The 144,179-nt window shown below is 42.7% G+C and overlaps 5 protein-coding genes across 8 annotated transcripts in view; 4 read left to right on the top strand and 1 right to left on the bottom strand.

Annotated features, from left to right (window-relative positions):
* Nucleotides 1–5,528, top strand: part of CNBP (CCHC-type zinc finger nucleic acid binding protein) — a 10,999-nt gene extending 5,471 nt beyond the window's left edge. Inside the window, exons 2-5 of one of the 4 annotated variants that reach the window (XM_074958132.1) lie at nucleotides 3,340–3,480; nucleotides 3,891–3,983; nucleotides 4,166–4,364; nucleotides 4,876–5,528. In XM_074958132.1, coding sequence (XP_074814233.1) covers nucleotides 3,357–3,480; nucleotides 3,891–3,983; nucleotides 4,166–4,364; nucleotides 4,876–4,993 — 534 coding nt within the window. In that variant the 5' untranslated portion in view covers nucleotides 3,340–3,356 and the 3' untranslated portion in view covers nucleotides 4,994–5,528. Of the gene's footprint in view, nucleotides 1–3,339; nucleotides 3,481–3,890; nucleotides 3,984–4,162; nucleotides 4,365–4,875 lie in introns of all 4 variants that reach the window. The other 3 variants (XM_074958131.1, XM_074958134.1, XM_074958133.1) reach the window with 3 other exon arrangements.
* A 22,802-nt stretch (nucleotides 5,529–28,330) lies between these two features.
* Nucleotides 28,331–49,195, top strand: ISY1 (ISY1 spliceosome associated protein). The gene is made up of 11 exons (XM_074959824.1): nucleotides 28,331–28,487; nucleotides 29,297–29,319; nucleotides 31,000–31,051; nucleotides 33,386–33,451; nucleotides 34,001–34,043; nucleotides 35,156–35,268; nucleotides 37,833–37,950; nucleotides 40,181–40,303; nucleotides 44,483–44,592; nucleotides 46,575–46,661; nucleotides 49,042–49,195. Exons 1-11 carry the CDS (start codon nucleotides 28,485–28,487, stop codon nucleotides 49,147–49,149), a joined length of 846 nt encoding a protein of 281 aa, XP_074815925.1. The 5' UTR covers nucleotides 28,331–28,484; the 3' UTR covers nucleotides 49,150–49,195.
* Nucleotides 49,196–56,666: 7,471 nt separating this feature from the next.
* On the top strand, nucleotides 56,667–64,023 carry LOC141991504 (uncharacterized). The gene is made up of 3 exons (XM_074959822.1): nucleotides 56,667–56,707; nucleotides 62,204–62,776; nucleotides 63,757–64,023. The coding sequence occupies exons 2-3, from the start codon at nucleotides 62,260–62,262 to the stop codon at nucleotides 63,930–63,932; spliced, it is 693 nt and encodes a 230-aa protein (XP_074815923.1). The 5' UTR covers nucleotides 56,667–56,707; nucleotides 62,204–62,259; the 3' UTR covers nucleotides 63,933–64,023.
* Nucleotides 64,024–72,071: 8,048 nt separating this feature from the next.
* On the top strand, nucleotides 72,072–108,058 carry LOC141990664 (haloacid dehalogenase-like hydrolase domain-containing 5). Its single transcript, XM_074958129.1, has 8 exons — nucleotides 72,072–72,212; nucleotides 89,254–89,460; nucleotides 90,551–90,663; nucleotides 94,852–94,945; nucleotides 98,883–98,916; nucleotides 101,165–101,339; nucleotides 101,932–102,120; nucleotides 104,996–108,058. The coding sequence occupies exons 1-8, from the start codon at nucleotides 72,072–72,074 to the stop codon at nucleotides 105,411–105,413; spliced, it is 1,371 nt and encodes a 456-aa protein (XP_074814230.1). The 3' UTR covers nucleotides 105,414–108,058.
* A 24,778-nt stretch (nucleotides 108,059–132,836) lies between these two features.
* RAB43 (RAB43, member RAS oncogene family) overlaps nucleotides 132,837–144,179 on the bottom strand; it is a 20,785-nt gene continuing 9,442 nt past the window's right edge. The window contains exons 2-3 of the mRNA XM_074958130.1: nucleotides 138,837–139,020; nucleotides 132,837–137,633 (exon numbers count right to left, since the gene is read on the bottom strand). Coding sequence (XP_074814231.1) covers nucleotides 137,380–137,633; nucleotides 138,837–139,020 — 438 coding nt within the window. The 3' untranslated portion in view covers nucleotides 132,837–137,379. The remainder of the gene's footprint in view (nucleotides 137,634–138,836; nucleotides 139,021–144,179) is intronic.

Below are 144,179 nucleotides of genomic sequence, written 5' to 3'. Positions count from 1 at the left end.
TTCTCAGTTTTACATTATTTTTCTTTTTGTTCTTTGGCAAAGTGGCTTGTGTTGAGAAGGTCATGTCAAGTGTGCATAACAAACTGCCTTCTCTGAAGGAGAAGAGGATGTCTATTATATTTGAAACCTCTTAATGTCAGTTTTGTTGGGGTAAATGTCAGAGGTTTAAAGAGTAACAAAATCCTTTCTCCCCACTTCTTGCTTAGCTTGCAATTGCTTGAAGCTCTGACTTCTGGTGTTTGAGTCCCTTAAGATTCAGGTCTTCCCTGGAATATTAAGGTTTATTTATTATTAAACAATATTCAGGCCATGATGCATCATACAAAAAACCCCACATGTTTTTTCATTGCAGGTCATCTTTAACTGAGACTCTTGGGTGGCTCTAAATAAAAGTAATGCTAATGACTAACAGGAAAAATTGACCAATTTACATGATTCTGAAAGTCTGCTTCTGTTCATCTATAGCAATCAGTTCTTTGTAAAAACACTCATGCTGTCCAACCTGCAAACAGCTATGAAGGGAAACATGGTTATGTATTTTAAAATGAATAAAATCATTAACTCTGCAGCATTACATTTGTTCAGATATGGCACATACTTTTTCAAGGGACAGCAATAAGCCATATTTGAACTACTATCCCTAGATGGCTTGTTCGCATATATTTTTAGAACTCAGTCCTCTGTGTTTCTAGCAGTGCAGTTCTCTGAATTCTGAAGCAGTTTCTCCTAAAAGGTGGAAACATTCTTTTTATTATGTCTTATAATACACTTGTTGTCTTCATCAAGTCTCTAGTTACAGGCTATAGATTGTTTTAAGTGTCAGCATCACAATGGAGGCCCTGAAAGTGACCCAAACTTTCATGTGGACGTTAGAATTTTGGTGCAGAGAAATACAGTAGTTTAAAGTGACTGTCAAGGTAGGTTAACATAAGCTGTAGATGCTGCAATCAGAGGAACCTTTGAACATACAGAACAGCATCTAAATCAGTGGTACTCAAACTTTTGCGTTTGCACCCCTCCCCCCTTACCAGAAAGATATAGGAAAAAATAGAGGTACTCAAAACTATAGGAACAACTACACAGTAAGTTTCAATCCACTGCCACATAAAAGCAGGCAGAATAAAAAAAATTCATATCAAGTAGTTGATCAGTAGTGATGCCATGCTAATACTTAACAAAAGTGGCCCATAAGGATTTTCTCAGCTTTCCTTTTTAGTTGTCACAAAGTTGCAATACTGTAAGCAGGAGACCCTTCCTCAATCCTTTTTGCCTCCTTTTTCTGCTTGTTTTATTGCACCAATATTTGCATGTTAACTTTTATTGTACTCCCCTTTTTTTAAATTCGGGACTTAATATGTCTGCATAGTGATTAAAATTGGGGCCTCTGGATGTTTCAGTACAGAATACTTCTGGTTGGGTGGTAGTTTTTAGTGTCTGTCTTGCATACACTACTGTACCAGTTTACATTAATCTTCCCATGCAGCACGATGCTGCTCAACAAAATGTCAAAGAAACCTAGGTAACAGTGTTAACAAGTGCACAAATCCAGCTGTTGTACTACTTAGCATGATTGTAGCAATCAGTGACTTTTGTTAACAGCAGAATTTCCTTTGTATCCATGTCTCTGTCCTTGGTCAGATCAGCAGTATAACTTTAGTTATGCAAAAACTAAGTTAATGCAAAAGTCAGCTAAATAGAAGTAGAAATGACAATTTTTAGTTTGAAACTTTCTAATCTCTAGCTAGTTCTACAGCAAGTTTAATCTTCATCAGCAAGTTTAAATTTTCAATTTTTGTACTTTATTTCCTGTTAAGCGCAGTCTTAAATTCTTCAAATACTCAACCATAATGTAATACCTGAATAGTCTAGTGATGAGTCTTCAGAAATAAACAGTACATAATTTAGAAGTTAAACATTTGAAACTGCATAGCTAATGTTGGCCATTACATGCAAGCCTATTTTATAACATAAACAGGGGGATAGCAACTGAGCTTTTCTGTTGAGTTTCTGTTATGCTAATCAAGCAGACTTCATAAAAGCTGGAGTGACTTATGCTGTGTATTTAGTTGATGATTGTTTGAGCCTTTGTGTGTGTGTGTGTGACTTTGTTAAATTGTCTGTAGTTCAGGTGCTACTAAAGATGGAAATTTTCCCAGTATAAAACTTCAAAATAGCTGAAAATATGCTGTTTACTGCAAAAGTTATTCATGTGTAAGCAAAGTTATTCTACATAGCTTATCAGCCCTAGATATTGTGCCACAGTTAAAGGACACTCAAACAGGGTTCAGAATTTACTTTTGGCCTAAGCAAGCTTCTACAAATTTAAGACTAAGCATTTCCAGGAATTTTTAAATTCTGAGGAGTTACTTTAAAATTCCCCAACCGTGTTTACAATCGCATCATGGCAGCACTGTAGTGCATGAGATATGAAAGTGAAACTGTTTTATTTACTAAACTAAAAATGCCAAAAAAAGAACCCTTACAAAATCTTAAGATCTAAATTTGTCAAAACTTAATTGATGGTGTCCTTAAACACCTATTGTGTTCTGGAAGATTCTCGAATAGCTACTTAAACGTGGGTGGGTTGGTTTTAATTGGTTCACTTTTCTACAAGGTTGATTTCTCATTCTTTGGTAGCTATTAAAACATTGATTTGAAACTAAATATTACCTATAGCAAACAAGCCTCCTATTTAGTGTAATGAGGATACATTATACCTATACACACTTCAGATTCTTTTTTACATCTCTTACAATGATAGAAAATAGCAAAGAATGCTTTTTTTAGTTGTGTCCAGCTCTGTTTGGATGGAAACTTAATTAAATGCACAAGAAGCATTTTAACTAACTTTTTTAATAAAAGTCTTGATACAATCTTTTGTCATCAAATCATGCTTTGGAATTAAAATAGATTTTAGAACTAGTAGATCTCATCCTCACACCTAGTCTTGATATATAATCGCAGGAAGAAAATGAGCATTCCTGCTTGTACAACTCCCAATTGGCTTAACTTTGAATGAACTAGTCAGTGAACTAAATAAACTGAAACAAAGAATATTTTTTTCTGCAATTGCAGAAGAGGTTTCTGCAATGTCAAAAACTGATTAAGCACTTCCACAAACTGGTGCCCAGTGTTTAGCCACTGACTTCAACTGGGTCAGTGATTTGACTCTTATTTTAAAAAAAAGTCAGTTTTTTTGTATGCACAAAAAATTTGTTTAAATATATTAAGTTTAGACATTCACTGAAGTTGTCAACTTCAAATTTAATTTTCAATAGGCTCACTTTTTAAAAAGCCCATAAATATCTGCTGTAAATTTAAAATTTTTTTTATATGTAGGAAATCAAACCGCAGTGATGAGCAGCAACGAGTGCTTCAAGTGTGGACGTACTGGTCATTGGGCTCGGGAATGCCCTACTGGAATTGGCCGTGGCCGTGGGATGCGGAGCCGTGGCAGAGGTGGATTTACCTCCGCAAGAGGTTTCTAATTTACACGTATCTGAACAAACAGTAAAATCTCACTAATTGCAAATGTGATACTAATGACAGTCTTTACAAGTATTGCTTTAGTGACTGAGCAAACACAGATCAAGCATAGTACACTAAATCTATTTTGGTAACCTTATTTTGTCAAGTGTAGTTCCAATTTTAATTTGGTAATCTTTCGTACTTACAGTACACCAAAGTACATTTGCTAAGTCTTAATGAGGACTTACTGCAACCCTCTGCTACTAAATCTTCAAGAATAGTGAAGTTGCTGTGGGAAGGATTGTAAACTGCAAATTCTCACTTTGCTAATGTCCTAACCCTTATGTTTACACTGTCAAGTTGTTTGATGTATATTTTGATCCCTAAATAAAAATGCTTTTCATGTTCCCTATCTAAAATAGGCTTCCAGTTCATGTCTTCATCTCTCCCAGACATCTGTTACCGCTGTGGTGAGTCTGGCCATCTTGCCAAGGACTGTGATCTTCAGGAGGATGGTAAATATTACTAAATTTTTCTATATTTTATTTACTCAATGGTGTGGAAGGGGGGAAAGAATGAACACGTTTGTCAGTTCATTTAAAAATAAACTGATCATTGATTTCTGTTAAATGCGTGTTATGTTGTAACTTTATCAAGGTTTTATAGTCTTGTTTGGCTTGTTTTCTTATTGTGGAAGCCTGCTATAACTGCGGCAGAGGTGGCCATATTGCTAAGGACTGCAAGGAGCCAAAGAGAGAGCGAGAGCAGTGCTGCTACAACTGTGGCAAACCTGGCCATCTGGCTCGTGACTGTGACCATGCAGATGAGCAGAAATGCTATTCTTGTGGGGAATTTGGACACATTCAAAAAGACTGCACCAAAGTTAAGTGCTATAGGTAAGCACTTAAAAGTTTTTATAGCACTAAAGCTATAAAAGTATACCTTAAATAGCTGTAAGATATCTTATCCTTAATCTAATTTGAAGTTTATACAAGCTAACTTTGTATATCCGTTTTGGGTATATGCCTATATTCTTGTAATCTTTTTAAAGAAACCAACTTTGACTCACCACCTGTAATGTTTAGACTGTCTGATACAACTTGTTGCTTTTGACTTAAACAGGATTCAGCATGTATAGTAGTGCAACACATTCAGTGAGGTCAGTCAGAATATTAGAAATGGCACACATTTCTCTCTCATAGAATTGAGCTTGCCTAATATCTAAGGGTGTATTTCCAACTGATTAGAACAGTTATACAGCAGAAGCCTCAGATGCAGAGTTCATTAGTGGTTCATCAGGTTGTACTGTTGATGGCAGTGTTGAAGTAGTTCCTGTTCTGGCTATTGAGGAGGCTAACAAACTAAAAGTGGATTTATCAATAACCTATTAATATTTCTCTCCTTCAGGTGTGGTGAAACTGGGCATGTAGCCATCAACTGCAGCAAGACAAGCGAAGTCAACTGCTATCGCTGTGGCGAGTCAGGGCACCTTGCACGGGAATGCACAATTGAAGCTACAGCTTAATTATTTCCTTTATCGCCCCTCCTTTTTCTGATTGATGGTTGTATTATTTTTCTCTGAATCCTCTTCACTGGCCAAAGGTTGGCAGATAGAGGCTACTCCCAGGCCAGTGAGCTTTACTTGCCGTGTAAAAGGAGGAAAGGGGTGGAAAAATCAACTTTCTGCATTTAACTACAAAAATGTTTATGTTTAGTTTGGTAGAGGTGTTATGTATAATGCTTTGTTAAAGAACCCCCTTTCCGTGCCACTGGTGAATAGGGATTGAGTGGGAAGAGTTGAGTCAGACCAGCAAACGCTCTCCAGGTTCCATGAGAGTGATCCTTTGCAGGAGGAAGAATAAATCCTGGAAGTGTCTGAACTTCCACAAGTAACTAACTTTAATTTTATTACAATGATGGCCTTGGATTGTCTGACCTCAGTAGCTGTTAATAACATCAAGTAATGTCTTTATCAGGCCCTACCTAGAGCATATAGCTGAGTGGGAGTAAACAAAACAAACAGATGCACGTGCCTGTTAGTGGCCGAGAGAGAGAGAGAGGGAAATCAGGAATAATTAAACAAAGTAACAATAATTCAGTCAATGAATGTTAATGTTAGCAATACAGAAGGTAATGGGAAGCTTTTTGAGTAAGTATTTCAAACTAAATCTAAAACCCAGAACATCAGTTACAACATACACAATTTGGAGCTATTCAGGAGTTGCAAAGAAATGCATTTTCACAGAAATCAAGATGTTATTTTTGTATACTATATCACTTAGACCAACTGAGTTTCATTTGCTTGTAATCAGTTTTTAAAGTAAAATGGTAAAAGCAATTGAAGTCCTAGAACACAGAAATGTAATTTTAAACTATCAATAAAGCTGGAGGAGGAAGGGGAGTTTGGCTAAAGTTCCTTTTTGTTTAGCTTTTGTTCATGTACATAGTGCAAAACACCATATTAAAGAGGGGAACGTGGAGGTGTTGAAAAGCTTACAGTTTGGACTTTTCTTTTGTATGAAATTTATCTGGTATAAAGTTCAGTCCCATAACATTCAGAATTTCATAAAATAACAAAATACAGCACTATTTACAAGCCTGAATTTCTTTGCATACAGTGACACTTGCAAACCATTGGTTCCTACTTACACTATGCTCTGCACCCTTTGCACTGGCTACCCATTAAAACATCAGTTCATATGTGTCTTTTACAATCCTAATGATTGGGCAGAATAAACTGGCAGTGAAGAGACCAGCTTTATGTATCATGCTGTAATACTAACTCCTGTCAATTGCCTGATAAACCATATTGGTATCAGACAGCCTAATGCTTCAAAGGCAAGCATGTCCTTACTAGATGTTTAGGTCAAAATACTAATTCTTTCTATCAGGTGCCCACAGAATATATGGCAGTGCATTAAGATGTAGTTTTAGGTTGTCATTTAGATGACAGAAGCTTATGACAAAGAGAACTGTTAGGCCTTGTCTACGCTACAAAATTTTGTTGACAAAAGTGGTGGTGATGACATTCCATTTTTATTATGGTTTGAGCATGTTCCCACTCGCTTCCTCTGTCCGCAGAGCACATCCACAATTGGGGCACTTGCCTAGATGGTGAGCAATGCACTGTGGGTACCTATCCAGTCTAGCTTGATACCTTTTGTCACTAGGTGTTGTGGGAAGGCAGAGCAGATCACAGCACATCTTGGGACTGAGATCAGTGTCCCATGATGCATTACTTTCTGTCCCAACACTCCATAGGCTTCTGGCTTTCTTTTGTGGCATTTTTTCAGTGGCTGCCACCCTTGCTGTGCACCTCAGGATCTTTGTGAGAAGAGATGGATCCTGCACTGCTCTCTTATGTTTAACTGTCATGAAGACATGGCAGTGCAGTTAATTGTGATGTTCCTAACTGAAGACTTCCAGTTGCCTGGCATGCTGTGAGATTGCTTTTGGCATTCAAAAAACAGCTGCATAGGGTAGACAGTCACTTTTGGGTTTGTGAAACAAGCATTGAATGGTGGGCTTGTGTAGTTGGTAGGTGTGGGATGACAAGCAGTGGCTACAGAACTTTTGGATGCAGAAAGCCACCTTCCTGGTGTGCAGAGCTTGCCCCAGTACTGCAGTGCAAGGACACCAGAATAAGAGCTGCTCTCAGTAGAGAAGTGTGGCATTCTGTGTGGAAGCTGGTCACTAGACTGCTAATGGTCACTCGTGAATCAATTTGGAGTCGGGAAGTCAACTGTTGGGGCTGCATTAATGCAAATGTGCAAGGCAGTTAATTGCATCCTGCTACAAAGGATAGGAGTACTTGTGGCACCTTAGAGACTAACCAATTTATTTGAGCATGAGCTTTCGTGAGCTACAGCTCACTTCATCGGATGAAGTGAGCTGTAGCTCACGAAAGCTCATGCTCAAATTGGTTAGTCTCTAAGGTTCCACAAGTACTTTCTTTTTGCGACTACAAACTAACACAGCTGTTACTCTGAAACCTGCTACAAAGGATGTGACTCTGGGAAATGTGTATGAGATAGTTAGGAAAACCCATTTCTGCACTGTGGAGGGGTGATAAATGGCACACATGCCAGTTTTGGCACCAGACCACCTTGCAACAGAGTACATCTATAAGAAGGGTTACTTCTCCATGATGTTGCAGGCACTTATGAAACACCCATGAGTGGTTCACTGACATCCACATAGGGTGGTCCAGGAAGGTGTATGATGTACGCATCTTCAGAACACCAGCCTGTATAGAAAGCTACAAGTGGGACTTGCTTTCCAAACTAGAAGATTACAGTTGGGGATGTTGAAATGCCCATAGTGGACCTGGCATACCTCCTACAGCTGTGGCTCATGAAACCTTACATGGGGAAACCTGGACAGCAGTAAGGAGCAGTTCAACAGGCTGAGTAGGTGCTGGATGACAGTGGAATGGGCTTTTGGCAGATTAAAGCCATGCTGGTGATGCCTTTTTGGCAGGTTAGACCTTAATGAGGAGAATTCCCGTGGTCATAGCCACATGTTGAACATTGCATAATCTTTGTGAAGCTAAGGGTGAAAGACTCGCTGAGGAGTAGAGCGTTGAGAGAGATTGCTTGGCAGCTGATTTTTGAGCAGCCAGATACTAGGGCTAGCAGGAGCCCAGAGGGGGGGCAATTTGAATCTGGGAAGCTTTGAGGCAACACTTTGAAAATAAGAACCAGTAATGTAAATCTGATATTACATGTAGCTTTCCTAAGAAGTAACGGTGATGTTTTGGGGCCTTACATTCCAGCAAGCACATGAATAAACTGCCTGTGTGTATTGGTAGTGCCTGCTATCTCAATTTGTAGAAACCAAATAAAGGTGAGTTACAATTCAGAAACTTTCCTTCTATTGCACAAGGAACAGCACACACAAAGATGGCAGGAAAGGAGATACCAGGGAAGGGCAGACTTTTGGAGTTGTGTGTAGGTCCTGCTATCATTATGAAAGTAGTCTGGGGACAGGGGGAACAGAAGTCATGGAAAGGACAAGAAGCAGAGTTTGGGAGGGCATGGAAAAGAGTTCTGAACGTGCTGCAGGGGAAGGCAGGCACAGATCTGTCCCATCTGCAGCATTATTAAGGACTTCAGCATCTGTATTTGCTCCTCCATTACTTTAATCATCTGCTCAATAGAGTCCTTAAATTCCTGATATTTCCGGTCTATCCTGCCTTTCGGCTTCCCAGCACTTCTTCCATTTCCTTTTCTCTGCATTGGAGCAGTGCAGTACCTCTTGGAACATGTCATTTTTGCTCCATCTTGGGTGCTTTGTTTATCTGAGTAGATACAGCAGTTTCACAGTGGTCCAAGCCAGGTCAGTGTTTTCTGTGGTCACCTGGGAAGATGCAATGAGACCTCTCCACCCTGAGCAAACAGGAAATGGAATTTCAAAAATTCCTGGGGCTTCTAAGGAGGAGGGGCAAATGGTTGTGTACCTGGCTGCAGGGCAGGGGAGTTCAAACTGCTGACCAGAGCTGTCACCCTGGGCATTGTGGGACACTTGGAGGCCAATTAAAGCAATTTAAAATCAAGTGTGTTGTCTACACTGGCACTTAGTTGACAAAAATTTAAAGGAAAAAGACTTACCTCTCATTGGGGTGGTTGTATTTTGTCACCAAAATGGCATTTTTGCCCCCAAAAAGTCACATTGCTGTGTTTTTGCCAACAAAACTTCATAGTGTAGACAAGGCCTTGATATCTGATTGTAATCAAAGTAACTCAAGTTTACTGAAATCTAGTTTCTTAATTCTAATCTCACAGGAAATAAATACATAGTTTTCATTTTAAGTGAAGAAACTTTATATAAATATGCTCCATTTTTTCCATTAGATGTTAGCCAGAATAACTCATGAAAATCATTACCTCAACTGAGATATTACAGAATGTTTTGTTTTGTATTACAAGCCTGACAAAGTTATTTCTTTAATGACAGCTTTACTATGTCTACTTAGTGATTTTACAGGTGAGTGCTGTGAAGCTTCCCTCTCAGAGAAGCTGCCAGAGGGTGGTATTTAATGTGATATTTATTTTCATGCTAAAATGCAATTGGAACAGTAAATGTGTCATCTTACAAGCAACAGAAGAAACTAAAAGCTGCAAATTGGCAAACAAAGTGAAAATCCACCAAAGTTACTTTGCAGGGAGGGGGGCACTTTCAAAAATTCAGGGGGTGCTGATTACAATCTAATACTAAAAACTGGCACTTAAATAGCCTGTGATAGTAGCCAAATTTCTATGGTAGCTTTAATATGGTTATCACAATCAAGTCTGCAAAAAATCCTTTCTGCTCTTGTGTACTCATTTTTTTTTTTTCACTTCCTAATGTTCCATTTTGGGCATGCAATCCAATGGCTTCAGTTGAAGCAGCAGCTGAGTTCCTAATTAGTTTATAGCAATCTGAATGTCTTCTAATTCATAGATAGCGCCTATTGTCTGACCAGTTAATTGCTTTTTATGCATCTTAAAGGTGAAGTTACATTCTTGGATGTTTATATGGCAGCAGCCAGACATGCAGATCATAGTCTTGCTCCCCATTGTGTAAACTGTTTGTACAATGCCTTTGAGCATTCATCTTGATTGAATGGGGGAGGGTGTTGAATCTAAATGATTTTTAACCTGCTTATTTCTAAATAGACTAGAGCAACAGTTTATCTTAAAAATTCTTAACTCACTCAACCAAGCTCTCTCATGGGTCAGTATTGCCATTTCACTAGTTATCAAGTCTGTCTTTTTAACAGACTGGAGCTTAATTTCTAATATTGGAAAGCTTTTCTGTTTGGTTTTTCACCCTTTGTACATAAAGTAACAACTAGAAACTCAAGCTTGCACCCTTTATCTGGCTCCTCACTGGAACAGAAAAAACTAGTCTTAATGGCATTTAAGGTTTTGGGAGTTGGGCTGTTATAGCATGAGGCAAGCTCACATCTTTGTATTACCATAGCTCATAGGAGCCCTCATCACAGACTAAGACCCCATTACATGGTCTTTACTGCAAGATAGCAGTACTTCTCCCACGACTCATCAGGAAACCATGATACCTAAATCCTCTAAGATTAACTTCTTGGTTAGAATAGGTCTTTGAAATAGCAACAGCTGGTCCCTTTTCCCCCCCAGCTAGGTCACTAAGCTTCTTAAAGCAACTGATTTAGGCTCTGTTCATATTCTTGCTCCTTACCTAAATACAAGGGGGAATAGCATGGTCATACTTAACAGCACTCACTCTGATCCCATGTTGTCCTCAAGGGTATTTCCCATTTGGTCTCCCACAGACCAATTCCCCTGGGGGTGGGAAAAGGAAGTTTTCAACTCAGCTGTATAGAATTTCTTGAATAGTAGGCTGTTTCTCCTCCTCCTCAGATTCTCTGGCGTATTCTTCCCCATCTTGAACAAACTGGGACAGGAGTGTCATTGCTGTGGAACTTGAAGGTTGCACGGTCTCTCTAGCTGCTTAAAAGAGAATCCTTCAAGTTGACAGCAGCAGCTGACACCTTTAGGAAACTTATCTGACCTTTCAAAAAGTGCCTATATTGTATTTCATCCCTATTTCCCACTTTATAGATTTTTGAAAATCTGAAAAGTGTGTAGAAGAAAGCTATATCCTTCAAGTTTGGCCACAGCCCTCAAACCCTTCAAGAAAATGATGGTGGTACTGGCTGCTGCCTGTTTGGTAGGAATTACTGTGATCATGTAGCTAGACAAATAGCTAATTTAGCGTACTTACCTTGGGCAGCTGGGCTTGGGACCAGCTCAAAGCTGATGTCTTTCCCTTGGAACTGATCAAGAAGGTAAATGCCCCTGTGACCTCTAAAAGAGTGTACAGACCCATAAGCAGTGTAATCTGGAGGGCTTTTATACAGGGTTGCTGTGGCTCAATTGCCTGACACAGTAGCCTGCCCCCAATGTCTCAGCCTGGCTTCCACTGCCCTAGTTGCCCTTTGTAGGGAGATGCTACCAGCCCTTCCAGTCCCAAGCCTCCCCACACTTGTCCTTCCCAAATTCTTAAGACCTCTCAGACTGTTCGGCTGGGGTTTATCACCCCTCCTCAAAGGTTTAAAGGTGTGAAACCAGCCTTCTGAGCTGCCAACTTTTATTAACCAAACAGCTTGCATGCTGGAGAGCTGTTACTGAGAAAAAACAACTTGAAATTGATATTTGCTTTCCCTTAATATTTCACAGGTTACGCAGAGGATAAACAAAGGTGTAACCTCAGGTTTTATACTTGCATATTGGGCATTCCTCTACTAATAAGTAACTTATCTTTAGTTTCCCCCTGTTCCTGCTAGTTGTATGAGGGAATCCAGTGTTCAGCCAGCCTCCTGCCTAATGTCCGTCCCTCAATTTCTGAATAAAAGCCCTCAGGCCCAAGCCTGGTTTTAAAAAGTTTTTTTCCCTTCCCTTCTTCCTCCCCCCTCCCCCCATCTCTCTCCATAGTGACTCAGTTATTTAGAGTGGGTAAATTCCCTCTTGATAGCCCAGGTGTCTCACTGTCTTCCCATTAAATGTAATGGTCCATTATTGTCTTTTCTTGAACTGTACAGTGGGTGGTTATTTGGAACTGGTTTTCATGGCTTGGGAGGTGCCCCTATCTGTTGGGAGGTGTAGCTGAAGACATAGTATTGGTCAGGAGCACAGTTTTTATACACATAAATTCATAACCACAGCCTGTATACATCTCCTAATGATCAAGTTCAGAACATTACAAACTTTCATAAGAGCTTATTCAATGTACTTTTATAGTACAATAACAGAGCATGCAATCAGCTCAACTGCTCATTTTTGGGTTTTAAACCACCTGCCTATTAGGATGAATTGTCTCCTATCAAAGTAGTGCCATTGGCTCAGCTTCACTGAAGGAGCAGACTGCCTGGTTTCTCTTTAGGAAAGATCCATCCAGTTAACTTTTCAAATGGGAAGTGATAGTATCAAATCAGATCCAGGTGTGTTGCTTAGGTGAACACTGGAAAACAATGAAGGGGATGCCACATTATCTGTGAAAGGCTTCATGTAATGAGAGACTCCAATCTCCTCGTTTGGGGAGCTTAATGAGACTTCATCTGGTTCAAAGGAAATAGTCATTTGTCAGAGGCATTTCTCCACACAAATGTTCTAGAGGTCAGGAAAGTCCTAAATAGCTCTTGTTAAGCTACAGTTTTGCTAGAATCAGCACATTGTTTGCAGGTTAGGCAAAGCTGCTGTAATGACTTCAAGTCATCAAGGTGGAGCAAGCTGAAAACCCTAATCAAGGTGGTAAAGCTACCATCTGTCTATTTTTGAGTGCTTCATATTCCAGGGAGATAAACCTGATGTGAAACTGCTTCAGCCACAAGGAAACCCATCTGAGTATGCGCTTCCCAAACAGTGGTGGATTTTTCTAGGCAATCCAGCCATAGACTTGTATATACTACACAAGAAAATTACAAATAAAGGTTCTACAGCAGACAGGCAAAGGGAGGCCACCAGGAAGCTGTCATAACTTGGCCTTTTTCCTCTTGTGTATATGTATATGCCCTTTTGTTCTTATTTGGATGGTGAAAAATTCTTTTCCTAATGGATACTGCATCTCTGAGCTGCACATTGAGAGAGAGCCCATCTCATCTGCACTAGCACCAGTGCAGCCATCCCCCCAAAAAGGATGATCAGGTAAGAGCCCCTTTTGGGAAGCCAGATGCTTAAAACAAACCACTTGAACATGATTAATAAATTGTGGTATAGTTGAAAAGATGGTGGCAAAAAATTGCCACTTGAAGTGAATGTCTTCTCATTCATAGCATAAGAGGACTAATCATAGCACACCTTGCAGAATAAAGCTTCAAAAAAGTGGTCTGTATCAATGAATTTAGAGCCTTTGGAGGCAAATGTTCTAGGGCTGAAAACGCAATAGCTTCTGTTAAAGAAACTTAGAAAGCTGCTGCTACCAATCTCTGCAGGTCAGCAGGATTTACTAGGTCTTACGTGATCCACAGATACCATCTGTATCTTATAAAGTGTGCAGTTCTGCAACTATAAGCCTACTGCCATGGAATTTACAAGATTGGCACGTGGTAAACTTCATTTTGATCATTGACACCTCATATTTCTTACAAGATGAGGCCAGTGAAGACTGTAAGGGCCTGGCTGTCCTACAGGCCTTGTGAGTTCCCTAGGCAACACTTGTACGTTCTGATAGCTTTGCCAAACCAATAGCTATGACTTAAGGAAGTTCGAAGTTTTGCAGTCATACTTGGTGGAGCCTTAATAACACCTCCCCAAGAAATCACCGCACTGTGCTCAAAAATCTAATAAATTCCATTGTAGTAATGGGGGAATAATCTAATCTGCTCCTGTTGGACTGAACAGGAGTCTCTTGGCTTGAAGAGAGAAGTTGCTGCTGCTGATCTTTGGACCTCTCAAAGTTATGTGTAGCCCAGCTGTTCTGAAAACTAATACGACTTTCTTTCCTGAAAATTATTTTACAAGAAAATCAACACTGTAAACAGTGTAAGAAAGAAATAGACACGTAAGAAGTTTGGTTTTATTTAAGAAGGAACAAAACAAAAAACAAAACAAAAAAATCCCAGTAAGTAAACAAAATGTATTTCTAGACCAAAAACTTTAGGAAGAGTGAGTCAAGGCTGGAATTACAGAAAATCTCACTGGAATTTTGTAGTTCATAAAAAATATTTCCAAGTCAAGGATTTTGCAATTAAGGTTCCATAAACATAGAACTGTCTCAGTGTTATTTGCCACCAAAGTAGCATAATAGCTTTAGAAGCTCTTCACATCATAGATTGTAAATTTCTAATGTAATAGATTCTGTACATGCATTAGGAGAACGATGTCTCTTTTCCATATAGAAGTAATAAGGTCTTAGTTTCAGTGAATGTGGTACTTTTGCATGAGGCTTTTCCGAAGTTTTGCAAAGTTGATTGTATCATTGTTTTCATATTTAATTCAGTAAATCCTCCTGTTTTGAATTTGCTGTCTGCTGCAGAATTTCTAGTGTGCTGCAGTAGTCCCACAGAAACCAAGGAGTCTTGCAGCAAGAGACCACATGTGGTGATGATTATTATTTCTCTCCCTCTTGTGGCTTCAGTGTTTTTTTGGGGATAGGAGAGGAAGGAGAGTGGCTAGAACTACTTCCCCCAACCTCACATTCAGCTGCTCCACTGTCCCAACCTCAATATTTGCCACTGAAGGATAAGGACAGTACTGTTAACTGGACGCCTCTGATAGAATGATCAGAAGTGAAATAGTCAACGATGATAACATTTAAAATTTCATCATGTATGTTTCAGCTTTAATACACCCCATTTAGAGGAATGAGGGAATTTCATATCCCTCTCAGATATTGTGTCAAGGTGTCGGTAAACTCAGGTGACAACTGCATTGGCTTGCACTTTGTTCATGTTTGGAAGGTTTTTCTTCAGGAAAAAATAAAAGGCTTAGATTCTGAGGCACAATTCTACACCATAAAAGTATTCAGCATAAAAAAGCTTGCATTCCAAGCTACTACTAAATATTAACATGAAGAATATTTTCCATTTTATCTGAAAGAGCTTAAAAAAAAAGACTTATGTAGATCACAGTGTAATCTAACCATTGGTATATTGACCTCAAAATGATGTCCCTGGGAGTTAGAATTTGCAAGTTCTTTGGTCACAGAGTTCATGGAGCATATCTGGCTTGTATGTGTATGATGGGTGAGCTAGATACAGTGGGCTGGATTCTCCAGTCTGCTGCAGTGGCAGCTCCTCCTCTCATCTAGCTACAGAGTAGAAGGGAAAGGGGTTATGGTGGAGTGGAGTTCTGAGGTGCTCCTGTGCAAGTCTCACTTGCTCTGGGGTTGGAGGATGTGAGATCAGGGAGTCATAACCAGGTATTCAAAGGCCTCTCCTCATTGCATCTGAATCTACCCCAATGTGGTTTCTAAGCTATATACAGGGGATGGATTGGAGTCTTCAGCACGTAGTGAAATCTGTGGACCCTATGTGGAGGGTAAGATGCAGGATGTTTTGATCCGTGGACTATAGCAGGAGGTTGGGCAGTAGGAGGGTCTGCTGTGTGGGGGTTGGATGGTTCACAAACCATTACGTAGAGTTTAGATGCTGATGTGTGTGTCTGTAGATAATATGAGAAACTACAGACTGGGTAAGATTGATTGGATGGACTTAGGAATATAGGATCGCAGTTTAAATGTACAATGCAAAGATAAACAAAATAGTGCCTTTTACTGCTTCTTTATGATGTATAAAGACACCCTGGTTTACGGGGAGGAGGAGAAGGGAATTTTGCTTCCTCCTCATTTGGCCTATCAGGTCCTCACTTGCTTTCTGGGGTATTTGGAAAATTACTTGGAGGATCAAATATGAGTTGCAGCTGCATCTTCCCCTACTGTGACATCGTTATTCATTTCTTCCAAAGATGTTGCCAAAGTCTTTCAGCAAAGAGAAAAAAAGCTGAGAGAGAATACTTAGACAGCAGAAAAATATTTTTCCAGTTTTATAACAAACCATACCTAATAAAATGGCAAGGCCACACAACTGTAGAAACTGATACAATACTGTATATATAGCTTTAGGTTGTCTGGCATCCAGAGTATTCAGCATTAAAAAAGCAAAAAGGTTACTAAATATTAACATGAAGAATATTTTCCATTTTATCTGTGAGAGCTAAATAAAAAAAGATGTAGATCACAGTGTAATTCGGTCATTGGTATATTGACCTCAAAATGATGTCCCTGGAAGTTAGAATTTGCATTTTGATCTCTGATTTAGATGATAAATGTTTTAAAATGCATGAAGCCAGACAACTCCATTTCAGTTATATATCCAAGAAGACTCCAGGATGTAAATCACTCCAGTAATGGTCTGAAATGAATTATGTTCTATAAATTGGTTCCAGATCATCTTGTTACCAACAGCACCAGATGAAGAATTTATGCATTTTTGCTAAGTTCACTTTCACCCCATTTTAAAGCATCATAACTGTAAATGAGATTCAGATCTGAAGTCTCTTAGTTTTGGGAGGACAATACAATAGCTGTAAATCCAACTGTTTAGTAGGAAAGCTGCTGGCAATCTATCTAAGACAGGGGTGGGCAAACTTTTTGGCCCAAGGGCCACATCTGGGTGGGGAAATTGCATGCAGAGTCATCAATGTAGGGCTGTGGCAGGGGGTTGAGGTGCAGGAGGGAATGCAGGGTGTATGTGCAGGAAGGGGCTCAGGGTAAGGGGTTGGGGTGCAGGGAAGGGTGTGGAGTGCGGGAGGGGGCTAGGGCAGGGGGTTGGGGTGCAGGAGGGGTGTGGGCTCCAGCCCGGCGCTGCTTACCTTGAGCGGCTCTGGGGTGGCAGCAGTACACAGCGGGGCTAAGGCAGGCTCCCTGCCTGCCCTGGCCCCGCGCTGCTCCCAGAAGCTGCTGGCACCACATCCCTGGGGAAAGGTGGAGGGGCAGAGGGCTCCATGCACTGCCCTCGCCTGCGGGTACCTACCCCACAGCTCCCATTGGCTGCGATTTCCCGGTTCCAGCCAATGGGAGCTGCAGGGGGGTGGTGCCTGCAGGTGAGGGCAGCGCGCAGAGCCTTCTGCCCTCCCGTCCTCCAGGGGCTGCAGGGATGTGGTGCCGGCCACTTCCGGGAGTGGTGCGGGGCCAGGGCAGGCAGGGAGCCTGCCTTAGCCCCGCTGCACCATGGGGCTAGCAATCCCGTGGGCTAGATCCAAAGCCCTGACAGGCCAGATTCGGCCTGCAGGACATAGTTTGCCCACCCCAATCTAAGACATGTAATTGCAAACTCCAGAGATTCACGGTATAGGTTGGAAGGGAGTTCTGAGCTAAGGTATTATTTTTATGTTAGCTGAGAAGAATAATACTTTAGATATTACAGGTGGTGCATGTGCTCTTTTGGGTCTTTAAGAACAGTGTCTTCACCTTTATCAGGCCCTTCTTCACAATTCCATCTGATCCAGTCTATCTTGGCAACATCAGCACTGATGGATGAAAGCTTATCTGTTTTGGTGCCCTTCACTCCACAAGCTTTCTTGTCTGCAAGAGATCTTCTGTGCCTCCTCCTACAGGACTCTCCATTGCTACAACTGACTCCAGTCAGAGTAACTTGGGTGTCTTAGCCTGCATGAGCAATGCCTTCGGCACAACAGGCACTGCTGACACACTTGACACCGCCAGCTCCTTCAATGTTGTCTGCACAGAGAGCACCGTCTCCCCACACCATCATGCTGGCACTGCCAGCACCAATCATCTTATTGCTATCCCAACGACCTTGACCCTTCCTTTCTTTAGATCCCCAGGTTTCTCCCCTACCCAGACCACCTCGGACCCTCACATGGACTGCTCCTCCCTTTTCTGAAGAAATCTACATTTCTTCTTCAGAATCTGAAAGGAAGGAGCCCATAATTCAAAATGATCTGGACAAACTGGAGAAATGGTTTGAAGTAAATAGGATGAAATTCAGAAAGGACAAATGCAAAGTACTCCACTTAGGAAGGAACAATCAGTTGCACACATACAAAATGGGAAATGACTGCCTAGGAAGGAGTACCGTGGAAAGGGATCTGGGGGTCATAGTGGACCACAAGCTAAATATGAGTCAACAGTGTAATGCTGTTGCAAAAAAAAGCAAACATCTTTCTGGGATGTATTAGCAGGAGTGTTGTAAGCAAGACATGAGAAGTAATTCTTCCACTCTACTCCACGCTGATTAGGCCTCAGCTGGAGTATTGTGTCCAGTCCTGGGTGTCACATTTCAGGAAAGATGTGGACAAACTGGAGAAAGTCCAGAGAAGAGCAACAAAAATGATTAAAGGTCTAGAAAATATGATCAATGAGGGAAGACTGAAAAAATTGGGTTTGTTTAGTCTGGAAAGGAGAAGACAGAGGGGACATAACAGTTTTCAAGAACATAAAAGATTGTAACAAGGAGGAGGGAGAAAAATTGATCTTCTTAACCTCTGAGGATAGGACAAGAGGCAATGGGCTTAAATTGCAGCAAGGGAGGTTTAGGTTGGACATTAGGAAAAACTTCCTAACTGTCAGGGTGGTTAAGCACTGGAATAAATTGCCTAGGGAGGTTGTGGAATCTCCATCCCTGGAGATTTTTAAGAGCAGGTTTGACAAACATCTGTCACGAATGGTCTAGATAATACTTAGTCCTGCCTTGAATGCAGGGGACTGGACTAGATGACCTCTCGAGGTCCTTTCCAGTTGTATTATTCTGTGATATCACCTTCAAGATCTTTTAGATCAGTTGTTCTCAACTAGGAGTATGTGTGCCACTGGGGGTATGCAGAGGTCTTCCAGAGGGTACATCAACTCGTCTAGGTATTTGCCTAATTTTACAAGGCAACATAAAAAGGACTAGCGAAGTCAGTACAAATTAAAATTTCATACAGACAATGACGTATTTATGTTGTTCTATATACTATACACTGAAATGTAAGTACAATATTTATATTCCAATTGATTTATTTTATCATTATATGGTAAAAAAAAAGAAAGTCAGCTATTTTTCAGTAATAATGATACTTTTGTATTTTTATGTCTGATTTTGTAAGCAAATAGTTTTTAAGTGAGATGAAACTTCGGAGTATGCAAGATAAATCAGACTCCTGAAAGGGGTACAGTTGTCAGGAATGATTGAAAGCCACTGTTTTAGATCATCTTATAGACTTCATAGCAGGGTTACGGGTCCTAAAGAACTGCATGGCAGGCGTAGTGGTCCACCTGCACCGTTTACGCATTCAAATATTTCCTTACCTGGACGATTGATGAGTTCACAGAACATCAAGCAACCAAGTCCAAAACAGCATATATATGATCAGGCAGTTATTATCTGGGCTGGATGCTAAATTTGGAGAAATGAGAGTTACAACAAACACAACGCATACGCTCTATCAGGGTGGACCTTGATGCCTCACCCGCCATGGTTTTCCTTCTGATGGAAGGATTTCTGTCCAGAAGCCCCATGTCCAATCCAACAACAACAGTGCATTCCTGCCTACAGCTCCTGGGTCCCAAGGTCTCATGCACATACGTAACTCCACATGCCAGACTTCACCTTCACTGTCTGCAGGCCTGGCTCCAATTGGTATATTGTCCTACCAGGCATTCTCTGGACTTGTGGATTTGCATACCTGCATGAGTGTTTCAGTCTCTGGATTTGTGGTTGGATTTGTGGAACACATGCAAAGGAGTTCCATTCTGTCCCCAGAACCTACTAGAACTCTGGTAACTGATGCCTCTGCCAAAGGCTGGGGTGCCTACCTCGGTCAACTTCAGACTCAAGCTCTTTGGTTGCCCCAGTAAGTTTTGCTCTATAAAAGTATGTTGGAGTGTGAAGCTATTCACTAGGCCTGTGAGACATTTATGTCCATCATCAAGCACCAGGTTATACACGCTGCTATGTTTTATCTGAACATGCAGGGGAGGTGTAAGGTTGTCTCAGCAATGCCAGGAAGCTGTCGACCTGTGGAATCTATGCATAAGAAACAGTCTCCCTGAAGACGTTCCACCTTCCAGAAAGAAGAAAAACAAGTGCAGATGCCCTCAGCAGGGATTTCATACACCTGTATGAGTGGTTAATGAGCAAGGACATTCTCCTCCAGATTTTCCACTAGTGGGACTGCCCAGTAATAGATTTGTTCACAACCAATCTGAACAACAAATGTAGGAGATTTTGTTCCATCACAGTTGCCTTTCTTCTCCCTTGATCCAGTCATCTCATATATGCATTCGCTCCAGTTCCTTTCATTCCAAGGGTAGCCAGGGCAATGAAAACAGACAAAGGATGATGAATATTAGTGACAGCAGCTTGGCCAATGGAATATTGGTTCATGGACCTACATCAACTCTCTGTCTGGCCACAGATAATTTTAATTCTAGTTGAGGATCTCCTGTCTCAGAACCAGGGCAATTGCATCCCAACCTCCAAACTCTCCACCTCATGAATGAGCTTTGGTTGAATACTTATGAGACATCATGCTCCTAATATGTGCAGACCATCTTGGTAAGAAGAAAAGAATCCACTAGAACCATGTACACAGAAAAGTGGAAGCAGTTTTCAACTTGGGCACAATTTCAAAACTTATTGCCCCATCATACAGGAGTTAGACATGTATTGGACTATCTTTTGCACTTGAAATCATCTGGCCTGCCAGTCCATCTGTCTTCCATATCTGCACAATGCTGACTAGAGGGCTTTTCCATTTTCTCTCACCCTCCGCTTTCCAGATTTCTACTCAACATTTATTCTCCTTTGTCTGATCCAGTACTTTCATGGGATCTCAGCCTAGCCCTCTCCAGACTAATGGGATTCCCCCCTTTGAATCTAGGGCAACAATCTCCCTATCTCTATTGTCTAACAAGATGGTGTTTCCAGTGGCATTCACTTCCTCAAGGAGGGTTTCAGAACTTCAGTCTCCTCTGGCTGACCTTCCTTTCATGGTGTTCCATAAAGACAAGGTTTCCATTAAGCCCCACCCTAACTTTATGTCAAAGGTACTGTCACCTCTGCATTTGAACCAAACTGTTCATTTCCTGGTGTTTTCCCCAAAGCCCCATTCTTCTAAAGCTGAAGAAAAACTTCACACATCAGACATTCACAGAGCTTTGGCATTCCACCTGGACTGTACTAGGACCTTCACAGCCTCTCCCAGGCTTTCTTCTTGCCTACACTGAGAGCATTAAGGGTCTATCAGTGTCCATTCAGCATCTCTCACATTGGATTTCTGACTGCATGAAGCTCTGCTACAATCTTGCTAAAGTCTCTCCTCCCCTGAGGATACAGCTCACTCCACCAGGGCTCAGTCTGCTTCATCAGCCTTTCTGAGCAATATACCAATATCAGATATGTGCAAAACAGCATGTAGTCATCTGTACGTACTTTTTCCAGACATTACGCCACCACTCAAGCCTCTTCTAATGATGCAAACTTCTGCAAATTGGGGTAACAATTTGTTCAGATGATCCAAAGTCCCTCTACCTGTAAGGGAACTGCTGATGAGTCACTTGCAGTGGGATGTATATGTGCATAATCACTGGAAGGAGAAAAAACAGTTACTTACCTACACAGTCTGTTGTTCTTCCAGATGTGTTGTGCATGTGTACATTCCCCACCCCCCCACCTTCCCCACTACTTTGGACATTAGAAACACAGAAGTGTGAAGGAACCGAGAGGCAGGTGGTAGATATGCCCCTTTTATGTCCTCGGATGAGTGCACAAGGAGAGTAGGAGTGAATGTGCCATCTCTTGGTTCTGCTGGCAAAAGTCTCCAACTTGAGTGCATTGGGCTCACAATATACCTGCAGTGGAATATACATGTGCACAACAGATTTCGAAGAACAGCAGTTGCTATACAGGTAAGTAAGCATTTTTTTCTTTTAAAGTAGAACTGTTGGGATTTTTTGTACAGGATGATAATACTTTGCACTCTGTGACAGGGTCGGGCCAGATGGCTACAGGAGAGTAATAGAAGGCAGATATATTAGCCCCAGGCTAAGTAGGTCTCTTTTCCCTGGGTAAGGTAACGGGGAAGGTTCCAGAACAATCAGGAACCTTCTGGAGACAATTAAGACTGACAGGCTGATTAGAACACCTGCAGCCAATCAAGAAGCTGCTAGAACCAATTAAGGCAGGCTAATCAGGGCACCTGGAGTTTTAAAAAGGCACTCACTTCAGTTTGTGGTGTGTGTGTGTGTGAGGAGCTGGGAGCAAGAGGCACTAGGAGCTGAGAGTGAGAATGTGGACTGAGGAGTACAAGCATTATCAGATGCCAGCAGGAAGGTCCTATGGTGAGGATAAAGAAGGTGTTGGGAGGAGGCCATGGGAAAGTAGCCCAGGGAGTTGTAGCTGTCGCACAGCTGTTCCAGGAGGCACTCTAGACAGCTGCATTCCACAGGGCCTTGGGCTGGAACCCGGAGTAGAGGGCGGGCCTGCGTTCCCCCAAATCCTCCCAACTCCTGGTCAGACACAGGAGTCGTCGACCTGGACTGTGGGTTCAGAAAAACAGCCAAGCTGAGGGCTGCCATGAAGCTCCAAGATGAGCAAATCCGCCAATAAGCGCAAGACCCACCAAGGTAGGGGAGGAACTTTGTCACAACTCCTATAACACCTTTAATCAAAGCACTTCGCAAAGATGAGCTAGTATTATCTCTACTTTACAAATGGGATACTGAGGCACAGAGAGAGAGATTTTCAAAGCACAGATGACAGGTAGGCTGCCTAACTCCTATTGACTTTCAATGAGAATTTGGCACCTACCTGCCATTTGTACCTTTTGAGAATTTCCCCCAGAAATGTTACCTGACATGTCCAAGGTCACCCAGTGAAGGATAAAATCTACAATGTCCCTCTTTCAGCCTGTACTGAATTCATTAGACATGGAGGTAGTAGCACAATGTCATCACTTATGTTGGAATTCTGCTAGAAGCTAAACTGTTTCAAAAAGTACTAAGGAACCTGTAATGACCACAGATGGTCAGAACCTCAGATTTCCATCTCATCTGAAGACAGCACCTTCAGCAACAGATTGCCTCTGACACCATGCTGGGAAATTGGTTCAATGCCAACTCTCTGATGTATCTTTGCTGAATAAAGACGGACTTAAGCATGTGCTTAAGGATAAGCACATACTTTGCTGAACTGGAGCCTTAGATATAATGCTGAAAGAAAATATAACCAGTCGTGAGATCAGCATGTCAGGGGGTTTATTACAGCATTGTGTATTGTTGCTCTTACTGTAGTGACAGCAAATATCCATCAGGTGGCACAAGTATATAAATCATGATTCAACTGAGTGTTCTCTTCCATTCCTGCAATGCTTAGTATACTTAGGTACTGTTTTCAAAATTTGCTTCCACTGCTGCTGACTCAGGTGCTGCATTTAGCATGTTGACGTGTCTGGGCATGTGTTTTGGGTTACACTCACAACAGAATTCAGAAGCAGTACAGAACTGTGTACAAGCCACACTTAACACTTTGGAAAGCTCTTCCAAAGAAAGCTTAAGTGTAAAATAGCATTCCTAGAGCAAAAAATTTTAAGGTTGTCAGTGTATAATACCAGTGTAATAACATCAGTGTAATAATTATATATTATTATTATTTTATTTGTATTGTGGTAGTACCTAAGTCTCCAGTCAGGATTGGGCCCCCTTTGTGCTAGGTGATATACAAACACAAGAAGACACAATCCTTGCTTTGAAGATTGTGTTTGAAGAGCTTGAAATCTAATTGTAGTCTGAAAAAACACGAGCATCTGAGAGCCAGGGGAAATTCATTGTTATTATTACATTTAAATACAAAAATGCAAATGCATTGTTACAGTACCCTGCCACACATATAGCCATCTATCTAGGTGTGTATGTGGTCCTCACCACCATAGACTCTGAGTACCCCCCTATTAGTTTTGTCTTAGTTTCCTGACTCCATGGAAGGTAATTATGTGTCTAAAACAGTGGTTCTCAAATTTCATTGTACTATGATCCCATTCTGACAACAAAAATGACTACGGGACCCCACAAGGGAGGACCAAAGCCTGAGCTCGCCCGAGCCCTGCCGCCCCAGATGGAGGGGCCAAAGTCAAAGTCTGAGCCCCACTGGCCTGGATGGATGACCTGTAACCTGAGCCTCACTGCCCAGGGCTGAAGCCCTGGGGCTTCAGCTTTGGCTGTGGGGCTTGGGCTTTGGCCATGGGCCCCAGCAAGTCTACCTTCCATTCTGATGACCCCATTAAAACAGGGTCGAGACCCACAGTTTGAGAACTGCTGGTCTAAAACCAGGTATCAAAGTACAGCTAAATTATGGACCAGATCTTCAGCTGGTGTAAGCTGGCACAGGTCTCCACTGATTTTTAGCTGAAGTCAATGGAGTTTTGCTGATTTAGCAGAGGATCTGCCGTGACATCTTAAAATCTGGATACTGGGTTTGTCCCAGCATCTGGGAATATTAACTCCATGCACTGCAGACTTTCACCTGTGAACATCTTAAATCATGCTCAACATGGTTTACTTAGCAGGGTATATTTAGCCTAACTGTAGGCATTTGCCAGGCTTCAGACGTCTGCATCTGCAGGGTGCTCAACCACTGTGAAAAATAAAAGTTTAAAATGGCTGTGGCAGCTCCAGGGTTTGATATTGGAGGAGTTTATTAGTGTAAGCAGTGTCAGGGTGAGCTCCACCCTGACATCTGGTGGTGAGGTGTGGCAAGTTGTGGAAAAGAACTTCAGGGGCCGATCTCATTTGCATAGGCACACCCACCCCGCCTAGAATGAGGCCATAGCTGCCCAAGTGGTCACTTTGGCTGCTGTGGGATCCCCAGTGTCTCTGTTATTGGGGCAGGAAGAATAAATTGTTATTACCCTGATTATGGGAACTGTGCTGGGAACTGTACTTGGCCTTTTGTTATGATGGAGGGATTCACCATCAACTAAGTAGCACTCGCTAGGCAAGGGTCATGGGTTCCAAAACTCTGAATTGAGGGAGGTTGGGGATAAGTATTAATACTTGGTGGCATGGGCCCTTTGGTGAGGGCCTTACATGCTAATTGCACTTCCTCTATCCACTGTGGAATATCAGAGCTAATTTTGATTCCATTAGGAGTCTAGTTACAGGCTGCTGAGCTCACTTTGGGCTAATGGTGTACCAGCACTGAGGCTCTCCTACTACAAGCTGAATTCACCAAAGAGCTGAACTGACTAAGAGCTGAAATCACTGAGTGTTGTGTTAAGTAGTGGGGGAGCTTGAAGATATATTGTGGAGTAGTTTGCGGGACAGCTGGAGTGCCTTGTGGACAGGCTGGTGGAGCAGTTCGTGGGACGGCAGGAGCTGCTTGTGGGACGTGGAGCGGAGCAGTTCGTGGACCGGTTGGTGGAGCAGTTTGTGGGACGGCGGGAGCTGCTGGTGGGCAGCGGAGCCGAGCCGAGCGAAGCAGTTCGTGGGGCGGCTGGCGGAGCGGAGAAAAGCGAAGGCTTATGGAGCTGTGGGGTGGTCAGCTTCAGATCATGTAAGGTGCCCCTTACCTCTCTTCCCCCCCGCCCATCTCCACCCAGGTTGGGAGGTAAAGCAGATAAACTTTCGAACTCTGGGGCTCCAGACCAGGGAAAGAGACTTTTGGGTCATTGGACTTTTGGGACTTTAGGTGATTTGGGGTTGCTGGACTCAAGAACCAAAGGGAAAGAGCATGCCCCAATTTGCTTGGGGTTGGTTTTTGCTCATGGGTTGTGTTACGAATCCTGTTGGTGTTTCCCCAACATAATGCCACATTGTTTCTCTCTGTTATTAAAAGGCTTTTGCTACACTCAGACTATGTGCTTGCGAGAGGGGAAGTATTGCCTCTTGGAGGCGCCCAGCGGGGGTGGTATATATTTGTCCCAGGTCACTGGGTGGGGGCTCGAGCCGGTTTGCATTGTGTTATTAGAATGAATCCCCTAGATATTGAACCCGGCCCTTGTTGCTGCCAACTCTGACGAGCAGAAGGGTTACATTAGGAAGGAGGGATGGCTGTTTTATAGGTCATGGATATAGGTGTGGTATACTGGTGCTGTCAAAACCTTTCAGCTTGAGGGACAAACACTTTATTACAAAAAGGGAATGGGATTGCACTCAATATCTGGGGGCAGTTTCTGTGTCCTGCTCTGCTCTCTTTGCACCTTCAGACAGAAAGGGAGCAGAAACCACACACAAGTCCCCTGCTTTGGATTTCCCCCAGAATTCCTGTGGAGTCACCTGTGGCAAAAAGCCATCATAGGCAGCTGTCCCAGTGCCCTCTCTGCAGGCATGTTGAGGGTAGACAGGGGATTGGCTGGAGCAGCCCGCAGGTTACTTGTTCTAAGCTGGTCTGGGGAAGAGAATCAAGGAGCCAGAACTGACTGTTGGTTCTTCTAGCTTCTCTTGTTTATTCACTTCTCCTGGGGTGCCCTATGGCACCAATGTAGGAAAGGGAAAGGAGCCAACCTCTGCTAAGTGCTCCTCTGGGCAAACTCCTGTTTTGCTTTTGGGGGCTCGATGGCAGGTGAGATTCCTATTTCCTCCTAATAACCATGGGGCTAACTCTCAAACACGTTCATTAAAAAACTTCAGGGGCAGATCAGGAAATGTATTTTCATTCATATCAAATGCACATTTTCATAGATTCATAGAAACTAAGGTCAGAAGGGACCATTATGATCATCTAGTCTGACCTCCTGCACAATGCATTTTCTTAATACTGTCATCCTTGAGCACCACAGGTTGGACACTACTGAAGTATGCTAATAATACTCAGTATAACTAGGTTAAAAAAAGAATTAGATAAGTTCATGGGGGATAGTTCCATCAATGGCTATTAGCTAAGATGGTCAGGGATGCAACCCCCACATTGGGCATTCCTAGGCCTCTGACGGCCAGGTGCTGGGAGCGGATCACAGGGGATGGATCACTTGAGGTGTACTGTTCATTCCCTCAGAGGCATTTGGTATTGGCCACTGTCGGAAGACAGGATACCAGGATAGATGGACAATTGTTCTGATCCAATAGGGCCGTTCTTATGGCTCCATATTAATTTCTTACTGATTTACATTTGCTCGGTTTGCAAGAATTAAGATATTTTGGGGGTTTTTTTTAACTGCCGTCCCTGCAAACTCACTCTGAGCTCTGACCGTCAAACCAGATTATTTCCATCCATCATTCTCACACTGACATTACATTTAAATAGATTTGCAGCGGTGTCACTGGGCATAATCTCCAATATACAGTGGGACACCAATCCTGGTTGGGGCCTCTGGGCACTACTGTAATAGTAAATTAACGTGGTTGCATAATAATAATAGAGGTTTTATAGATGAGGGCATAATTTGTCCTACAGAAAAGTATTACTGGAGAAGATGTGCAAGATGAATAGAACCCTATTTGACCGCCAGAGTTCATGGGGCTGGCAATTAACGAAAGTCTGTTTACATGCAAATAAAGGAAATGTGCTATGGAATCCGACAGAGTCAATGAACGCAGAAACCCACAATACTAGTTTCATAGTCATTTTAAAAAACAGAACTCTTGAAGTATTTATTAGATTATGACAGGTTTCAGAGTAGCAGCCATGTTAGTCTGTATCCGCAAAAAGAAAATTGTGGCACCTTAGAGACTAACAAATTTATTTGAGCATAAGCTTTCGTGAGCTACACTGTCAAAATGTGCCTCATCTCCCCTTTTATGGCTGGTATCATTACTTAGCCCAAGTGGCAGAGAGGTCTGTGCTGTGGATCTAAAGCTTCTAGCACTGCTGATGACCCACCTGGGAACCATATGGCTCTAAGGTGCCATAAGTACTCATTGATTATGAGGAACTGTACTGGTGCGAAGGGTTTTGCACTCCTCTACTATTGAGAAAGTTGGATAACAAAGTTAATGTGCAGGGGAGAGAGAGTTTACAAATAATATTTTTAATTGCCTGTGCCTAGGGGAGGATTTAGACCCAGAGCCTCCCTAGGCATTAGATACCTAAATCCCTCTGAGGACCTGGGCCTTAGTGCTGGGGAAAGGTGGCAGGTGTCTGCGCTGCAGACTGACGCCGTCTAACCCTCTGCCTGTGTGGGAAAAGCCTCAACCCACCGTAGAGCCCACCCCACTCAGCAGATTTACTGCGCTTGCGCCTTCAAGCAGGCCGCAAGGGAGGTGAGCGCTTCACTGCGCATGCTCCACAGAGAACCACACACTACACTTGCGCGAGGACAGCTCAGGCAAGCGCCAAAGTCCGAGCACGGGGGGCAAAGCCGGAAGTGTCGCTGCGGCACGGTCCAGCGAGCGGCTGGGACTAGGCTGGAGGGGAAGTTCCGTTTCCGGTTTGGCTCACCTTACGTACCGCAGCCAACTTCCTGCTTCTGCCGCCTCCTCAATCTTCTTCCGGGGCATTGGCGGCTGGCGTCGACCGCTGACCTCCGCCCTGCTCCGCCGAGGCGGCGCTTCCTGTTGTCCGCGCGTGGGAAGCGGCCGGAGAAGAAGGTGCCACTTGCAGGGCCCGTGAGGCAGCGGGGATCATGGTGAGTGACGGGCTGCGTCCGCGCCGCGCGCCCTGCTGGGACCTCTCCCCCGCACCCTAGGGATCCCCACGCCCCCTCTCCGCACAGGCCGCCCCCGCCCGGCTCCCCGCGGCCCCCTCCACCGGCCAGCCTGGGCCTTCTCTAGAGGCGGCTCCGCCCCGCTTCCCCGGTTGTGTTGTGCCGGGACCCGCGCGCCCACGTTCCTCTCAGCTGCGTCTGGGGCCATGGCGTTCGCACGGTGACTAGCTCCGGCTCGCAAGGGGGCTGCTGCTGTGATTTGTGTTGTGGTGGAGCCTTGGACCCTGGGCCCCAGACCCTTGTGCTAGGCGCTGTACAAACGTTCTTCCCCGGCAGCATGGAGTTCATACAGGCCCTGTGCATTCTCTCAGGGTCCCACTGTGTTCATTGCGTGCCCTTTGCCAGCAGCTCCCAGGACACATGCGTGGGCCTCCCGGGAAATCCAGTTTGTTCACCCTCTCCTTGAAGCAGCGTCACATTATTTCCCTGTGCTCCTTTGCCAGTCTGGCCATCTGTTCTCTGGTCTTATACTTATATTATAACATCTTTTGGAGAGGGACTGTGTTTTCTGAGTTTGTACAGTGCACAGTGAGGTCCTGGTCCATCCTAGGTGCTACAATAATATACATAAGATTTAAGGCCTGGGATGGGGGACTGGGGAGATTTTGAGCAAAGCTGGGCACTTTGTTCTTATTTTTTTTATTTGCAAGCGTTTACTTGTGCTAGACTGAGGCTGAACTTTTAAGTATTAGTTAACCTGTTAATCTGTTTCTCTCTCTTTTTTTTTTTAGGCTCGAAATGCAGAAAAGGCTATGTAAGTACAGCTGTGAACTTGGTTATGTTTGTCATTCAAAGTGTCTGTCACAGTGCACTGCCTATTGGTATTGTATTTGTTGTTCATCACCTTGGTAACTGAACACTTAGATGCGTTATTTAGCTATTAAGTTCTGTCCGCATGTACAGCGGTTCTAGCTCCTGCTTACCGTCTAAATGAAGTACTTGTTTTTATTTCAAAGTAGTAGTAGTGGTGGGTGTGTGTGTGTGTGTGTATATATATGCAAATGCATCTTTCATATATGTATTTTGATGCGTGAACAGGACTGATGATCTGCTCCATGCTTGAAAGGCATTGGTATTCCATCCACACTGACTTAAATTCAAGGAACTCTGATTAATACACAGTAATATTCCATGTTAAACATACCTGTAAAGTATAATTTGTGGTGATACTCAAAGTATCAGGACTTTTGTAATACTTCCCCCCTACTTAATCAGCTGTTTTTTATGGCAGTTATGGACATTACAAGATGAAAAATCATAAACCAGTGTTGCTGTTTAGCCTCTGGATTCTAGAAGTGTTACTAAAGTTAGATGTCAGATGCAGGTGTGGTAGCACTTTTAGTGGTCCGTACTGGAACAGCTGTGTTGTCTTTGGCTGGGCAGAGGTGAACACACAAGATTAATATTGAGCATTCAGGAGGTGAATGGTTTGAAGAATCTGCTTGCGTTATCATGGCACTCATGCCTCTTTTTCTGTCAAATTGTCTTCAGCATTGTAAATGTGAATTGATTACAGAATTGCAACCCCCCATTGGAGATGTGTGCTAATTTATATGCTACTATATTATGAATCAATGTGGTATGTCAGTTTGATGAGCAGCACCCTTTAGTCTTTGCATGGCCTGTTAGTGTTGCACAAAGTACGTTGTCCTGTGAGAGTTACTTAGCTCATTGCAAAGCGAGGAAAGTGTTTTGTTCTTGGGTTTTTAATTTACAGGAAACTAACATAGGAGTAGCCTGAAGTTACCCTGCCATGCAACCAAGGCTTAGTTCAGTCCCTCACTGTCACAATGGGAGGACTGCAGCATTATCATGTTTATGCCCCATACCCTTAGGAGCTGTTTCTTCTGTCTCAAGCAACTGTGTCCTCTTTAGCTCACTAGAGGAGAACCAATCTCAAGTAACCTGCAGTCATCTTGGCTAGAGTCAGGGGTGCTATAACTTTGGTTATGGGGGACAATGGAGGGATGGGTTTTTGAAGAATCCCTTGGTAGCAGTGGTGGGAGAGATACTTAAAGAAATTTTTAGACATAGCTTGTTTGTTTTTAAAAATAGGTATGTATATTAATCAGCCACAGAACATACGGGGACTCTTCCTGAGTTGTTGAGAAATATTATGGAAATGTTTCTTTAAAATGAACAAGCTTGATGTCCTTGTCTCCCTCTGCCTCCCCAGCAGGCTGTTGGTACTTCTAATACTAACACAAAATTCATGGCTGGGTGACTGCACTGGTGACTGGTGGCTTCTTCAATGTTGGAATGTTCTTCATGGAAACAGTAGTTATCATTTTCTTTTTTGAAAGCCTATATATAATATAGGTGTATCCATGCAGAACTTAACCAGTTAAGTCCTTTGAAAACCTTGGTTTAGAAAATCACTGCTGTTAGAATGAAGAGGTTTTAAAAGTAAACTAATTTCCTTTTTTCCTTTCAGGACAGCCTTGGCGAGATTTCGCCAAGCTCAGCTTGAGGAAGGAAAAGTTAAGGTAGGCTGGAGAAAAATAGGTCTTCTATGTTGGTTTTTAAATGAATCACCAAGAAATTAGTCCTCACCTATCAGCACATAATGCAAAGCCACATGCAGTGCTGCATCAACAACTGTGAGCAGAAGGAATGTGACCCATGTAATTGCTGCACAAGGGCTAAGGTGGTCACCGGGAAAGGGGCTTAAATTGGGAGAAGCTCTGGAAAGCAGTATGGCAACAAAACCCACAAGTAACAGTTATTGTTGGGGAAGGGCTGAAAAACTGTTCTGGAGAGGCATACAGTGGACCATGCTTAAATCAACTTCTAATACTGTAGATAGTCCATATGGCCAAAGCCAAGTTGGCATTTCACAGTAGAAGCAATATACCTTGATATTGGAAGAATAACAAAGAGATACAAGCAAGGTCATTCAGAAGGCAATTCTAAAAATATAAATGTAGTGATAGAGATTTCCTTCTGCTAACTGAGTGTACATTCGTTGTCATTGGTTTTGATCATGGGCTTTGTTTGGCTTCTTTCCCAGTTAGCTCAGGAGAGCTAGAAAAGCCCTTTTATAATTTTTTCACTTCCCTCATATTGTACTACCAAAGTAGCGACCCCTAAGCATTCCACTTCCAGGGCTAATCCAAACTCCGGGCTTGCACATGACACAGCATGCTGTGCCATTATTCAGCCATGTGGTGTCTCCTATCACATCTATGCTTAAATTTAATGATGCATGGTAGGAGAAACTTTTAACCCTCAAATCAAGTTAGATTGGCACATGACTTGAAAAATTGTTGGTCAGTGGCTTTGCGTAAAACACGGGTCAAAAGGTTGGATTCTGAAACTAAAAAAGGACCCATTATCTTAGGCCCTGATTCTTAACTGACTCCCCAGGTGAAGCCATGCATTGACTCCACTGGAGCTCTGTGTGGGTGCAGGAGTCCACTTTCTTCGGATGAATTGCAAGATCAGGTCAATGGAAGGATTTGGATCAATGTTTATTTCTCAAAATGAGGAAAAGTTTCTTGTTTGGAGTAAGAGTTTTTTCAGAAGGAAACACACAACCTACTAAAGGGCTTTGTTCTGAGTTATAATTTTGCATCTTTTCCCCGAGTACTGACACATTTATAAATTCCGAGAAGGACAAGATAGAGCAGTGGTTCTCAAACTGTGAGTCGCGACCCCATTTTAATGGGGTCGCCAGGGCTGTCTTAGACTTGCTGGGGCCCAGGGCCAAAGCCCAAGCCTGAGGGCATCAGCCCTGGGTGTCGGGGCTAAGGTTACAGGTCCCCAGCCTGGGGCTGAAGCACTTGGGCTTTGGCTTTGGCTCCCTGGCCTAGGGCCGTAGGGCTTTGACTATGGCCCCCCAACCCTGGGTCCTGTAGTAATTTTTGTTGTCAGAAGAGGGTTGCGGTGCAATGAAGTTTGAGAACCCCTGATATAGAGTAATGCAGTAGGAAACAGTGGCTATTGCAGATAAAACTTTGAACAGGTGGCTTTTCAGGAGTTTCCTAGAGGAAGGGATGATGTGTTTTGGGGGTTGGGGGACACACACTAATTGGGAGTCTGTTCCAAACATAAGGGGAGACATAAATTATGTGAAAGTAAGGCCTGGAAGGAGTGTAAGAAGTGGGAGTAAGAGGAGCTGTAGGGGCAAATATGTAAGTAGGGAGACTTGAAGGTGAGGAATACTATGAATGTATGTAGGGAATAACAGAAGTTAATGGAAGGATGCAAACAAAGGTAGTGAAGTGGCTAGTGGCAGGAAAGGAAAATGATTTTTGTAGCAGTTTTTTGAATGAACTGGAAGGGTAAGAGGCCATGGAGTTGGAAGCTGTCGTTGTTAATGCAGAAAACTAGGGCACGGACTGGAATATTAGCAACAGCAATAGAAAGGAAGGGATAAACTTTATAGATGTCGAGAAGCAATGGAATGGACTAGGTGTGGGCAGAGGAGTCAAAAGTGATGCTACGCTTGAGTCGCACTGACTAGAGCATTGCTGGTGATGAAGAATGGAGAGAATAGGGTTTGGAGAATGGAGGGAAAAGGGTTTGAATGGAAAGATGACAGGCTCTACTTGTACATGCTGGGCTTGAATTGGTGGCTGTGATCAGTGATTAAATGGAATTTATTTCATCAGGTCTGTTATTAAATCTTTAAAGATGGGATGAGAACACAGGAAACTCAAGTAAGGAGGCACGAGTGGCTGATTTGCCTGGGACTAATCCAGGAGCAACTAGGCCATGTTACACTCAGAGCATGAAATATCAGTTGCTTTGGAAACATGTCAAGCTTCAATATTAGGTGGTTTGAAGCTTTACAATGTACATGTCTTTCTCCCAAACAGGAGCGAAGACCTTTTCTTGCATCAGAATGTAATGAGTTGCCGAAAGCTGAGAAATGGAGACGTCAGGTATGCATCGCATATCTAGGCAGTGAACGTCAGGCTTTTCTAATTCTATAGAGGATGGACTGATAAATAATCAAATTATGGGAATATGCATAATTTTAGCAAAATATTTATACAGTTAAAATTAATGAGATAATTGTACTGAACACTGAACTAAATCTAATATTTTTTTTGCTGCTAGAATTGTTCTCCTTACTCGTGTGTAAACAGTTAAATTAGGGATTGACTGAGGCCTGAGCTAAAATAGAGCGTGTCATATTTTAACCATAATGACCAGAAAGTTAAAGGATAGACTGCAGGTTATTGTTAGCACAAAGGTGCAAATGTCTGTACAAAAAGGAGTCATGGATGATGCATTTCCTAGTACGGATAGTTCTTTAGATAGTCATTATGAATAGTGTTTGTGCCCAAATTAAACTTTTATTAACATCTTATTGATATTTCAAATATAAGTTCTCTTAAGCATGTAGAATGGTTTAACAGTTGAAACTACCTTGACTTCTGACTCATCAAGAAAAACTAATTTCTGCGTAATTGTTTTTATTTAAATAGATTATTGGAGAAGTTTCCAAGAAAGTGGCACAGATTCAAAATGGTGAGCATCTTTTAATTGCAGTTGATTTGTGTGAAACTTCGGTACCAATGTCAATTAACTCTCTGCTTTAATTTACCTGGCTATAAAATCATATTGGCTGCTGTTTTTAAGTTGTGGATCGGTCTCAAAATAGCACTGCTGGACAGTGGTCGTGGTGACTATTTTAATGCTCGATATCTGACACTGGAGCTAGAAGGAACTCCACCTCTTCAGTGGGGCATAGCAATTGTTTCTAGCAATAATGGGTTTGATGTTAAAACTGCATCATTCTGTTTGCCATCTTACCTCCTTCCTTCACATCAATTCTGGCCTGCTTTTAGTGGATGCTTTTAAGGCTATCTATGGCTAGACCTCATTTTTAAAGTGTTGTTGGTTTGCTTAACTCTTACACTTTTTTCAATATTTGTTGGTAAATATTTACCTTTAAAAATTCACAAATTAAAAATCTTTATTGCCATGGAGATTATCTGCACTAAGAAACCTGAGAGGCTATGTCAAATGCTGTTATGAACAGTTCTTGTGTCTGCTTTTATGAGGAGCTACAATAGTCCAATTAAATAGGGGAGAAAAGTCCAATATTTTATCCACCTAACTGTGCTGTTGAAGTTTGTCTTAAGGTTTCATGAATTTAGTTTTGTGAAATGATTGACGTTTAAGTGTCAGTATTCAACTACAAATATTGAAGAAAATTAAGTTAAATGACACCCAGGCATTATACATTTCATGACATGCCAGGACTAAAAATGGATAGGCCAGTGCTTTTAGGAATAATGTACTCTAAGTACTGGTTATGGACCAGTGAGCAGTCACTTTTCATCCCCATTTAAGATATTGCTTCCTGGCAGAGTGGATAAAAATGAGTTTCCTATAGGAGGGTCAGTACCTAGTCCAACTCCTTCTTCCCAAGGAGGGGCAGTGTGCTCAAGTTAAGTCTTTCGAGCCCCCAGACTGCTTGTTATGAGGCAAGACCTCTGGTGAAAGCAAGAAAAGTGCTGGGCCTCCAACAAGAGTTTGGAGAGTATTCCCCATAGGGGAACAGAGAGAAATGAGTCTTTCCGAAGTGGTTAGTATACAGTGCCTGTAAGAACTTCTTCATTTGTTTTATCTTGAAGCTGGTTTAGGTGAATTCAGAATTCGAGACTTGAATGATGAAATTAACAAACTTCTAAGAGAGAAGGGGCACTGGGAGGTCCGGATAAAGGAGCTGGGAGGTCCTGATTATGCAGTAAGTATAAAACAGCTGTGTTGGTAAACAACATCTCTGCAGTTAACTCTGAATAGCTAGCAAAGTGAAAGCCCATCAACCCAAGACTAGAAACTTTAATCAATTGAATATTGGATGACCGGCATTTCATAGTGTGTACAACAGAGATGTATTAAAGACGTTTGGTTATTTTTTTCCTAGTGGCTGGTATTTCAATGATTAACACATCTTGCTCAACCTCTAAACATGCTGAATGGCATGTTAGATCAAATAGTGATGTCCTATCTTTCTCTCCCTCTCCAGGTTCTGAAAATGACTATTTGATGGCTTTCTCTCAGCCTTAGGGTCTTGTTAAGATTAGGCTATTAGTATTTTTTGTTCAGAATCCGAAGAGATACACAAACTCTACCTGCCACTTTCTGTGGCTCCACTGTCCTGTATTACATGTCAGTCAGTGTGTAAAGGTGTTCAGCAGAGAGTAAATCCTCTGACTGATCATGAAATAATTAAATACTTGACTTTTGACATACACAACATCTCATGATGAAAGATCAAGATGTAATTTGTAGGGCTGTCAATTAATCGCAGTTAACTCATGCTATTAAAAAAATTAATCGCAGTTTAGTTGTACTGTTTAACAATAGAATACCAATTGAAATTTGTTAAATATTTTGGATGTTTTTCTACATTTTTAAATATATTGATTTCAGTTACAACACAGAATACAAAGTGAACAGTGCTCACTTTATATTTTTGATTACAAATATTTACACTGTAAAAAACAAAAGAAATAATAATTTTCAATTCACCTCATACAAGTACTGTAGTGCATTCTCTTAATTGTGAAAGTGCAACTTACAAATGTAGGGTTTTTTTGTTACATAACTGAACTAAAAAACAAAACCATGTAAAACTTTACAGCCTACAAGGCCCACTCAGTCCTACTTCTTGTTCAGCCAATCGCTAAAAGATACAAATTTGTGTACATTTACAGGAGATAATGCTGCCCATTTCTTATTTACAATGTCACCAGAAAGTGAGAACAGGCATTCACATGGCACTTTTGTAGCTGGCATTGCAAGGTATTTACGTGCCAGATTTGCTAAATATTCGTATGCCCATTCATGCTTCGGCCACCATTCCAGAGGACATGCTTCTATGCTGCTGATGCTCATTTTAAAAAAATGTGTTAATTAAATTAGTGACTGAACTCCTTGGGGGAGAATTGTATGTTTCCTGCTCTGTTTTACCCGTATTCTACCACATATTTCATGTTATAGCAGTCTCTGATGATGATCCAGCACACATTGCTTGTTTTAAGAACACTTTCACAGCAGATTTGACAAAACACAAAGAAGGTACCAATGTGAGATTTCTAAAGATAGCTACAGCACTCAAACCAAGGTTTAAGTGCCTTCCAAAATCTGAGAGGGTCAAGGTGTGGAACATGCTTCCAAAAGTCTTAAAAGACCAATACTGATGCAGAAACTACAGAACCTGACCCACCAAAAAAGAAAATCAACCTTCTGCAGGTGGCATCTGACTGAAATGATGAAAACGAACATGCGTCAGTCTGCAGTGCTTTGGATCATTATCGAGCAGAACCGCCATCAGCATGGATGCATATCCTCTGGAATGGTGTTGAAGTATGAAGGGACAAACAAATCTTTAGTGCATCTGTCACTAAATATCTTGCAATGCCGGCTACAACAGTGCCATGCGAACACCTGTTCTCACTTTCAGGTGACATTGTAAACAAGAAGCGGGCAGCATTATCTCCTGCAAATGTAAAGAAACTTGTTTGTCTGAGCAAGTGGCTGGACAAGAAATAGGACTGAGTGGACTTGTAGGCTCTAAAGTTTTACCTTGATTTGTTTTTGAATGCAATTATTTTTTTGTACATAATTCTATGTTTTGTAAGTTCAACTTTCATGATAAAGAGATTGTATTACAGTACTTGCATTAGGTTAATTAAAAAATACTATTTTTTTTACAGTGCAAATATTTGTAATCAAAAATAAATATAAAGGGAGCACTGTACACTTTGTATTGTGTTGTAATTGAAATCAGTATATTTGGAAATATAGAAAACATCCAAAAATATTAACATAAATAATATTCTATTATTGTTTAACAGTGCAGTTCATTGCAGTTAATTTTTTTAATCGCTTGAGAGTCCTAGTAATTTGTGCTGATTTATCAGGCCCTTCTGTTAAAAGTTGGACTGGTAAGGATCACATAGGGAGCCGGATCGTAGACTTCTGTGTATGGCATTTTAATCCCCTCTTGTCCCTCTACTGTAAAATCCAGCATGTGAGGTGACAAGGTGGGTCTGTCGTGGGTCAGAGTACTCCATGTTTTGCGCAGTCCTTCTAACTGCTTGGCACTCAGTAAAAGACAGGACATTTTCTCTTTTGAAAAATAAAAAGATTGTCTGAGTGGGCTGCTACTTCTGAATCATCTAACATACCTAGAGAACAGTTTTTTAGCCTAGTAAGCCAGAGCATGGGTAATGCTAATTAACATGGGGAAAGAAAAATGACCATAGACAGGAGCAATGATTTTTATGTACTTTATTTTTAAAGAGAGTTGGTCCTAAAATGCTAGATCATGAAGGCAAGGAAGTTCCAGGAAACAGGGGTTACAAATATTTTGGAGCTGCTAAAGATTTACCGGGTGTCAGAGAGCTCTTTGAAAAGGAACGTAAGTAACTTTAGCTGCTTTTCAGAATTATTTGTTGTTTCTGTATTGATGGGTGACTATCACAGATGCGAAGTTTCCCCTGCTTCAGAATTGTGACTTTTTCAGCCAGGATAACATCAGTGATCTCTAACATCTCTGTCATACAAAATGTGTCATCTGGAATGTAGGGTGAATCCTAGGGAAAAGGAGGTGGGCATACATATTAGGCTAGTGATCAGTCTAGTCCAGGGGTGGGCAAACTTTTTGGTCCAAGGGCCAGATTGGGGTTGCAAAACGGTATGGAGGGCTGGGTAGGGAAGGCTGTGCCTCCGCAAACAGCCTGGCCCCTACCCTCTCCCACTTCCCACCCCCTGACTGCCCCCCTCAGAACCCCTGACCCATCCAACCCTCCCTGCTCCTTGTCCCCTGACCACCCCCTCCAGCCCCCTGACTGCCCCCCTCAGAACCCCGGACCCATCCAACCCCCCCCTCCACGCCTTGTCCCCTGACCACCCCCGCAGAACCCCACCCCCTATCCAACCCCCCCTGCTCTGTCTCCTGACCGCCCTCCCCCCACCCGAACCTCTGCCCCATCCTCCTGCCCCCCCCCCCTCCTTTCCATGCCACTCAGAGCAGCAGGACAGGCTTACTGGAAAGCCTGGGGGGTGGGCAGGCGCAAGCTGCGCTGCCTGCATGGCAGCATGGTTGAGGGGGGGAGGGGCTGGGGGCTAGCATCCTGGGCCAGGAGCTCAAGGGCCGGGCAGGACGGTCCCGTGGGCTGGATGTGGCCGGTGAGCCGTAGTTTGCACACCTCTGGTCTAGTCAGACATTTACCACAGTATAACTTAAGTCATCCATTAAAAGCTCTTTCCTTGACTGAGAAGAAACCCATTTATTTACATACCTATTCTTTCACAGCCATGATTATCTTGATTGGAATTAGATAAAAATTTTTTTCTGTACTCCCAAAGCTCAAATATTTTATATTCATTCAGTGACTGTTCCAAACGAGGGCAGGATGATAAAAGGGGAAATTGTGTGTCTTCTCTTCCCTTCCTTATTTTACATTCATGCTCCAACTCCTGTATCTAGTATGAAGTAGAGACCACATTACTTTTCTAAACAGGATGGCATGCCTGTAAGCTCAGAAAACTAATCTTCGGTTAAAACTATTTGATGCTGTCCTGTTAAAATGACTCTACCTGTGTTCAGCTCTCCACTCCAGGTTTCATATTGACTAAATCTTCATGAAAAGGTGCTTCATGTATTCACTATAATGCTTAAGAATGTGAACTAATTTTATAGTAAAAGGAAAAGGTAAATATCCTATGGAAAAAGTTTTTTCTTTATTTGTATGAGTTGGATTTAATCTAGCTTGTGAACTAGGTAAGCCATTGATCAGTAACAGCATAGCAGTCTATATATAGTTTCTGATTAATGGCCTATCTAATCTTCTATCTCAGTCATTTATTTTTTTTTAAGAGGCAGGTGATCAATGGATATCTCTGTAATGTGTGCCTAGTGGACCTATTGACCCTTTGGCTGGTCCTAGCCAATCTTCTGCATAAATATTGCATAATTTGGTCAAGAGGCACTTGGGCCTAAAAGCCCAAATGGAACCATTTTACGCTTTTTCCTCAGGAAGCTTTGCTCCAGAATCCCCCTGGGTATGTCTACACTGCAATAAAACACCCACAGCCGGCCTGTCTCAGCTGACTTGGGCTCGCAACATTCAAGCTGCAGAGCTATAGTGTAGAAGTTTGAGCTTGGGCTGGAGCACAGGCTCTGGGATCCTCCCCCATGCAGGGTCCCAGAGCCTGCTCTCCAGCCGCAGCCTGAGCCTCTACACTGCAATTGTATAGCCCCACAGCCTGAGCCTGTGCGCCTGAGTCAGCCGACATGGGCCAGCTGCAGTTTCATTGCAGTGTAGACATAGCCACAAAGGGCCATGTGGGATTTCCCTATCCACTCTTAAATATTGTCATCCACGGCTGAAGTAGGGTTTGTAGAACTCAAAGAAACTACTTTCTAGAAGCACTGGTTGGCAGCATGAAGCTGGCATCAATTAAAAGAAAATTGCCAGAAAGTGGAAGCTGATGGGAACGTGGGGTTAGGATGATGGTCAGATCTGCCTTGTTAGACAAATGGTACAGGGTTGATGTAATCCATGAGAACAGGACCAGCCCTCGTGGATTGGTAGAATCACTTTTTTTTTTCGGGTCATTGAGAGTGTGGTCTCTTGTTCCTTCAGCTCTCCCTCCTCCAAGGAAGACTCGAGCTGAGCTTATGAAGGCTATTGATGCGGAGTATTATGGCTACAGGGATGAAGATGATGGCGTCTTGGAGCCATTGGAACAGGAACATGAAAAGAAAGGTATGTGAAATCAAAAAGTCCTATATAAACTGGGTGCAGCTTCATTTAAGGCTGTTTCTGGTGTCCCCAGCTTGTTACGTGTAACCGTCTCCAAGTTGCATGTTACTTAGCGCAGAAGGGTTAGTGGGTTTCTTTTTGTTGTTTTTTGCCTTTACTTTTTAAAACGGTGCTTCACTGCCTTTTCTTCGGTGGTTTGTAGATCTTCATTGTACGTAGTTCTACCTACAGTGAATAAGCAGTACTCCTACCTTTGATAGTTTAACTTAGTGTACTGTAAAGCTCTTTGATAGGAATATTTTTGTTGTCCCATTTAACTACTATGCTTCCATTTAAAATAAAAGGGTAGGCATCTTCCTGTCACACTTTCTGGCTGTCTCTTGCTGAAATCAGGAAAACTAGCATATTTTCATTTAAAGAGGGGATGCAATCTCTCTCATTCCTCCATCTGCTTCCAAACAAAAGTATACAGCTGCAAGGACTAATTTTTTTTGGAAGCCAGCTGGTTTACACCTTTCCACTGGAGCCAGTGGGTGTTGGAGAGTCTGGATATCTAGATACTATACCAGGCACTGCCACTAACACAGGCTTTGGGCACTTTAGCCTCTCTGTACCTGTGTTCCCTGTCTGTAAAATGAAGATACCAGTTTCCCTGCTTTTGTGTAGAACTTTAAGGTCCACTGGAAAAGGGCTATACTAGCCCTGATTGCTAGTATTACTATGGTGGGGCATACATGAATTCAGTAGAACATCTTACAAAAAAAAGTCCATTGGAATGTAACCTAAACTTAGCATTTAGAAATGTGCATTGGTAAGACTGGTTAAGTTATTTATTGATCCTAAATGGCTTGCTGCATAAAGGAGTAGAAACTGTGTGTGTGGTTGACCACCTGACTCCAGTTAGCCTAAGCATATGCCAAACTGTTATGTCTGTAATCACAAGGATACAGGGGAAACTAATCATTGTAATTCTTATATTATGGAAGGAATGAGCCTAAAGCAAATTAGATGAGCCACAGAAGAAATAGCTGAGCTGCTGTAATTGATTACAGGGGGAAGCTCTATAAATAGTTATGAAATACTGCCTTTCACCTGGTTTTTCTTCCCACTATGACCTCAATATTTATGGGGAAAACATTAGGTTGACTTGAGTTAGCTCATCTGCATAGCCAGTAAAAGTCCCAGGTTATACCTTCTTGAAATGAATATCTGTGTCGTTGTAGACTTGATATTATTCCATTGACTTTGTCCCTTTCTGGTTTACTTCAGTCTCTTTTGAATACATAGAGACAAACCTGTATTATATACTTCAGCTGAGTCAAATGATGTCAGAGCCACAGGTTATGCACTCAACCTTTTTTCAAGTCCCTTATAACAGCCTTTTCTTTCATGGCTTCCCCCCCTCATTTCTAACTGCAGGCTTGTTTTTCCTGCAGAGCTGTTCTTTTCGGATAGCTACTCTGTGACCTGATCTTACCATAAATGCTAATCCAGGCTGTGTATTCATCAACTTGCATCTGTTTTGCTGCAGCTAGAAGGAGCAAACATTCAGTTGTAACATGTTTGAGCAGGCCCCATGTGTTGCACAATACACAGCACCTGAATTGAGCTGCAAAGCCAGGTCCCCTTTCACTACCTGCAATTTCAGTAGCACAGGAATGCTGAAAGCTGTGCAGTAGGGAGAGGTATATAGGAAACCATGTTAAAAGAAAAGGAGTACTTGTGGCACCTTGGAGACTAACAAATTTATTTGAGCATAAGCTTTTGTGACAAAAGCTTATGCTCAAATAAATTTGTTAGTCTCCAAGGTGCCACAAGTACTCCTTTTCTTTTTGCGAATATAGACTAATACGGCTGCTACTCTGAAACATGTTAAAAGAGAGCCTCTAAAGACTGCAGGGTGCTGCCTAGCTTCCTAGTTACTACAGGATCTAATGCTAGTGCCTCAAATCGGGGTCTTGCTGCATGCCTAGGGTTGGAGCATAATTTGGCTTCCTCCTGGATGGAATGTGCAGGGAGAGAAGTAGGTAAGAATAGATCAAGCCGATCTAAGGGAGTGGGTGATGATCTAGCAATGGTTGGAGTGGTGAGAGTAGGAGGGTGCTTGGCGCACAAGGAGGGTTGGTAAAGGCAGCAGTAATAGTGTGGGACTGGGCTGCCATTGACTGTGGGATAGAAGCATTTGGCAGGAATGGGATTGGATCCTTTGTGGAAAGAATAGTGGGAAAGCACACTGGAAGGAGTGGATATGAGAGTAGCAGGGATATGAGAGTAGCAACAGTTGGAGTGTTGTGGGATGGAGCCTAAAGTGGGTGGAAGGTAGCAAAAGGTGGGAACAGGGAAGGGCTGGGAGCTCAAATACACAGAAAGGAGTGAAGCATTAGAGTGAAAATAAGATCTGAGCATATATAGGGGCTGGTGCAAACATTAAAAACGTCTAGTGTTTTATCTTGGCATCATTTGGTTACAGACAGGAGGGGTAGTATACTGGATTCACGTGACTGCTTAAGAAACTTTCTCTCCAAATGACACTGTGCCATCTGTAATAAATGGAGATGCTCAAGCCCCTTGGTTTGAATGCGGGGAAGCAGGGAATTTAATTGGTTTGTGTAAGGTGGAATTTGTTGGCCTCTGGAGCATGCTGTAAGGAGTATGTTTTCTCTAGCTTCTTTTGATTGGGTGGGGGTTCAGGGTTCTGGGGTCTCATGAAGAAGGTTGTTATTTTGGTGGGCAATTCATTGGAGTTCGGGAAAATAATATTTTGGATTTTTAACGTGTGTGTGTGTGTGTGTTTCAAAAGCTTGTGTAAGCTCCTAGAATTGTTGGGATGGGTGCTTCAGATTTTTTTTTTTTCTCCCAGTATATGACGGACTGCCCCAAAGTAGTAGCACATGACATCTTTAAGATGTTTTTAATAGAAAAATAAAGGTCACCAGTTATGTGAGACATCATCCAGGCTCTTTTATGGTCTGCTCATGTGAGAGAGAGAATTAAATGGTTAAACACTACTTGAACTTTCCTAATTAGCAGTAGCTTTCTTTTTCATTACTTATGCTATCACGTAGCAGCACAGCTATATGACTGTGGTCAGTTTTTTCTCCTGTAGTTTTGTTTCTTTACATGAGTAAAGAGGGGCTAGTAATTCCCTAGTTGCTGTCAAAGATGAAAAATTGCTGCTTTCTGGGTATTGTAACTCTAACTGCATGATAAGAAAGCTATTAGCAAATCTCTGTGGGCTTTTTAGAGACATTGCTGTCTTCTTTGCTAGGAGACTGACTAACCTTGAATGGTTGAGATGGGCTGTCATTGCATACGTTGGTAGTCCTTGCAGGATATTTGCAGGCTCATTTGAGATAGATGTGGACCCTAACGTGAAGGCTGCGATATCAGGTAAAGGCATGAAGAAAAGAGGAGTGGAGCAGTGTTCACACTACTTATAACTTGAAGTAGCATAGCTACTGTTATAGTTAAGGGTGTATTAGCATTTGCAGAACCCCAGGTATAGTAGCCCAGCAGTGGTTATCCACAACATAAGGTCTCTACAACCAAGTCCAGTTACCTTAAATAGAGGTACATTTCATTTGGCATCGATTATAAAATGGAGAAAATAAAAATGAGTCAAGCAGAACGTGGTTTAACCATGTAGTAATTACTTGAGAAATTTTGTATTTGACAGCCTTATGGTACGTTAACTGCTATCAAGCAGCCTGTTTTCGTGTGCCTGCTTGCACTACAAATATAGCTGTGGTATTGAATCCATTTAGAACAGTGTTCCCTGGATCTGGTTCCAACACAATTATAGTGTGGAGTTTTGGGCCATGTTCTGTAACCAGTCTAACAACTTGGTCACGTTCAAGGTTCAGCCTGGTTACAGTGCAGTTCACACTAAGTGTGACTTTGTCTCCCTCTGGTAGATAACTACCTTTCCTTGTTTTGGGTCTTCCTCTGCCTTTGAACTAATGGACCTAGTCCTTTTGCTCAATCAGTAGAAGCTCATGGTTTTTAGATGGAGGTCCCAGGTTCAATCCCTGTGGATCTAACCAGGAGCATTGTTACAAGTGCATGATAAAAGTCTGTATACAAGGACTCAGAAGAATTAGCATCAGCTCTAGAACTGACTTTTTGCCTGACGTTACTTTTAAACCTAGTTATGTAGTATCACCACTTTATTTTTCTACCCAGTCATAGCAGAAGCAGTGGAAAAATGGAAAGTAGAGAGAGAGGCACGACTTGCAGGAGGTGACAAGGAGGAGGAAGAGGAGGAAATAAACATATATGCCGTCGATGATGAGGTACCACAGTGAATAAGAGACTGAAGTCTTGATAGCAATTAATGTTAGGCTGGATAGCATGAGTATCCTTTAGATGTCTTCAGCATTAATTACTTGGAAACAGAATGGCTGCTTTGTTCTGAGGAGAATTTTGCTACCCTCTGTACTCTTTGCATGAGTCGGGCCCTACCAAATTCATGGTCCATTTCAGTCAATTTCACTGTCATAAGACTTTTAAAATCATAATTTTCATGATTTCAACTATTTAAATCTGAAATTTCAGTGTGTTGTAATTGTAGAGGTTCTGACCCAAAAGGAGTTGGGGGTGGAGGGGTGGCGCAAGGTTATTGTGGGCGGGTTGTGGTACTGCTACCCTTACTTTTGCGCTGCTACTGGCGGTGGCACAGCCTTCAGGGCTGGGCAGCTGGAGAGCCACTGCCAGCAGCAGCGCAGAAGTAAGGGTGGCGTGGTATTGTATTGCCACCCTTACTTCTGCTCAGTTTCCTGCAAAGCTGGGCCCTCAGTCAGCAGCTGCCACTCTTCAGCCACCTAGTTCTGAAGGCAGCGCAGAAATAAGGGTGGCATGGTATGGTATTGCCACCCTTACTTCTGCACTGCTGCTGGCGGGCGCTGCCTTCAGAGCTGGGCACCTCGCCAACAGCTGCCACTCTCCGGATGCCCAGCTCTGAAGGCAGTGAAGTAAGGGTGGGAATACCGCAACCTGCCTAAAATAACCTTATGATCCCCCTGCAACTCCCTTTTGGGTCAAGACCCCCAATTTGAGAAATGCTGGTCTCCCCTGTGAAATCTGTATAGTACAGGGTAAAAACACACACAAGACCAGATTTCACGGTCTGTGGTGCGTTTTTCATGGCTGTGAATTTGGTAGGGCCCTATGCATGAGTGTTTGTGGTTGATACAAATTAACACTAGAATGGGGCTTTTGATTCTAATGCATGCTTAGAGTGTGACCAAAGTCAGCAGGTTGGGAAGGCTTTTTCCTGTGATTGGAATGAAAACCAAGTAAGAAGACTAATTTTGAGTTTTTATTTGTGGGGGATGGCATAGATGGCATTTGAGATTCTGAATTTCTCAAAAGGTTTTACTTATCAGTACAGATACAACAGTGTACAATATGTAGAATATTTAGTGTCTGTAGTTGAACTTAAGTTGTTTTGTGTACAGTAGAACTTCACTTATTCACACTTTGATGTACTACAAAACCATCCTCCAGCTTTGCTCTTCTTTGAAACACAGATTAGCAAGGTTTTGCAGGTGTTAATGAGCAGGGGTACTGCTGTGACATCACGCTTCCTGCAGGGCAATGGGGGGAGTGCATGTCACTCCTAACCCTATCCCACACCCACTGGGCTACTTCTGTCTCCTATTCCTGGGAGGTCAGCAGCATTGCAGAAGCATGTTCTGATCGCTTGCATGCAGCTCTGCTGGGCCTGTCATAGGAACTAGTCTAGCTGACAAAGTTTGCCTTGCTGTTCCCCCACCACCTTGCTCTGTGTATATCTATGCTAACTCCCATGGCTACATTGAGCCCAGCGGTGCGGAGTGAGGAGGGTGGTGGTGACCCCTCTTGAGCAACCACTCAATGGAAAAATGGCATGGCTGTCTCTGTAAAGGCCCCGATCCCCTGCCTGAGTTAACTAGTTTCTCTGCACTGCCCCAGCTGAGAAATGTGGGAAAAGTAAGAACATGGCTCCACATCCATACATCAGCAGCACAAGGGGTGGCACCTGGTACATAGGAAAGTAAGCAACTCTGTTTTAGGACTTTAAATAGCAGGGTCAGGGTGGTGTGATACTTCCCTATTGCTACGTGAAGTGCAGTGTCTCCTACAGTGGTCATGCCCTCAGCACTTTGTGGTTCTCAAGTTTCAGTAATTTGCCTTGGGATTGCCTCTACTACTGCAGATCCAGTGAGGTTTAGCTGTAGTAACCTGTTGATGGAAACTGCAAAATAAGCTTGTTTAAACTTCTTTCATTTTGTAGTCTGATGAGGAAAGCGGCAAAGAAAAAGAAGGCGAAGAAGGCCAGCAGAAATTTATTGCCCATGTTCCAGTGCCATCACAACAAGAGGTAAGAAATAACTGGGAGACAAAGGCACATGGGACATTCGCAGGCTGTTACAATGCAGGACCTAATTAATGGCACGCATCCTGTAGAAAGAGTTCCCTACTGGTTAAGGGGCAGAACTCCTGGGTTCTCTTCCTGAATATTGGCTCATTGTGGAAATCGCTAAAGCTCTTCACCTCCATTTACCCATCTTTGAAATGGGGATGTTTACTTTCCAGGAGTGTTATCGGACATAACGTTTGTAGTTTTGAATGTTTTCCTCTGAGAGTCTCAAACATTTTGTAAAGTAGTGTGCAAATATGAATAGACTTTATGATGGGTTACTCGAAAGATAATCCTGGTTTGCTACCAATAACTTCCTAAGTTTTTGAGTTTGGAGTTTTAGCATCTGGCTTTTTTTCTTGTTAACTTTTAATGCCTCTATTTTTGATTGCTTTGTTTGTTTAGGGAATCAAGTGACCATTCTTAAAAATGGCCCTCGTTAGATGAGCCTGAAATCAGTCACTCTTTTTCTGTTCACTTTTGAAATTGTTTTAGGGTACATACTTAGCTTAATTTATCAATTTACCTGAAACAACTCTTGAGACTTCTCACTCAGTTTGTTTACCTAGCGCTAGATGTGCCTCTGCCTCACACAGATACCCCATAATGCTTGGCACCAGAGCCTCAGAGGAAAGAGAGGACAACAGTAATATATCCATATGAAATGGTTGATAAGTACAGTGTTAATCTATGCTAAAATGAGATGGCAAAATTATAGGAGAGAGAAATGCTGCAATCTGAATAGCAGTACTGTTGATTTAGTGAGCACAGCCCTGTGAGGAACAGTCAGAACAGGGTATCTGATGCTGAACTACTGTTCAGTGATGTAGGCAAGGGGAATTATAGGGGGATTCCAGTTGTAAAGCAAAAAAGTCTCTTGGGTAAATACATGCAAGTGTTAATGGACCAGACCCTTTTATATGCAAGTGTTACTCATTGGAATATAATAATCTGTTTCTAATGACTAAATCATCCATTTCTTATTTTAATGTTTGCCTATTGAAGCCTAGAGCTAGAGCTGAAGAGGAAGTTATTTTTAATCAAAATCAGTGTGGATATAATTTATAATGGTGTTCATTCTCTGAATGAATGAACTTTTTAAACGTCATGTACTAGGTACAGTCTCATTCAGACAAATATGTAATAGTTTTTAATAGGAATAACATTGATTTTGCAGTGTACTTGTGAATAAGAATTATGTGGATTTCAAAAGGAATGAGGAGTGTATTTTAATTTATCTTGTGATGTTTGTATAGAAATGCCAGTTTTACATTAACTAAGCTTTGTACCTCTTCTGATGTAAAGGTTCCTGAAAAAGGTATGATCAATAATAAGGCCTTATCCTAAAGATATAAATCAGTGTAGGTGCAATTCCACTTCTTATTTTGTACTCCTTGTGGTCATATTTGACTTTCAGAGAGAACAATTAGAGAGATGGGGAAAAATAAATGACAACACTGATTGTACAAGTGGAATTGCATCTGCTGATTTATATCCTTAGGACAAATGTAGAACTTGTTGATCATTTTCTCCTTGGCAACCTTTTAAATGAAAAATCCATATTTTTTACATGCAATTGGAATTTCTGCACAAAACTTTTGAAATACTAGAGCTTGGTTCAGACCAAAACCCAGGATCTGAACTTTCTCATGTGTTTGGAAGTTCAGATCCAGACTTTGTGGCTAAGGGCTATCTCTTTAAAAAACTGTTGTATGTGTTTGAGCATACATATAGAGTTCAAGTGAAGATGTTTAATCCTGTAATTGTGTCAGAAACCTAGTGGTGATTTTATTAAGGCTGCAACATATGCAGGCAGTTTTTTTTATTTAAAAAACAGCAATAAACTTGTCTTGTTTTCCAGACTTTGAAATGAAAAGTAAACAGTACAAATTAATTAACCTATTGTGGTATGGATTTGGCCTACTTTTAGAGCTGTCATGCTTGTGCATCCAAATCTCATTGCAAAGCCCTGTAATGGGAAAATGACTCACTTGAATTATTTTATCCAATCAGAGTTCTGAGCAGATCGTCATATCCAATATAATGGAAAATGAGTCAGTCCACAGAAGCTTTTTAAATACTAATGTGCAGTAGCAAAGCTGTAAAGTCATCAGTTACTTCCATTCCAGTGATAGGCTTTGCTGACCGGCATTATTTTTTAGCTGAACGTTGGGAGCAATATGAATACTATTGCTGCTTCTGTCCTGTGCAGTACCGCTTTCTGATAAAAGGTCAACTTCTTCCAGCCTTCACAGGCTGCTTTCTTTTCTGCCTGATGTAGAATCTCTGGGTTTTAGTGATTGAATTGAAGGTTGAATGATTTTATGTTTTGTATTTGCAGATTGAGGAAGCTCTTGTCCGTAGAAAGAAGATGGAGCTTCTCCAGAAGTACGCCAGTGAAACTCTCATGGCACAAAGTGAAGACGCTAAAAGACTCCTAGGGTTGTAGTGTCTTACCGCTTAGTAGCATGATTTTTTTTTTTTTTTTATTTTTTACAATCCATCCTGACAGCAGTTACTTTGATCCCCTAAATATAGACTCATCAGCAACTGTTAGTCTTTGCTAATGCTAAGAATAAAAGATGATCCTCCTGCATATTTTCCTAAAAAATTCCAGTGTTTTAGGTAGTCTACGCCATATAGGTTTGTCCTCTCATCTATCTCCACCCTAAGGAATGTATTTGTTGTCCCTCAGTCTCAAAAAATGACCAACAAAAATAAGTTGACCTCCTTCACGTTTTCAGTACTATTTTTTTTTTCTAGCTTCCATTTATTTCCCCTACTTCCCTGTTTTCCCTTTTCTCTAGTGGTCACTTCCATAGCGACCACTCTTGAATAGAAAAGCAAACCAAAGAGTTTCCTTCTGAAGCCAGAGGAGATGCCCTAGGAGTGACATGGCTGGCAAATACTTTTCATTCCTCCACATTCTGACTGTTAATTCTGCCGTCCTGTGGTGACCTCTAGATGCAGGTCTGCTAATTCTAAACTATTAGGATAGCCTATAACCTGTTAGTCTGAGATGGAGTTTGAAGACCGTTTCCATGATTATTTCTTAAATTTCAGAAAAATAACTCAAACTCTGAAGAAGTAACCTCTCAATTATCTGCCCAAGTGGTGCAGTTTTCTTGTAGTCTAAACCTCTTTTCCTGCTATGATTCATAACTGTTTCTGGATGGATTACTAGAGTGCTGGATATTTCAGCAATTATTGTAATTACTTTTTCACCTTTGTAATAAGTTACTCAGATCTTTTTAGTAAAGCATTTTATACAAACTAATTTTTTTCTATATTGTTTTCCATCTGACTCAAAATAATGTGTTTTCTCCTTACTATAACTCGAGAAGGGAAGTCATAAGATCCCTTAGCCAGAGGGCTGTTAACTCTCACATCACCAGCTGCTCTTGGCTGCTGTAGCACATGATGAGGCAATCTCTGAGATACCCAAGCTATGTAGTTTTAATAACTTATGAAACCTGAATATCTTATAGTGTACAGGCATGAATGGAGACTAACTGGAAGTCACTCCTGTTCACAGAGCATAGTCTGTGAGAAATGTAGCATTCAACAAACAGGCAGATTCTGTGCTAGCTAAAGTTCCCAGGCAGTCTTAAAATGTAGCCCCTGTGTATTGCATTGCAGTAATCCAGTCTGAAGGTGGCAAAGGTATGGATTACTGTGATGAGGTCTGTATCTTGCCTAGTATAGATATTTAAAAAAAATAAAAGCACTCAAGGCCTCTACTGCTATTTCTAGACCTACAAGAAGAGTAGAGAATCTGAGTAGAAGCAGAGAATCTGACAACACCTAAATTGGAAACCTGAGTAACAAATACACATCTCCCTCAATCAAAGGAGTTGATAATACTACCACAATTTACTGAGTCTTTTCCCTAGCTAGCCAGCATAAGATCAGTTGTCTTTGGGCTGAGTTTTTGCCATTTTACCCTAATCTGAACTCTGATTTTGGTCAGCCACTGTGGTAAGGGCCACCAGCTGTTACCATACAGGTCCATTGAAACAAACGTAAAGATGGGTGTGACCTGCATATTGAAAGCCCCTCAGCCTGTACCACTTCACTAACTTCTCTGGTAGCATCTCATGTGTTGAACGGGATGATTGCCAGAAACCTACTGCTTGAGAGAGCCCTTAGAGCTGTTGAGCAATTGCTCAATGCTGTCCTCTGGATCCTCTGAAAATGGAGCTCTTCAAACAGGGGCTGCAGCTAAGTGACAGTAAAGGCAACATGAACACTGGAAGTTTTTAAAAAAACTTTATCCACTTCCACAAAAACCTACCACCAAGACCCAGTGCGATGCCCTATGCTATGCTCTGGGATAAAACTGCATTGAGTAGGGTCAGCGAAGCCTATAAGGACTTCAGATATTTTCAGAGTAGTGTTTGTTACACCATAACGTGGTTTATGTAACGGGCTTCCTTGTGTTTTAGCAACATGACTCAGCTACTTTATGAAAATTGCTGTATGCAATGATTTTTATCCCCATACACATGGAATTACAGTATGCTAAGGTAAAATGAGAGCAAATAAGAGGTAGCTGGAAAAGATGGTTTTTCAGAAGAAATTTGAAAATGGGTCATGAGAAGAATACCAGCTGCCGAAAAGGGTTGTTTCCACTTAGCAACTGAAAGCTTATTTAGTTTTAATGTGGAAAAACAGATATTGTATGTAATTATAGAACATAATTCTAGGCTGACTGACTGTTGCATTAATGTCTTGCCTAATTGGGTTAATTTGACTGACTGTAGGCTCATGACCAAGATTTGACTCAACCAGTTTGTTTAGCAAGCTTGTTTAATTTAATTCCCCCTCTTTTCTCTGCAAAGAACATTGATGGGGAAGTCATGGTAATTGTAGAAGAGGGTTAATGAATGGGAGACATGAGCACCATAAGTACTTGTGTTATAATACTATAGCCCTTTCACTTCATTTAAAGACAGTCACAGCGCTTTCAGGCCTTTGCCAGTTTTTTCTCTTAAGAGTTCAATTTCAGTAGGCTTATGCAAAAAATCTAGTATTAACATCCCACTGAGGATAGCCATGAGATGGTGTGCTAAGACACACAATTTAGGAGTCTTTGAAAAGCTGCAGACCTTCTGGAGGAATGAACCTCCTAAGTAGGTTTGTGCAACCATTGCACATTGTTTGATATGCCATATGAAGGATATAGCTACATGCAGCTCTTAAGCAGTGGTTATCAACCCCTTCCATGCTGGGATCCATCTTCCACTTAGCAATATGGGAAGGGCAGGGTGGTTGTGACCCTCCTCCAGTACCTGTTTGACTCCTGGGGAGTGGGTCATAAAAATGTCAATGGCTATTCAGTTACTTTCTGGCCTACATTAATGTTTAAATATGCTTGAGCAGATAACTAAGAAAGGTATGATGCTGTCAGCTTTTTCTCTTTACCTTTTTCTTTAGGTTTGCAGATAAGAGCTGCTGACTGCTTTGTGAGCAAGTCTCCTTTCCTACACAAGACAGATGCCAATACTGTTTCCCCAGGGCTCCTGGCCTGGAGCCTCCTTAGCTAGCAAGAATCAGTCTCAGGATACTGCTTAGAAATAGGCCCTTTAAGAGGGCATGCTGAGTAGAGAGGTCCTGTAGGACCCATATTTATGAACCAGCAACATTGGCTCAACTAAAGTACCTGAACCCGAGCCAAGGAAACGTGAGAAGGGTCCTAGAAGAACCAGCTTCTTCTCCCCAGTGGTAAGGAACCATTAATGGGGCTTGGAGTTTAGTAAATCAGCAGGCAGCTTTTACTGTAGCCTTGTCAGTCCCAGTCTCCAAATCCTAGTATCCTGGGAAGAGAGAAGAGTGACCAGAAGGATTTGCCAAAATAATTTTACTGTTACAATTATTCCAGATTGCATCTGGAAAGATCCTGCAATCCTGTAGCCTTCATACTCCTACACTTAGGATTCAAAACCTTCAGCAAATTCACCTACCTCCCCAGGTGTATTTCTGATCATTCACAGTAGTTCTGAGCCTATCCCACAACCCTTATTCGTGTGAGTAGTTCCACTGAAGCAAATGGAACTGTTGACAAAAGTGTTCCAAAACTGGGCGCTCTGATTGCTCTCCCCTGGTCTAGGGCAGTGGTTTCCAAACTTTTTTTCTGGCAACCCAGTTGAAGAAAATTGTTGATGCCCACGACCCAACGGAGCTTGGGGGTGAGGGCTGTGGGGTGGGGCTGGGAATGAGGGGTTCAGGGTGTGGGACGGGGCTCTGGGCTGGGGCAGGGGTTGGGGTGCAGGAGGGGGTCTGGGCTGGGGATGCAGGCTCTGGGGTGGGGCTGGGGATGAGGGGTTTGGGGTGGAGGAGGGGGCTCTGGGTTTGGGGGTGGTTCAGGGCTGGGGCAGGGGGCTGGGCTGCAGGAGGGGGTCAGGGCTCTGGGCTGGGGGTGCAGGCTCTGGGCTGGGGCCGGACATGAGGGGTTTTGGGTGCAGGAAGGGGCTCCGGGTTTGGGGGGGTGCTTAGGGCTGGGGCAGGGGATTGGGGCGTGGGGTTGGGGCGCAGGCTTACCTTGGGCGGCTCCCAGTCAGCAGCGCAGCGGGGGTTCAGAGGCAGGCTTCCTGCCTGCCCTGGCACTGTGGACCACGCTGCGCCCCGGAAGCGGCCAGCAGCAGGTCTGGCTCCTAGGCGGAGGCGTGCAAGTGGCTCTGCACGGCGCTCTCCTGCATGCACTGCTCCCCCCACCCCTCCAGCCAATGGGAGTGTGGAGCCGGTGCTTGGTGCAGGGGCAGCACATGGAGCCCTGTGGCGTGCCCCCTGCTCCCCCTGCCTAGGAGCCAGACCTGCTGCTGGCCACTTCTGGGGTACAGGACGGTGTCAGAATAGGTAGGAATTAGCCTGCCTTAGCCGGGTAGCACTGCTGCTGGGACTTTTAATGGGCTGGCTGGCGGTGCTGACCAGAGCTGCTGCGACCCAGTGCCTTACATTCCGTGACCCAGTACTGGGTCACGACCCGCATTTTGAAAACCACTGGTCAAGGGCACTTTCTGGTTATGTCTTTGATCACGAAAGCGTGCAAATAGTCTGGTCCTAGCCTTGTGTTCTATAATTATTGTACTGCACACATGGGGAATGACTTTCATTAAGATATCTGCTGACTTCTTAATTGACCAACACTAATGTAATTTTATCTAATCATTCTACCTCGTGGCTGTATCTCACATGACAAAGTATAAGATTAAAAGTCAGGCCTGTCCCATTTTTTGTTGAACAAAAAATTACCATAACATTTTCCTTTCTGAAATGCAGATTCAGGAGACAAATGACATTCTGAGAGACCCTACCATCTTGCACACTTACTATTTGTCCTCCTACACTGCTCAGGTTCTTTTGCCTGTTCCTGTGTGTAGAATGCCTTAAACTCTATATCCCTCCTTAACTCAGTTGGACTTTAAAGTCCATGACAACTTAAAATTGTTCTCGTATTTTTTGCTTCTCTCTTTCTAGAGACTTTGCTTTACAAATTTGTTTAGCATACTTCTGGGTCTCCACTAAGAAGCTTTATCTTTGACCTTTTCTCACCTTCATTACTATATCAAAAGATGAGAGCTAGAAGTCCATAATAGGATTACTGCACCATGGTTGGTTTGTTGCTGTTCTGCTTGCCAGCTGGGTACTGGTATGACGTCCTTCATCTGCATTAACACTTTCCTCCCATCCGTTAGCAGTATGACCATATTAATCTTATCCTGACTGCTCCATTTCTGTTTGATATCATTAGTCTTATGACCAGTTTTGCCACCCCAAGCAGTCGTCGCCGAATTGCCGCCGTGCCCGGAAGACCGCCCAAAAGCCGCCGCGGTGGGAAGAGCAGCGGAGCTGCCGCCAAATTGCTGCTGCAGGACACAGACTGCTGCCCCATGCTCAATGCCACCCCAAGCACCTGCATGGAAAGCTGGTGCCTGGAGCCGGACCTGCTTATGACCTGAGCTATTGTACATTTTTCAATCTAAACCCCACAAATAACCTTTTAGTGTCACTCCAGCTTTCTCCTTTTGGCTCTGCCATAACCTCTGCCTGGGAATGCTATGGAGTGCTTTGCAGTATGGCTGCAGGCCATAGTGTAGAGTCTTTAGTAGTACTCGCTATTAACTGGTTCTTGACCGCTGACCAACTATCCGCACTTACCTCTTACGCCATCTTCGAAATGGTCAATTTCCTTTCCTGTCTCCAGGCTCTTCAAATTCTGACTAGTTGTGCTGCTCAGTCAACTTTACTATTGCTATCACCACTTGGTGCCTTTGCTCTTCACATTTCTACCCAACCCCTTATCATTCCCTCATCTATTACTCTGTTATCAAACCTCGCCATCTTTCCTTGATTCCCCTACTCCAAACCACCACTCCTCTTTCTCATCTCACCATCCCCTTCTCTGCTTACCATTTTGTTAATCTCAATCATGCTTGAACAGTCTCATCCCAATTGCTATCCCCCACTTGTCAAGACTGCTTAATTCAACATCCAAGCCTTTCAGGAAAACTCTTGCAGAGAAGATAGAGGTATTTTTAAGAGTATGAAGGATTTGGTGAAAATGAATCCGTCCCTATTTATGCTTTTCTGTATTAAGAGAATGGGTCACTAAGTCAAGGGCAAATAAATTTAAAAAAGGAAAAAATTCTTTGCACAGCATGTAGACAACTCATGGAATTCAGGTTGTAGAGTCAAAGATGAGGACGTTATTCTAAAAATGAGACTATAATTTTATGCCCAGTATTTTGTGGATATGCCAAGCTAAGATAGGGGTAATGAAACAGTATATGTAAAGCGTCAAGAGATTCTCCTACATCTTTGTGCACTATAAGAGGTTTGCCTATTTTTGGAGAATCCAGCAAAGGGCACTACTGGAGCAGGGACCCCAGTTTTAATGGACCATTGTTATGATCTGGTATGGCAAATCTTATGGGAGTCAGGAAGAACTGGTAGAAGGGTTTTACAGTGAATTGTGATTTACAAAAGGAGACCAAGAATTGCTTACTCTAAAATGGATTTTTGTAAGTAAGCTGATTGGGAAGTGAATGCATTTTCTATGGAAACGCTTGACCGTTGCAGAGATTGAAGTGTTGAAGAGGACAGCTATGGCCAGCTGCAAGGGACTAAGTTCTACGACGTCGGTTGTTCGATCCTCCCACAATGCCTGTAGCTGTACCAACGGTTTGCGGGATATTCTGGGTAAGTACTGCTCCAGATGTTGCTGAAGCTGTGGAGAGAACTCATGAGGGTGTAGAGAGACCATGTCTATTTTGTAGCTACAAACATATTGGTGGAAGAACTCTGCAACGCCTGTCCCTTTGCTCTTGAGTCTAATTCATGGAACTGCACAAATTGAATTGTTGAAGGTAAGAGTCTTAAATTGGTTAATTTATAAATGACTTGGTTAATGCTTAACCTCCTGTGACGAAATATAAAATTCTGTCTAGATTCTGTGTTTAGCCCTTAGCCTCTTTTGTGGGTTAATGAATGCAGGTTACAATGATCAAGGTGCATGTACCCCTGCTGTGTAACTAAAGGCTGGAGGTCATTGTGCAAACACACTGGTAGATATGGTCCCCATTCCTAAGAGCTTACAGTCTAATTTAAATCAAGATGCAACAAGTTAGTATTGCAGGAGGAAGGATGGAGGAGTTAGTATTGCAGGAGGAAGAATGACAAAAGTAACAGTGATTCCATAGATTAACTGTGGCACAATGTGATGGTTCCTCATTTTACTGATGGGGAAACGAGGCATGCCCAAAGTGATACAACAAATGAATAGCGGAGTTGGGAATAGAACGTATGTTTCCCAATTCTCAGACAAGTGGCTTATCCAGTGGACCACATTACTTACTTTTTACTATTTACTTAAATTACAGGAAGGGTAGTACATTTGGAAGCCCTGTCTCTCTGCTGGGATTTTACCTAGATGTCTGTTTGTTAAACTGTGACATCAGCCAGTTTTGAGGAACTGCCAAACTCTTACCAGGTGGCACAAGGACATCCAGGTAAAGGAGCCTGGAGAGTTGACTTTTCATGGATCACTTTCACGTGGATTGTTCCATTTTTGTGCAGTTCTGTTTGGTAATGAGTAGTGAGTTCTGCTTTGGCTGGCTCCTACATTAGAAATAATGCAGAATGAAAAATTCCATCACCACCCAGACATGCATTCTCCAAAGTCACCATTTTCTTTCCAAATTTGATTGTAGAGGAATCCTCCCTTGCAACTGTTTCCTTCTCCATATGTTTTGTTCAGAATGCCTGTAAATGCACCATTCTCCTTTCCCCAGAGAAGGCTCTCTCCAGTTCTTAGAAATACTATAACTATTCTTTCTTACATAACTCCTATATGTTTTCAAAGTGCTGTAAGCAAGCCATACAACACCTTTAACACGGGGATCATAACTAGCCTGCCTTTTTTGTATTGTGAAATGGGAAGGGAGTCCTGGAAAATGTTGAGAACCATTGCCCTATTACAGTGGGAGAGGCTCACTTTCTAGCACCATAGAAAGAGAATATTATAGTTCTAGCATGCCCTAGAGCATCCCCCACCTGCCTTCCCCCCAAAAAAAGGATATTGATGGTGGGGGGAGAGAGTGTCTTCATTTGAGGAACAATGATGATAGTGGGCAATAGCTATACTGTGGTCAGGGCACCCTGTTTCTTTCTTGCTGGGTTATTTTCAGCTTGGGGCAGGTGTACAGTATTACATCTTGATTTTAGTAAGGGTTTTGACATAGACCCACATGATATTTGCATAAGCAAACTAGGGAAGTGTGGTCTAGATGAAATTGCTATAAGGTGCGTGCACAACTGGCTGAAAGACTGTACTAAAAAAGTAGTTACCAGTGGTTTGCTGTCAAACTGAGAGGACATATCTATTCGGGTCCCACGTGGGTCAGTCCTGCTACTAGTCAAAAATCAAATGCATTAACTACAAAATGGGGAATAGCTGGCTAGGTGCTATTACTTCTGAAAAGGATCTGGGAGTTATAGTGAATCACAAATTGAATGAGTCAACAATATGCAGCTGCAAAAAAAGGCTAATACCATTAGCTAATACCATTTTGGAGTGCATTAACAGGAGTGTCCTTTATGAGATGCAGGAGGAAATTATCCTGTTCTACTCGTCACTGGTGAGGCTTCAGATGGAGTTACTGTGTCCAGTTGTGGGCATCACAGTTTAGGAAAGATGTGGACAAATTGGAGACTGTCCAAAGGAGAGGGGGATGGAAAAAAAGATTTAGAAAAATCTGACCCCTGAGGAAAGATTTAAAAAAAAAAGCGGGGGGGGGGGGGGGAGGGGCGGACATGTTTAGTTTTGAGAAAAGAAGGCTGAGGGGAGGACCTGATAGCAATTGTCAACTATGTTAAGGGCTTCTATAAAGAGGATGGTGGTCAAATGTTCTCCATAACCACTGAAGGTGGGTCAAGAAATAAGGGGCTTAATCTGCAGCAAGGGAAATCTAGGTTAAATATTAGGAAAACCTTTCTGACTATAAGGGTAGTTAAAGTCTGGAATAGACTCCATTGAGTAGTTGTGGAATCTCCATCCCTGGAAGCTTGTAAAAACAGGTGGACAAATACCTGGGTGGTCTAGGTTTACTTGGTCTTGCCATAGCGTAGGGGGTTGACTTGATGACTTCTTCTGTGGCTCTCTCAGGCCATACACTTCTTTGATTCTATTGTGTGTTAGTTCTAATTTTAGATATGAAGCAAAAATAAGTTCTCTAGTCCCTGTTAGAGTTCTGGGTTATCATGAGCTGGTTCCTGGGTTGCCAAATGTTTTATATAAAACTCAGCAAACATGTCAAAATAACTGAAAACTCTCTTTTCTGGCCTGGTATTTCCAGATGTACGGAGCACCCATAGCTCATGCAGCTAAGTCAGTGGGAGCCACTGGTGCTCAGCATGTCTGAATACTGGGTAATACTTTTCAGAATATTGTGTGATTTGGACTTATGGGGGCTTGTTTATTGGATGAGTTAACTGGTGGATTCTGTGTTTAGGTTTAAGGCATGTAAATGTAGACAACCATTATTTCTGACTTTTTTTAGCCTGTATTCTGCTTTCTTTTGACTCTGGATTTACTGGAGTTTTCTTATGAATTATGTATGGTAAAATGTGAATATTCAGGGTCTAGTGGGGGAGAGGACATTGGCACTTATGCATGTTCTTTGGGTTTTTTTTATTGGAAGCAGGGATGTATCTTGACATCCCTGGCCCAATACTAAGGTGGGAGAAATTCAAGGGCACTAAACCTACCCTTACACTCCAGTCGTCAGCAGGCCTGCCCATACTGGTGCAGCAAAAAGCTTAAGGAAAATACACTCAATTTATGTAGAACTCTATGGAAATTATCAATGAACTACGCATAAATTGTACACTTTAGATACACTGGAACCCAACCACCCCCATTTTCACTCCTACACCAATCTTAGTCCACTGCCTCCTCCCAGTCCTTTGAGTCCCCATTTCATCCCATGTCTTCAGTTCTCCTTCCACATATGACTCCTTTCTCAGCCTCTCTGTACCTGTCCAGTCAGTACCTTTTATGGCAGTCAGACTGTTCTCCCGGGGTGGTGCAGCTGCTTCCCCCTGCCAGCAATTCACCACTCCCTGCCCTGGCCTCCTTTCTGCAGCTCCCTCTGTGTCTCCCACTGAAAGAGGGAGTTACAGGGAGGGAGGTCGCTGATTTGGCTGACAGAAGCAGGGGAGGGTAGGAGGGAGGGATTCTCATTTACTGGCCACTTCTTCACCCTTGTTGTTGGCCAAAAGCCGGTTATTTGGGCAGGTGCCGAGCAGGGTTCCGTGTCCTGGCTGTATGTAGTTCCATAACATGCCTGAGTACCACTGTTCTTATCTTATGTGGTTTTAGAGTAGCAGCCGTGTTAGTCTGTATTCGCAAAAAGAAAAGGCGTACTTGTGGCACCTTAGAGACTAACCAATTTATTTGAGCATAAGCTTTCGTGAGCTACAGCTCACTTCATCGGATGCTCACGAAAGCTTATGCTCAAATAAATTGGTTAGTCTCTAAGGTGCCACAAGTACGCCTTTTCTTTTTATGTGGTTTTGTCACTAGAGGGCACCATAGTCCTGTACGCTGGGCCAGTACATTATGCTTCTGCTCTGCAGAGGATGGGAGTTGGTGATGGGGCAGAATACATATCCGGCCTCACAGGGAGCACTGAACCTACAAGACCAAGGAATTCAGAGCCCCCCCACATCTCCTGTGGTGGGAATCGCCCATCCTCCTCCATGGCAGGGAGGAAGAGAAACTCTTCTGGAGCAGGGACCACGCTATGCTGTGTGTTTGTACTAGGGTTGCCAACTTTCTAATAGCACACAACTGAACACCCTAGCTCCGTCCCTTCCCTGAGGCCCCACCCTTCGCTCACTACATTCCCCCTCCCTCAGTGGCTCACTATCCCCCCACTCTCTCTCACTTTCACTGGGCTGGGGCCTGGGGTTGAGGGCTCTAACTGGGGGTGCAGGCTCTGGGGTGGGGCCCGAAATGCGGGAGAGGGCTTCAGGCTTGGGCAGGGAGTTGGGGTGCAGGAGAGGGCTCCGGCTGGGGTTGTAGGCTCTGGGGTGGGGCTGGGGATGAGGGGTTGGGGTACAGGAGGGGGCTCCAGGCTGGGGGGTGGTACTGAGGGATTCATAGTGTGGGAGGGGGCTGTGGGTTGAGGCAGGGGGGGTTAGGGTGCAAGAGGGGGTGTGGGCTCTGGGGTGGGGCCAGGGATGAGGGGTTCAGGGTATTGGAGGGGGCTCTGGACTGGGACAGGGGCTTGTGATGTGTGTGGGGGGGGTGAGGGATCCTGCTGGAGGTGCAGGCTCTGGGCTGGAGACGGGGATGAGGAGTTTAGGGTGCAGAACAGGGCTCCAGGTTTGCGGGGCTCAGGGCTGGAGCAGGGGGTTGGGGCGCGGGGTTGGGGCACGGACTTACCTCGGGTGGCTCCTGGTCAGCAGCACAGAAGGGCTAAGGCAGGCTCCCTGCCTGTCCTCACACCGTGCTGCACCCTGGAAGTGGCCAGCATGTCCGACTCTTAGGCAGGAGGGCCAGGAGGCTCCATGTGCTACTGCCACCCATTGGCCATGGTTCCTGGCCAATGGGAGTGCAAAGCCAGTGCTCAGGGAGGGGGCAGCACACGGAGCCCCGTGGCCTCCCTGCCTAGGAGCCAGACCTTCTGGGCGCAGCATACTGCCAGGACAGGTAGGGACTAGCCTGCCTTAGATCCGCAGCACCGCTGACCGGATTTTTAACAGCCTGGTTGGCAGTGTTGACCAGAGCTGCCAGGGTCCCTTTTCGACCAGCCAGTCCGTTCGAAAACCGGACACCTGGCAACCATAGTTGGTACAGTGCCCAGCCTGAGGGGATCTCAGTCCTGATTGCAGTGTTGCTGGCACTCATGAATTTATTGCAGTGAATGTGATGTTGGCCCCTCTTGGCAGTCTCATAATCGTGTTTTTAAAAAAAAACAAAAAACAAAAACTCCTGCTGTTGCATGATTTTTGGGAAGCAAAGAAAGAGACTCCCACACACAATGCTCCTGGAGTCAGGGGCACAAAAGTGCAACCCAAAGTCATTTGTTCTAGCCTCAAATCTTCTGCAGAGTGCTGTTTTAATATTTCTGTGCCCTTCACAACCATCTATAAGCTCTGGTCCAGTCCCTGCGGGTGACCCAAACGTAACATTTCGCTCTGCTGTTAGTAGTAGTAGACCACAGTCCTATCCTAGAGCCAAGAATAGAAACCAAATATTTTGATACCCAGTGTTTTACTGATGTCTTGCAAATATTTGCATGAGCCACTGGCAATGTGTGTTGTCTTCATGTGTGGGCTGGTACACTGAGAATAACAGCATGTTTCTCTCCCAACACATCCTGTACCCCTCTCATTGACTTCTATAGCTGAAATGGAAGAGGTCTGTGTTGTGGATGTAAAGGCTGTGGGTTTAAACTTGCTGATGACCCATATAGGATTGGGAAATATACAGGTGTGTGTGTGCGCGCATTCTAGTGAAAGGACCCTGGAGTAATTGTTAGAATTATTTTGTATTGCAAAACCATTTTATTTATCAATTTGGAGCCTGCATAACTAGTATTTGTTTTACTGTTATTTTTTATTATTCATATTTGTTAATAGGACTTGTTCCTTTAAGCATCTGGCTTTGTAGACTGAGCCTTGGTCTACACTATGAGTTTAGGTTGGATTTAGCAGCGTTAGATCGGTTTACCCTGCACCCATCCACACACGAAGCCATTTTTCCCGACTTTAAGGGCTCTTAAAACCAGTTTCTGTACTCCGCCCCGACGAGTGGATTAGCACTGAAATCGACCTTGCTGAGCCCAATTTGGGGTACTGTGGATGCAATTAGACGGTATTGGCCTCCAGGAGCTATCCCAGAGTGCTCTATTGTGACCGCTCTGGACAGCACTCTCAACTCAGATGCACTGGCCAGGTAGACAGGAAAAGCCCCGCGAACTTTTGAATTTCATTTCCAGTTTGGCCAGCATGATGAGCTGATCAGCACAGGTGACCATGCAGAGTTCTTCAGCACATGGAGTCTCAGAATCGCAAAAGAGCTCCAGCATGGACCGAACAGGAGGTACTGGATTTGGTCGCTGTATGGGAAGACGAATCCGTGCTATCAGAACTCTGTTCAAAAAGACGAAATGTCAAAATATTTGAAAAAATCTCCAAGGGCATGAAGGACAGAGACTATAACAGGGACCCACAGCAGTGCCGCGTGAAACTTAAGGAGCTCAGGCAAGCCTACCAGAGAGGCAAATGGCTGCTCCGGGTCAGAGCCCAGACATGCCGCTTCTATGATGAGCTGCATGCCATTCTAGGGGGTGCCCCTACAACTACCCCAGTCCTGTGCGTGGACTCTGTCAATGGACTCTCACGCAACAGGGATGCGGATTTTGGGGACGAGGAGAAGGTTGAAGCACAGCAAGCAAGTGGAGAAATTGTTTTCCCTGACAGCCAGGAACTGTTTTTCACCCTGGATCTAGTACCCTCCCAACCCACGGAAGGCAGGCTCCCGGACCTAGAAGGCAGAGAAGGGACCTCCGGTGAGTGTACCTTTGTAAATGTATTACACGGTTTAAAAGCAAGCATGTTTAAAGATTAATTTGCCCTGAAGACTTGGGATGCATTCGCGGCCAGTACAGCTACTGGAAAAGTCTGTTAATGTGTATGGGGATGGAGCGGAAATCCTCCAGGGACATCTCAGTGAAGCTCTCCTGGATGTACTCCCAAAGCCTTTGCAAAAGGTTTCTGAGGAGGGCAGCCTTATTCCGTCCTCCATGTTAGGACACTTTACCATGGCAGGCCAGCAGCACATAGTCAGGAGTCATTGCATAACAAAGCATGGCAACATATGGTCCCAGTGTTTGCTGGCATTCAAGCAACATCTGTTCTTTATCTCTTTGTGTTATCCTCAGGAGAGTGATATCATTCATGGTCACCTGGTTGAAATAGGGGAATTTTATTAAGGGAACATTCAGAGGTGTCTGTTCCTGCTGGGCTGTTTGTCTGTGGCTGAACAGAAATCATCCCCGCTGTTAGCCATGTGGTGGGGGGAGGGGTGAAGCGATCATCCCAGATCACACCCCAATTTGGGGGGGTGTGTGTGTGGGGGGGTGTGGTTAGTTGGGTTTGTGCTGCACGTTAACCTGAAAACCGCAGCCCCTCCTTTTAAATGGCCAACCCATTTTAAAGGGCCGGGCCAACCCAACGGGTGCTTGGTATGTGAAATGAGGGCACTGCTGTTTGAAACCATTCCCACATGTTAGGAAGGTTAAAGAAGCCAAAAGACTATGGCTTACCATGTCCACCTGCAAGCCAAATTCTGTTGCCTGCCGGCCCTGCCTGTGTGTGATCTCTCACACCATACTGGCAGGCCCTCGATATAAGAGGCAAAATGCGACCTTGTAAAGGAAGCACACATGCTATGTAATGTTAACAGCTTGGTTCACCATGAAAGTGTCTACCCATTGTTCTCTAAAATGTCTCTTTTTAAAGACTAATCTCCCTTTTTTCCCTCCCGCAGCTGCAAATGTTTCATCTCTCCATGTATCATCTCCGTCCCAGAGGCTATCAAAGATTAGAAGCCGAAAAAAACGCACTCATGATGAAATGTTCTCTGAGCTCATGCAGTCCTCCCACACTGAAAGATCCCAGCACAATGCATGGAGGGAGACAATGTCAGAGTCCAGGAAAGCATAAAATGAGCGCGAGGAGAGGAGGGCCGAGCGTGAGGAGAGGAGGCAGGATGCAATGCTGCTGGAGGATCAAACTGATATGCTCCAGCGTATGACTGAGGTGCCAGAAAGGCAGCAGAAGCACAGACGGCCGCCGCAGCCCCTGTGTAACCAACCACCCTCCTCCCCAAGTTCCATAGTCTCCTCACCCAGATGCCCAAGAATGCGGTGGGGGGGCCCCTCTGGGCACCCAACCACTCCACGCCAGAGGACTGCCCAAGCAACAGAAAGCTGGCATTCAATAAGTTTTGAAGTGCAGTGTGGCCTTGTCCTTCCATCCTTCCCTCCTCCACCACCCCACCCGGGTTACCTTGGCAGTTATCCCCCAATTTGTGTGACGAATTAATAAAGAATGCATGAATTTGAAACAACAATGACTTTATTGCCTCTGCAAGCGGTGATCAAAGGTGGGAGGGGAGGGTGGTTGGCTTACAGGGAAGTAGAGTGAACCAAGGGGGCGGGTTTTCATCAAGGAGAAACAAACAGAACTTTCACACCGTAGCCTGGTCAGTCATGAAACTGGTTTTCAAAGCTTCTCTGATGTGCAGCGTGCCCTGCTGTGCTCTTCTAACCACCCTGGTGTCTGGCTGCATGTAATCAGCAGCCAGGCGATTTGCCTCAACCTCCCACCCCGCTATAAACATCTCCCCCTTACTCTCACAGATATTGTGGAGCACACAGCAAGTAGTAGTAACGATGAAAATATTGTTTTCGCTGAGATCTGAGTCAGTAAACTGCGCCAGCATGCTTTTAAATGTCCAAATGCACATTCTACCACCATTCTGCACTTGCTCAGCCTATAGTTGAACAGCTCCTGACTACTGTCCAGGGTGCCTATGTATGGCTTCATGAGCCATGGCATTAAGGGGTAGGCTGGGTCCTCAAGGATAACTATAGGCATTTCAACATCCCCAACGATTATTTTCTGGTCTGGAAAGTAAGTCCCTTGCTGCAGCCATTCCCACAGACCAGAGTTCCTAAAGATGCGAGCGTCATGTACCTTTCCCAGCCATCCCACGTTGATGTTGGTGAAACGTCCCTTGTGATCCACCAGTCCTTGCAGCACCATTGAAAAGTACCCCTTGCGGTTTATGTACTGGCTGCCTTGGTGGTCCGGTCCCAAGATAGGGATACGCGTTCCGTCTATCGCCCCACCACTGTTAGGGAATTCCATTGCAGCAAAGCCATCCACTATGATCTGTACATTTCCCAGAGTCGCTACCCTTGATAGCAGCAGGTCAGTGATCGCGTTGGCTACTTGCATCACAGCAGCCCCCACAGCAGATTTGCCCACTCCAAATTGATTCCCGACTGACTGGTAGCTGTCTGGTGTTGCAAGCTTCCACAGGGCTATTGCCACTCGCTTCTCAACTGTGAAGATTGCTCTCATCTTGGTATTCTGGTGCTTCAGGGCAGGGGAAAGCAAGTCACAAAGTTTCATGAAAGTGCCCTTACGCATACGAAAGTTTCGCAGCCATTGGGAGTCGTCCCAGACCCGCAACACTATGCGGTCCCACCAGTCTGTGCTTGTTTCCCGGGCCCAGGATCGGCGTTCCACAGCATGAGCCTGCCCCATTGCCGCCAGGATGGCCAAATTGCTGCGGCCTGTACTTTGAGAGAAGTCCGTGTCCATGTCCTGATCACTCTCCTCACCGCGCTGCCATCGCCTGCTTTTGCAGGTTCTGGTTCCACATATACTGATGGATAATGCGCGTGGTGTTTAGAGCGGTCACAACTGCCTTGGTGATCTGAGTGGGCTCCATGCTTGCCGTGGTATGGCGTGAGCAGGAGAGCAGAGGGGCAGCGGAAGTGGTGGGGGGATGACGATGCTGACAGCAATATGGTGCCCACACAGAAAAAGGCACAAAATGATTGTAAGCCGTTGCTTTCACAGAGGGAGGAGTAAGCGGTAGGCTGGCAGCAGACGGTGCAGCACAACTGCTAGCCATTGTGGGTGCTCGCGGTGCTGCTGGCTGGGAGAGCAGCCTGAGGCAGAATGGCCCCCTCAAGGATTGAGCTCATAACCCTGGGAACTACAGGCCGGTCAGCCTCACCTCAGTCCCCGGAAAAATCATGGAGCAGGTCCTCAAGGAATCAATCCTGAAGCACTTACACGAGAGGAAAGTGATCAGGAACAGTCAGCATGGATTCACCAAGGGAAGGTCATGCCTGACTAATCTAATCGCCTTCTATGATGAGATTACTGATTCTGTGGATGAAGGGAAAGCAGTGGATGTATTGTTTCTTGACTTTAGCAAAGCTTTTGACACGGTCTCCCACAGTATTCTTGTCAGCAAGTTAAAGAAGTATGGGCTGGATGAATGTACTATAAGGTGGGTAGAAAGTTGGCTAGATTGTCGGGCTCAACAGGTAGTGATCAATGGCTCCATGTCTAGTTGGCAGCCGGTGTCAAGTGGAGTGCCCCAGGGGTCGGTCCTGGGGCCGGTTTTGTTCAATATCTTCATAAATGATCTGGAGGATGGTGTGGATTGCACTCTTAGCAAATTTGCGGATGATACTAAACTGGGAGGAGTGGTAGATACGTTGGAGGGCAGAGATAGGATACAGAGGGACCTAGACAAATTGGAGGATTGGGCCAAAAGAAACCTGATGAGGTTCAATAAGGATAAATGCAGGGTCCTGCACTTAGGACGGAAGAACCCAATGCACAGCTACAGACTAGGGACCGAATGGCTAGGCAGCAGTTCTGCGGAAAAGGACCTAGGGGTTACAGTGGACGAGAAGCTGGATATGAGTCAGCAGTGTGCCCTTGTTGCCAAGAAGGCCAATGGCATTTTGGGATGTATAAGTAGGGGCATAGCGAGCAGATCGAGGGACGTGATCGTTCCCCTCTATTCAACATTGGTGAGGCCTCATCTGGAGCACTGTGTCCAGTTTTGGGCCCCACACTACAAGAAGGATGTGGATAAATTGGAGAGAGTCCAGCGAAGGGCAACAAAAATGATTAGGGGTCTGGAACACATGACTTATGAGGAGAGGCTGAGGGAACTGGGATTGTTTAGTCTGCAGAAGAGAAGAATGAGGGGGGATTTGATAGCTGCTTTCAACTACCTGAGAGGTGGTTCCAAAGAGGATGGTTCTAGACTATTCTCAGTGGTAGAAGATGACAGGACAAGGAGTAATGGTCTCAAGTTGCAGTGGGGGAGGTTTAGGTTGGATATTAGGAAAAACTTTTTCACTAGGAGGGTGGTGAAACACTGGAATGCGTTACCTAGGGAGGTGGTAGAATCTCCTTCCTTAGAAGTTTTTAAGGTCAGGTTTGACAAAGCCCTGGCTGGGATGATTTAATTGGGGATTGGTCCTGCTTTGAGCAGGGGGTTGGACTAGATGACCTCCTGAGGTCCCTTCCAACCCTGATATTCTATGATTCTGTGAAACCACTGAGCTATCCCTCTGCCAATATTCCAGGCAGGACTGAATCTCCATTAGCCAAACTTAAAAGAAGAGAATGACCTGAGTCACTCCCATTTATGTCCAGGCGCTCCTGACAGACCTCACCGAGGTTGGCCAAGAGCACCCAGGAGACGACAAGGACGGCTACCAGTCGTACTGCACCGTCTGCTGCTACAAGGCAATGAGCTGCTGCTGTGTAGCAATGCAGTCCCGCGTCTGCCAGCACCCAGGAGACGTATGGTGACGATGAGCTGAGCGGGCTCCATGCTTGCCGTGGTATGGCATCTGCACGGGTAACCCAAGAAAAAAGGTGCAAAATGATTATCTGCTGTTGCTTTCACGGAGGGGGGGCCTGATGACATGTACTCAGAACCACCTGCGACAACGTTTTTTGCCCCATCAGGCATTGGGATCTCAACCCAGAATTCCAATGGGCGGCGGAGACTGCAGGAACTGTGGGATAGCTACCCACAGTGCAGCACTCCAGAATTCGATGCTAGCCTCGGTGCTGTGGACGCACTCTGCCAACTTAATGGTCTTAAGTGGGGACACACACAATCGACTGTATAAAATCGCTTTCTAAAAAATCAACTTCTATAAATTGGACCTAATTTCATAGTGTAGACATACCCTTAGTGTGTTTGGGAGGCAGAACAATGTGTGGGAGGTCTTACCTATAAATTCAGAGAATGGAAAACCCTACCTGTCTAAGCTCCAAGAGGTTAGAAATTTACTTAATAAACTTATCCTTCCAGGCCGCAAGCCTCATTCTTGAAAGTATACAACTAGCACATATAGTGCTCAGATACTTTGGGGTATTGCCAGTGAGCTACAGAGCTTTTCACTAGTAGGTCACCAGTTTGAATCCTGCTCAGCTCAACAGAGTTGAACAGTTGTTCCCATTTAATGGACGTTTGGTAGCCCCTATGTCATAAATATAAAGGGAAGGGTAAACACCTTTAAATCCCTCCTGGCCAGAGGAAAAGCCCTTTCACCTGTAAAGGGTTAAGAAGCTAAGATAACTTCACTGGCACCTGAGCAAAATGACCAATGAGGAGACAAGATACTTTCAAAGCTGGGGGGCGGAAACAAAGGTTCTCTCTGTCTGTGTGATGCTTTTGCCGGGACCAGAGCAGGAATGCAAGTCAGAACTCCTGTAAAGAATTAATAAGCAATCTAGTTAGATATGCATTAGATTCTGTTTTGTTTAAATGGCTGATAAAATAAGTTGTGTTGAATGGAATGTATATTCCTGTTTTTGTGTCTTTTTGTAACTTAAGGTTTTGCCTAGAGGGATTCTCTATGTTTTGAATCTGATTACCCTGTAAGATATTTACCATCCTGATTTTTACAGAGGTGATTCTTTTACTTTTTCTTTAATTAAAATTCTTCTTTTAAGAACCTGATTGCTTTTTCATTGTTCTTAAGATCCAAGGGTTTGGGTCTGTGTTCACTTATGCAAATTGGTGAGGATTTTTATCAAGCCTTCCCCAGGAAAGGGGGTGTAGGGCTTGGGGGGGATTTTGGGTGGAAAGACGTTTCCAAGTGGGCTCTTTCCCTGTTATTTTTGTTAGACGCTTGGTGGTGGCAGCAATAAGGTCCAGGGACAAAAGGTAAAATAGTTTTTACCTTGGGGAAGTTTTAACCTAAGCTGGTAAAAATAAGCTTAGGGGTTTTTCATGCAGGTCCCCACATCTGTACCCTAGAGTTCAGAGTGGGGAAGGAACCTTGACACCCTATATGAAGTGAGCTTGGAGAGTCCTATTTCCAGTTCCTGTGTCACAAATGCACCAATATGCTTTGCACTGAATAGTAAACTCTTCAGTGCAGGGGCTTTCTCTGTGTTGTATGGTGCCTGGCACAATCGGGCCCTGATTTTGGTTGGGTTTTCTAGCAAGACCTCCTGGAACAGGGGGTAAAAAATTGCCTCAGTATAAGTTTACAAAAGTTGGTGTAATTGTCTGACACACTGGAGAAGGACAGTGGGACCAAAACCACTTTTTAAAAAAACACAAGATTTTTTGGGGGGGTCTAAGTCAGACTTTTGAACTTTAGCATTGGCAGTACTCTGAAAATGGCCTCTGAGCATTAGCATAGTATATATATTTAATATGCTAGGAAATGGAAGAAAAACTGTAACATAGATAAAGGAAAAGAGAGTATAAAATGTTTGGGAGGGATAAAATTGAAGAGGCAGAATCTACAAAACATCACAAAGTGAAGTAAGGTGGCAGCATAATGGTGTGTGAAGGGTGGAAAAAGCACTTACAAATGTCAAAATGATTAAACAGCAATTAGACTATGAAGAAATCATAGAATATCAGGGTTAGAAGGGACCTCAGGAAGTCATCTAGTCCAACCCCCTGCTTAAAGCAGGACCAATCCCCAATTTTTGCCCCAGATCCCTAAATGGCCCCCTCAAGGATTGAACTCACAACCCTGGGTTTAGCAGGCCAATGCTCAAACCATTGAGCTATCCTTCCCCACAGAAAAGGCAAAATTTAAAAAAATATGTACAAGTTCCACCATACTGTTCAGTAGTGAAAGGACTAAACAGATGTATAAAAAGCTGCGCTGTGAAAGTGAAATGCAAATTGTGGCTGCTGCTTGAACACCCTGTTGAGGAACAGACACCCTGTTCAGAAATTACTTGAGCGGAAGATCAGTTCCCACGTACTCGGATACCGGCCTTGACTGGCACCAGCTGAGTTCTTTTAGGCTGAATGTTCTCTTAGCTGCAAACTCCATAGATGGTATTTACCAGAAGATACCAGTGTGGTAAAAATGCCTGTGTCCTGTTTGCGTTACAGCTCCACAGTTTTGCAACTGCTAGTGGCAAGTATGGCTATGAAGTTAGCTAATATATCCAAGGCCTTAGGGTAAACCTTTACTTGAGAATTACACTGTTGCACTGGTGAAAATTGCAGCTGGAACAGTGGATAGCACCCACAGTCTTGTTTTGGGTACACACAATTAACTGCTTCCACATGCAGAACTCCATGGAAGCCTCAGAAGGCTGTGCCTTGTTGCACCTATCCTACAGTGCCTAGCACAGCTTTCTGAAGTGAGTGCAGAATGTGGTTTATCATGGAGATTAGCGCCTGTTGACATGTCTGTTTTTGTTCTGTTTCTGTTTCTGCCTAGGTCGAACAGTTCTGTCCTGCACCTGATTTGTGCAGGAGCTGCGAGGGGAGAACCCCTGTTGTGCTGTCACACACATGGGAGAGGTCACATTGATGAGTTTGCATCATATTTCTTGCTCTCACATACAAAATGCTATGGCCCTTGAGATGATGGCCTCGGGCAGAGTGTGTGTGTGCCCCGATGGCGTGACATCTGGGTGTCAGAGAGACAAGGTGGGTGAGGTAATACCCTTTATGGGACTAACTTCTGTTTATGAGAGAGACAAGCTTTCAAGCCACAAAGAACTCCTCTTCAGGTCTAGGAAAGGCACTCAGAGCATCACAGCAAAATGCAAGGGAACAGATCGTTTAGTTTAAATTTATTGTTTGACCCAGTGTCTTGCTCCCAGGTGCGATGTTGTGTAGCTTTTCTTTGTGGATGAGGACTGATAGGTCAGATATAGAGTGATCGCTTTGTGAAAAGCATTCTCCCACAGGTGATGGGGTGTTTTGTTTATCACTTTCCTGTGTGAGTTCATTCAAGTGATTAGTGATTGTCTTGTTACACCCACATAGTTGTTGTTGGACCACTTAGTGCACTGGTGCACCACATGTGATAGGCCCATGGATCTTGAAAGGTGTGTTGTGGGGAGTGTTGATCACAGTAGCAGTGGAGATATGTCTGTAGGTTTTGCATCTGGAGCTGCTTTGAGTTGTTTTTTTCCTCACAAAATATTTTTTAAAATTTCATTAGGAGTTTAAATTCATTACTCTGATAGACACTAAAAATCCTGGACTGAAGAGAGAGACTGGATTTATGGCTTATTACAACACTGTAACTAGCTAAGGCCAGGTTTATAGTACAGACTTACATGGGTGTAACTATGTTGTTCAGGGGTGTGAAACATCCAACTTAATCCCCAGTGTAGACTGTGCTATGTTGCTAGGAGAGCTTCTCCCATTTCCATAGCTACTCCCTCTCCTGGAGGTGGATTAAATATACTGATAAAATGTTGCATAGCAGCTTCTCCTAAATTTAATCCAGGCCTAATCTCTTCTTTTTCTTCTATAACTACAGGGGTGGAAGCAGGCTAGTCTTCCTTGACTGGTCCCTTACAATATGTGCTTGCATATTGCTCTGATGTTCGGAGTCCCTTTCCGTGAAGGCGAGCTGGTCCACCCACCTTGTTTGGCTAATACCCTGGGACCCCCAGGGCTCCACTTCCATGTGTGTCATACGCGGGGGGGGGTGGCAGCCAACCTGAGCTAGGTGCATGGAGGGACTGGGCCCCCTGGCAGCAAAACTCCCCCTACCCATCAGCTGCGGGGCAGGGTCGGCTCCTGACGGATGCAAGGGGGAGCCCACCTCCCCTGTGGGTGGAGCTAGGGGGCGTGACCCCGGCGGGGTTGCCGGCGGCGTCGAGGGAGGGGGGCGGGATACAGGCTCCGCCCCTTGGCGGCGGCGTGTGCGGGGGGCGGGGCTAGGGGACCGAGTTTACTGCACCGGTCGCCGTCGCGGCTCTTCGGCAGGGGCGGGCGGGCTGTGGGCCCCGCGCGCTCGTGGGGCCATGCGGAGGGTGCTGCCGCTGCTCCGCAGCTGGCTCGGGGGGCGGCCGGCCGGGCCCACGGGACTCCGCGGGCTCTGCAACGCCGCCGCCGCCGCCGGCCTCGCCGCGCCACCCCCCGGGGAGAGCGGAGGCGGCACCAAGGTAACCGGAGTGCAGGGCTCCGGGGCGCCCCTGGTGCGGAGCCGGGTGCGGCGTCGAGGCGCGGGGAGCAGCCGCCTCCGCACCCCGGGGCAGAGGGCTCGTGGCGCGGGGACAGGCGGCAGCATCGCCCGGGGGAGCCGGGTCGGGGGCGGGGAGCTCTTCTAGCTCGCACCGGCTGAGCGCATGGAGCCGGGCGATCCCCGCGCAGCTGAGCGGTGGCCGGGAGGGTGCACGGGCCAGCTCTGCCCCACCCCCCCGCGGCTGAGCTTTATCATGGCTCGGAAGGGAACCGGAGTGAGACCGAAGCCGCTCGAATCCGAGCTGGCCGTGGCCGTGTCGCCTGTCCCCGCTGAGGTTTGACACCGTCCCGAGAACAGGGATGCTCGTGGGGTGCGCAAGTGTCTGGACGGTTTCTTCTCTTTTGGCACGCTGTCATGTGGGTGAGCAGCTCTGTCCTGTGGCTGTAAGACTGTAATGATACATACTGGTGTTGTCAGGCACTATGTATGTTCATGAAGCTTTGGGATAGTGCCTCACGGGTATATCATTGCTGGACGGTGTAATTATGTGCATAGATAGTCGACTGAAGTTAATGTGAGTAGCTGATATGCAAGAACAACGGAAATCCTCTTTGCTAGTGCCTTCTTGATAGGATTGGTATCGGTTATGGATTCGCAAAGCTATTAAGCATCTATTGTCAAGTGCTGCTAAAGTAAAAATGTAATTTTCAAGCAACAGGAATATTCTGATAATCTTTGTAACCCATGAAATTGATGGACAATAACGAAATGTTTATATAGTAATTACACTAATGAGAACATTTTCTGTTGTACTTCTCTGTGGTCACTAAATATCCAGGGAGTAAGAATTGCAAAGCAAAATAGTTCTGGTACTCAAAAGATTCATGGAAACACTTGTAAAACTGAGAGATGTACTCCTGTTCAAACACAGATATGTGGAAGTGAAACATAAGTACTTGAGAGAGTCTTCTTTGCAAACAGAAAAGGAGTACTTGTGGCACCTTAGAGACTAACCAATTTATTTGAGCATAAGCTTTCGTGAGCTACAGCTCATGCTCAAATAAATTCGTTAGTCTCTAAGGTGCCACAAGTACTCCTTTTCTTTTTGCGAATACAGAGTAACACGGCTGCTACTCTGAAACCTGTTCTTTGCAAACCTTCACAGTCTGATCTTCCAGTATGACGCCAAACAATAATGTTATGCTAGAGGTGATAGTAATTGTATATAAACAGGCTTACACGGTGGAAATCACCCCTCTGCCCCTCCCTCCCGCCCAGTAACTATTAGCATGGTGGTAGGTAAGTGAATAGTGTCAGATTTTTGTACAGATTCATTATGGCTTAAATGTAATAATAAATGGAAGTTGTCTCCAAAATCCTACCGTGGGCTGCAGTGGAACTTGTTTTAGAACACTGAACAAAATATGTTCTTGCTCAAAATCTGAGGTAGAATGTATGCTGTCTGGCTATAGTCTTTGATACATCTGTTATATAATCACAGTTTCAGTGGTGAGGACTTGGTTGTTACCAGTACAAATAGGCTTTTAAAAAAAACAAAACCGGACATGTTTCTTGAGCATTGGTCCAAAATTGTACTGTTTCAAAATATGTGAAAGCTCACTAATTAGTGCCATCTTGCAAAACTATATATGCTAAGGGTAAGAAATGGTGTGTTTTGGCTTTTTATTTTTGGCCAGAAGATTAAAGTATTAGGGTTTTATTTTTTTATTGTGATGGGTAATAGGCAGGTGAGTAGACTTCTGCCTGTCATCATCTCTGGACTGTATTTTTAGTTTTTTCTTTGGCTCTTCTTGATGTTGATCTTGCATCTGAATGCATCTGGTACTGCATAGGTGTGTGCATGTCAGTAAGTTAGCAGCATAGGGGCACTGGTGGCTATTTAATTCCCAGATACACATGAAAGTCTTTAAAAAGCCAATTTAATCAGATTATTAAGTGTTCTAAATATAAATGTACCACAATACAATATTTAGAGAATGTAAATAGTTAAAATTTAAAAAAAGCAGATGTGAAGAGTGAGACAAAACTGAAAAAAAAATTCACTCAGGATTTGAAAATAGATGGAAAGGTGATAGGACAGAGCTACAGAAAGGTTCAAGCAACTCAGATATTTTGTAAAGTATGGTTTTGAACTGACTGACAGGAAAGATTGAGGGTAGGTTGACATTTTCCGCGTGTACCAAGGAAACAGGGTAGGTGACAGTGGTCTGACCAACTGAGACCCTTGGAGGTCATGAAGAAGGGACAGTCATCAAGGGAAGAGGAGATGATGTGGATGAGCACCTCAGCAAATTTTTTTTGTTTTAACATTGCCTTCAGCTTCTGGTACCTAAGCTAGAAATGTGACCTTTCAGTGGATTTGTTTGTAATTATTTAATTTTTAAATTGTGCCATAAGATTATGTGTTTATTGACAGACATTTATAGGAATTGTTTTGTCACTTCCTGGGGGCGGGGGATGGGGAAACTGGGGAATTAAGGGGATTTGGGGTTGGGTGAGGAAGATAAGCTGTGTACAGGAGACCGAGGAAATGAAGAGCTCCTTCTCAAGCTGCCACCTTTTTCTTGATCTGGTCTGTGGCGCTGACCAGCAAAAGTAGCTCACCAGAGCCTGATGGACCACACTGAAGCTCCTATTTAAAATATTGACTTACGAAATAAGACTTTAGATCAGATAATTTTTATGCTGTGTGCTAGATCTCAACAAGCTTAATGCAATTAATTTAGTCATCACTCTCCTTTTTTCTGTCATGCTGAAAATTGGTTTTAAAAATCATTTTTGGAATTCAATCATCTCTGTTTCTGAAGTTTTATGATTTGAAACTCTCCCCTTCTAATCACTTCAGATATCTGAAGAAGAAATCTACCTTGATCCAACTCCCAGTTTTGAGGCTGCTGTTCTTTTTTTTTAGTTGGCGATGGAGGGCAGAAAAATCATGCTTATAATGGAAACTTAATTGAAACTTGTAACTGTGGAATGCTGCTCTACAAGGCGTTGATGTTCTGTATAGTACAAGGGGTTTTCAAATTTTGACCCTACAAGTTGCCATACATTTCAAGGCAATACCTCTGCTCTCCTTCCAAAACATTTAATTTAAATCGTTTGATATTTTATCTTCATTTTTCCTTCTGTTTGCTTACATAGATCTTACTTTTATACCCTGTGCTTAACACAGTCACTCTTAAGTTATAGAGAGTGAAAGTCTTAAAGGAGTAGTGAGAGGAAATGATTCAGCGACTTACAGATTGGTGAGATGGGGAAATACAAAGCAAGTGGTTATATCCTTTTTCAACATAATGGGGAGGAGATAGAGCAGGTCAGTCAATATTAGAAGCGGGTAGTGAGTGGTCAGGACTGCTGAGTAGATGGATGGGGCAGAGAAGTAAGAAAGAAGTAGTCTATATAGTTTAGTAAAGCTAGTAGATAGTTTTGCTATCATGATTGTGTCTGCATGGGCATTTTTCATGAACTTTTTGCTGTCACCGGTGGAACTGTACTAATGTTAGTGCAATGGCGGGAGATTTAAGAATATTGCCAGTGTAGATGAGGCTAAGGGATCTAGAAAACCATTAGACACAGAGATGAAAATTTGAATTGCTATCTACTTCGCATTCACTAACTATCTTTAGAGCAGCGTTTCTCGGATGCGGCCTCTGGGGCCACCAGGGGCTTTTCTTGCAGCCACAGCCTCTTGGGCTGTGATTGGGTGGGGAGGGGGGAAGAGAACAGTGGCCCCTCTCCAGGGGGAGCAGTGGGGGTTGGGCCTTGCCCCCCTCTGAAGACACAAACACTGGAGGTATAGGCAGCTGGTGAATATCTCTCTTCACAGCAGCAGACTTACTATCTAGCACTTCTTCTTTTTTTTTTTTTTTAAAAAGCAACCAAAAAAGCAAAAGACACAACAACAAAAAAACAAGAACATGCAAAGCACCCTATTTGTGTTTCTATTCTGTTTAGGTCCAGTAAAGAATAGAGACCACTGTACATTATTTTTATTACTGAGTCTGAAAAAACCCTACATAAATAAATTACAATGATTTGGACATGTATATATGCATATTTATTTGTTTTTCCAAAGTTAATTAAGAATTTTAGGAAAAATTGTCAGCAGAGCCACCAGCACGAGTTGGTGGCTGCACTCTGAGGCCACCAAAAATTTTGTTGTGAGAATCCCTGCTTTAGAGGCCCCTCAAAACAAAGCAAAATAAACTGGTGCCTCTTTGAAATTTCAATCTTTAAATGAGTTGTCAGGACCATACTGTACACTTGTTGGAATTTATTAGTTAATGAGCTGAGGAAGGCATGAAGATAAGCTATATTTGGGTATGTAGCCAGAAGCAGCCTTCAGCCAAAAAACTTTTCAGTCTAATCTTCAATGTTTTGGAGCAGAACTGGGATTAAGAAAGAAGTGTGTTACAGATTGAACCATCGGTGTTACCAACTCCAGCAGCTAATTTGAGTCTTCAGAGGAAACACTGGTTTTTAAATGCTGTATAAAATGGCTCAAATCAACTCCTCCGGTAACCATAACATTAAGTAGGTTGTGCTTAGTCAACTGTGCTCCTGTTGTCATCAGCTTACTCAGAGAAGATCAGTGCTTCAGCTGCAATATAATTCACTTTTAAAGTCTTGAGCCTAATTTATTTTAAGTGTGTTCCTTAAGTCAAAAATATAATTTTCTTTTCCCTTGTCAGTTGCCACAGTCGGTGAGTCTTCCCTACTGAAGGAATAGCCTGAAGGAATAGCCATTTTCATCCACTGATGAGCTGCTATAGTTCTACCTGTCATAAACCAGTGATTATCTAAAGCTTCCTAAAAATCTATCATGAGGTTTGGCAACCAATCTAATGAATAGATTAAGGATTTGCTAATAAAGCAGGCTTCTGTGTGCCAGTCTTACGACAGTGCAGTCTGTTTTTGCATCGTTCACTTGATCTTGCAAACAAAAGGAAGAAACTAAGAATTGTACTTACATTTTCTCATGCTGTTTGAGTATCATAGTCTGCATTTCCCCTCCTTGTTCTCATAGCACTGCTTGATGAAGTGGACATTGTCAGGAGAGAGTTCTTGTGTTTTGTAAAGAAGAAATTAAACTCATACATTTTATAGTTTTACAGTCTTGAATATTCAGTACTTTTATATATGCTCTTTCTGTGTATTTAGCAGCAGGCTGCTTAAACAGCAAAATCTAACTTTGAATAAATAAATAATTCTTTGCTTTAAAACTGATCTTCCCCATTCTTCCCTTTCCCTTTTTAATCTTGTTCTGTAGGCACACTTGTCAATGATTTCACTTGTAAAATGTTTGACATGTTGATGTATTAAAGATTGCAACATTACTATCTTTATCTCACGCCAACACTTGTACGGTGATTGATTTGCCAAAAACCCCCCTGCAAGTTAAAGCATATTAAAGTGCTTTGAGGAAGTCTACTTGTATGATCCTGGAGAATATGCACTTTGAAAAGTACTAATTTACAGTCTAAGTGGTGTTTCTTGTAATTAAGGAAGTAATTACTCAAGCAGGGTGCTTTTGCCAAACCAGTTTTTAAATCAAATATTGGCATTTGCTTTGTGAAATGTTGCAGTTATCAGTATACTGAAATTAAAGTGGGCATTTTTTCCCTCTAAGGCTGTTAGTTTTTGACAGCAGGGAATCAGTTTGTGCAAACCCAGAGGACTGTACTTCATTTTCTTTAGAGTCTGGTGATTACAGCAAAATCTACAGAGAGAACCTAAATCCACAAAATCTCCAGAATTCTGTTGCTAGCTGTTTGCAGCCCTTGTGAAAGTTAATCCAGTTCTGGATCTGAATTAACTTTCAATTTGATACAACAAAGTAGGTTTTGAAATTATGGAGAGTTGATCTTTGGGTCATGCAAAAAGAGAGGTGCTTGTGGTTTCAGCAGCTTTTTTTTTTTTTTTTTAAACAAACTCTGTGCTTGCACTTAGCTTAACAATTCTTGCCTGTGCTGTGACAAGGAATTCCTTCACTTACCTTCATTTCAATATGTAGGATAGTCTGGGAGTAGGCCTGTTGTATAATCATTCAGACTAGGTGTGGGATGATGTTTAGGGGCAATTTAGGACTGGTAGGATGAGGTGTTGGGCAAGAGGTCCCCGTTCCCTGCAGGAGCAACTGCTTCAACTTTCATTATTTCAAAATAATTTAGAAGTTAACTAAAGAATCCTCACACCTGGTATCATTTTGGGGAAATAGTATGTCTTGGGAGAAAATTCAAGAGGAAGAGAAGGCAACACTTTGGAGATGCCAATATATTACAGCAGCCTAAGCCTCCCCCATACTCTTCTGCCTGCCTGTACAAATAGAAGGTGGTTATTGCAAGATGATACAGTGTATTGAGCCTTGTGGAGAGTGTAAGTAGCATGACCTAGCTTCAGCCTGTCAGTTTCTTTTTCCTGATTATTGAAAAAAATTTACTCTTGAGGCTCTGGAAATCTTGTAATTTCATCCAGCCAATCTGAAGAGTTTTTTATCTTGGCTGCTGAAAGAATAATCTACTTGACAAACAGGGGACACCATCATAAGGCCTAATCACATCAGCCACACTATCAGAGGCTCGTTCACCTGCACATCCACCAATGTGATATATGCCATCATGTGCCAGCAATGCCCCTCTGCCATGTACATTGGTCAAACTGGACCGTCTCTACGTAAAAGAATAAATGGACACAAATCAGATGTCAAGAATTATAACATTCATAAACCAGTCGGAGAACACTTCAATCTCTCTGGTCACGCGATTAGAGACCTAAAAATGACAATTCTTCAACAAAAAAACTTCAAAAACAGACTCCAACAAGAGACTGCTGAATTGGAATTAATTTGCAAACTGGATACAATTAACTTAGGCTTGAATAGAGACTGGGAGTGGATGGGTCATTACACAAAGTAAAACTATTTCCCCATGTTTATCGCCCCCCCCCGCCCCCGTTCCTCAGATGTTCCTTGTCAACTGCTGGAAATGGCCCACCTTGATTATCACTACAAAAGGTTCTCTCCCCCCCCCCCGCTCTCCTGCTGGTAATAGCTCATCTTAAGTGATCACTCTCCTTACAGTGTGTATGGTAACACCCATTGTTTCATGTTCTCTGTGTATATAAATCTCCCCACTGTATTTTCCACTGAATGCATCCGATGAAGTGAGCTGTAGCTCACGAAAGCTTATGCTCAAATAAATTTGTTAGTCTCTAAGGTGCCACAAGTACTCCTTTTCTTTTTGACAAACGGAGTACATCTTCCAGTATGTATGGATTTGTTCTCTGGTTGTGCAGAAGCTTTAAAGTGTATACCTTTCTTACACATCAATGAAAGAATAAGCATTTTTTCCATACAAAATAGTGTTAAGGTTAAGAATTTAAATACAAACACGTCAAGAAATTCTCCTCCACAAACCTTACTGCTTAGAGCAGTGAGGAATACCCCAATCTTCATTAAATTTCACAATGTTGACAATGTTTATCCTCTGCTTCTCATCCTTCCCCATCTACTTTTGCCTGCATTGACATCCTTTGTCCTCTACTTTAGCTGCTTTCCTAACTCCTGATGTCCTCTTTCCAGTTGCCTGTTTCAGATTGATTGTGTGAGTTAATGGTAGCAAAGGGAGGGTAAGTAGCATGGAGATTGAGAGAGATTCCTGGTAGCTGTGAGGTGGAGCAGGTTAGGACTTCACTCTGTGCAAGAGTCCTGAATCCTGAGCTACCTTGTATCTCAGCTACTTAGGGTTCTTCCTTGCTTTCTGGATTATTAACCCTAAATGATCTCCTAAGCAGCTTTTTTCCATTATCCTATACTGGGGGACGGGTAGGTTTAAGAGTTAATATCATGTATATGATTAAACTGATTCAGGCAATATAAAAACTAAAACACGCTTTTGGTTTCCCCTTAAATTGAACCAGAAATCTTTTTGCCATTCAAGGTCCATATTCTTGAAGGCCCTAATCCTCATCTTTTAGCTCTTGGGGTTGGGATATAAGGCTGCCACAGAAGCTCCTTTTTAAGGCTTTTTTTTTTTTTTTAAACCAATGGTGTCCCATCGTGCACAACATTCATGGAGAGACCCTAGTCCTGCACATTTCCAAGCCCTCCCAGATATATGGTAACACAGCTGTGAAATATCATCCTCAAGGCCCCATGGGGAGTGTAGGTGGAACACTGAGAAGTGCTGCTACTACAGGAGTGAAAGAGGGCCCTCACACATGTACAAAATGCCCTGTTACATAAGTGAGCATACAGCGGCACGTACTGTGCAATCTAATGAAAACTAAACCACTGATTGTAATATTTGGTACTGTGTAAGTGTAGTGCCAAGTGCTTAACTGGATTCAAAAAGGGATTAGATACTTACATGGCTAATGAGAACATAGAATCATAGAATATCAGAGTTGGAAGGGACCTCGGAAGGTCATCTAGTCCCGTCCCCTGCTCGAAGCAGGACCAATCCCCAATTAAATCATCCCAGCCAGGGTGTTGTCAAGCCTGACCTTAAAAAGCTCAAAGGAAGGAGATTCCACCATCTCTCTAGGTAACACATTCCAGTGCTTCACCACCCTCCTAGTGGTGGATATTTCCTAATATCCAACCTAAACCTCCCCCACTACAACTTGAGACCATTGCTCCTTGTTCTGTCATCTGCTACCACTGAGAACTGTCTAAATCCATCCTCTTTGGAACCCCCTTTCAGGTAGTTGAAAGCAGCTATCAAATCCCCCCTCATTCTTCTCTTCTGCAGACTAAACAATCCCAATTCCCTCAGCCTCTCCTCATAAGTCATGTGTTCCACTCCCCTAACCATTTTTGTTGCCCTCTGCTGGACTCTTTACAATTTTTCCACATCCTTCTTTTAGTGTGGGGCCCAAAACTGGACACAGTGCTCCAGATGAGGCCTCACCAGTGCCGAATAGAGGGGAACAATCACATCCCTCGATCTGCTGGCAATGCTCCTACTGTACAGCCCAAAATGCCGTTAGCCTCCTTGGCAACAAGGGCACACTGACTCATATCCAGCTTCTCGTCCACTGTAACCCCTAGGTCCTTTTCTGCAGGACTGCTGCCTAGCCGTTCGGTCCCTAGTCAGTAGCGGTGCATGGGATTCTTCCATCATAAGTGCAGGACTCTGCACTTGTCCTTGTTGAACCTCATCAGATTTCTTTTGGCCCAATCCTCTAATTTGTCTAGATCCCTCTGTATTCTATCCCTACCCTCCAGTGTATCTACCACTCCTCCCAGTTTAGTGTCATCTGCAAACTTGCTGAGAGTGCAGTCCACGCCATCCTCCAGATCATTAATGAAGATATTGAACAAAACCAGCCCCAGGACCGACCCTTGGGGCACTCCACTTGATACCGGCTGCCAACTAGACATGGAGCCATTGATCACTACCCATTGAACCTGACGATCTAGCCAGCTTTCTGTCCACCTTATAGTCCATTCATCCAGCCCATACTTCTTTAACTTGCTGGCAAGAATACTGTGGGAGACCGTATCGAAAGCTTTGCTAAAGTCAAAGAATAACATGTCCACTGCTTTCCCCTCATCCACAGAGCCAGTTATCTCATCATAAAAGGCAATTAGATTAGTCAGGCGACTTGCCCTTGGTGAATCCATGCGGACTGTTCCTGATCACTTTCCTCTCCTCTAATGCTTCAAAATGGATTCCTTGAGGACCTGCTCCATGATTTTTCCAGGGACTGAGGTGAGGCTGACTGGCCTGTAGTTCCCTGGATCATCCTCCTTCCCTTTTTTAAAGGTGGGCACTGCATTAGCCTTTTTCCAGTCATCCGGGACCTCCCCCGATCGCCATGAGTTTTCAGAGATAATGGCCAATGGCTCTTGAATCACATCCGCCAACTTCTTTAGCACTCTCGGATGCAGCACGTCCGGCCCCATGGACTTGTACTCAGTTAACGTGCATGGTTAGTTTAGATAAAATAAAAAATGAGAGATGAACTCTCCTGCTTAACTCAACCAATGACATGGATTAGGAAGACATTTCCCCTATGGGCATTTCATAACTGTCTATTATGGAGTTTCTTGTGCCTTCCTCTCAAGCCTGTGTTATGGTCAACTGTAGGAGATAATATGCTGAACTAGATGGACTGCTGCCCTCATCAGTTTGAAAATTCCAGTCCATACTGGACAGTATTCTGTCTTGACCAGTGGCCAATTCCAGATGCTCAGAGGAAGGTGAGGGAAACCCATAATTTCTAAGAGGAAAAGACAACAGTGTATGTAGACTAGGAGGGTCCGCAGGTAGGCTAGTTTTCTATCCATCTGTGGGAGTTGACCTCATCCCTCCACCTTTGCGTGTCTCTCAGGTTTTGACTTCTGATCCAGGATCAGCCCACCACGAATTAGGGAGTGGGTGCTGTTATGCTTCAACTCTAAAGTCATTGTCTTCCAATTTTCTTCAGAAAACAACCCAGTTCTTCCTTCCCCTGTTAGAGAATGTATAGGTTTCTAGGACTTGATGAAAACTGCCGTACCATACCTTGACGTACTTACTAGGCTTCTTTTAGTCAAGGAAGACTGATCTAGCATGGGACTCCTGACTGCATGGGTAGGTCTGTGGACATTTCTCCCCACGCTGTTTGCAGAGGATCAGACAACATTCAAGGTGCTCTGTGCAACTGAAGTGGTCAGAATGGAAGTTGGTTGCTCTCTTGCTTACAGTGTCTCTCAGCAATTCATTCATCTATTGTAATGTCCCTCTGGGAAAGCCCCATAAGCTTTTGTTGCTCTTCCACACTTAGCCAGTCAAGCTCTCCAAACACCTCGAGCTCTTTAGGGAATGGATGGCCACTTCATCTTCTCTGGACCCCTTCCTAGATTTCTGCTGCAGGAAGAAAAGGGCTTTCTCCTCAGAGAGACGCCATAGACTTTGAGCAGGAAAAGGATCCTGAGCCAGAGGCATATTATCTGCCCCTCTCATAAGACCTGGAGTCTCTTATCTCCTATGACTTTATCACTTTGGAGTTGAAACACCCCTAGAGGTTTGCTGAAAAGAAATGCTTTTGCAGAGGAGGTCCTCTCATTTCTCTCATTCTGAATGTCCTTAGCCAGAAATGAGATCATTAATTGTGGTGGAATTTGGAAGCAGTTATCCTGTTCCATCATCAGAGGGTAAATAATTGTATCTTTATTAGTTATGCGTAGGAGTCCTAGTCATGGGTCATGCTTTCATTGTGCTAGGCACATTACAAAAACATATCCATACTCCTGAGGGAATTCTGTGCCAAAAAATTAAAAATTCTGTGCGCAATATTTTAAAATTCTGCATATTTTATTTGTCAAAATAGCACAATATAGTCACACCAGTTTCAATTATTTTGGTAATTTATTTCAAAATACCTGTCAGCAAGTATGTCTGTAACAACACAGACCCAAAAAAAAAAAACATTCAGGAAATGTTTTTCGACAAATAGATTCCTTACTAGGCTTATTAATACAGAACTTTGAGTAATTCATTTAAACTACAATACAGAAACGTATTTCCCACACCCCACAAAAGCAGTGTGCAGGCTTGGGGGAGTCAGGGTAACAGAGGAGCTGAGGGAGAGGGAAGGAGCCTGGGAGTGAAGCTGGAGGGTTGTTGGGTGTAGGTGGCAGAAGTATGGAATAAGTTTTTTTTTGAGGAGTGGAAGAGGGAGTGTTAGGGAGTTGGGAAACCTCCCCCATGCAGACCCTGGCTGACCCTCAGCCTCTCCCATTCAATCAGGAACATCTGCCCCTGTCTCCATGTGGTCCTGCAACACCCTTCCCATTCAGTCCCTGACTCAGTGCTGTCACCCCACTAGCTCCTGAGCCCGTGCTCCAGTCTGTCCCCCGACTACCCTTCTGAACCCCAGTCCATGACCTCCTAGCAGTCCCATGTGCCCCACTCTGTCTATCCTGACCTGGCTTGGTGGCAGGGTGCTGTGATGAACGCATCCGGCTGCTGGTTGTTCTGGTGCCACAGCAGTCTCTGGTGGGTGAAAGGCAGAACTTCAGCACTTCTCAGGCAGAATGTATTTTCTGTGGCGGGGAAATCTGCGCTGGACATGAATTCTGCATGTGTGCAGTGGCGCAAAATTCTCCCCGGAGTAATAACAGAGAGACAGTCCTTGCCTCAGAAAGCTTATCTATTCCCAGCCTACATCTGTTTGTCCTTTCACACACCATTTTTTTTTCTGTTCTTGCCACAGACACCATCAGCTTTTCTCCCTTTCAGTTCTGAGAGAATGGAACCTGAACCAAAAAGTCTTCTGGATGCACTATCCCTTGGATCCCATATCGCTTGGTTTACAATTCTCACTTCTGCTTCTGGGTGTTCACCTTTAAGAGTAAAGGGTATAGGTGCATTCACTTGAGATGGGGTGAAAGAGCTGTGATATATTTTCCCTTTGTTTTTCCTTCATTTCCCAGATTCTGAAAATCAGTATTGCATTGCTGTAGTCCTTTCAGCTGGCAGAGATGCAATATTGGTGATGATAAAGTGGCCAAGGCAGATGAATTTTTTAAAAAATCACGAGTTTGTGGTTCTATGCAAGGTGCTATTAAACATGCTTGAAACTTCTTGGTTCTCTGCATTCTTTGTCTAACAGAATGAAATGGATTCTTCAAACCACAGCTAATAGTGTTACTTAAGTCTTCTAGAATCCAAATCAGAGTCTTATTCAATGAATCTCTCAACAGTGATGTTAAAGGCTAATGTGTAGATGATTTTGGGACTTCCTTGTACCTGTGCTTCGCCAGTAATCCATTAAGGGAAGATCTGCTGGTTGACCTAAATTCTTCTTTTTGTAAATTACTTAACAGCTGTCTCCCCTCCAAAAGAGTAAAATTGGCTTTAGGGAGTGTGACAAAGTTCCTGCTCTACCTTGGTGGGTCTTGCGCTTATTGGTGGATTTGCTTGCCTTGGAGCTTCACGGCAGCCTTCAGCTTGGCCATTTTTCTGAATTCACAGCCCAGGTCGACTCCTCCTGTGTCTGACCAGGAGTTGGGAGGATTTGGGGGGAACCCGGGCCCGCCCTCTACTCCGGGTTCCAGCCCAGGACCCTGTGAAATGCAGCTGTCTAGAGTGCCTCCTGGAACAGCTGTGCGACAGCTACAACTCCCTGGGCTACTTCCCCATGGCCTCCTCCCAACACCTTCTTTATCCTCACCATAGGACCTTCCTGCTGGCGTCTGATAATGCTTGTACACCTCAGTCCTCCAACAGTCCGCGTTCTCACTCTCAGCTCCTAGTGCCTCTTGCTCCCAGCTCCTCACACGCACCACAAACTGAAGTGAGCTCCTTTTTAAAACCCAGCTGCCCTGATTAGCCTGCCTTAATTGATTCTAGCAGCTTCTTGATTGGCTGCAGGTGTTCTAATCAGCCTGTCTTAATTGTCTCCAGAAGGTTCCTGATTGTTCTGGAACCTTCCCCGTTACCTTACCCAGGGAAAAGGGACCTACTGAGCCTGGGGCTAATATATCTGTCTTCTGTTACGCTCCTGTAGCCATCTGGCCCGACCCTGTCACAGGAGATAGAGTGCATATTGAGATGAAGCAAAGGTTTCATAATTAATCTTACATAATTGAAAAAAATATAGTTCATAACTGAAAGGATTCTAACACCTTAGCTTTCAGTATTAAGATTGCCATTCACCAGAAAAGATAAAGAACAGCCTATTAAGAAATACGACATTTATCAAACTACAGTATATTAGTTATTTAGTAAGGCTTCATGACTTCTTAAAAATGCGTGTAACTGTGTTCACGTAAGCTGCTCCTAGACTTTCACCTTAACACCTGAAACCATTTTCTTTTTAGATCAAGGAATTATGTACTGAAATTTATATCAAATACAACAAATGCAGAATTCATGTCAAGAACAGCACTGCAATGTGCTATGCCAATATTAGTTCTAGAATTTAACATTCCCATTTAAAAAGATGACCGTAGGAGAATCAGAAAGTTTTGTAATAGGATCTCAACAGATGTGGTTATCTAGGGCAGCATTTCCCAAATTGTGGGTCAGAAGCCCAAGGGAAGAGAGCATGGTATTGTAGTGATTGTCTCTGGGTGGAGAGGTATGAATTCTTAACAACAAGAAAATCTTTTGTGTTTTTTTTTTTTTAAAATAAACAGCTCATGCCTAGTTAAATACAATTAACAAAAGAAAAAAAACCCCAAACCAAAACCCACCCTATGTTAAAAGAACATTTTTTAAAGTCAAACCCTCAAAAGTTAGGAAATGCCTTCTTGCATGTGCATGTTGATTGTCTTGTAATTACATTATAAGCTCCGTCCTCGTTCTGTGCAGAGGATGGACATTGCTCATTTAAAGAGCAGGTGTTCAAAATATTGAATATCTTCATTATTCAGTGTGTGGCCCTATGCCTTATTTACTGTATGATATTCACACTTTGCTTTACCTTCTCATGGGCTATTCTGTGCTGCTTATCACTACAGTATCTGAGTGCTTCAGAAATGTGAATGAATTTATTTTCACAACACCCATGTGAGAAGAAGGGGGTGTGTGGTCTTATCCCCATTTTACAGATGAAGAATTGAAGCACAGAGATGAATGTAAAAAGTTTCCACTAATTTTGTTTGCTCAATTTTCAGATGCCTAGGACCTGATTTTTCGGTACTTGGTATTTATATAGTACTTCATATGTTCAGAGCACACTCCTGTTGACTTCAGCTGTGAGTGTGCATCACTTCTGTAGATCAGACCCAAGATAGCAAGTTTGGGCATCTAAAAAATGAGGAATGCCATTAGTGACCACCTGTAGAAAAATTTGATTTATGTGACTTGTCTTGGAGAACTGGATTCTAGACCTGCCTCTGCTATACAACATTCAGCTGCCTTAGCCATGAGACCATCCTTTCTCTTCCTGCAATCCCCTGCCTCATTCATGACATATCTTCCAATTTCTACAACAGATAAGGAAAGGATCCTACAGATAACGGCCTCCTTTGCTACATCCAATAGTATGATAGTCTTTAATTATATGATCATAACGCATATGCACTAGAATGTGATGAGATACACACTTAGTCATGGATTTCACCCAGATTTACTGACAGCAGAGGAATCTAGAGACTCAGGAGTATTTGTTTCAGTCCCAATCTACTCTTTTCCCTTCCCTCTAATCTGGCTTCTTTCCCCTTTGCATTTGAATCAGATGCTTTCTGGGTGTCAGTGAGAGCACAGGATGAGACAGTCTCCCTGCTCTCAGTTCCTATGCCCAGCCCCAAGCAGCCATTTCAGAGGAAGTCTGGCTTTATCCCTATAGTCCTGGGCTGGAGGGAGAATGCTCCATCACTGTGTGGGGATGATGGATATGCAGTCGTCTCATACACAGGCGCTATGAGGGGACGGAGCATGCTCAGGGAGGACACTTTTCAGATTTTAGCTGCTAAAATCTGAGCATGTGTGAACTACAGTTTTTCAAAAGCTTGTAACTTTGCCAAATTTGGACACATTTTCAAAGAGACAGCAAAAGGCTCATCCCTGATACAACGGCCACCCCCTGCCAAATTTCAAGTCCCTACTCGAAAGCAGGAAGGTGCTAGAGTTGCTCAAAGAGAGAGTCTTCAGAACGTTTTTAACATGAATAAAACATATTTTTCTCCAGCCTCCTCCTTGCAATGGCTGAATCGTTTTGTGTGAAATTTTCCAAAAGCTTCTGTCTGCAGCAGACACCCAGCATGGGAAACTTCAGCCCAAATGGTTAAAGGCTGGCAAAGTTATTAACAATGGAAAGTAGGGTCTTGTAATGAGAAGTGTTGGGCAACCTTAATAGACTACACTACTAGTTCCTCCTATAATACAGTATTTCTTGCATTCAGGAAGGAGAGCACTTGCTGGAGTGGGGTGTGAGAAGGAGGAGCCCTGTTAAGCTATAGTTCAGTGGTTCTCAAACTGGGTCAAGACCCCAAAGTGGGTCCCAACCCTGTTTTAATGGGGTCACGAGGGCTGGTTTAGACTTGCTGGGGCCCGGGGCCAAAGCCAGAGCCCTAGGGCTTCAGGCCTGGGTGAGGGGGCTTAGGTTACAAGTCCCCCTGCCTGGGGCTGAATCATAGAATCATAGAAGGTTAGGGTTGGAAGGAACCTCAGGAGGTCATCTAGTCCAACCCCCTGCTTGAAGCAGGACCAATCCCCAATTTTTGCCCCAGGTCCCTAAATTGCCCCCTCAAGGATTGAACTCACAACCCTGGGTTTAGCAGGCCAATGCTCAAACCACTGAGCTATCCCTCCCCCCGAGGCGGTGAGGCTTAGGCTTTGGTCCCCGCTTCTGGGGCCATGTAGTCATTTTTGTTGCCAGAAGGGGGTCGCAGTGCAATGAAGTTTGAGAACCCCTACTATAGTTTAATGTGCCTGGAAACCGGGTGTATCGAACATCACAAGGGAAAACTTAATATCTAAGTGTTGTGTAAAATGAATACTCTGCTGCGCTTGCAGTCACAGCCCACCCACCATGATAACCACATTTGCTTTGTATTATGTTTTGTTGGTAATGGAAAGCACCAGTCTTCTCATTAGACACACGTACAAAATTCTGATAAATATTCAGATCAGGGAAAAAACACAGCTTCCATCACCACTCTACAGAGAACATCTCTCTCCCTGGCACAAAAAACTAACTGACTCTGAAGTGTGTACTTTACATCTCCTTGTACCAGTTTTGCTGAATTTGGGTCAATGTTCTGAAATATTTTGAAACTTATTCTTATTTGTAAGAATCCCTAGGGAGGTCACAGTTATTTGGGCAGTAAAAAGGGGCTTGGGATAGGGAAAAATTTTTGCACCCCTAACTTTGGCAGTTGTGTTCCCATAACCATAAGACATGTTGCAGTGTCTGGTTTTATCTGTGTTGCACCTGGTGCATGGAATGAGATGACCCATTCACAGAACTCCAGGTGGTCTCACAGCTTTTCTTGGTTTGTATCTAAGCTTTATTGAATGTGTGCAGTGATGGAAATAATTACATATTTTTTCTTGTTACAGCCCAGCGTACCTACCTTTGGCTTTCTCTTCGACATTGATGGGGTACTGGTACGAGGAAAGACTCCAATTCCTGCGGCACAAAAAGCCTTTCAAAAGCTAGTTAATTCTCAGGGACAGTTCTTGGTGCCTGTAGTATTTGTCACCAATGCAGGAAACTGCCTTCGCCAGAAGAAAGCTGATCAGTTGTCTCATATTTTGGGAGTGCCTGTGAGTAACGTAAACTTCTTTTAAAGGTTTCAAAATTTTGTTAGAGGAAATGTAACGGGGGGAGGATCTTGCATTAAATGCATTTCAGCGTTCAGTTAACAATCTTCTGGTTTTCTTTTTTGCATAAGAGAAAATCAAATATTTTGTAAAGCCTTTTGAAATCTTTGGTTGGAAGGAACTATAGAAGTGCAAAGTATTATTATTACTAACTACTACTAATGGTATTTCTCAATATCAAAGGGTATGTTACTATTTTGGTAGTAATTATCTGCCTAAGAGTTCCACACTAGTAGCTCTGTCTCCTGCTGGCATGAAATTCTGCTCATGCAAACTGATCTCCCGCAGGGACATCAACATCCAAGATGATAACTTGCTCCTAGCTCCTTCCTCTCTCTTGAATGTGAAACACTTCTGTCCTGGTATATGATACAAGAAGGAGTGGGCACTGCTTGCCATGGGGTTAAAGTGCGTGTTGTGAGTCAAGGGCTGGGTGTTTGAATCCTGCTAAGATCAATGTTTAAAGTTTTTTTCACTCTGTAGTGATCCTCATTTCAATAGGTGCCATGGGCAATATATATTTACGAATAAAATAATATCCTAAAATATTACAGATCATATATTTAGAAATTCACTTACTCAAGGACAGGATATTGAAACTAAGACAGAGAGGAGTGTAGTGACGTAGCATGGCCCACACAGCAATCTAGTGACAGATCCAGGGTTAGAAATAAGGCATTTCTGAGTCCAGAGATTCCATGTTCAGTCTATTAATGGTGTCTCAATTTTATGATTGTGCAGACCCAGGAGGGAAAAATATGATTTGTGCCCATGCTGAATACAGGAATTCTGTACGCTAAAATGGAGTCTTGCTGTGTGCATTTGTAAGCTAAGACTCAGAAGGCTTTTTCCACCATGTATCATACAGTATTCTGGCTAGGAAATTTGGGAACTAATTTAATGATGATTGTAGCAGAGGTGTGGAGGCATATTTTCTGTAGTGACTTTTGGTTAACAGACTGAAATACATTAAAAGTAGCAAAGACAAAGATGATTTGAAAGCAATACCAAATTCTTATTGTATCCCAAACAGATTTCACAAGACCAAGTTGTGATGTCTCATAGTCCTTTACGGATGTTCAAACGTTACCATGACAAATGCGTTCTGGTGTCTGGGCAAGGACCACTTCTTGATATTGCCAAATAGTATCCTTGTGAAAAGTACGTTTTCTGCTTTTAAGTACTTTCATTCAGCCAGTTCAGATTATCATGTAGAACAGGTAAAGGCCATCTGTCACTTGAGCAAAAGTACATGGTGTATTTTAGAGGGTGAGGGAATCCTAACACAATGTTTACCTCCTACATTGAAAAGTAATGAAATTGATGTTCTGGTGTAATACCTTCCAATTTTTTTTCACTTACTATTGTATATGTTTAAGGAATATTTTATCATCCTGGCCTAAAACTTAAATGAAAGTGACAAATCACAGCTTAAGGGTTTTGACTGCTTCAGGGATGAGTCTTGAGATGACATAATGCTATTTAACAGATGATGTAATATGTCTAAAATCAGTTTATAGAGCCTCACTTTACAGAGCCTAACAAATTTGCTGGGCCACTTGTCTCAGGTTATACCAGTTCATGAATGAAATTGTTTTTGTTAACCTGAATATTTTTTTTTAAAAAAAAAAGCAGAAATGGGCTTTTTGGTGTGAAGTCTGCATTTTCAAATTTGAAACTGCCTCTACATTTTTTCTTTTCCTGGGAACCCATAGTTAATATTTAATGTAAACTCACATGATAATGAACACTATCTTCTATGTCAACTAATGTCCTGCTATAGTCTCATTAAAAATTAGTAATGTATTAGCGTGCATTTTACCTGTTCTGTCATGAAGAGGTATAGTAAAACATGACTAATGGCTAACACTGTAAAGGTCAAATGTTTCTACAGATTTTGAGATGTGAAAGGTGTTGTAGGAGCAGCAGTGATCTGTATGCTCTGTGTGACTATGCTATGTATAACCTGTATGCTCAAAAGGTCTGTTACACTTCCCCCCCACTTTTGTCTCCTCTCCCTCTTTGAATACCTGTGAAGTGTCTTTCCCCCTCCTCCTCTCTCTTGGAATGCTTGTGGAATGAATGGGCTGCTTGAACAGCTGGAAGATCAGAAGAGCTCCCAGGTAGACAAGGTGTCTGGCACTCTAATTAGGCAGTGATCACACACCCAGTGCATAGACACTGCATGGACACTGCCCAAGGTGGGGTGTGACCAACCAGATGCGGACAAGTCATCTCTAGTCACAGGCCATGAGGAGCAGGTCCTTAAAAGGGGAAGGGGCCATGTGCTCAGGAGTGCACTCACAAGCTTGTATCTCCCGTGAAGGCCCTTCGCCCGGATCGGCTGGCCAGTGGTTCACCACATTGCATTCCATTGTGCCTTGGGAAGACTTACCTTCATTGCACCATCCATCGCTGCACTGTGGGACACTTACCTTGAAGAATCCTGACATCTCCAGTGCTGAGCTTGTCCTGGGAGCGTGAGTATGTGAGTGTGCCACCCCCCCCCATCGCCCCTTCTTTTGAGCTTATCTATCAATATAATAATTGTGCTGCTTTCTGCCAAACTCTGGTGGGTCATTAGTCCTCCCTAAGCTTACTAGCTGGCCCAATTTCGGGTAACAAAAGTTACTAATATTCAATTAAAATGAGATCTAATGGGGGACGCTGAGCATGGATGTTTGTATTCTTTTTAGTACTTACTACAAATGTTGGGAAATATGACATGTACATGAGGGATTAGTTTACTTGTCTGGATCTGGCAGAGAGAGAGTAGATATTAAGAAACCATGCGTGTTGGATATTGTACAAGACTGAATTTGAAAATCTATGTAATCTACAGTATAAACCTCAGGTATGATTAGATAATATCTTTACACCGGATAGTATAACTTTAACATGTGACTGAGATGATAGTTCTGAAAGAAACAAATTCTGATCATTTAATTTTCAATTGTTAAACATTTTTATCACTTCTTCTGTGCTGTCACATGAATTATGAAAGGAAGTCCATTTAGTATTGAGTGTAGAAACTATGTGCTGCTTTTACACAAGTGAAACGTTGTTTTTGATTAACTAGGGTTGAAATTAATGGGATTTGCCTCCATTTAAGTGCATTGCTACACAAATTAAAAAATTTCTTTTTGAACATAGGAGACATTGCTCTTTCCCCTTTCTTCCTCCTTTCCATTCCTTCCTAAGAAGCAGTGAATTGCTTATTTTAAGTACTTGTAGACGGTAATTTAACTACAGAAGTAGCCAAACTGTTTTTGCAAATGATTAACAATTTTAGAATGCGTATTTAACTGGTGTTGCCTTGATTTTTGATTAACTCATTTATGTTTCTCTTTAAACAAAGATAAAAAAGATATGGCAAATGTGGTGATTTCTTTCCTTACCTGTGCTATCATTGAGGATCTGAACAACACAGGTTAACTGTTTTTACTAGGTGTGTTGAATAATCGCAGTTAACTCACGTGATTAACTCAAAAAAATTAATTGCGATTTAAAAAATTAATCGCGATTAGTCGCACTGTTAAACAATAAAACACCAATTGAAATGTATTAAATATTTTTCGATTTTTTCTACATTTTCAAATATATTGATTTCTATTACAACACAGAATACAAAGTGTACAGTGTTTACTTTATTATGTTATTTTTTCTTACAAATATTTGCACTGTAAAAATGATAAAAGAAATTTTTTTTCAATTCACCTCATACAAGTATTGTAGTGCAATCTCTTTATCGTGAAAGTGTAACTTACAGGTGTAGATTTTTTGTTGTTGTTGCATAACTGCACTCAAAAACAAAACAAAGTAAAACTTTAGTTCCTACAAGGCCACTCAGTCCCTTGTTCAGCCAATCACTAAGACAAACAAGTTTGTTTACATTTATGGGAGATACTGCTGCCCGCTTATTTACAGTATCACCTGAAAGTAAGAACAAGTGTTCGCATAGCATTTTTGTAGTCGGCATTGCAAGGTATTTACGTGCCAGATGTGCTGAACATTTATATGCCCCTTCATGTTTCGGCCACCATTCCAGAGGACGTGCTTCCATGCTGATGATGCTTGTTTAAAAAAAAAAAAGCGTTAATTAAATTAGTGACTGAATTCCTTAGGGGAGAATTGTATGTCTCCTGTTCTGCTCTACCCACATTCTGCCATATATTTCATGTTCTAGCAGTCTCGGATGATGACCCAGCACATGTTGTTCATTTTAAGAACACTTTCACAGCAGATTTGACAAAACGCAAAGGAGGTACCAATGTGAGATTTCTAAAAATAGCTACAGCACTCAACCCTAGGTTTAAGAATCTGAAGTGCCGTTCAAAATCTGAGAGGGACAAGGTGTGGAACATGCTTTCAGATGTCTTAAAAGAGCAACACTCCAATGTGGAAACTACAGAACCTGAACCACCAAAAAAAAAAATCCGCCTTCTGCTGGTGGCATCTGACTCAGATGATGAAAATGAACATGCGTTGGTCTGCTCTGCTTTGGATCATCGAGCAGAACCTGTCATTGGCATGGATGCATGTCCTCTGGAATGGTGGTTGAAGCATGAAGGGAAATAGGGATCTTTAGCACATCTGGCACGTAAATATCTTGTGTCGCCGGCTACAACAATGCCATGCGAACACCTGTTCTTACTTTCAGGTGACATTTTAAACAAGAAGTGGGCAGCATTGTCTCCTGCAAATTATAACCAAACTTGTTTGTCTGAGCAATTGGCTGAAATAGGACTGAGTGGACTTGTAGGCTCTCAAGTATTATGTTGTTTTATTTTTGAATGCAGTTATTTTTTTATTACATAATTGTACATTTGTAAGTTCAACTTTCATTATAAAGAGATTGCACTTCAGTACTTGTATTAGGTGAATTGAAAAATGCTATTTCTTTTGTTTTTTACAGTGCAAATATTTGTAATCAAAAATAGAGTGAACATTGTACACTTCATATTCTGTGTTGTAATTGGAATCAATATATTTGAAAATGTAGAAAACATCCAAAAATATTTAAGTAAAAGCTATTCTATTATTGTTGAACAGTGCGATTAATCGCGATTAATTTTTTTAATCGCTTGACAGCCCTAGTTTCTACCATTACTTTCAATCTGAGAATTCTCACAATAGATCTGAAGGACAAAACCCAGTTTTGTGTATGAAATATTTTATCTATTTCATACAAGAACAGTCAGGCTCATTGATATGTGACTTGCTTTGCCAGCATTGTAAACTTTATATGATAGAATTTATTGACTTCACACACTTTTAAAATCTGTTAAGCTGTACAAATAAGTATTTTTGGATCCTTAACTGGTGCTTTCCCAGTCTGGGTTTTTGTCAACCTATTACCATTGATATACTGCGTGAGACATACCCTTTGCTGGATATGGTTGACCATGACAGACGGCCTAAAGTTTTGGTGAGTGCATGATTTATGTTGAAACCTTTCTGTGTCTGTTCATTGGCTGACGTTCTACTTTTGAAGATTTCTTCTTAGTATAAAATCACAAAATTGGCTTTTTAGTTTATTCCATTTTGTAATATGTTTTTGACTTTGACTTCATGAGTTCTACTGATGCACTTGTTTCTCTGCAACACTTAAAAAAAGCTATTCAGTATACTTGTCTAACAAGTCAGCTTGGCCAGTACTTCTATTGAAGTTCACATTGACTTTCCAGTATAAAGTCTAGGGCATTTTTTAATTGGTTGACTTGAAAAAAGTGTTGCATTACAGTCTTTGATCTATCTAATATTGAGGAAAACAAGCAAAACTTTGGATTTAATGCGGTTGCTTGACAAATCTGCTACTTTGGAAAGTCTACCAGTTATCTAAGGGAGATGGAGAGGTAACTTCCCCCCCAGCTCCCATAAGAATGTGACAGTAGTGGCAAGTTACTACTGCTAAGGTGTGGTGTTGCTTTGATTGTACATTAATGTTTTGCAAACAGTTGCATTCTCTCCAAAGGAACTGTTTGCTTATCTATCCTATTAACTAAAATATATCAAAACAGATACATAGGCATACATAAGTGTGTTTGTATTTCTGCTGAATTTCCCTTTCACGCTGAACTTTAGGCATTAGGATCCCAGGCTTGCTATATGAATTGTTTCTTCTTGTGGATTGCCAGATCCCTAGCTGTGACTGCATGCATAGCTGCCTCAGCACAGGGATCCAGTATTAAGCCAGTACCATTGCCCAAGATTTCTGAATTTGCTGCAATGGATTCTCTTCATAAATTTACTTCGGTGTTATTGCTGTAGTACAACCTGTGAGATGGAGGCACATTGGTAAGGAAACTTGTATGTAAATGGAGCGCTGCTTCAGTTTGCAGTGCTCTCAATTCACTACCTTTCATAAGCCCGCAGAAGAAATCTCTCCTCTTTTTTTAAATAGTATTCTTCTTTGTAGTTTCTCAGACTAAAGAATCTTTTTAGGCTAGTTCCTTAATATTTGGGGTACACTGTCTGAAATTCCTCTGTCAAAAATAAATTCCTTCTCTCCTTTCTTGAAGTTTCTTGGGAGTTTCCTTGTGTAACAATGTTTCCCTTGCACATTTAATTGTTTGAAGTGTTTTTTCTCCTTTAAAAAAATTTTTTTTTTAAAACTCAACAATCTTACTTTAATTTTAATAGGCTGCGAATATCTAAATATTTACTTCTTTGGCAAAAATTGGAGCTATACTAACAGTTCTCCAAAATGTCCTTTTCAGGTGATTCTCCCTCAGTTTCCTCCTATTCATCCTGCTCGATCTGTTTCCTTTAAATCTAGGTTATGACTAGTAGACCTGGTCAGGAATTTTCCAATGAAATGTATTTTGTTGGAAAATGCAGATTTGTCTAAACCAAAACTGATAGTGGGGAAGGGTCATTTTGGATGAATCTCCCAATTTTATTTTTTGGCAAAAAGCATGAAACTATCAAAATATCCCATTTTAACATTTTCTAAATGAAAGGTTTGTTTTTTGTCAAAACTTCTTTGTTTTGAAATGTTATACTTGTTAGCATAAATTAAAGGTCTTAATTAAAAGATTGAAACCAAAACATTTTGAAACTATCAACATGAAATGTTTTGATTGACCTGATCTGAAATTTTGTTTGGATTATCAGTTCATGAAAGTTTTTTTGAGATTTCTGCCTTTTTGTCCCAGTTTGGGTCAGGAATATTTTTTGAAATATCAAATTCTTTTGGGATTGAAAAACAGTTTCCCATCCAAGTCTAACAACCAGTTGCCTAACAAAATATAGTACAACATATGCTCCTTTGAGGCAGGTGTAATACAGGCCAAATGGTTGTGCCCTGAAGTCAAAATCTTTACTAACTGAGTAGCCAGTCAGCCCTTGTTTCCCTGATGCCTGCTCTGGAAATGCTTACCCCAAATCTATGGTTTCCATTGGAGAATATACAGTATGGCTGCTCAGTAGCTTCAGTCATTTTGCGCGCACACACACACTCTCTAAGCCAGTTTTCTACAGCAGGTGATGTTCATGTGGTATCTGTCAAAACAAACCAACAACCCAGGATAGCCTTTGTCTGCCCTCGGAATGGTGCCTTTACTATATTGTTGACTTGGTATACATGTGATACTAACTTAAGTACAAATCTGTTTGTCTGCAAATATGTATTAATGAGAGTTAATTGAAGCATTTTGTTTAACTTCTGTCTGTAAACGTACAGGTTGTTCTCAGTCACTCAGTATTTACTGATTACAGAATAAGTTTGAACAGTTGAGAACAGCCAACCACAAGAGCATCAGGAAATGACTGCAAGGTAGAATTTCTTAAGTGTAAAAATGCACATACAGTACTTTTAGCAGCCTGGAAAGATAGAGAGAAAAATAGTGTGACTAAGCAACCCAAAAAGGTTGTAAGAGCCTAAATCTTACCTGTCTCTAGGAAACATCTGTTGCATATCTCAAAGTAAACTAAATAATAGTAATTTTTACCCTTTAGTGACTTTATATACTTTAGATGAGAAAATAGCAACTGAATATTACATAATCTTTGACATTACTCATAGGTATGATGTACATTATTCAAAATCATTAGCCTGAAGTATAATGTTGCCATAATATGCAAATCTTCTAATGACATGGTTGGAAGTAGCTGTCTTCTAAAGAAGTGTGCAACAAGAGTACAATGAGAACTAAAACATACTTTTCTTGCTATCATATGATATCATGATATCGTGATAACATAGCAAAGCTGGTTGTGTCAGCATTTTGAACATAAATCTGTTTTATTGCTACAGTACAGAACTGTCATCAGAACTATCATGCAAGGTCTCTCAAAAAACCCACTATCACCACCAGTGCCACTAATTGATACTCTTGTTGGCAGTCTCTATAGAGATTGATTAACTCCATATGATTAACTGTTTGGGAAAATGAACACTCACCATAGAGTTGATTTCCTTGTTATCAATGTGGGTTACTGATGGAGTTAGGAAGCTTGCACTGTGATTACCAGCTATGTGCAGAGAATTTCTAATATCAGTTATTTCATGATCATTACAATTTGCTTTAAAAATGTGCAGGAAAAATGTTTCCCCTTTTTGTATTTTGCGAGATTAAAAATAGGAGCTATAAACATAAAAACATTTTAAAAATGGCTTAGGGCTTGCTGATCATAAGCAGGCCAAATATATGCTCATACTGTGTAGAGAAATCTTGGGGGCAAAATAAACAATGAAATGACTTTGTTTAGAAATGCAGATTATTGCCCAGAGGCACCTGCTTCCCCCTCCACATTGCATCTTCCAAACAGATATTTGATAAACATATTGTGTGTGTTTAGGAACAGCTCTAGAGGAGTCACTAACCATCTATTTTATGAGGAAAGAATTACACAAACTTCAGCTGCTCTTTTGGAGCTCTTGCAATTCTCGATTTTTTTTTTTTTAAATGAAGAAAATTCATTTTCAATGACATGACAAAATATGGACTTGGGCCAAAATACAGCTAATGGGTTAATGTTGCATATGAAAAGAGAGCTAGAATCTGGTAGGAGATGCTTTGGAAAGTAACGCAATATATACCTATTTTGCGGATGAGCAAACTGAGGAACAGAAATTCTGACTTACCCAAAGTCTTGCAAATAGAGCAGAGCTGTGAATGTAGAACACAAAAATCGTCAGTCCCAACTTGTCCTTGCTGCTGGACCACGCTTCAGTGCTTGGAAATATTAATTTTTAAGCAAAGTGACATCAAGAACTAGCTACGTCCAAATGTAAAGTGCATCTTCTATCAGTTTTCCAAGGAACAGTTGTGGGAGTAATGCTTTGTATTTCTTTTTGTTAGTAACACCAGAGGATGTTTAACTTAGTGGAGATTACTTTACTTTACTTTTTCTTGTTGCAGCATTTGCCAGCTGTGGAACTTCCCAAAATTGAGGGTATGTCTTCTGTTTTCCTATCTTGCAACTGTCCTAGCATATGTTAAATGTCATCTCTTCTTCATTGTAAATTTTATTTACAGTTACAAATTCTTGAACCCCACATGGATGATTTGGATGGTTGGCAGAGGGAACCCTAGTATTTCTTCATAAAATGTATGCAAAACATGTGTGCGCAGTACAGTAGCATAGTCATTTGTGTGTGTGACGGGATCCCCGCAGTGCAGCCTGGGACCGTGTGCCCCCTGAACTTTCTCCAGCCTGGGCTGTCTCTCACAATGCCTCGCTAGTGACCAGCAGCAAACCCCTCCAGGTGCTGTTACCACTCAGCACAACCGCATGTGGAGCCCTACACCCAGCTATATTGCATGAATGCTCCTAGAGCCACTCTTGAATCACACAGAGAAAGGCACCAATGCGAAATCCTCCCAGCACTGTACCTCAGGAATTGCCTGTCTTGCACTGCTCAAGACGGGCAATGCAGATTTATTAATTGATTCACCACTTCATCAGTGGAAAATGGATATACACCAGCCTTTGCAAACCTGAGCACATTTGCCACACAATTCAGGCAAACTCACTGGTAAAGATGAACAGTAAAAAAAGTTTATTGACTACAGAAGAGAGATTTTAAGTGATATGCAAAAAGTCAGAGTTAGTTACCAAAAGAAAATGAAATGTAACCACGCAGTCTAAACTCTCAACCCTATTAGACTGGGCAACATCTAGCTTAAGCAGTTTTTCTCACTGCACTGGATATTGCAGTCTATATTATACAGATTTCACCCTTGAAATCTGGGCCAGTCCCCTCAGTTGAAGTCTTCAGAGTGTCCTTGTGGCTTGCAGCATAGATGGGTGAAGGAGAAAGGCCCGGCATGTGGCCTCTGTGTCTGTTTTATACCCTCGCTCCTATGTGCTTGGGGATCAGGAGTCCAGGCATGTCTGGAGGTATTGCTGAGTCTCCAGGCAAGGCTGAGCAATTCCCCTGGTGTGGCCTCATGCAGGTGAATCATTGAATTGTAGCTCCCTAGCTGCTCAATGGTTGTTGATGGGTTGTTTGACACCCTGCCTGGGTGCTGGTTACTTTCCTTGCTGTTGCCTCTGGGGAGCTAATATCTGGCTGATTCCCCAACTTACAGCATGCTTTAGTGACCACCATACAACACAATTTTCATAACTTCACATGCATTAGTGATATACATATATGGATAGAGAATTGACTTTCAGCAGATCATAATCTTTCCCCTGATACCTTAAAAGGCATGCTTTATATTCAATATCACAATTATATACAGATGAGGAATATGGGGGGGTTACAGGATGCTTCCCCAAGGCACAGAATGTTCACCCCTGGCCTCTTAGGGGTGATAGAAGGATGATAAGGGGCTTGCTTTCCTTTTTGCCTTCCTCTAGCAGATTGTGCTTCCTTGTTTCTGGAAAGGAGGGCTGAACTGGAATCCCATTAGAGTCAATCAATCCTGCTCCTACAATGGTCAGCAGTCATTTGCAAAGTTGTGGCAAGAGGCATTCCTTCCTCTTCTCACCTCCATCTGTTTGAAATGTGGGGAGTAAGAAACTGGACCTGAGAATGAAAGAAAAAAATTATGAGCTAGATCTTTCCCGTGACTTATTCCTAGCGTTCGGCGAAATCAGCTAGGAATATAAACATCCATACTGTATTTTGTCTAGAGACAAACAGATGGTAGTTCTGGTAGATCTGATTATTATTTACAGTGCTGTATGTTAATCCATGACATTCCCAATATTATAAATGTGATTAGACATGTCAGTGCTGTTCAGTGGTATGGGGCAATTTAGTTAACTTTGAAGATCAAGTAATTCATCTTGTAAGATCTGTGGATTACAGTATGAGGTTTTAACAACTTCTGAAATTTCTTCTGTAACAAGAGATGTGAAATTTAAGGTAGATTGAACCAAAATCATCATCTTATCGTTTATTATTTGTATTATCATAGTGCCTCAGAGCTCTACTCATAGGCCAGGACCCCATTGTGCTAGAGGCTATGCAAACACAGAACAAAAAGATGGTCCCTGCCCCATGTTGCACTTTGATCATTTTACTGAATTTTTAAATATAGAAGTTTGTTCAAATTGATTTAGGATATTTCCTTTTCTTCTATATCAAATTTTAACATGGGTGTGGTGCTGTTTAGAAATCTGAGAAAGTTATTGTACTATATCTACCTTTCATTTTTAATATTTCACAAATGTTTTCTTCTTCTTGCAGCTGTTGTTTTGTTTGGAGAACCAGTGAGATGGGAGACTAATCTTCAACTGATAATAGATGTTCTGCTAACCGGTGGCTGTCCTGGAAAGCCACATCATCAAGCCAGTCACCCACATATACCTGTGCTTGCTTGTAATATGGATCTGATGTGGATGGCTGAGGCACAGTCTCCAAGGTAGGTGAAATTATAGCACATAACGCCGTGTAATGTAGACAGTTTCACCATTCCGGGCTTCTCCACATTGCTAATAAAAGGGAGTAGTCAACATTCAAGAAGAGACAATGTTTCATACTAATTTTTCATTGAGGTAGTCGTTGCCATAGGCATCAAGACCCCGAGCAGAGCTGTGCAGAAGTAACACACCTTTGGCAAAACAGGCAAAGTGCCACATTCTGTTCTTGCAGGGTTTGCAAAAACACACATTTTTTTTCCTTGCACCAAATTTTTCAGTTGTAAAAGTTAGCCTTCTTACGTGAAACCTCCTTTTTCAGCCCCGAGCCATTTCTCTTCTTCCCCCAAAACACAGCATGAGGTTGCTGCTCTCCTCATCCTGCCCCAAGTGCTTCCCAGTGAGTTAATGCAGTGTTCCACAGCATCCAACTGGCTTTAAAGCAGTGCTCAAATCTGCAGGTGGTACCAGTGTCCAGGAATTAATAGTATAGGTTTGTTGTTTTAGTATCACCAAAAGTCCATGAAATTGAAACTCTTTATTTTTTTTTTCTTTGTGTACTTAGTGCAATTTGATTTGTAATAATCTCTTTTCCAGATTTGGGCATGGGACATTCATGGTTTGTTTGGAAAATATTTACAAGAAGATCACTGGCAAAGAACTGAAATATGAGGCCTTGATGGGCAAGCCTAGTGAACTGACCTATCAATATGCAGAGTACCTGATTAGGATGCAGGCAGCACAGAGACACTGGAAGAAGCCTATTCAAACTCTTTATGCCATTGGGTAAGGGATAAGATCATCAAATATGCACGTTAGGAAATTGTTTACAACACAAATAACAGCACGGAAAATTCTGTGGCTCCCACTATTTTATTCCTAGTTTGTCCTAATCTTTTGTTTAAAAAAAAAAAAATCTGTTGTTTATGTGAAAGTTAGTGTTGTATTCATCTCAAATGGGGACCTCCGAATGAACCTTCCTTTTCCCGAACATTTTCCTTCTTTTCCTTTTTAATTGCATTTGGAATATAAAAAATGTAACATTGCCAGTAGAAGTTACATTTTCTATTAAACCAAATGGCTGGCACACTATGAACAAACCTTTTTCTGTGGATCAGGGTCTTCCAGGGCACTTTCAATATTTTAGGGTAAATTGTGACATCTTTCTGAATTTTATAATTTCTCCTCTTTTCTTGTCGTTTAACTGGTGTTGCATTTCTCAGTACAGGGGGATTGGTAGCAACCCTTGTGTTAAGGTTGCCTAACAACCTAACACCATTATAGAAATTCTTCAGAACATTTTTTTTTTTTTTTTTTTTTTAAGGTTTGGAACCTCCATGGTTTACAGCAGGACTTTGAAATTTGGGAGAGGGATAGTCATGGACAGAAGGAGGTGCCTTGTACTGTCCTCCTGTAAATCCATTCAGATTTGGCCAACTTATAAGATGTCAAAAATCACCATTTTTCTTCTGTTTTTTCCTCAGTGCAGCATGTTTTGACAGCTTGCCAAAACCCCTCAATATTCCAATACATGGTGCATAAACCATCCTGGTGTTACTTCAGCATGCCATGTAGCACTTCCTGAAAGAGATTCAGACAAATTGGTGGCAGCAACTGCTTTCTCCTATCAAAATACCCTTGGCCTATGGGAAGGTGCAGCGTGCTGGGAATGAGGAGACCATGAATCCCACACCAGTTCTAATAATTCTGTGCCCTTCACAACCCTTATTTATTGGGGTTTTTTATCATATCCCACTGAAAGTCTGTGCAAGCTGGGAAGAGAACCCAGAACTCTGTTATGACAGGCCCAGGTCCCAACCACTTAGCCACAGTGTACCATTTCCAATTCTTTGTGCTTAGCTATACTGTCTGTAAAATGTGGCAACACCTGAATAATGGAACCCCCTGTTTGTGTGTTACATGTCATCTTGCAGCGGCTGGTCCATGGAAGATAACTGCTTTCTGCCACCAGATGTAGTTAGTTCTTTACTTCAGTTGGTAGAAGTCTGTGCCAGTGATTTTTAACCTTTTTTCATTTGTGAGCTCCTAAAATATTTCGATTGGAGGTGTGGACCCTTTTGGAGATCTTAGGCATAGTCTTCTGACCCCCCTGGGGTCCACGCGCACCAGGTTGAAACCACTAGTCTATGCTGAAAGTTGAGGGTTCACCCTCCTGCAATGATCAGTCATCATGGGAAGGTTGTTAATTACACATAGTAAAATGTATTTTTTTCTTAATCTAGGAGAATACACTTACAAATTGTTAAAAGAATCTAGCTAAGGTTGCAAGTCAAGAACTCAAGTTAGGACATTACAGAATGAAAGTGGCCCTTGCAGCCTTAGTTCTGAACCCTTATGTGTATGTCTCAGACTTTAATTGCATGACCACATAGTGTATTTTTTCCACTTGACTCCCTGTTTCCTTAAGTGCCACAGGATGGATGCCACTGACAGAATGAACCAGGGCTGTGAAGTGAATGTGGACTCCTGTCTCTTTCACTTCCAAATGCTGGAAGATGTATGAGATGTGTGGGAAAACTTCATTCTGGCATTTCCCAACTTTAGACTGCTTGACTTTGAAAACCAATAACATTTCCTTAACTTTTTTGTATGTACTAATAGTTTCTGTAGAAGAATTTGGAGTAATTTATACACAACTCCTTTTTCCCCAATTAAAAGTTTCATTTTCTGAAGTAGGCTGTGCAAGTATTTAAGGAAAAGGTGTTTGATTTTTAGATTGTTGGTATATACTATTGGCAAGGACTGAAAATAAATGCATGTTTTTTTCTGGTCCGCTGTCTGCATTAGCAAGAATTATTCATATCTATAACGTCTCATGAATAAGGCTGCATGTCTGTCACGGAAGTCATGGATTTCATGACTTTCCGTGACCTCTGTGACTTCTGCAGCGGCTGGTACTGGCTGAGGGGCTTCCCGAGCCAGGCATGTGTGGGGCGGCGCATACCTGTGGGAGGCTACCCGGATCCAACTGGCATGTCCCTGTAGCTCCTAGGCAGAGAGGCCAAGGGGCTCCGCACACTGCCCACAGGCGCCGCCCCCGCAGCTCCCATTGGCTGCAGTTCGTGGCCAGTGAGACCTGCGGAGCCGGCGCTTGTGGCGGGAATAGCGCGCAGAGCCCTCTTGGCTGCCCTTCGCCTAGGAGCTGCAGGGACACGCCGATCGGAACAGGGTAGGGAGCCTGCCATCCTTGGCAACCCACCCAGCACCAGCAGGAGTTCCGGGCTGTGCGCTGCCTCCCACCCCCTCCCCCACCCAGTAGCAGCAGGGGGCCTTCCTCCCTAGCACCTGCAGCACCCCACCCCAAGTTTTAGTTAGGGGTATAGAGTAAAAGTTATGGCCAGGTCACAGGCCATGGATTTTTTTTTATTGCCAGTGACCTGTCCATGACTTTTACTAAAAATACCCGTGACTAAAACGTAGCTTTACTCATGAATGATGAAAAAGATATAATAAAAATAGCTATTATTGGGCTGACTTTTTTCCCTATCTATCGTTATCAGATACTTCACATATTTTCATGTATTTGTGTGGGGAAATGGAATTCTGTTTACCAAAACTTCGCAAAAAATATTTTAGATACATCTGAAGTCTACTAATTTGACTGTGCTTTGCTGATGAAACCATATTTCTGGCTTTCCAGGGACAACCTAATGACTGATATCTATGGTGCTAACCTTTATAATCGTTACCTTGAAGAGAAGAATTCCAGAAAAGGTTCCAAAGGGCGTATCCAGGCCAAAGTTGCTGCTGGGACCAGGTCTGCCACTATTTCTCAGGATGATGAAATAAACCACACTTGGCAAAACGAGCTAGCACCTGCTACTGTCACCAATTGTAGGTCTGTTCTTGTTTGTACTGGGGTTTACAATCCTCACACGGAAGTGCCCTCTGATACCAGGGAGAGTATAACTGAGACTGTGTTCCATGGTCACAGAGATTTTAGATTTGATCCTGCTTTGGTAGAGCCAGACCATATTGTACCAGATGTTGATGCTGCTGTAGATCTGATCTACCAACTGGAGAATTTTGCACCTAATCAAGATATTAGAACTTTTTAAGGATTACACTAGGTAATCGTCCAAAAGCACATCAGGGTTTTTACAGCACAATACAAAATTTTGCTTTCTAACATGTTTAACCCTTTAACCTTAATATTTTAAAACACTTTCCCGAACTTGTGTCTCCTACGTAGCACAGCAGAACTGGCCTTGTTTGTCATAATTACCTCCTGACAGTAATGTTATGAGGAAAGTAGAATTTCCATGTATTTTAAAATTTATTAATCATGTTTCTGACATTTCTTCTGTCAACTATATTTTAATGCAAACAATGCAGGTGGTACCAGAGAGGTGCAACAATGCATAGGTTTTTTTACTTGAAACTTCAAACCAGTGTGGTCTCTAACCTGCCTTAGGTTTAATATGCAGCTGAGTTTGTCATGTGTCTAAGTATCATATATTTTTTTAACAGGTGACTATTCCCATGGCTGCTTGTTTTAAACAGTGATTTAATTTATTTAGTCTGTTACCATTTTTATAAAACACTTCAGCTGTTTTAACACAAAGAGATTGTCTTCTGAAATATTATTTATAGCTTGCTCCAGTTATAACACTGTAGGTCTACTTGCAAAGCATGCTTTGCACATGTCCTATGTTGCATGAGCAAAAATAGCCAAACTAACTAGATGGACCAGTGATTCTATCCATGATTATATCATTGGACCAATGACATAGAAACATCAGTTAATTGCAGGAAATGCAAGTTCAATTGCAACTTCGTACACAGAATCTGCTCTGGACTGGAAACTCTTTTTTTATAGATGAAAATCCCAGGATCTGCAGCTAACTGTGTTTTTGTTTTGTTTTCTTATACGGGTGAGACATTAGATCTGCTCTCTTTAAATAGGAACCTGTTCAGTGAAAAGGCCTTCTGGCCAACTTTTCTTTTCACATCTTCAATTAAATTAGCAGCATGAAATCAAGAAAGCTGTAAAGTCATTGAGTGATGGGGAGAGAATATTGATGATGTCAAATAGTTTCAAGCAGTGTTTTTATTACTCTTTACAGACTTTTTGAGTCCGTTCTCTACCATCATCACTGCTGATTCAGTCACTCCTAATGTTGCCATAAACAGACTCTAACAAATATTAACAGAATCTAGTCTTCTAGATTTAATTATTTTGATTTGAGTTGAGTAGGTTTCCTGCTCCTTCACTGGAAAAAGCACAACAGCAATACTGTGTGCTTGTGCCTTGCCTTTACTGGTTCTTTCTGTTGTGACCAACCACATGTGCCTCTTTCCTTAGCAGTATGCTGTGCCATCTAAGTGTACCGAATACTTATATATAAAGACTATGGTTAGGGAATTTTGAAATGCCAGGATTATACTAAAGCTCTGCCACATTTTAGTACTGAAGCGTGTTGCAGAATTCTTTAACTCCTAATGCAGGAAAGTGGCCTCAACATACATCATGGAGAAGAGTGTGGAGGTTGATGAAGAACAACAGAAAACAGTCTAGTCAATGTTTGTTTTTGTGTGTGTGTGTGTGTGTGTGTGAGGTTTTCACATATTTAAAAAGAGCTCACACCTACAGAAGTACCTTCCAGCACCTAGTCTGATGCACAGCTTATGCAAGAATAATGTATGCAGCTTGTCCAAACCAACTAAAATATTAACTCGCGCTTCAGCTGTTTGGAAAACATTTAGTCATATTAGAGCTGTAGCAAAATACTTAGCATAAATACAGTTGCTAACAAAACTTTTTTCTACCTTTTGCAGTCAATTAAGCTTTAACTGAAAGTAAGGAATTTATTGGCATTGAAGCTCCTTAGCAGTTTAAATGTCTGAGAGAGACCTTGTTTGTTCATTTGGATCTGTTTTTAACTTAGTGCACACGAAGGTGATACGCTAAGAAAAAATATAATCCTTTGACTTCTGTGGCTTCTGTTCATCCTGGGGAGGGTGCAGAATCCAAACTAGTGTGAAAGAAGTGTTGTACAAGCAATAAATGCCACCCAAATGCTCTGACACCCTTTGCCAATTAACTACAATTGGGCAGTGTCTCAAGTACTGTAAATTAAACTAAAATATAGTGATCCCGTGTTTGGGAACTGGATTACTAAAATCAAGATGCGGAAATCCCCAAAGGATAATCTCCAAATGGTCTTCACAGTGGAGAGAGGGCCTTAGTGTACAGGTCTGCATGGTAACTGCATGCAGTGGAGCATCGCTTTTAATTATTCCCCTGAGGAGTCAAATTAATATCGTATCAGACATAGGACAAGACCCGGAACATGAGTTTAACCATTTCTGGACAATTCCAAGGCAAGCACTGAAACTGACATTCTATACCTGTTGGGGCTAACCTTTGAGAGGTGCTTTTTCCTTGTTCTGCCCCGTTATCTGTGTTTTCAGTATCTCTTTCTTCCACCTGTCTCAGGTTCCTACTCTCATTACACTGGAATTGGCAGTGTTTCACACACACTGCTCCTATGGCCTCTAAACCCTATGTTAAGCAGGCTACAGTGCAGGTATAGTAGCATCTGCAGATTTAAAATTTAGTACTAAAACAGCTAGAAGAAGGTTAGTGTTTGAATTCCCATAAAGTAGAACTTGCTCCTCATTTCTCTGAATGTTTTATTCTTCATCTTTGTACTTCTTGAAAAATAGTGTATCCTGTACTGATTTTTACTGAAATAAAACTGACAGTATTTTTAATCCCAAATTATGTGTGCTCTTCACTTTTGTAGAATCTGTGCTTTCTTTGAATTTGGAAAATAGCTCAAAAAGAGGAGTGCATCAGGATTTAAATATTTAAAACAAATATATGTGAATAGTTTTTGAATGTCTCCCTGTGCACCACCAGTGAAGGATTGGTTCATAAACTGAAAAATAAAAATTCTCAATTTGAAATCCTTGGCTAGATAAAATGATACAAAATAGATAATTCCTTTCATTGTACTTCCTACATTTGTTAAGCTAGAGTTGTGCTAGTTTTAAGAATAGCTGATACTCCTTGTCTGTTCATTAAGTGAAGAATTTCTTTAATTGTGGATAATTTGTAGTAAATTTTAATTTTTTTAGTTATTTTTTAGATCAAGAGAACTTGACTCTTAAGATCTACTTAGGTGAGCAAACCAGAGGTTTTTGGGGTTGTGGTTTTTTTGTTTTTTAATATATTTTCTTTTCCCAGACTCCATGTTAGAAGTGTAATGAGAGAGGTCCTTCAAACAAAAGCCAAGTCTTAAGTGCTGCCCATGCTGTGATATATAGTAATCTAGTCTATTTAAGAAAATGAATTAGTTTCACAATGCAATCTTTTAAATTTGTCCATATTTTTAATGTAGACGTTTATGGTGAGATGAAAGTATACATAACACAATCTCTCCAGTGTTGGCGTCAATGGAAACTTTTGGAAAAGAGTACTGATAACCGCTATCAGGAATCATGCCCTTTTTTTGTGAAGCATTCGGGGGGGAGTACCCCTACATGCTCTGTAAGTATATTCCTGAAATCTAACACTTGTAAGTCTACAAAATCTTTGCCATAAAGTGGAGATCTAAAACAGATCCTGAACCTTATTCTGCAAATTTTAAGAGGCTGAGTAGACCGTTTTTCTAGACTGACTTACTGCCAGATTTAGGAGCCATCACTACAAAGAACAGAAAGTAGGGATGCAGAAAGGAATGAAAAGTACAAAGCATGAAGGAGCTGATCTGTCTGTCTCGCTCTTAAATCCATGAGTTAGGGCCCTGCTGCTTAGGAAACAGGTGAGGGCTCAACTTGATAAACTGGGTGAGCACAGAGAAGTGGGTTGTAGTATTGGTGTTTAGAAAGCAGTTTATGCCCAATTGGGTGAGATTGGCAAACTGGCTAATTCCCAAAGGTGCTACTGAAAGCAGTGTGAGCATGGGGAAGGGGATGTAACAGGGCTGTTTCTTTAGAGCCCTGCCTTGCTTTGCACACACTTTCCAGCTGTAGCCTTCCCCTCCCCCCATTATTTGTCCAGGAAGCAGATTGGTGATGAAAATAAGTCAAGGACGGAGAACAGCTGGGGGCATGAAAGAACCACAGTGAAGTCCTAAATGATTCTGAATAGGAAGGTAAGGGTTAGGGTAGTATGAAGCCTACTTGACGGGGGAGGTGTGGGATGCCTGTGTGTAGGGAAGGAGAAGGAAGTTCAACCTCCTGACTCAGTGGGGAAGAAGGGCTAATCAATTGCTGATTGCTGGTTCTTGATGCCAGCTTCTATCAAATTCACTCCCTTTCATTGCAGAACACTGAGGGTGAATATCCTCTGCTGTGATAGGCTGAAGCTTGCTGCTGAGCAGTGTACCTGTGCCAAAGCTGTCACTGTTCTGTTGAAAACTGCTGCAGTGATCTCCTTCAAGGCAAGCGTGTCGAAGTAATTATGGGACTCTATAGGCCTGCTTTACTTAATGCAGTTAGCATGGGTTGGTCCCATTGAGGACCTTGCACTTAAGACTGTACCTCCTTGAACTGAATGGGAAGTTCCAGATTACGTACGGCCTGGAAACTTGGGCTTAAGTGCAAATGTGAATGCTGTGGAAAGCTGATAAGGCCATGGGAGGCTTTCTGGGTGGGTTTGCCCTGGCCCTGCTAACATGGAATTTGCTCTTTGGCTTGATAATGCCATAGAGACATTAGCAAAGACCATTAACCAAGCTTCCAGGTGAGGTATCCGGCTGCCTGCACATGTTTTTTAGGGCTGTAAGAACACTTGACAAGATGCTGTCTGCAGCTCACGCCCCACTGCATGGATTCTCGTGAGACAAGGGTATTACTACCTTGAGCTGAGTCAAATTCTCTGCTAGCACCTCCCTGCACTGATGATTACAGTTGGCAGCTGCTAGTCAGTTCTTTGCTGCTGCCAATGGAGGGGCACTTCATGTTTTCCACCAAGAGTACAAAGAGCCGGGGGTGGTGGTGAGGTTCTTTGAGTATGCAGTAAACTGGGGGCTCCTCCTATTGCTGCTGCCTCTGCATTATGCAGCTGATGCAGTGAGGCTGGGGGGGAGGGCGGAAGGACCCTTTAAGTACCCATGCTATTGGGGCAAGGCTCTGGTCCTCCCTTGTACCATCCCCCAGGCTCTCACATGGCTCTCTGCCAAACCTCTTCTCCTTCAGCATGGTGCTGTCAATCATCCTGGCCCCTCCAGCCCTTGCTGACTCCTCACAGCCTCAGATGCTGTCGATGCTCCATCCCACAGCCCCTTTTCTCCTCTTCCACACATGGTTCTCAGCCCTTCCCCCTTTGGTGGTGCTGCTGCTGCCTGGTATGCCTGGGTGCTGCACCCAGCCCTTCTGTCCCTGCACAGCGGCCATGTCTCCCTGCTCCCTTACAGCGCTGCTCAGCTATCCAGACCTGTTCAGACCCCCATGTTTCCTCCATGCCCCCCCTCCGCAAACACACACCCCAGATCAATTCTTGCTGCCCACTCTGCTGAGTGAGCTGGAGAGTTACGTTCTTAAGGATGGGCTTGTTTCGCTGCCAAAGTTAGTAACTATTTTTCAAAGAAAAGATGATTGAGAATTCACTTGGCCAATGAAGGGTAAGTCTGTTGAATTTGGAGACTAAATATAAATATTGATGTGAAAGAGAGAGATGATATTCTTGCTCTAAGTGCAAATCTGACCACAGCCTTAACTATAGCTCTGCTAGGAACCTCCATCACTCAGTGGCATGAAATGTTTGTATAAGGTTCTTCTGCTGTCCTGTAGCTAAGAACATAAGAATGGCCATACTGGGTCAGACCAAAGGTCCATCCAGCCCAGTATCCTGTCTGCTGACAGTGACCAATGCCAGGTGCCCCAGAGGGGGTGAACCTAACAGCTAATGATGATCCAAGTGATCTCTCTTTTGCCATCCAGCTCCACCCTTTGACAAACAGAGGCTAGGGACACTGACAGAGGCTAGGGACACCAGCTGTTTGTGATCTGATAACACTTCTGCACAGTGACAAGTCAATTAATCAGTTTTGCTTATAAAAGTCTCATTCCAGTTGTCCTGTGTTCTCATCCCAAATTTATACCACACATGAGGTCCTGGAGCCTCCACCTGCCCTGAGCAGGGAGCTGGGGTGCCTGAGAGCAGCTCTGGCCTGTGTCCCCGCCCCTAGGGCATGCTGCCCAGGGCAGGTGGTGGGTCCAGGGCTCCCCACAGCGGCGCAGGCTTCTTGGGCAGCTCTTACTACTGCCCAGCCCCCGTCCTCTGGCCAGGCCAGAAGCTGGACCTTGGTGGGGAGAGGAAGCGGGGGGTAGGGCCTCGTGGTGGGGGCGGACAAAGGCCCACCTCAGCCCCTCCTCCCCCACCGGGAAGAGGCTGGCGCTGCCTTGAGTCTCGGGCAGGCGTGGAGCAGCACCCCAGGAAATCTGTGACACATGCTTCCCAGAGTTATTCATCTTGGGACTGAGATTTGAACTCTGCATTTTGGGACTTTCCCCCTCAACTTGGGACAGGTGGCCACCCTATTTCTTCTACACAGACGCTTGGAAACACAACGTGAACAACCCAAGGACAAACCACCAGAATTTTTAAAGCGGACGTTGGCACAGCTAATTGCAAGCACAAAAGTTGTGCGCTCTGCTGCTGCTGATGGTATGAAGGCCCTTGAAGTATCATACTTAGTGAATTACAGAGTTGCAAAGTTAGGGAAACCTCACACCATATCAGAGGAACTAATACTACTTGTGGCTGCAGACGTGGTAAGCACTATGCTTGGAAAGAAGGCACAAAAATTAATTCAGTTAGTGCCATTATCAAACAACACGGTGTCACATTGAATTGATGACATGGCCAACAATGTCCTAACTCAATTAGTTAACCGTGTCAGTGGCCGCCAATTCTTTGCTCTGTAGCTGGACAAATCCACAGATATGAATCATAGAATATCAGGGTCGGAAGGGACCTCAGGAGGTCATCTAGTCCAACCCCCTGCTCAAAGCAGGACCAATCCCCAACTAAATCATCCCAGCCAGGGCTTTGTCAAGCCTGACCTTAAAAACTTCTAAGGAAGGAGATTCCACCACCTCCCTAGGTAACCCATTCCAGTGCTTCACCATCCTCCTAGTGAAAAAGTTTTTCCTAATATCCAACCTAAACCGCCCCCACTGCAACTTGAGACCATTACTCCTTGTTCGGTCATCTGCTACCACTGAGAACCGTCTAAATCCATCCTCTTTGGAACCTCCTTTCAGGTAGTTGAAAGCAGCTATCAAATCCCCCCTCATTCTTCTCTTCTGCAGACTAAATAATCCCAGTTCCCTCAGTCTCTCCTCATAAGTCATGTGTTCCAGTCCCCTAATCATTTTTGTTGCCCTCCGCTGGACATTTTCCAATTTTTCCACATCCTTCTTTTAGTGTGGGGCCCAAAACTGGACACAGTGCTCCAGATGAGGCCTCACCAATGCCGAATAGATCACATCCCTCGATCTGCTGGCAATGCTCCTACTTATACAGCCCAAAATGCCGTTAGCCTCCTTGGCAACAAGGGCACACTGTTGACTCATATCCAGCTTCTCGTCCACTGTAACCCCTAGGTCCTTTTCTGCAGAACTGCTGCCTAGCAGTTCGGTCCCTAGTCTGTAGCGGTGCATGGCATTCTTCCATCCTAAGTGCAGGACTTGCACTTGTCCTTGTTGAACCTCATCAGATTTCTTTTGGCCCAATTCTCTAATTTGTCTAGGTCCCTCTGTATTCTATCCCTACCCTCCAGCGTATCTACCACTCCTCCCAGTTTAGTGTCATCTGCAGACTTGCTGAGGGTGCAATCCACGCCATCCTCCAGATCATTAATGAAGATATTGAACAAAACCAGCCCCAGGACCTACCCTTGGGGCACTCTGCTTGATCCTGGCTGCCAACTAGACATGAAGCCATTGATCACTACCTGATGATCTAGCCAGCTTTCTATCACCTTATAGTCCATTCATCCAGCCCATACTACTTTAACTTGCTGGCAAGAATACTGTGGGAAACCGTATCAAAAGCTTTGCTAAAGTCAAAGAATAACACGTCCACTGCTTTCCCCTCATCTACAAAGCCAGTTATCTCATCATAGAAGGCAATTAGATTAGTCAGGCATGACTTGCCCTTGGTGAATCCATGCGGACTGTTCCTGATCACTTTCCTCTCCTCTAAGTGCTTCAAAATGGATTCCTTGAGGACCTGCTCCATGATTTTTTACATAGCAGGCTTAGCTCACCTTCTAGTGTACGTGGGGTACATTTATGAAGGTGCACTAGAGGAGGACATTTTGTTTTGCCTCTTGCTGCCTACCAGAACAATAGCTGAGGAGATTTTCTGGTTGCTTGACAGCTTCATAAATCAACATATCATCTGGTCATAAGGTATTGGCATATGTACTGACAGAGCAAAGCCAATGACTGGAAGGCCCAGTGAGATAGTGATATGTGTCAGATCAGTCGCTCCCAATGTGATGTGGTGCATTGCAGCATACATAGGGAAGCACTTGCTGCTAAAAGCATGCCAATCAACTTGAAGGAGGTGCTGGACAATACGGGGAGGATGGTAAACTTTATAAAAGCTCGACCCTTAAATCCCAGAATCTTTTCTGCTCCATGTAATGAGATGGGAAGCGAGCACATCAATCTATTGCTCCACATGGAGGTTTGATGGCTGTCCCGGGGCAAGGTCTTGGCACATTTCTTTGAACTTCACTCTGAGATCAAGATATTCTTTACAGTCCACCCATTCCCACTCTTTCACTGACACGGCCTGGCTCTCACAACTGGGATACTTGTCAGATATAGTCTCTTGCCTGAATGAGCTAAATCTAGGATTTCGAGGGCTGAATGCAACCATCGTCAATGCCCAGGACAAAAATGAGTCAATGACAAAAAAGCTGGAATTCTGGGGTCGCTGCATGGAGGAAAATAACACTGAAATTTTCCCAAACATGCATGAATTCCTGACAGTGAATGAACTATAGTTGCAGGACAGTGTTAAAGGTGATATCAAGCAATGTGTTACTGAACTGGTGAGACAGTTATGTGAGTACTTTCCCTCAATGGGAAATACAAACAGATGGGTCCACTACCCTTTCACAAGTTTTTCTGTAGTACTCGTGCTGCAAGACTTGTCAATAAAAGAACAAGAGAATCTCCTGGACATCTCAGCTAATGCTGGACTCAAGAGTGAGTTTGAACAAAAGCAGTTGGCTAATTTTGGATCCAAATGCGAGCAGAGTTCCCCAAATTATCAGACAGGGCTGTCAAGGTTTTGATGCCGTTTGCTACAACTTACCTGTGTGAAAGTGGTTTTTCATCACTCACTGGATGGAAATCAAAGTATCGTCAGCACCTTTGTGTAGAAAACAATTTATAACTCAAACTATCATCTATCACTCCAAATATTATAGGCCTGTGCTTGGACAAACCACTTCAGCTGTCACATTAATGGTGAGTAGTACTAGTAAGCCATTTTTAAGTTGGTCAAAAGAAAGCATACATTCAAACTAAAACCATAAATTTATATGTATTATTATAGTCCTATATATTGTGTGTATATGTGTATTATAATTTGTACATTTTGTACAATGCTTGGGTATTAAAAGGGTTAAAATATAAAACCTGTATTCTGCTAGCGGTATGCGGGCAACTGGTAGATCCAGAAGTGGGTATGCAATATGAAAAGTTTGGGAACCTAGAGGATTACTGCTGTGTTCACATCAGTTGCCCTCTTCCCCAGAGATTTAGCAGAAGGAAGTGAAATGGCTTGAACAAATGGTCTGACTTTTTTGTGACCTCAGCTCTGACTGTTTAGTACTGCGAGAAGATCCTTGTGTGGCTGCAAAGGGCACTGCTTTCTAGAACATTCCATAAACATTCCATAAGCTTAGCAACACTGGCAATGAGCGTGACATAGATTACTGGGTAGTTATAGGGTGACCAGATCGCAAGAGTGAAATATCAGGACACATTGGGTGAGTGGGGGGTGGGGGGAGAGGAAGGGAGAGAGCCACAGGTGCACAGCCCCGACCGGAGCCATGAGAAGGGGCACACAGCCCTAGGAAGCTGCAAGTGGGGTGTATGGCCCGTGCTGCAGCCCACACCACAAGCCACAGGGCAAGGACTCCTGGCCCCAGCTCCAGCCCCCAGCAGAAGCCACGGGGCCAGGGGCCAGGGGCACAGGGCTCCAGCTCCAGCCCCCGGCTGAAGCTTCAGGACAGGGGCCCAGGATCCTGGTTGCAAAGTCAGAGCCAGTTGCAGGGCAGGGGAACGAAGGGTCCCAGTTCTAGCCCTGGCTCCAGCCCCAGCCGCAGTCACAGAGGGGAGGCCCACAGTCCTGCCTTCAGCCCCAGCTTCAGCGTTACACCTGAAAACAACCTGAAAAACCAAAATTGCCAGTAGATAACAGATCACAATCGGGTTTAATGGGACATTCCCAATCAACTAATTTTCTATTTCACTACCAAATGTTAAAATGTTACCTGAATTTCGGGACAAATGGCATCCCGATTGTACATCGAGCAGATGTCCGCCGCCAGGTGCAATCCCTGCTTACCAATGTGGGTAAGTGAACTGGGCAGCAGCTTAGCAGTGCGCAGCCCCAGCCTGTCCTGGGGGGAATCAGCACGTGCAGAGGCAGGTGCCTCCTTTCCTTGGCTCTGCCATGAGCTAGAGGGACCGGTCTGCCCACACTTTGCTGCAGGGAGCCTGGGCCACACTGCTGGCTCAGCCCAGCTGACACTCACCTCAGGGACCTGCCGGCTGCTTCCCAGGAGCCGCCCCAGGTAAGCACTGCCAGGACCCACCCCTTCACTCCCTACCCCCACCTTCAGCTGAGGAGGTGAGCAGAGGGAAAGGTGGGGCCGGCCAGGGGCAATGGGGTACACTGGTCCGCCTGGCCCTGTCCTACCAGCATGCCCCGTCCTGTTGGGGGTGGGCCCATGTTGCGCCACACAGCTCTCCTGCCCAGCACCCGCTGGATCCACTATGCCCTGCACCCCCTGAACCCACTATGCCCAGAGCCCCCCCCACATTTCCACCACAAATGCACACTGCTGTGCACACCACCACCCCTGCCCAGTGTTCCCCCGCCCACAGCCCCACCACAGCTGCCCAGCACCCCACATAGAACCCCCCACTCGCTAGTTTCCCAATACACACAGATTTCTCCTCCCTCCCTCCCTCCCTCCCAGCGCCCTTCCCCACAACTAAACAATGCCCCACACAGATCTTCCCCACTGCCCAGCACCCCCCAACAGGTCCGCACTGCCTAGCACCCCAAAACACACAAACCTCCCCCACTGCCCAGTGCCCTCCACACCCTCACAGCCCAGCACCCCACACACACCTCCCAGACACTCACTCCATCATACCCTGCCCCCTTCCCTGGCCGCACTCACCAGCCCTGCTGGGAGGTCTCTCGCTCCTAGGGTCAGAGCGGCGAGGGGGGGTCTCCAGACTCTCCACGTGTTGCGCCTGCCACAAGTGCGAACTCTGTGGCTCCCATTGGCTGGGAAAAGGGCCAATGGGAGCTGCTGGAGCCTCAGAGTGGGGCTTGCAGGTGGGAGCAGCCCGCAGAGCCCCCTACCCTAAGAGCCAGAGGGACCGGCCCGGCGGGCGAGGTGGGGAGTCCTGGCGGTGCTTACCTGGGGCGGCTCCCAGGAAGCATCCGGCAGGTCCCTCTGGCTCCTAGGGTCGGGTTGGTGGGGGGGGGGTGGAAGGCTCTCTGCCCGCTGCCGGTGCCTGCAGGCCCCGCCCCCGCAACTCTGATTGGGCAGGAGGGAGCCGGTGCAGCACACGGAGACCCCCTCCACCTCTGTGCATAGGGGCCGCCCACACTGCAGGCCCCGGCTGGTGGGTGGGCGCCGGGAGCTGCCGCAGGAAGCGCTGCCAGCCCTGGGACTTTGGTGCGCGCAGTGACTCATGGTGAGTAGTCCCTGATATTGGGACAAAGGGCGTCACGACCGATGTGCGGTCGGGACATGGGACAAATGTCTTAAAATTGGGACTGCATCTGGTCACCCTAGGTAGTTACTTTTCTTTTTTAAAAGCACAAAACTGATCGTCAGAGTTGCAAAGATTAAGCAAACCTTTGTCAATAACTTGATGAGTTTAGAAACATACAACAAGTGTTGCTAAAGCTGAATACATCACATATTGTCGCCTAGGAGAGCTACCTCTCACTGGGCCAGAGAGTTTATTTAGCGTCTGTTTTGTATGGCACCAGATTTATTATCTACTAGGGGGCAATAGAGGAAAGCTATTGTCAATCCCTCCAGTGTGCTATTCTGATGCTTTTTCTGGCCTGCCTTGCCTTGCAGAGGCATGGTTGGTTTGGCTTTTACAGTAGGATAATATGCAGTACTGGATTTGTTTTTTTTGTTCCAATAGTAGAATATGGAAGGAGAATGAGCCTCATGCTGGCTTGTGGGATAGTGAAGAGAGGGCCATAAACAAGTATGATGAGCAGATTTTGAGTGCAACAGACAGTGAGAGTTTGTTTTTGTAATTAAAAAAAGGGGCAGCGGACAAGGCAGAGTGAATGAAAGTAGCAAAAAGGAAAATAAGACAGACTTAAAGGTAAATGACCTACATATAGAAAGGAAAATGGTCTTGCTTATCCTTAGAAAATGATTGGGTTTTTTTGGAACAAGCCCTAGACTTTAATTCATTATGGAGTCACTCTAGCAGCTCTGTAGTTAAGGTTGCATTTTTAATTTAAAACAGGGTCCTCTTAATTAAACATGAAAATGCCCCATCATTGTCAAACACTGACTATTTCAATATGAAAGGGTGATTGTTGTACAGATGAGGAGCTTCTGGCCGTAGCTGGGTATTAGAGTAAGCAGGTGCAAGGCATGTGTGATTGATGTGGATGTTAATTTTGCTTTAACTGGTAATTTTCTTGAATATATAGCATTTTGTTAATAGGAAATGCACTTGAGCAACCTTACCTCTAAAGGTAACAAACTTTTTTGTGTGAGTAGATGAAAGATGATCATTCACTATTAAATTCTGCAGCTTTTTAGAATAATTTCTGTAGTACCCTTTTGGTTTCATCTCTGTGAAATCCAATAAGCCCTTTAAGAAAAGCAACCTTGGGTTTTTTTGGGGTTTTTTTTTTACCTTCTTCAGAACTAATCCAGAATGATTGCATTTAGAGCTAGACCCGCTTCTGATGCAATCTTAAATCTGATGATCTGCCCCCTAATTAACATAATTCCACTCCTGGGAAGGAGAATTTTTAGAAAAGGTCTGTCCTCCATTTTGTATTTGCTTCAGAAAAACTTCGTGCGTGAGAGAGAGAATGGCTGGTAGGAAGTAGATGTTAAACAAAATGAGAGAGTGAAGAGGGAAAAAGAAGTGAAAATGCTGTGATACAGAAGGCACATGTTTGCTCACTCTCTGATTGGATGGCAAAAGTATTAATATGCAAAACTTATACTCCATGCATTTCTTTGTGGTAGACAGCACTTCACACTTCTCTGCCTTAATGGGTTAAACTTCCAACCCTGGTAAATAATGTTAAGGATTAAAAAAAAAAAATCAAGAAATTGTTTTAAAAGGGTAATGGGGCTTCAACTACTATTTTTAGTCTCCTCTGTAAGTGTCCCATCTTTTCTTGGTTGAAAATCAAATAATTTTAAGTTGCTGATAGCACCTGGGAGTTTGTGGTTTGAATTTCTTTGTATTCTGTCTGATAGGTTTTTGTTTTTTAAGGAATGAGAAAACTTGCATTCAAGTACATGAGAGCTGAGCCAAAATTTTAATGGTGGTTTGAAGCCATTGCAGAATGTTAGGTAAATACACAGACTTCTAGATTTCAGAGTAGCGGCCGTGAACAGGAGTACTTGTGACACCTTAGAGACTAACACATTTATTAGCGCATACAGCCCACGAAAGCGTATGCTCTAATAAATGTGTTAGACTTTTAGATGTGTTTACTTCCCACTTTTGAACGGGTTTGCTGTAGTTTGGGATAGATACATCTGGATGATGCCAGCTTGGTGCGTGAGAGCTATTTAAAATTAAAAAAGGCCGAGAGTTGTTCAGGTTTGTTGTGTCCTGAAAAATGAACAGCTACGGTATGGAAATAATACTAGGAATGCTGCTGCTGCGCAGCATGGAAGGGACATGCTCTTGAAAAACCCTTATGCCTTTTTTTTTCACCAGTCAAATGATCTGCAAAGAGCCTAGAATTGAGCTATACAATTATTTCTTCCATAATGGATTTTTGGAGGTTGTATAAGTGATACTGTTGCTAATTTGTCAGGTAGCAACTTCTGAAAACTTGTGTTTCAAAGTGACACATGGTCTCTGGAAAATCATTCATAAAGGTGCTCTATTTAAATGAGACTTTAGTCTCGTAATGTAAATCCAACTCTTGTTCCACAAAGACTAGCTGTACAGATGAGTTATTTAAAAAAAAAAAAAAAAAAAGGAACCCAAGGACTGTAGGGTATCCAATTCCAGTAGCAGTATGTTTATATACAATGACTTCACGACCTCACAGACCAAACTTGTAGTAGCTAGCTTCCCTCTTGTGCATGCGTTTTTATTTCTGTTGCATGTGCAAATGACGTTTAAATTATAGTAATTAGACAGCAAATGTAGGCAAACACTTGTGGACAGAGCTTTGGCTCATGTGTAAGCTTGACCCTACATTCACCCTGTTTGTGGAAAGGGTTAACTAAGTTAGTGCTGACTCTCTGCTGTGGCTGGCTCCTTAACCCACCTGGCTTAAAGGAAGTAGAAGGCTTTGGGAGGAGTCAGAGCTGGGGTTAATGCAGAACTGTTTGGTCTGGAGGGCCCCAGAGCAGGATTAGCCTTTGGGGGAGGCCTGTCTGGAGTGTTTCCTGTGGAGTTGTGTGCTGAGAGTCCCCAAGCACCCTGAGGGGGTGTGACTTTGTTTGTGGGAAGTCACTTGGTGATCAGATCAGAACTGGTGGAGGCAGGGGTTGGCTGTGTTTGAGACTCTGGTATTTTGTGAATAAACAGACTCCAGGCAGAGTGACTTTGGTTAAGACATGAAGAACTTGAAGGTTAGCTTGGAGCGAGTGGGTATATGATGGGGTGTCCACCCCACACAGGCAGAGCAGACTAAATCAGGGCAATTAACCTGATAGGCTGCATCTGGGGGACAGGCAGGGACTTAGGCGCTGACTTCTTCTGGCGCTGGTGGGTGCTCGACCCCTCTCCCCCGGTCCTGCCCCGACTCCACCCCTGCCCTGCCCCCTCCCACCCCAACTCCACCCTCTCCCTGCCCCTATTCGACTCCTTCCCCAAATCCCTGCCCCGGTCCTGCCTCTTCGTCACCTCCTCCTCTGAGGGCGCCACGTTCCTGCTCCTACCCTCTCCCTCCCAGACCTTGCTACAGCTGTTTGGCAGCGGCAAGCACTGGGAGGGAGGGAGGAGCAGAGACCTGGCGAGCTCAGGGGAGGAGAAGGAGGTGAGGTGAGGCGGGAGGGGGCGGGGCGGGGAGCTTGGCTGCCGGTGGGTGCAGAGCACCCACTAATTTTTCCCTGTGGATGCTCCAGCCCCAGAGCACCCATGGAGTCGGCGCCTATGGCCAAGGACTGAAAGGCTAGTGGATGATGAAATCCAGCTGGGTAGAAACAGGCTGAGCTTGTATAAAGCCAGCAAGCTGAGAACAGGAGAGGACTACAGGGGAAGTAGTCTGCAGTCTCCCCTATGAGAAAGGACTTTGAGCTGGTAAACCCGGGACAGAGCAGAAGATAGAACAGAGAGGTAGGAAGGAGTCGAGAGAAATAACGTCAGGGTCTGGGTGCATGCAGACCGTAGCTGCTAGACATAGGGCCCCTGGACTGGAAGCTGGAGTAGTGGGTGGGCCTGGGTTCCCCTACCAGCCATTGGGAAAGTGGCATAGGACCTGGCCTTGGATTGGAAGACTTGGCTGGAGCAGTATGAGGACAACTGATTCGGTGGGACTTTGATATCCTTGAGGAGGAGAATTACATAGTGATCCGGATAGAGGGCGGAGTCATGAAAGGGAGAACTGTGAGTCCTGGAGAGCGAGAGGGGGCGTGATCTGAGCAACCGGTGGAAGGCAGGCATCAGACTTAAGTGGAGCTAATCCCCAGACATGGCCACAAGGAGACGCCCCAGTGGTGAGTGAACCCTGTGACAGTAGGAAATGGGGCCTTAGTTACCCCATATACCAATGTCTTGTACCTGCAGTATTTAATTAAAAATACAGAAGAACCCCATTTATCCAATCTAATTGGGCCCAGGGCCAGACTGGAGGTTTTGATTATCTTGATAAACCAGAGAATGGGGAAATGAGATGCTGCAGCACCATCTAGTGACCACAGGACAGATCCCCCACTTCAGGCTCTGGAGTGCTGATTGTTCGGTAAATGCGGAGAACCGATTAAGTAAGGGTTGGATAAACGGAGCTCTACTGTACAATGAACATAGCCTCCTAGTGTTATTGGTTTTTCCCTGATTCTTTAGCGGAATGGCTGAGGCTTACAATAGAGGGTTACACTTTCCGTTTCATGTCCCTTAATGTAGAGCTCAAAAGAGAGGGCAGAAGAAAAACTAGGCTGGCTGAATGACAGAAAACATTAGGGGAAAAGTGATCTCTTAGACTGGAGAATGGTCTCCCCAGGGAAGTAGGGGAAGCCTAAGTGCTTGAGGAATTTTGAACTTTAGGTGAAGTCTAGACAATATCTGGAGTATGGTGTGGTGAGTGGAGTAAGAATGGGCAAGAAAATCTACCAGACTCCCTCATTTCTATGTGGGGGGAAGCAAAGGGAGGCCACAAAGTTCTCTAAAGCCAATGATTCATATATAAAAGGAGCTTTTTGACTCATGTTCATGAAAGCCTCCTGTGGAAACTGCTACCATTGCTCGTCATGAGAGAGAGAACTGATGGGGGACAAAGCTCAGGGTGGCTGAATTCCCCAAAGTTACAGGAACAGCTTTTCGACCTACAAACTTTCATAGTTAAGTTCTGCTCTGGGGCTGCTAGTTGATAGAGCCCAGGACACGTGAAATTTGATATTTTGCTTGCTAGATAAATGATCCAAGACAACATCATGGTCAGAGCTAAAGAAAATGAATTACCGAGACAACTTTAGAGGTTTCAGCTCTGGCACTTACAACCACAAAAGCTGTTTAGTGCAGTTGTGTTAACTGTAAACATATTCAGCCACCCTTACCCATAAAACCAGCGTTCTGCCACCATTGAGACTATCCAGAAAGGCTGAGATGGATGAATAGTGATTTGGAGCTTTGAGAAGAGAGAACTGATCAAGAGCTGGTTTCTAACATGAATAACAAAAAGGAGGGATTTAGGAGCCAGGGTGTCTGTGCCAGGACTACTTATGTAGGCAGTGTTGGTGTGGATAACTTAATTAAAATATGTAATAAATGGAATGTTTCACTAATGTTTAGATGCTTTACTGATAGGAACTACAGATGAAATACTTTTACAGTGAAGGCTATGTGGCAAGACTCTTCTGTTGACTGTTGGTGGTATGGTTAGGCAAACTATTGAGGAATATAATGACTCCAGCCTATCAACATACCTGAGGTGGAGGTCAGATCTGTGCACATTTCTTGTGCATATGGTACTGCACCTCCTACCCCCAGTGCCTGATCTTTTGCCTTTGTATCATCGTATCTGTAAACAGTTTTGGACATTCTAAACTTAAGTTAGTGTCTTGGGAAAACCTATACATGCCATGGGGTTGCTGCAGGAGAAGTGTAAGTCTTATTGCTTGCAATGTTGTTATAAACAACATGCATTTGAACAGTTCTTTCTTTTTAATCCTAAATTACACTTGTACAGTTTCAGTAGGCCGCCTTATTCAAGTTAGTCTCACGCAATGTGGAAGCATTGGGTAAACACTGTATGTGTCTGTGTGTATGTGTATATATATAGAGGAAGGACACCAGGAAGCATGGAAGGAATTTTGATTATGTTTGTGTCTCCTCTTCTCCCAGGATTCCGTGAAGGACCCAAAAAGGCCAGTGTCTCAGGAGCAGGAATGTTATTGATTTAAATTTTCACATTTGTGGGAAATGATGGGGGAGGGGGTCAGATAATGTAGGGATTAGACAATAATTATTCTGACAGTAGACGCTGAAGCTTTATAACCATTAAAATACACATTGTCAAGTCACATGTCAAAATATACAAAGTAAATATCATTCAATCAAACTCTAAGTTCTCAAGCAGCATTTTTTTAGCTTTGCCTCTCTGCACATTTTGATTATTATCAATGGAAATATTTTTTGTTGGTTTGTGTGTGTGTGATGAAATCAATGTTTACTGACATTTACCATTTAAAAAAAAAATCTAAACCTTCCAAGCCTATAGATAATGGTTCTAGTCTTTTCTGCTTGGATTTTCAAGGCTGCACAACGTTTGTATGAAGTGCATTCTGTGAAAATCTGGCTAACCATCACATGCTGTATCAGCATCTGATGTCAGAGTCAGAGGATAGTAGTTGTTTTTCACATGCTGTCATACACTTTGAAATGCGTTTCCCAAAGAGATCTGGGAGGTAGGATGCCATACTAGCCCAGTTACACAGATGCAGGTGTCTCCTTCTACACAGAAGAACTACTAGGTCAGTGGTTCTCAAACTTTTGTACTGGTGACCCCTTTCACATAGCAAGCCTCTGAGTGCGACCCCCTCTTATAAATTTAAAAATATTTTTTTATATATGTAACACCATTATAAATGCTGAAGGCAAAGCGGGGTTTGGGGTGGAGGCTGACAGCTCGCGACCCCCCATATAATAACCTTGCGACCCCCGAGGGGTCCCAACCCCCCGTTTGAGAACTCCTGTACTAGATGCTGGTTTCAGCTTGACAGTCATGATACAAACTTGGTACAAATCTGACATATAGGCTTTTCCCTTGTTGGTGTGCTGTGAAATTGTAGAATTGCCTGTGAGGGTCAGCTAACATGGTTCTATAGCCAACCTAGAGAACTGACCTAGAGGTGTCAAGATTGTGTTACAAGAACTCCAGTCTTGCCTGTGTAGAGGTGAGACCTAATGGTGTTTTACCCATTACGGCCTCATATTACAGCTGTGGACTTCACAAGTTGTTGTTGATCATATATATCCTCTGGTATTTATTTTGATTCTCTTACACATTTGCAGATACTACCTTGTAGGCTTGTAATCATAATATATTAAAACTTGATCAAATCTCTCAAAGGTTTGAAACACTTCACTGCTATGTGCCATAGTTATGTTACAGTTGCGTGTGGTACCAAAGAATTCTCCAGAGCATCATGCACACTAACGGCAAAGAATAAATAATTGCATCCAAACCACTGTTTAAAAAAAAAAAAGGGTATGGTTGACAAGTCAAGATGTCGCTTATAAGGAAGGAAGTCTGTTAAGGAAGCATTTGAAAGTGGGAGTTTGGCATCCATATTAAGGGTGGAAAACTAGAATGTGTTCAGACTTGGTTTCCTATCCCTATGGGAAGTTCCTATGGTCTTATAGTGCCCAGAAGGTAGTGTTGACTTTGTAACTGTTGTCCTGATCCTGAGAGATGCTCAGTACCATGCTGAAAAAAGAGAATTATTAGTGTATTTTACAATAGTCTCAAATACTGCAGCAGTAGCACTAGAAGAGACATTTTACTGTAGGATAATTGCAGTGCTCTCTTAAAAGGGCATGTGCTACTCCCACTGAAGTGATGGGGAAATGATTGTGCTAGGTGCCTCCCAGTATTAGCCTGCTAGTTTGCAAAGGTACTATTAGTTGTTAAAACTGCTTTAGCTTTCTCCTAGTGCAAGTTGTGCTAAAATGTGCATCTCAGTCAGAGAGAGTGGGGGACGGGACTTGCTCTAAATAATTTAATTAGCTGACTGAGCTGAGATCAGATTCTGTGTGGTGGTTCCTCCTCCACCGCCCCCAAAGTCTCCTTCTGGAGAAAGTAAACTCTCAACTATGATCTTCAAAGTTCTAGCTAGCTAGGAGTATCAGTGCATTAACTGTAAACCTCAGAGAGGCACTCTACGAAGTACAAATTTCCAGTACGTAAGTGTCCACCTATGGTTTCTCATCTTGAGCCTCTAGGGATAATGGTCAGTAGGAACCCTCTATGTTAGCCATCTTCACTTGAATTCGGACAGAACCACAAGTGAGTGTAGGGATGCAGTTAATACTTTCATGTGAAGTGTATGCAAATTCCATTCCTGCACAAATGGAAGATCATACACAGTGTCAGCAAACAAGTGAAAGACAGTGTACATATTTTCTTAAATTACTGGATTTAAGCTTCCAACAATTGTTACATTTGTGGTGGGGTATGTATTAAATGACAACACAAATACTAATTCCCAAATGCATATTTTAATGAAATTTGTTTAACGATACACAGTACCATGTATCCACCATAGGAATTTACCCCAAAAAAGCAGGTTTCATATTTTTAAAAATAAACTTATTTTTATTATAAATTCATAAATAGATGAATGTAAAATATTAAAAATCACTATAGTATGCAAGCTTGCTCCCTTGTCTCCACATTCCAAACAATCTGGTCAATATCATAAGAAAGCTTAAATGCAAAATTGTTACCAGAGAGAGAAATGTGAGGCTTGCATCTCTTCATGGAAACATAGACAATTAGCAAGCGATCTGTCATAGTAAATGAAGACTACTTTGTGACACTGGAGTTCTCCAAACCTTTAAGTAATTTTGGAATGCAGTGAGTGAATTCAATATGAATTAGAGCTTTTTGCCCCTAACCAAATGTGTAAGCCAGACTCTCTTGAATGCTGTGGATCCCTGGGCCACTGGATTTTCTAACCATCAGTCATCAAGTGAGACACTATTACAAAAGAGGGAAAAAGCACTGAGCACAATCAGGATCTCAAAAGTCTCAGCATTTATCAGTGTAGATTTACAAAATAATAATCTTCCTCTTCTTCAAATATTACAAATAAGCAATCCACCTTTTCTTCATTATAGGCTGAATTCACAACTTTGCTCCACCTCACCCATAAAATATGACAAGTGGGCCAGAGTCTGATCTCAGTTGCTGGAGTTATACTTGGTTTTTACACTGGTGTAATCATGAGCCATACAGGGCTTTGAATTGGCACATTTGTCATTCAATTTGGGATTTTCACTCTATTCCACTTACAATTTTACTGAGCAGTTATGATGTTGAATCCTCTAGGAAGGGGGTCTTAAACAACTGATGTTATTTTGTCAGCATTACTCTCCTCAGTGTATCAGTCCTTGCTGTTAAAGCAACAAATATTATTTTATCAAGTATGAACTGCCTCCCATATTTAAAATCTTTCCAATTTTTTAAAATATTCATTTACTTAGTAAAAAATGCTTATTTATACACAAGGGTTGAAATAAAAATGGGCTGGAAATGAATAATACAAAATACCAGACACCCTTGTCTTCTGAGCTCTGCTTTTCATCTTAAGATGCGCAATGTCTTTTAATAGAATCACATTCTGTTAGTGCAAAACCTTTCCTAACACAAGTCATTTTGTACTATACTCTTAGGTCCAGACTTTTAAATGCAGATAGGCACCTAGTGGAATTTTCAAAAGTGCTTAACAGCCTGACTCCCATTGAAAATCCCACTACACTCCTATTTCAGTTTTAGGCATCAGCACACCTTAAAAAGAAAACTGGCCTTTATAGCCTTATCTTAAAAAATAAAAATAAAAATAAAAAATTGTCTTCAAATTGCAAGTACAAGTTTGCATGCCCATGTTTTTCAATGCACAATTTTTTCACACCCATGTTCTTGCAACTTTGGATGCCCAAAATCACACCCACTATGTCCTCAGAGGAATGCATACCATCTGAGAACATCAAGTGAATCTGAGAATCAAAGGGCAGAATTTCCTACTTAAAGCAAGAAAAGAAGCAACATCTCATGGCCTCTTTTTCTATTGCAGAAAAATGACACTGACCTTCACCTACTCAGGAGCAGACTGAAATTGCTGCTGTCTGTTAATTTACTGTAAGGAGATTGGCTTTTTGGAGTGTCATTATTAATTATGGAAGTGATTCTTGTCTAAGTATCCCTGCATAAATACATGTTTGGGTGCATCAAACAGATGTAACTAAGGGGAGAAATACACACTTTTCTAACCTTAACTCTCATACATAGTTTTTCTCTGGGGACTTGGGGTTTTTTAAAATAGAAAGGGGAGGTGTTATTTTGCATTATCAATTGTCAGAACTGGCATTACATATGTATACACTTTTACAATTTTGGGTGGGGTTGGGGGTCTCCAGGGGCCATGGTCATTAAAGCAATAATTCGCCAGGTAAAAGGGGGTGGATGGGTCTCTTCCCACAACACCACAACACTTGTTTATGGCCCACTGGACACAGCTTCCCACCATCGTGAGAGCTGTAGGATTTTGTCCTTTGATAGCTGAATGTGTGTAGTCTAATGTTGGAAATAACTTGACTGAGCTGCAGTGCTTTAAAGGTGACTTGCAAAGACTTGTTTAAATAAAATGGCTTGCACTCTTTGTTGCCTATAATATATAAAGGAAGCTTCAAAGACTGCCTTAAAATATTTTAATTTTTTATATCAGGAATATCAAGTCTGATCTCCCCTGGTTTTACTGGAGCTTGTTTGGGGGAAGGAGCCTGTGGATATTAGGCTCTCTCACCTCATAACTGAAGGGGCTAGGGATGTTAAATATTTAACACTACATTTGGAGTTAAAGAGATGTCAACAAATGCCAAACTTCAAAACAGGCCCCTTCCTAATTATTCATTTTATAAGCTCTTGTCATATCCTAATTCCAGTACTTCTCCAGCACTCCATGGAGTTCCAGGGTAGACAATGCCTGCATTTCTAATGTAAAAAAAAGCAAGCAGGAAAAAACAGTAACTGAATGTGTGAGGTGCTTAATCCTCAAGAAAAGAATTTTCCTCCAATTTTGTGTTTAAATCTGTTTAGATGTAGTTATTTAACAGTCCAAAGAAAAATCCCCTCGCATCTGATTGCTGAATGCTGTGATGTTATCATGCTGGTTTGCATTCCAGTGTCCACAAAAATCTTAGAGGAAATACAAGACAGCAGTTTTGGGCAAGGACTCTGTGTGTACATGTTCATACACCACCTAGCATGAGGAGTGACAAATACAAATTATTTGAATTTCTAATGTACAAATTTCTGGAGGGTAGGGATAGGATACAGAGGGACCTAGACAAATTACACAAAAGCAATCTGATGAGGTTCAACAAGGACAAGTGCAGAGTCCTGCACTTAGGACGGAAGAATCCCATGCACCGCTACAGACTAGGGACCGAACTGTTAGGCAGCAGCTCTGCAGAAAAGGACCTAGGGGTTACAGTGGACGAGAAGCTGGATATGAGTCAACAGTGTGCCCTTGTTGCCAAGAAGGCCAATGGCATTTTGGGTGTATAAGTAGGGGCATTGCCAGCAGATCGAGGGACGTGATCGTTCCCCTCTATTCAACATTGGTGAGGCCTCATCTGGAGTACTGTGTCCACTTTGGGCCCCACACTACAAGAAGGATGTGGAAAAATTGGAAAATGTCCAGCGGAGGGCAACAAAAATGATTAGGGGACTGGAACACATGACTTATGAGGAGAGACTGAGGGAACTGGGATTGTTGAGTCTGCGGAAGAGAAGACTGAGGGGGGATTTGATAGCTGCTTTCAACTACCTGAAAGGGGGTTCCAAAGAGGATAGATCTAGACTGTTCTCAGTGGTAGCAGATGACAGAACAAGGAGTAATGGTCTCAAGTTGCAGTGGGGGAGGTTTAGGTTGGATATTAGGAAAAACTTTTTCACTAGGAGGGTGGTGAAGCACTGGAACGGGTTACCTAGGGAGGTGGTAGAATCTCCTTCCTTGGAAGTTTTTAAGGTCAGGCTTGACAGAGCCCTGGCTGGGATGATTTAGTTGGGGATTGGTCCTGCTTTGAGCAGAGGGTTGGACTAGATGACCTCCTGAGGTCCCTTCCAACCCTGATATTCTATGAAAACAGAAATGTCCCCTTCTTAAAAAACAAAACCAACTTTGAAGAGGGCACAAACCTATTTTTACCCTTTGCTAGTCCCCTTAAAAGAAATAATCTCCTACCCTGATCCTAGTTCCCAAGTATGCACTGGTCATTCTCATTTTACCATAAAAGACAGCATTTATGTGGATATGAAGTTTCCTATCCATTTTTTTGTGTAGTTAATATTTTTGAGTAAATTCAAAAGAAAATCCATTGATCTGATAAACAGAGGGATCCAGTTCCAGGAAGAAGTTAAGGATTGGCTATCCTAAAGCAGTGCTTAATTTGTACCAGGGCTTGCCAGGGTTGGGCCTCGGCACCTCTAGGCTTGGCAGTTCATAGCTACAGCACCCCTGGGGTTGGTGTGTCAGGTATGAAAGTAAAAAAATTGCTTGAGCCCTGGCACCTCTTTCATTACAAATTAAGCACTCTCCTAAAATACATAATAGACCCTGTATCTGAATGCTTGACTCACTCTTTGCATCTACCACCTCAAAGGATTCCAAAACTTATTCCAGCTTTGGTGTAAGCATGCAGGTGTAACATTATTACCCCAATAACAAATAAGAGCTAGGGTTGCCAATTTTGGTTGCCCATATTCGTGGAGGTTTCATCACATGATGTGAGCTTCAATTAAAGATTAATCTTTAATTCCTGGAGACTCCAGGACAATCCTGACAGTTCATCTGAAAGCTGTTCCTCAACAGAATGGTCAGCACTAAAATGAAACACTGAAAAATCTAAAATGAGCTAAGGTTTCCAAAGGCCTACAAATCACTTGAGTGCATGGGAAAGAATTGTAAGGTCTGATTGGTCAATGACACACTTCAAGCCACCTTTTTCCTTCCAATTATTACATGTAGTGCCTGAATGTTTTCCCCTCTCTCTACTTCTAATGCGTGCCTGTGCACAGACCTGCCTGCTTTCAACTTTATCTCTGACGTTATTTCAGTTATATAAAAATCTCCTTTTGACATAAAGGAAAAGATGCTTATGTCAGGAAGGACACAATGGAAGTAGGTTCAGTTTCAAACATTATTCTCTCCTGACCATTTCACCTCTAGACTTGGTGCAAAATGACCTGACTATACTGTCCTTCAGCGCATGCTGCAAGATCTCCCCCACCCCCATTTTTTGGTCACATTTGGGGGGGTGGAATATACAGAGAACCAGGGAGTCCAGGATAAAATGGAGTATTTGTTTGCTCTTTGTCTGACTCTGGTAGGATTTTGTTAAGGGATGAGGACCGACCGGAGTCTGTATCAGTTCTGTTTTTTATTAAAACTAAATTAAATAAAATGGAGCCAGAATTCAAAAGCTCAATGGCTTTACATGGAGGGATCTGTAAGACTCAACTCCCAGTTATTTTGAGCAGATATTCAACCCTAGTCATTTATACCTGTGAAAAGTCAGTGTAAAATGCTACCTTTCTCTGACCTGATAGGGTCTTGTATTCACTTTGCACTGGTGCAAATGGCTGCATAAGATTTAGTTCTGCCAGGGAAGATCTTCAAAGGCACAAAGAGGAGTTTGGGGGCTTAACTGCTCTTTGTGATGTTGAAATCTGCCCTCAAAGTACATTACAAAGTGGTCAATTAAATCCTGGTGATGCTGTGACTGTGCAGGCCAAAGGGACTGCCCATGCACTCTGAACGGAATACAATACCAACAGGGGGAAATACTGGCCAGGGCAACACTTGTGCCAGTCCTGCAACAAACAAAGTGTCTTGGGATGGCTAGTGTGCAGCCAGCAAACACAGGATGGACCAAAGGGACCTATGTGTACTGTCTAATTTGAAAGATAGCGTGCCAAGATACATTAGCTAGAATCTTCCAGTAGCTTCATATTGTTACCAGTAAGTTTGTAAGGTTTTCTAGGGGAAAGATGCATGAGGGTAACCACAGGCTAAATATCTCCTTGCAACAGATAGCTGTCAATTTAGAGTGTGCACAGTACAATCGTACTTCACGAGGTCTGTAGGAAATGGACAGTAACAAACAATGTAAAACTGGTGTTGGAAAAGAAGCTTTACTCCCCTCCTGCCCCTCAACCTATTTACAGACAGCTGCTAATCAACTTCACAGTGGCTTTCAATGTGCAGTAGTGAAACAATAGCCAAATCTCTCTTGCCTTTGTTACTCAGCCCTGGTCTACACTACAAACTTATGTTGGTATAACTGTGTCGCTCAGGGGTGTGGAAAATCCACTCACCTGAGCGATGCAGTTATACCAACCTAAACCCCAGTGTAGACAGCGCTCAGGGAGGTGGCACATCTTCACTAAGCGCTACAACAGGCAGCTGCACTGATGTGGATGTGCCACTGCAGTGCTCTAAGTGTAGACAAGGCCTCATGCCCCGTAGAAGCAATGGCTTAGACCCAGGGCTATGGCTGAGGAGTACTCAGAGCCAGCTCAGAATGGGGCTGGGCCTTTGTGCTCCCAAAGCTGAAACAGTTGTATGCTGGTCAGTCCTGCAGTGCATCTGAGCAGCCTAAAGGCCCAATCTAAGGACTAGTCAGGTCTGGAATAACTTAGAGCCCTGGAACATTGCCAGAGTGCATTATCACTTTTGCTCTGCCCCTTTCCCCACCTGTGCCTTCTACACTATGGCTGTGAGGGGAAGGTCCTCCACCACAGACTGCCTGTGTGACTTCGGGCAAGTCACTTAGGCCCTGTCTACACTACTACAACCTAAGTTACGCTACTCCAGCTACGTGAATAATGTAAGTGGAGTTGATGTAGCATAGGTCGACTTACTGCGGTGTCAACGGAAAACGCTCTACCGTTGACTTACCTTACTCTTCTCGTTCCAGTGGAATACCAGAGTTGACTGGAGAGCACTCTGTGGGCAATTTAGCAGCTCTTCAGTAGACCCGCTAAAACGACCCCCGCTGCATCGATCGCAGCAGTGTCTATCCCCGGTAAGTGTAGACATAGCCTTAGTCTCTCTGTGCCTGTGAATTGGGATAACACCACCTCTCTACCTCACAGGGGTGTTGTGAGTATAAATCCATCGAAGCCTGAGAGACATTGAGATGCTATGGTAATGGAAGCCATATAAGTACCTTAGATTTTCCATGAGAACTAAAAAAAAATCATTTTAACTCTGTCTAGATTTGTCTACATCTGGTTTGTGTGTCTGTTTATCTACCTCAGTCTTGAGCCTTGTTAATGTCCTGAATGAGTCTACAGAGAACAGGACTAACAGGTGCTAAACTATACCTTCCAATCTTGGAAGATATCAGACAGTCACCTTTCCCTTTTATTTTCCAGCTCTCAAAGAATGGTTTGTTCTCAATGAGTTTTCCTCCATTGTACAGGCTGATCTGTTAATGTGCACCTGAACTCTGGGAGGCACAGTGGTTGAAGCTAAATAACTTCAACTACTCAGTAATTTATTAGCCAATGAATGCTCTTTAAATTTTAGACTTACATTATGCAAATCTGCTTGTGTGTATTACCTTAATTTTACGTGGTGGTGGGTGGGTGGGTGGGGGTGTGTGTGTGTGTGTGTCAGAGAGAGAGAGAGAGAGAGAGAGAGTTGAGACTACCACTACAGAGTCACTGGGAATCAATACCAGATGGCAAGAGACAATCAAATGGCCAGTCAGATACTGTTTTCGACTATAACATTAAATAATGGAACAATACATGGTAGGGGATAATCAAAAATTGCTTTTCAATATTGTTTAAGAATAGTGCTGCTTGAACAATTTGTCAGCACTACACAACAATAAAACCTACTGTTTTAGTAAATCTGATCTTATGCAGTCTTGTTGATAGCGTACCATTCATTATAGAACTCCAGAGGCAATGAAAAAACTGAAGTAAAGCCAAAGCTCTTGTGAAACTCCATGAAGTGGAGGGTCAGCTGGGTCAGATCCTGTTTGAGGTTAACAAACACTGCAGAATGTGACATGACCTTGACTGTAGTAAAACTGATACCATAATTAGGGGATTTTTTCTCCAGTGTTCAGTTTTTTAGTTTGTTTTACAAAACAAGTTATTATCAGGGTTCTATGCTAATACACATTTATTTGAAAATGACACAATTATAAATATTTGCACAAATTCTGCCCATCAAAATGGACTGCATCAGCAACAGGAGATGAATTTAAAAGTTACTTCTATCCAAACCAAAACAGGGAAGAGCACCATTCACACAAAGAGAACAAAATTCTGTAAGAATTCTCATTTCACTGTTTGCCATTGAATTTCACCTTGTAAGCTGTTTGGGGCAAGGACCAATGCCCCTTTTTTGACGCTCTACTGTACTTAGCACACTTCGGGCACTGCCAAAAGCAAATGATAAATACTATAAAAGTAATGGTAGGCTAAGATGATCTGCCTAAAGAAATTAATGCACTACCCAATAGTGTAATGGCTATATATTGTTTTGCTAATGTTCAACTGCCAGCAAACAGGGCTCTTAGCAAATGTTTATGCCTTAAATTGTGTTCATATGCTACTGAGCCACTCATTTGATGTACATCATTGCAGGTTCCTAACCTGAGATTTCCAAGAAATAGTTTTGTGCCTATAAATGTAGGGCCAAATCCTGCTTACCCTCCTCTAGCGCAATTCTCCTTTTGGTTTCAATGGGATTACTGAAAATAAAGCAAGCAGGATTTAGCTCCTACTGCTTAGATTGCATAGCTATGGATATGACATCGATCAAAGGCTAGCTAAACAGTAAAGTCTATAAAAGGGATTATTGAAAAAGATATAAATTCTGTTTTCACGGTTAAATATATTTCAGTACAAAGAACCATGCATCTAGTGAGGATTGTACCATTACTATCACACTCAGGTGATATGTATGGTATACGCTGCTGGGGTAGTTAAAACAGTTTATTATGAACCTAAATGCTGTACAGTTGACTGATATGTGGCAAACTGATTTGGATAAATGAGGTTCCTCTCTCCATTTCTTTATTCCCTGACATTTTGCTAGGTAGGACATGCAAACTTGTATTATGGGGTGTTGTGTTTTTTTTAAGTGAGTAGACATAGCTGCTCTAAAACTAAAGGACTATAGCTTTACAGGAAAATCTGAGAAGCTAAAGCATATCCTTCATTTGAAGGCCCAGTAAACAAACAACTGGTACTGTGTTTTATAATAACTTCTGACTGAAACAGACTAAGCTCTGCAGGTGGATTCTTAAACTTCAACCCTGCAGTTGAAACAGCAGGTGAACCATGGCAAAGGATTAAGAAAAAAATAAAGTGCTTGATTTATTTCTATTCGGTTGCTAAACTTAGGTCAACATTAAAGAAACTCGCATGCTTATATTCTTTAACATGATGGGCTCAAATCTGCCTCCATTTATAGTGAGTGACAAAACTTTCGCTGAGTGCAATGGGAATAGGGTCCAGGTCCTTTCTGGCTCTTGAGATATATAGCTCATCCAGGCCTAGAATGCATTATCTAAGCTACAGAAGATCAGCTGTGATCTAAGTAGTTTCAATACTCTTGTTTTAACATGCACATGAATTTTTATTAGCATGGTTTTAAGAATGTAACTTGGCACCAGTCCTGCAAATAATGGGACTGTGGATTGATGTAAAGGTCCATGTGTTGGCACACCAAATTGTTGATTTGGACTTATAGATGTACACTAAAACTTACGATGACAAGACAACTATTCTCTGCTTTAAGACCTTGTCAGCTTTTCTACTGTAAGCACTTCAGAAATGGACAGAATAACTCTACCCAGCCTATTCAGGCTGATCAACAAACAGGAGAGGTTCTTAAATATATTTGCTATGGAACCTTTTCACTAGAAAAAAGATTTCAAGACTGAATTTTAGTTTTTAATCAGACCTCTTTTCTAGATTAAACTGACTTTTAACCCCTCTTTGGGGATGGAGTAGGGGGTTTGCTGTTTAGTAACCAATACTAAGTTAGTTGGCTAGAGTTTTGGAAAAACTTCATCTCCAGGGTTTAGTTACTTCTGGGCACTCAGTGCCTCTTATCTTTGGATGTAGGAGACCCTGGAGTATCCTGGAAAACTGCCCTATTTAAAACCAAAAACTATATTTGTGCCTCACCCTGCATTTCCATATAAAATAGAAATGTGAAAACTAAACTAACTAAATGTTTTAAGGCCCCTTTATTCTTACAACTATAAAATCTGAAGTCAAGTTTATCTTAAATTACAAGCAAACAGTCTACAAAACATACATCATTCTTTAGTCAACAACTTCAGTAGAAAATAGTTCAACATTTTCTGCAGGAAAATGATTTTTCTGATGAATCAACATTTAAAACAGGGTCCATGATATTAGCCCTTTCCTAGTTTCTTGGCTTTTATTCTATGTGTGGAATGGCCATAAACTGTATTCCTGGTAATAATAATAATAATAATAATCCAAATACACCCTATCCTTTTAGGTTAAGACTTTCAAAAACAACTACTGATTTTTTTTTTTTTAAATAGGTGCAGCAACCTGAAACACCTTAAGAGGACCTGATTTTTGAGGACGTGTACTTCTGAAAATCAGGCTCTTTTAAAATATCTTGAGTCAGGCACCCAAAATCACTATTCTGAAAACCTTGGCTTTAAACTGTAGATTTAAAAAATCCAGCTTCTGTTCCTTTTGTAAATCCCTGTTTGTAAGGTGCTTGAGAGGGTAAATCCAGGGATAGTTGATGGCGTCAGCACTTTCTAACTGCAGACACAACATAAGCTCATAATAAAGAGCTACATCTTTAAGCCAACTACTTAGCTGGGTTATTAAAATCAATTTTAGTTAATAATGCAGACTTTTGGTCAACAGTAAAAAGATTTTTCTTGCTGAAGATCTGCAAGAAATGAAAATCAACTGGCAACTTGTGATTGTGAGAGAGGGAATCAGAAAGATCTCAATATGTTCCTATAGCCAAGAAATCATGTTTCATACAATCCTCAGCTAATTTGAAGTTCATTGTCCCATCAAATGCCCAGGCTGTAGTTAAAGAATGGGACAGTCACAGTCACTTGTGCAATGAAACCTCTGGCAACAAAAACTAATGCTAATCACATGTGATTGCAACTAACTTTGTATGTGACCAGTTAGACATACTACAGCATTCCAAAGTCAGTCATGGCTAGCAAAGTCTGTTCAAGGCTTCTCCAGTTCTTATTTCCAGTGGTGCTGTTCTTGAGTTATGGAATGAAATGAATAAAGCTGAGGGTAAAAACTCCATGACACCAAGTAGGAAAAGGAATGATTCACTGTGCAAATAAGTAACCAAATAATCAAAGCCCTCCTTCTCCAAGAGTGAATTTAAGAAACATTAAATGTATTGACTCATCTTGCTAAACAAGCAGGCAATCGGTATTGCTCAGGCTTATTTCACTATTTGAATGATGATTTTTTAAAAATCAGTGAGACAGCCCACTTAAGCTTGTACCAACAGTATTTAGCGGTCCATGTGCCACATTTCATTTTCCAGGAGAGAGCTTCCATGGTGGTACAGTGTCTTGGACAGAGGACTGCTGCTTGGTCCCGTGTTCAAAACATTCAAGCTTTTGATACTTGAAACACCTTTGCTACAGTCACTGTCTAACCTGTCTGGTGTATGTGGTCATTGGTGGAATGCTGAGAATTTAAAAAGACCCTATCAAGGTTGACTGACCTAAAGGCAGAAATAGTTACACCTTTGCCAGCTATCCCATACTGAAGGGTTTAGGACTTCAGGTAGGTGGTGGTTTCTTGTGTAGTTACCTTCCCCTGCCCTCCAACAAACAGATCCATGCTGCTTCCCTCAGATTCATAACTTACTGAGAAGGTTGCAGCAAAGAAAATAATGGGGGCAAATACAGAGTAAATGTCAAGGAAGGTTGAACTTTCAGGTCTAAACCTCAACAAAGTCCCTTTTTAAAAGTAAAAGACAAAATCTTGATTGCATTGGTGTCTAACGTCTACAAAAATGCTGGTCTCTCAGGAGGAGGATACAGCTACTGTGCTACTCAGCCTTAGGGGGAGACATCCCTCTAAATTCCAGTACAGTCAGGGATACCACCTAGCTTGTATCAGCAACCGCATGGCCCCCAGCCTTCTACTATGTCTTTGCTGTCAAGTTTGATGCTGTCTGTGTTTTTCTCATTGAACATGGGGCCTCCATGCCTTATCATGAGCTCCGTTGCCATCTTCACAAAAGCTTCCTCCACATTGCTGGAGTCTTTCGCAGAGGTTTCTATGGCACAAATGATATCGTACTGTTCAGCCAGATTCTGAGCCTCCTCCAGCTGAACCTCTCGAAGGTCACTTAAGTCAGACTTGTTTCCTGGCAGAAGAAAGTGGAATTGTTTACAGATTAACTTTTTTATAATTACTGATGTCTGTGCAAATGTTCAGGAGGGGGCGTGAAGGAGAAGAGATAGTAGCAGGAACCATGGGAGTGGAGCAGGAGTTCAGCAGCAAGAGCCTTTGGTGAAGCAGGGAAAATGGGCTGGCGGTCAAAGCCAAAACCGTTGCAGGGGTGGGGATAGGGAAAGTGAGAGCGAGTGCAAGCTGTTGGTCAGCCTGCAGGAGCTGGATGCAGAACTGTGACCCATGTTATTATATAAAATTAAACTAACATTCACTCTTTGGACTCTCAGACTACAATTTAGTCTTCTGGTGCTTATATATATTATATATGTATAGCAGCCATGATGACATAGTCATTGCCCTTGAGAAATGAAATTACACACAGGGACTGACTTTTCAAAAATCAGGGGTCAACTGTGTGCCTAACACTCAACTTGCACATACAATTACGGTAACTGAATGTACAAATCAAGTGCACAACAGCATATGCATTTTCACCCATGCCTGACTTTGAAATTCAGATCTACAAGAACGACACTGAACAGTGAGTGAAGTCAGAGAACGCAAGCTCTAGCAGGGTTAATAAAAAGTGAAAAGCAAAGGAAACCTCCTATCTAACATAATATGAACTCAGTAAATTTTAAACTTCCAGGAACTGTCGTTTGGTGTGTCTGTACCTTGTCTAGCACAATGGGGTCCTGGTCCATGACTAGGGATACCAGATGGTATGTAATACAAGTAATAAATAATAACACAATGTGGTATAAATGGTATATGCTGGACTGAAGCCATGACTGAAGAAGGGAAAATACTGATTCAAGTACACAATATACTCACCAGAAAGTAAAGTATTTAAAGGACAGAATGGTAGGCTGGCAGTCTCAAAACTAGCGCCTTACAAGTTGGGAATAAACATGTCTGCTGAGGCAATCATTAATAAACAGGAGAGTGGAACCCAGAAACCTCTTGAGTTAGAGCCTTGTGTCTGACAGTGACTTCTCATAAACATATGATTGAACTTTATTCCATCTGTTCTGACTTCTGTAAAAGGAGGATAAAACTCTTACCTGCCTCACAGAGGTGGTCTGAGTGGTTAGTGTTTGCACAGTGCTTTGATGCTGTATAGTTTTATTTGAGTTCCTCACTCATCCAGAAAGGGATTAATTTCCAAACTCACCAATCAGTAACTGTACTATGTTGGAACCAGCATACTTCCTCACATCCTCAATCCAGCGAGGAATGGACTGGAAAGAGCCTCTCTTGCTGATGTCGTAGGCTAGGATTGCTCCATTGGCGCTTCGGTAGTAGCTCTGTGTGATGGTTCGGAATCTCTCCTGCCCTGCTGTGTCCCAGATCTGCAACTAAACAAAATAAAACATGCAGTGAGATACTGGCTGTTCACATATAGGGAACTGGTCTTGCTTTTCAGGTTAAGTCCTTTCCTCCTGAATGAAATGTGACTGGGTCAGGATTTAAACACACACTGAGCTCTGCTGGTTAACAAGACAGGAGTTGGTTCAGTGACCTTATAGAAAATCTATGCACAAACGTGGTGCTTTTTAAAATTTCTCTTAAAAAAAATCCTGTGTCCCTCAGCTGAGATGAAAATTATGTACTCAGGGTAACATTTTCATAGTTGGCTGCCTAAAGTTAGCACCAAAATCCATAATTAGGCACCTATGTAAAAGTGACCTCATTTTTAGGAGTGCTCATATTTCCAACTCCCTGTGAAGTCATAAGGAGCTCAGAATGCTTGGTACTTTGAAAAATCAGCCTAATTTTGCCTAGATATCTAAATATTTTACCTAAAAATCTTCCCTCCACACAACTAGGAAGATAAAGAGTGTCACAGAACTGAATGTCTGTCAGCCATCCTCTTCATTTAGGAGGCTGAATAGACATTATGCACAGGTAGTAACAGGCCTGTCTAAACTGTAATGCTCTCACTTAAATCCAGTACCATAGGAACTGCCATCCCATATCAGATTGACGGTCCATCTAGACTAGTACGCAGTGTCTGAGTAGTCAGCCTGGGATGCGTCAGAAGAAAGTACAATAAAACCGATGGTGGACAGTATAGAATAACCTGCTCATGGAGGAAGTTTCTTCTTAAATCCTGTCATGTATTGGTGGTCTTATCTCCTGAAGCCTGAGAATTTATCCCATACAGCTTTTTAATTTAAAATAACTGTGGATATTCTCATTCACCATATACATTTCTAATCCTTTTTGAATGCTATCAAGCTCAATATATAGTAGCAATGACTTCCACAGTATTTTCTTTTCAGTTTAAATCTGTCGCCTTTCAATTTCATTAAATGTTTCCTTTTCCTTGTATTCTGAGGGGGTAAATGGGAGTGTCTAGTTTACTTTCTTTGTACTATTGATTATATTATGTACCTCTATCATGACTTCTCTTTTTTTTGTCCCCTCTCTAAGGTAAACAGTCTTAGTCTTTTCAATCTCCCCAGACATGGAAGTCTTTCCATTTCTGAGCCCTTCTATTTCTTTTATATTCTTTTTGAGATGACATGACCAGAACATAACACAGAAATCCTAGTCAGGATATACTCTGGATCAGTATTATCTTCCATACCATTCCTTGTGCATCCTAATATTGTGGCTGCATTTTTTTGACCACTGCTGCATAACTGATCAGAAGTTTTGTTTTTGCTGTCTACAATGCCCTGATCTTTTATAGTTAAAATTAATCCTTCCAATTAAAAGGTTATTGGAAATCTTGGTTAGAGAGCATTTTCAGAGGAGTGGAGAAGGGCAGAAGCTATATTAGAACACATCCAGGATGGAGAAGAACTCCAGGCAATGGTTGTCAATGATCTGGAAATGATGGATGCTATGTACGTGGGGCAGTAACTGGAGAGTTGTAGGTTATGTAGGTAGTTTGTGACAGTGCTGGGAACAGAACCTTAATCTCTGAGAAGGAAGACCCATACTTTTCCCACTAGACCATAATGCCTTTCATGGGTTCAAATCTCAGCACTTGGTCAGTCCAATTGTAAAATGAAGGTAATAATGCTAACCCAACGTTGTGGAGAGCTTTGAGATCTCCTGTACAGATGAAGAACCACTATATAACCATAAAGTGTGAATTATTAGCCACACTTATCAGATAACGTAATGAAGAGTGATTTACCTGTGATGTGACTTTTGGTATGTCTATACTGCAGCTGGGAGTGAACCTCCCAGGCTGGGCAGACAGATTTACACTAGCACACTAAAAACAGAAGTGTGGATGTTGCTGCACTGGTGGAGGCCTGGGCTAGCCACCTGAGTCTGTCTACCTGGACTGGGAGCCTTGCTCTTAGCTGCAGCGTAGACATCCCTTAGCAGGTTAGGCAATGGCTTTGCGGTCAGGCAACCTAGGTTTTAGTCCTGGGTCTCATTACCATGGGCCCAATCCTGCACACGCTTCTGCATATGAGTGACTTTACTCACCCATGTAAGTGTTTGCAGGTTCAGGCTTCAGAATGGTCAGAGTTCCTATGCTATTCTCAACAGAGGATACAGACTTGTTTGACTTCATTGGTAGCTCAAATAGTAAAGCAACAGATCTTCTCCTAAGCCTCCTCCCTACGTTCGGTTGTTTCCTTCTAGAACCTCTTGGTCTTAGCTCCCTAAATCCCTCTACATTCCTATAAAAGGACTTAGGTAGCCTCTTGCAGGACCCTTACATTGCTGACTTTTTACCAGTATTACAATGATTATAGGCTGTGCTGTGTGTGACTGATTTACCTTCCTTGGGATCTTGTATCTTGACAGCTATATGCTGAATGAGGAAGGCTATTATTTTGACCAGCACAACTCACCTCTTTTAATTTAGGAAGGAAGGAAGGAAGAAAGATTAAGTAAAAACTCACCTTGGAAATTCTAAAAATCAAACAACTTCATTTAAAAAAAGTTAAGGTTGCTAATTGGCAACACTGTTTTTTTTTTTAGACAGCATCACTAGAAAACACAAGCACTTCAAATCAAGGAAATCAATCGTTGATCCAAACCAAATGCAGTTTTTTCCAATAGTCTCAAATACATACACATACAAAATCCTGTTGAAAAAGAAACACAAATACTCTCTATATGTACACATTAGTCAGCCTCAAATGCAAGTCATATATATAATTTTATGAGGAATCTACAGTTACACATTCTCCCATTAAATTACATATGCAACATCATTGGCAAGAAACAGCCATTATAATTTCTTTACCAAAAATTGTACTCTTAATAATGACTGTTTCTCATTTAAAAGCATCCTTGAAAAAAATGTAAACACCTAAATCAAAATAAATACATAAAGGAACTGTACGATCCAGGGATCATTGTTAAGGATGTGATAAAATATTTTATATTTCATAACAATGTTGTGTTCACAATATTGTGTTCACAGTGTAAGAGATGAAGCTCTTAACTATTTCCTTGTTAAGTGCTTAGGTTTTGTAAATGTGATAAGAAGGTGCATTTGTCACTTAGCAACCTTAACTGTTGTTTAAACAATTTTTGTTTTTCTAATTACATTGGCAACAACTCACATTAAGACAATGAGATAGAGAAGTTGGGGAATAAATACATGGAGAAGGCCAAAACAGCTATATATTGAGAGACTGGCAGGATGTTTTTAAGCAATGATCAGCAGGAACAAGTGGGTACAGGAGAGAGGATAAATACTCACTGTTCTCAGAAAGTGTGACAGGATATTCTTATTGAACAAAACAGAGGAGCTGCCCTTGTCACCCGTCCTGTGATACTGAAGGCCTATTTATTATATGAATTAGTTATTTTGGTCTGTTTTTCGCTTTGAATTTTGTGGACACCACAGGACTTAGCACTGGCTGGCACTGGGCTACACTGTGCTAAACAGAGTGTACTACTTTGACACACAACCACCTACTTGTACAGGAGCTACTCCTATTGCAAAAATAATGAGCATACTGCACACAACCAACAGAGGTTTCTCCTATTCTTTATTGCTGCATAAAGTTTAATGGCGTGAATGCTGAATAACTACCAGATAAACGGGGTAAAATGCACATCCAATGCTGTGCATGTACATAGGTATGTTACTTTGAACTATCCCACAGTGATGCTAAAGCGACAATGAAAGAGAGCTTTTAAAGACCAGTGGAGAACCTTCCCCCCTCAAACCCCTCTTTTTTTCCTTTAACATTTTGATAGCAGATGGATCAAAATGTTACAAAGAATTTTGCCAGCTGCAATTACAAACCACACAATCCAAAAGAAGATGGCACATCAGGTATCCCTCAGGGATCGATGTATTATCATTACTTAATATTACACAAGAAAACAGAAGTGATTGTAAAGAAAGCCTGGGAATGGAAAAATACAAACAAATATATACCATACCATCCACATATTTCAATGTGGATTTAGCAATTCCATATACATTAGGAAAAGGGTTACCAATATTTAATGGAATCCATCAATACTCTTTTGTTCCCTACAGCAAACTCTCTATGTTCCAAGCAACAGGGCTGACCAAATTCTCAGGTCACAACCCCTCCCCAAAGTCCAAAGCCTAGTTCTTTTGTTTTCTTGAGGGAGGGGACAGAGCACAAATACCTAGGGTGTTCCCCCCCTCACTTTTATATTCCAGTCACCCTTTGAAAAGCATTTTCCTGGGGGTTACCCCTAGATAAAGTTCCTTCCCACTGTGAGGACAGAGAGACATGGACTCTCGTGGTAAATGAGCTTCCCTGTTTGTTAAAATGCAGATCGATCTGTTCCTGCCCCCTTTGATTGCCAAAAAATGATTACTTGACTGGTGATTGCCAGTCAACGTTGAAGCCACTTGGCTTGAGTCATTAGCTTGTCTTTTGTCCTCGAGAAACAGGTTTACCTCCTCCCCAGACTTGTCTGGTAAATACATTTCAGTCATAATTTTATCTTATGTTCATGTCACTGTCACTGTATGTCATGTCACTGCACACATTGCACCGTGATATTATTGACCAGTGAATTATTAGTTTTCAAATGATACCTCACAAGGCACATTTTGTACGAAGATTATTACAGTGCTATATAGGGTGTGATTACATGGTGCACACATGATTACTGGTCACAGCTAGCCTCCAAGAAAGCTCTGATTCAACTAACTGAAAATGGACAAAGTTTACATAATCTTGTCATTGCAGAAAATGATAAGTTTATCATTGGACTTAACAATACAGGATTAGGTCAACATACGTCGTGCAATGTACATTTAGAAGAGAATTTTATCTGTGAAATAAGATAGCAAAATAAGCATCTGGAACTTAGGCTTTTGCTAGATTTTAAAAGAGCAATTCCAAAAATTAAGCACCCAAAATAGCTTTCCTGGGGGTTCAGCTTCAAGGTTACAAGCAAACAAAAACATCTGGGGTGAGCACAGAGGAGTCCATTAGCCAAAAGAAATAAATAGAAATAAACCTAATCACGTCTTTCTAAACATTCCTGATCTACTTACACATCTGGGAGTTCCAAGTAAGCAGTTCTAGGTATGATCTGA

This window comes from Natator depressus, chromosome 7 (genome assembly GCF_965152275.1).
Source record: "Natator depressus isolate rNatDep1 chromosome 7, rNatDep2.hap1, whole genome shotgun sequence".
NCBI lineage: Eukaryota > Metazoa > Chordata > Testudines > Cheloniidae > Natator > Natator depressus.
This window is presented reverse-complemented; position numbering and strand designations above follow the sequence as displayed.

What these genes read in the sequence shown, in the direction of transcription:
- LOC141991504 (XM_074959822.1), top strand. Translation starts at nt 62,260, where the DNA reads ATGGAGTCTCAGAATCGCAAAAGAGCTCCAGCATGGACCGAACAGGAG. An exon ending in AGGCAGAGAAGGGACCTCCG is followed by an intron (nt 62,777 to 63,756) that starts GTGAGTGTACCT and finishes TCCCTCCCGCAG; the next exon opens with CTGCAAATGTTTCATCTCTC.
- ISY1 (XM_074959824.1), top strand. An exon ending in CGAAATGCAGAAAAGGCTAT is followed by an intron (nt 29,320 to 30,999) that starts GTAAGTACAGCT and finishes TTTTCCTTTCAG; the next exon opens with GACAGCCTTGGCGAGATTTC. An exon ending in ACAGGAACATGAAAAGAAAG is followed by an intron (nt 40,304 to 44,482) that starts GTATGTGAAATC and finishes TTTTCTACCCAG; the next exon opens with TCATAGCAGAAGCAGTGGAA.
- LOC141990664 (XM_074958129.1), top strand. Translation starts at nt 72,072, where the DNA reads ATGCGGAGGGTGCTGCCGCTGCTCCGCAGCTGGCTCGGGGGGCGGCCG. An exon ending in CTTCTTGATATTGCCAAATA is followed by an intron (nt 90,664 to 94,851) that starts GTATCCTTGTGA and finishes GTGCTTTCCCAG; the next exon opens with TCTGGGTTTTTGTCAACCTA. An exon ending in CAAACTCTTTATGCCATTGG is followed by an intron (nt 102,121 to 104,995) that starts GTAAGGGATAAG and finishes CTGGCTTTCCAG; the next exon opens with GGACAACCTAATGACTGATA.